Source organism: Dicentrarchus labrax, unplaced genomic scaffold, assembly GCF_905237075.1.
Source record: "Dicentrarchus labrax unplaced genomic scaffold, dlabrax2021, whole genome shotgun sequence".
NCBI lineage: Eukaryota > Metazoa > Chordata > Actinopteri > Moronidae > Dicentrarchus > Dicentrarchus labrax.
The window spans coordinates 14,521,860-14,627,697 of record NW_026136707.1 but is presented as its reverse complement, the minus strand read 5'-3'; the positions used below and the strand labels follow the sequence as shown (position 1 = coordinate 14,627,697).

The window sequence follows — 105,838 nt, the reverse complement described above, 5'->3', positions numbered from 1 at the left end:
CGTCCAATTATTCAGCTTCTTTGATTGGTGTGTGATGATTCCAGTGCGACTCCAGGTGAATTGAGGGGGAATAGATGGGCAGGTGTGAGACACAGAGCAGGAGGCAGTTACGTCATCATTCACCTTCACAGACAGAGATGGAGGCGGTGGATTGCCTGCAGAGTTGAAACATGATATCAACGTGACTCACAATACAATGGATAAAATATCACTTTACTGCTTAAAAACGATTAATTTATTCTATTCAATACTCACGAATAACATCAATGGACACTGCTTGGTTTATGTAGGAGAAGCTATTGTATCGCGGCATTTCGATCCTGAAGTAGAAAGGGCCGACATCAGTCTGCCTCACGCCATCCAGCAGCATGGTGCAAGATTGCAGATTTCCCAGAAACTGGGTTCGTTTTCTGTACTCCTGAGCCAGTTTCCATTTGGGGAGATTGGTTGAGACAATCTTCTTCCCTTTCATCCAGAATCCTCTCCACCTGTTCAGGATCTCATTTGAGTTAGGTTTGGGGTAAGTGTAGGTGCAGGGAATAACCACACAGGAGCCCTGCAGGGCAGGAATCTTTGTAGGTACGGTTGCTGTCCATTGGCCATTAGAGGACTGCACATCCTGGATCCCTTAAAACAATAAAAACAACTCTGATTTATCCTTGAGTGTAAGATGAAGATGAAGTTTTTGTTTGAACAGCAATTTTTAATTTTGAGACTCACCATGTAACAGCAGAAAGGAAAGCCACCACTTCAGCTCCATCACTGATGAGGAATAGATGTTTTTTGTTGTATTTGTGCACACATACAAATAATTCACTCACCTCTGAATATGCCTTCACTTACAGAGCTTGTGAGATTTGTGCCATGTCTTTGGGTGTCATATTTATAGTCTAGCTCCATCGTTTAAAGTTTCAAGTGTTACCAAATGTTTTTTTGTGAGTTGATTTTTATTCAGCTACAACAGAAGCCCAGGAGACACATGTTGTTGCAATATGTCATTACTTTCTTGTTGACTGTCCTCTGTTTAATATGTTATTTCTGTTACTTTTTTCATGAACAAATGAATAAAGAAAGAAATTCCACAGAACATTGAGTTCCAGTAATGCACAAAAGATACAGTTAGGCTCACCCCAGATGAAAAAACATGAGATGTATGAAAAAAGATGAGTCAACAAGTGTTAGTGTTATGTGGTTTAGACCATCACATGATGTCAAAGACATTTTTAAGCTGAAGGCCCTCCGAGTCAAGTAGTAGTTGTTGAATGTATTAGTGGCCTATTTTTTGTTGCAGTTTACTTCTAACTTAATACAAATTTACTTCTATTAATACAATTCACCTATGTGAGTTTGCAGGTAACATTCAGGTTAATTGAAAAGTAATTTTGAGGAGACAGGGATGCAAACATTGGAGCATGGAATTAATATAAGATTATTTACTGTATATATTCTAGTATGGACAAATCTTTTTTGTAGTTTAGTTTGTCACATAAGAGAAAACTACAGAATAGGCATGCAGTAAAAACTAACTTTACACAAAAAATCTGAGAGACAAACCCTGGGAAGACAACAGTCTCTGAGCTATGTTGATAAACCAGTGACAAATATGCAGGACACTGATACAACCAAGGTTGAGAAAGTCACATTCCTCTTCAAAATCTTGTCAGCCTCCTTTGTTTGGTGCAAATTTGCCTCCAAAGCCAGTTTGCACTGACGTAGTGTATTCATTTAGTTTTTCTCTATAATGGTGAAGTTTCTTATGACAAGACTATGAGGTGACGCCTCTAAATGCAAAACTACTTCTTGTTAAAAGAAGCATTGTCATTGATGAGTCATTAATAACTAATAACTTAGAAATGTGAGAGAGTGAAATTTGTGTCAGTGCAGTCACTGTTGCTTGTGGTGAGAAGTAAGTAATGCTTACTAACATGCAGCGCTTTTCAAAGTGCTTCACAGTTTAAAAAAAAGATGAGGAAAAGCATTCAAATTAATCTGAATATTTTTTGAACATTCTGAACAACTTGGGGCAAGAAAGCACCATTAAAGAGGATAAAGATGACATTAAAAATGAAACCACACTGGGGCCAAGAAGCAGGAAAATAGCTAAACTAATGAATTTCCCATCAGCTGGGATGCCCTGGGAGCTCCCCTGGTAGAGTGTGCGCCCCATGCATACATACTTCCATGCATCCATATATACTTAGGTTCTTATTATATTTCTGATTCTATTATTTACTTATATGTATTTACCTATATAAACATTTCTATTCAATATATATTGTGTTAGATATTGTAATATAATTATTATTTATATTGTTTAACATTGTGTGAGCACCTTGAGCAACTGTAAAAAACACATTTGCCCCTAGGGATGAATAAAGTATTTCTGATTCTGATTCTGATTCTGATGCACTAAGGCTGAGTGCTTACTGCACCAGTCTGTGTTTGATTTCAGCCTGTGGGCCTTTGCTGCACGGTGTCCCCTCTCTCTTTCCCTCTTCCTGTCTCTCTTAAGCTGTTGCTGTCAAATAAAGGCATAAAAAAGCCCAGAAAAATAAAGAAACAAATTCCCATCAACCTGGCAAATGTGAAAATGCTAACACTGTAAAATAAGAAGGTGAACACGGTTCACAGAGCTGCTAGCATAGCTCTCGACTTCTTGTCTGTTTATGTGCAGTGACATCAGCTCAGCTTTGACATTACTTTGTGAAAGAGTACAAAATGTGAACATATGTCTGTAAAAAACAATGTGGTATTATCAATTGTATGTTTCCGTGCAGACGCCCCAGTGAATGTGAGGGTTGAGCACAAGTCAGCTGTAAATGACGGAGAAGCAGTGCAGCTGATGTGCTCCAGTGGTGCTCACCCTCCTGCTGCAGTTTACATCGTTGGGTTTCAGTGGTTGTGCAAAGTGTCAATAGCTCTTTTCAGGGTCCTAAATTAAAAAAATTAATTCTGCCAGTAGGGGGAGATCTGAAGAGGAACAAACATCTCACACGCTGCAACATAAAGGTTTTAGTTGTTCACCTCAGTTTAAAAGAAAGTTTCCCCATGATGTTAAATGATACAAGGAAGCTGATATTGCATAACCTTGTGTGTGTTTTTGTGGCAAAGACAGTGACTGTAAAACGCAAAAAGATAGAGCCAGTGTTCTGTGTTACTGTTTAACATGGCAGCCTCCATGAAAGGCATCTGTAGGTATAAATGGCTTTTTCTAAGATAACAAAGACACAACAGTTCTTATTTTCATATAATTACACTAATGAAAATATAGTTATGCATATTATATTCCCTTTCTGCCAATAGATCCTAAAATATATTACACACTGAACTTGTGCCCAATATTCAAAACACTTTTAAATATTTTATTTTCGTATTAATTGTAAATATTTAAAAAAAAAATACACTTTCTGGGGTAAGATGACCATATTTATTAAAAATTACCAAAACTGTATTACTTTATACATAATCAAACTGAAATCATATTCAAACATTCAACAGTTTTTGTGCAATCATACATTTTAAAAACTGTAAACACACAAAGAAAATTACATTTAAGTTGTATTTAAAGTTAATTAGACACAATAAATCAGAAGAGGCCTTCAATAGTGAAGCATTTGTGAAGTAAAGCTGCTTCAATCTTAAGGAACTCATCAGATATGAGGTGGTAACTGATCATGAAAGTAAGACTGATTAAAGAGTAATATCTACTGATTGTGTTTCTTAATTCACACTGTATACATGTACTTGTACAAATGTAGCAGATATTAGACTTTTCAGTGTTTTTCAAACAATTACAGACTGAAAGGTGATATTTTGGCCATGCTCTGGGCTCACATTAGAATCATGGAGCTTGTCGCCTCCTTCTTTCCTCTATACTGCACTGTGCAGTTCAAAGTCACGTTGAAGTCAGCAGGTAGAGGGTTAAAGGTCAGGGTAGACACTGTTTCCCACGTCCAATTATTCAGCTTCTTTGATTGGTGTGTGATGATTCCAGTGCGACTCCAGGTGAATTGAGGGGGAATAGATGGGCAGGTGTGAGACACAGAGCAGGAGGCAGTTACGTCATCATTCACCTTCACAGACAGAGATGGAGGCGGTGGATTGCCTGCAGAGTTGAAACATGATACCAAGGTGACTCACAATACAATGAATAAAATATCACTTTACTGCTTAAAAACGATTAATTTATTCTATTCAATACTCACGAATAACATCAATGGACACTGCTTGGTTTATGTAGGAGAAGCTTTTGTATTGTGGCATTTCGATCCTGAAGTAGAAAGGGCCGACATCAGTCTGCCTCAAGCCATCCAGCAGCATGGTGCAATTGCGAGATTGCAGATTTCCCAAAAACTGGGTTCGTTTTTTATACTCCTGAGCCAGTTTCCATTTGGGGAGATTGGTTGAGACAATCTTCTTCCCTTTCATCCAGAATCCTCTCCACCTGTTCAGGGTCTTCTTTGAGTTGGGTTTGGGGTAAGTGTAGGTGCAGGGAATAACCACACAGGAGCCCTGCAGGGCAGGAATCTTTGTAGGTACGGTTGCTGTCCATTGGCCATTAGAGGACTGCACATCCTGGATCCCTTAAAACAATAAAAACAACTCTTATTTATCCTTGAGTGTAAAATGAAGATGAAGTTTTTGTTTGAACAGCAATTCTAATTTGAGACTCACCATGTAACAGCAGAAAGGAAAGCCACCACTTCAGCTCCATCACTGATGAGGAATAGATGTTTTTTGTTGTATTTGTGCACACATACAAATAATTCACTCACCTCTGAATATGCCTTCACTTACAGAGCTTGTGAGATTTGTGCCATGTCTTTGGGTATCATATTTATAGTCTAGCTCCATCGTTTAAAGTTTCAAGTGTTACCAAATGTTTTTTTGTGAGTGGATCTTTATTCAGCTACAACAGAAGCCCAGGAGACACATGTTGTTGCAATATGTCATTACTTTCTTGTTGATTGTCCTCTGTTTAACATGTTACTTATGTTACCTTTTTCATAAACAAATGAATAAAGAAAGAAATTCCACAGAACATTGAGTTCCAGTAATGCACAAAAGATACAGTTAGGCTCACCCCAGATGATAATACACACTTAACTTTCTTTTATTGTCTAGTTTGATAGTCAGACACAACTGAAAAATAACAGATAAATCTAGGAATAAATAACTTCATTTAAAGGCCACAGTGAGTGTTTTCACACATACAGTGATATGTCGTTTCGTTTTTCAGCTCGTACACACGTTTGTTTTCACTCTGGTCCAAACGCCGCACCACTGGCAGGGCTTTATGTTTCCATGACAACGGACCGGAAAAGAAGCGTGTGACGTCATGTTTAAAACGCTGTTTTTGTTGCCTGGACTCCAGTACTCCAAGTTTTAGGGGTGCTGAGCCCCTTTTTAGGGGTGCTTCTCGCCCATGCTGTATATATTCTTTTAAAGTATGGACAAACCTTTGTTTAATTTAGTTTGTCACATAAGATAAATTACAGAATAGGCATGCAGTAAAAAGTAACTTTACACTAAAAAATCTAAGAGACAAACCCTGGGAAGACAACAGTCTCTGAGCTATGTTGATGTGGAGGTGGGTGTGGTTTGCACTCAGCTGCAGAGGAGAGAGCTGTGGGGAAGGCTTGGGAGAGCAGCGCCTGGTGAGTTGATTGTCTCAGCTGATACCCAGGAACTCATCACTCTCACCTCTTTTAAGGCAGTAGTGTGCTGGACCTCGAGGCTCGACACATGACAGAGGAGACACAACTGGAGCAGACCTGTATGGACTTCAGGAAGCAGGCTCAGTTGTGTGATTAGTGTGTGTGCAGCAGTCAAAAGAATGTGCTGGGGTTAGTAGCAAGTCTTGCTACAGTTGATAAACCAGTGCCCAACATGCAGGACACTGATACAACCAAGGACGAGAAAGTCACATTCCTCCTCAAAATCTTGTCAGCCTCCTTTGTTTGGTGCAAATTAGCTTCCAAAGCCTGTTTCTCTATAATGATGAAGTTTCTTATGACAAGACTATGAGGTGACGCCTCTAAATGCAAAACTACTTCTTGTTAAAAGAAGCATTGTCGTTGATGAGTTATTAATAACTATTAACTTAGAAATGTGCGAGAGTGAAATTTGTGTCAGTGCAGTCACTGTTGCTTGTGGTGAGTAGTTAGTAATGCTTACTAACATGCAACGCTTTTCAAAGTGCTTCACAGTTTAAAAAAAAAAAATGAGGAAAAGCATTCAAATTAATCTGAATATTTTTTGAACATTCTGAACAACTTGGGGCAAGAAAGCACCATTAAAGAGAATAAAGATGACATTAAAAATGAAACCACACTGGGGCCAAGAAGCAGGAATATAGCTAAACTAATGAATTTCCCATCAGCTGGGATGCCCTGGAAGCTCCCCTGGTAGAGTGTGCGCCCCATGCATACATATTTCCATGCATCCATATATACTTAGGTTCTTATTATATTTCTGGTTCTATTATTTACTTATATGTATATACCTATATAAACATTTCTATTCAATATATATTGTGTTAGATATTGTAATATAATTGTAAGATGAGATTTATTTTGTGAATTACTTTACTATGTTTATTGAATTTGCATAAATTAATTAATGGTAACTACATATATAAACATATTTGTATTCTGTTCTACAATGTAGATGAGGAACTACATGAGGTGTATGTTACCTGTAATGTTACCAATGGTTAAGATTGGCAGAGTGATATGATGTAAAGTAGTGTTCAGTTGTCCTACTGTTGAAGCGGACATTAAAGTGGATTGAGTAACCAAGATGAAGTTGTCCCGTGCTTTTGCTTTACCCACGACCCAAAGGTACTTTTACTACAGTAACTATCAAGTTATGATTAACGGTAAGAATAACCAGTGTCACATAATTATTATTTATATTGTTTAACATTGTGTGAGGACCTTGAGCAACTGTAAAAAACACATTTGCCCCTAGGGATGAATAAAGTATTTCTGATTCTGATTCTGATTCTGATGCACTAAGGCTGAGTGCTTACTGCACCAGTCTGTGTTTGATTTCAGCCTGTGGGCCTTTGCTGCACGGTGTCCCCTCTCTCTTTCCCTCTTCCTGTCTCTCTTAAGCTGTTGCTGTCAAATAAAGGCATAAAAAAGCCCAGAAAAATAAAGAAATAAATTCCCATCAACCTGGAAAATGTGCTCACCCTCCTGCTGCAGTTTACATCATTGGGTTTCAGTGGTTGTGCAAAGTGTCAACAGCTCTTTTCAGGGTCCTAAATTCAAAAATGTAATTCTGCCAGTAGGGGGAGATCTGAAGAGGAACCAACTTCTCACATGCTGCAACATAAAGGTTTTAGTTGTTCACCTCAGTTTAAAAGAAAGTTTCCCCATGATGTTAAATGACACAAGGAAGCTGATATTGCGTAACCTTGTGTGTGTTTTTGTGGCAAATTTGTTAAAAAAAACACATGTTTTCTGTGTTATGTCCTCAGAAAATATCCTATATATTGCAACATGGAGGTATATAAAGTTTAATCCATAGATTAGCATTACAATGAATGCACTTGTGTTTGCTATTAAGGAAATTTTATTTGTGAAGCATCAAATCATAACAGAAGTTATCTCAGTACACTTTTTATGTAACCATCCAATAACATGACTGTTTTCCTGCTGAATAACAAATGAAGTGCAGATAATGTGTGGAACTTTTTGTGAACTTTTTGCTACTTGAGCAACATGGTCATGGTACTTTAAATCTACCTGTATGTATTAGAACATGACAGCAGCACTTACGGTTCATGTACCTTCACAGATTGTATTAACGTGTTAATCAACTAAAACAATGAAGTGAAAATAACCTCTGTGTGTTTGGTCAATGTGGAAAAAGCCTTGGTGTTTTGAAAGTGTGTTCAGGGTAAATTGACAGGAAGTCAAAGAGGAAGCTGGTCACCATCATAGCTGATAAAAAACTAAAGTGTAAAGTGATCATGTCACACATTTCAAACATGGCAACTTACTCTCTATGACCTTAAACAGCCATACATTAGTCAACAGAAATTCACTTTGAGAGATACAGTATTTCTCAGTTAACAGTCCAAACATCTGATCTCACATAAGTGCACAACTACTGTCAGCCACAGTGTGTAATGTGCAGAAATAATGAGGTTTAACTAGCAGCAAAGTTGTCTGTGTATCTTTTATTAGATCAATCAAGAACAAGTTGTGTATATTATCACATTTGTATCAAGGAAACACCCTTCAATATAACACTTATACTTCCTATAACCTTCATGACAGTATAGGATTTATAATAGTTCAATGCCAAGCTAGTTTTATCAGTATATTAAAGAGATTATTATTAATAGATTATATTTTATATATGTTCTTTATAATGTCAACGTGGTGAAAGAAATAAAATATTCTGTTAATTTGTTTTTGACACTGAAATGACCAGTGAGCAGGATTTAGTGGCATCTAGCAGTAGAGCTGAAGATTACAACTTCCCCGATTCACCTTTCCCTTCCAAGTGCGAAGAAGAAACAACAATGACCGTGAAACGCAAAAAATACAAGCGGCCCTATCTAGAGCCAGTGTTCTATGCTACTGTTAAACATGGCAGCCTGTAGATTAAAAAAACATTTAAAAAACAAATACACTTAGTGGGGTAAGATGACCAAATTGATTACAAATGACCAAAACTGTATTAGTTTACACATAATCATACTGAAATCATATTCATATTCAAATCATAGTAGTGAAGCATTTGTTATGTAAAGCTGCTTCAATCTTAAGGAACTCACCAGATATGAGGTGGTAACTGATCATGAAAGTAAGACTGATTAAAGAGTAATATCTACTGATTGTGTTTCTTAATTCACACTGTATACATATACTTATACATATACAAATGTAGCAGACATTAGACTTTTCAGTGTTGGGCTCACATCAGAATCTTGGAACTTGTCACCTCCTTCTTTCCTCTATACTGCACTGTGCAGTTTAAAGGCTTGTTGAAGTCAGCAGGTAGAGGGTTAAAGATCAGGGTTGACATCGTTTCCCACGTCCAATTATTCAGCTTCTTTGATCGGCGCGTGACGGTTCCAGCGCGACTCCAGGAGAATTGAGGGGGAATAGATGGGCACGTGTGAGACACAGAGCAGGTGGCAGTTACTTTATTATTCATCTTCACAGACAGAGATGGAGGCGGTGGATTGCCTGCAGAGTTGAAATATGATACCAAGGTGATTCACAATACAATGAATAAAATATCACTTTACTGCCTTAAAAATTAATAATATATTCTATTCAATACTCACGAATAACATCAATGGACACTGCTTTGTTTATGTAGGAGAAGCTTTTGTATTGCGGCATTTCGATCCTGAAGTAGAAAGGGCCGACATCAGTCTGCCTCAAGCCATCCAGCAGCATGGTGCAATTGCGGGATTGCAGATTTCCCAAAATCTGGGTTCGTTTTTTGTACTCCAGAGCCAGTTTCCTTTTGGGGAGATTGGTTGAGACAATCTTCTTCCCTTTCATCCAGAATCCTCTCCACCTGTTGAGGATCTTCTTTGAGTTGGGTTTGGGGTAAGTGTAGGTGCAGGGAATAACCACACAGGAGCCCTGCAGGGCAGGAATCCTTGTAGGTACGGATACTGTCCATTGGCCATTAGAGGACTGAACATCCTGGATCCCTTAAAACAATAAAAACAACTCTGATTTATCCTTGAGTGTAAGATGAAGATGAAGTTTTTGTTTGAACAGCAATTTTTAATTTGAGACTCACCATGTAACAGCAGAAAGGAAAGCCACCACTTCAGCTCCATCACTGATGAGGAATAGATGTTTTTTGTTGTATTTGTGCACACATACAAATAATTCACTCACCTCTGAATATGCCTTCACTTACAGAGCTTGTGAGATTTGTGCCATGTCTTTGGGTGTCATATTTATAGTCTAGCTTTGTCCTTTAAAGTCTCAAGTGTTACCAAAATGCTGAGGTCATAGTGTGAGTGGATTTTTATTCAGCTACAACAGAAGCTCAGGAAAGACATGTTGTTGCAATATATGATTACTTTCTTGTTGACTGTCCTCTGTTTAACACGTTACTTCTGTTACTTTTTTTCATGAACAAATGAATAAAGAAAGAAAGTACACAGAACATTGAGTTCCAGTAATGCACAAAAGCTACAGTAAGGAAAGGAAAACAATTCAAATGTGAGTGAAATTTGAAGAAGTGTTGCTTGTGGTGAGTGTTTTTCTTTCACAGTTGGCCATTTACCACCAGTTAGATTAAGCGTGCAAAATTAAAGTTTGCAGTAGAACATTTAACAAAGCCCACCACATTCAGTCATAATAACACAATAACTTACACTTTTCAATTCTTGTATTTTCTTTTTGTTGTCTGAAGAGTCGTAATTCAGTATGAGTCTGGAAGTAGGGCATGAATGCAAAGGGCCTGTTGCTCACCAAAGTAAAAGCAGAACACAGTGGCAGCATCAACATCTTTACTAACTTCCACTTTATTTAGCACAGGCATTTAGACAGTTGGGTAATATATGTTTAGGTCATTTTTATACACACAGATGTAGTGCAGTGGAAGAGGAGTATAGATCACTGAAGGCAAACAATGACATTCATTTTTAACCCTTTATTTTGGTACAGTCCCTAAATTGTCACTGCATAAGAAGAGAAAACAGAAGTTTCAGCTCTAGCACAAATTACACAGGAAGTGAATTGGCATACATATTGAGAAAGACTGGAAAAAACACTTTTTTTTAACTATTTATTTCACTAAACCCAAAATGTGTCCAGTGTAGATATACAGACCCCTACCTCCCATCTTTTTAGAAGATAGCATGAATGCATTTACCAGAAAACAGAACTCCAGTCATGAGATGCTAAGAACATCAGAAACTGATGTGCGAAATTCTTAAGTCATTGTCCAACATTTCCTATGTCACTTAGTGGTAATATTAACACTAGCAGATTTGAGCCTCATTGCTTATTGTACTGCAACATGTAAACAATAAAAACAACCATAAAAAGCAATCATCCTAGGTATGGCAATAGTCTTAAAGATGTGATATACGTAACAGGTTTACTATCATCCCTATCATGTAAATTTTGAGGGGTGAAATCGTCCAATATGAATGTAATTTCTACAGTAGCTTTAAAGGGTAGGTTTATAATTTTTCAAATCTTACATGGCCCTTTGTACATTGGAAGAGTTATTGGTTGTTGTAATCATTCTTCCTCTCCATATTGGCTTTAAAAACATCCGTTCCTAGCATGACTCCCCAAATGGGGAGGAAAACACACATTCTTTACCCACACTGGGGCCCATTTGTAAAATTAGGGAAAATGTGAAGGAGACTTCAATCCTTGTCAATAATAAACTGTACATTATTAATACTTAAAGTGCTTCCTTGGTGTAATAAACGAAGACCTTATAAACAACTTTAAATAACATCAACAAATACAATCTATTTTTAACTCTAAATAGCTTACAACCATACACAGATTATGAGAAAATGGGCCCCTGGACACAGACGTGTTCAAGGCCCCCATCCTTCCTTCATAGCAGAAAGACACCCAGGCTGAAGAAGCCGCCAAACAACTTAAAACGACACAGCAATACTGACTTTGCACACTGAATTTTTCACCCACCATGACACGTTTACACATTTGGTAGACATGAACATGTGCACAAAACAATGCAGAATACAGAAATACAATTTAAGATGAAGCTTAAGTCCAAATAGATTGGCCTTGTAGCTTTTCTATTATTTTAAATAATCCACATTTGCATATACACCTTCTGTGTGATCCATACTTTGATCCATCTGATCTGGAGGGGCCTGCAAAGACAGAAGTTGGATTACATTAAAGGTATCCTGTGGAGTTTCAGACCTCTAGTAGTGCTATTGAGCAGTTTTTAAATAAGTGGGTCCCTGTTTTGTCTGTCTCAGGTGCATGTAGGGTGACCCGATGTTCCACTTTTTGCTTTTACTTTTTTGTTCTAGTTTTCAAAAGCCAAACCACTGCAGAAGAGATGCTTTTCAAAAGGGTAGTTAATGATTGTGCAGAAAGTGTCTGTCATTGACATCAGACACAGTCCCATGTTTGTCAAACTGTGCACACGTGGGTCGAGCGCAGGTTAACCTGTCACTATCTTTGTTAGGTACGACCAACGGGAAAAATTGTGAGTCACCACAAAGTCATAAGCTATGCAGATTTGGGTGGAATATAATGGAAACTACCACAAAGAACAGCAGTTACAGCAAAGACTGGAGAAATGTACTACTGAATCAAGCAGAGGACAAAGGATAGAGATATTACAAGAAACATAAAAAGTTTAGACAACCTCTCAGCGCAGATTACATGTCCCACATTGTCCCACACAAAGTTGTTGTCCCACATTTGGTTTGTTGGGATCTGGCCACCCTACATGACGCAATATATATAATATTATATAATATAATATTCCTGCCAATGTTGTCACATTATCCCACTGAGCTACAGGTGGCGATAATGCAAGAAAAGGCAATGAAGAAGAAGACAGATTGCTATTAAACATGGATGTAAAAATGCAGGGTTCAAACTTTTTTTTTAAAGTTTTCATTGCAAAAAAATCTACTTTGCAAGTGTTTTATTAGAAGGGAAGTGCATTCCTCACATTTGCTACACCTTGCAATGTGTTTTGGTGAGCAACATTGAATGAACCTTTCCTGAAAACACCATAGGGTAAATTTAGAATTTCTAATATGTCTATTATATAAATTGAATTATTTCTCTAGATATTGTTGTATTAGAGTTATGGGACTCAACTAACTTGTCTTATTAACATCTTCTTAAGATATTAAAACCCAACTGAGTCGGGGTATTTTACCTCCATGTTGATGTAGACAGGTTCATCAATGGCCTGTGGTTCAGGAAGTTTCTTATCCTCTTTTTTGTACGATCCTTCTCTGAAAAGACAAAAGAGAGGTCAGCAAGTCAGATACATTTGATAGTGTTTCCTCTATAAAGTCAAAAGTGTCCATTCTCAATCTTCGTGTGTTTTAAACTTTTACAACTATTAAACTATTAAAATTGTAACTTTATTACACTTTTTGTATTGCTCATACTTTCACAGAGGTGATATAATATAGATTTTCAAATTTAACCATGTATCATGAAACAAACCTTTTGGCTTGGTTTGATGATGTTCTTCTAAAATTTGCATAATATCCAGAGTCCTCCCTGGTAAAAGATTTTGACCTGTGAAAATAGGTTATTGCCATGAGGTGTGTTACTGGAAATAATTGTGAATCAAATGCAAATTACATAAATTATTTCTTTTCCACATCACTGGATGTACTGGACTTTCAAACTAGTTGTGATATCACAAAATCGTACTCTGCATATACATCATTCTGCACAGTGAAGCTCAAACATTCAAGTAAAGTAACAATTAAAAAATCACATATCTGAATGGAAAGGCACTTCAAAATGTGTGCAAATGGTTTACGTAAGGAAAACACAAGAATCTGTGCCCCGCACTCAATTTACAATTGAGCCCATGATAGTGATGTTACCTTTTGTGTTTTATGCAAAAGATAATTCCACCAACAAAAATAATGATCAGAAGTGCAGCAACTGGTACAAAAATGGTCGTATACATTTGTGTTGATGGTGTTGAGGTCATCTTGGTCATCTCAACTGTGAAGAAATTAACAACTTCTGTGAGCAGCGACCTAAACTGTATTACAGATTTTGAAATACTAATATTATTCTGAAACTGTCCTGAAAAATAAGCTGTGTAAAAGTACAACTTACTTGTGGTTACTTCGAGGGTGTTAAATGTGATATCTAAAAAAAAAAAAAAAAAAATCATTATAGTTCCATTCTAACCTGGGGTACTTTCTTTATTGAGAGCTAATACACAGCTTGTATGCAAATTGAGGAATAAAGAAACAAATATATAAAAGTAAAAACGATAATAAAAAGTGAAGGTTTTACCTGTTATAGGTAAAGAATTGACCGGCACACCCCCTGGTAATGTGGGAGAAATGTAAGGTATTAATTTAATTTCACTTTACTCAAGCATATATGATTAAAATGTTTTACTTAAATTCTTACCATCCACATTAATGGAGGTAAGAATCTTCTTGAAACTGTATTTTTCATCATTTGTGACAATTCTCACATAGACGCTTGGGTCATTAAATTTGATGTCTTTGATCTTGAGGGAGCAGTTTCCTTTGTCTTTATCCCCAATGAGCATGGTCTTTCCTCTATACTTCTCAATCACAAATGTTTCATTTGTGTGAAAAATGAATGCATATTTGTCCAGGTCAGTGGTTTGAGATTGAAATCTCTCAGAAAGCGTTTTCCAGTAAACTTGAACATTTTGTCTGTTGGATTTGTACGGATGGGTAAAAGTACATGGTATGGTCACGTTGGAGCCCTCTGTTGCATTAATTTGCCTGGGGACATCAATGCTCCACTTTTGACCTGTGTTCAAAACCAAACCAGAATTTATATTTATTAAAGTTCATACTTTAAAAGTATAAGATAAAATTTAAAACACACATCAACTCAATATGTCACCCACCTTTTGAGAGGGATGCCAGGATCAATATGAGACAAAGATTAATGAGGCCCGGCAGCTTCATCTGATCCAAGAAAGACATTCTTTAAGGTTAGGTTAACTGACATAATCCTGAAATCTTAGAGTGAATTCAGTTTTACAGCAGTAGCTATCCGGCTGTAGCCTACATCCTACACAGGCTGTATTCTGCAATTTACTGCATAAAGCAAATACTCACCATGAGAGGGACCCAGAAGAGGTTATAGAGCTTTGAGGTGCTTTGTCAAATGTATTAGAACGTAACACTGATGTGAAATTCTTGGGTGTGTTTCCTGTTGCTCAGCTGTGGTGAACTTAAAAAAAGGGAAGTTGGGAAAAAAAGTGACACTGACCACAGTATATTATTTCATTTCACAGTTTGAGGGCAAATATTATATATTTATGCATCAAGAATTTGATATTTGTTCCTCGTCATTGGAAAATAAAAATACTGTAAAGTGAAATTATGCTGGCTATAATGACTAAAATTAACTTGAAGCTTCTGTGTATTTTCACACCTTTCGAACTACTCTTTACACAAACAAAAATAGCTCAGAAAGTAAGTTTGCACAAACGCACGTCACATTAGGGTAGCCTAATATGTGTTACATACCCAAAGAAAGTGCGTATTGAACCAGCCAGCACAGGGCTTTTTCAGTTAAACCAGATTATTAGTGTTTATGCTTTGGAAAGTGGAACCTTGACCCTTGAACATTTCAGTAAATGTTATAGGGCAACCCTTTAGTTGTGAAAGGAAGGGAACCACATTTTGTGTCATCCAGGAGGTAATTAGTGTTGTAAACGGAGTATTATGTTTATTCAGCATCTTTACAGTAAACCCATGTTGATGGCCTCTTTGCTCCACAGACTAGTTTCAATAATTTCCTGTTGAAATTATGGTTTAATCAGACATACAATCCTCAATGTGCATAAATTGAAAGCATTTTTAGTTGCTGTAATTGTTCTTGTGAAAGAAACAAACAAGCAAATCTAAACATGTCCTCTCAAGTGGATGAGCAACGGGGAAAAGCAGTAAGCAAGCCTAATATTAACATGTTTCTCTAATTAAGAAAATAATTACACCACAACTAGAACTGTGTCTCTTGTTTCTAGTTAAAAATCTAAATTCAAAGTAGGAGCAGATGTAGAGGTGCCACCCCTGAAAGAGGCCTGGCCAGTCAGTCAAATTTACACATTCATTTAGATTAAATAAAAAAAATAAAAAATGTGTTAAAAAGTTCAATGAAAAACACGTGGATGTATTTGGAAAAGTGTCTGAAGATTTGCATATAAAACATAAAACGTATTGTTTTGTAATATATTGTTTTTTAATGCCACGTTTTTCTATTCAATACTTCACTAATGTGGTACAGTAATGCAATGATTTGGAGTTCAAATATATTAATTTGGGGATTTTCCCAGCAAATATTGCTGTCCCCCATGAACATTTCCCTCTTCAAAGTAAAGAAAAAGAATGATGGATTTGTTTTGGCACACACACACGGCTTTTATTAATACACAAACTGTTCCTGGAAACCTTTCTGCTGTGCTGGATGTTGTTGTCTTCGATAAATAAAACCACTAGGTGGAGTAAGACACTCTCAAAAATCCAATGTGAACTTTGGCACCTAAGTCCGGACTCCACCTGGAATGTGGGCCAAACTCGGATCTCAAGGTGCAGTCATATGACTCCCAGATGGACGAATGAGAGTCAGCGGGGGCTGTAAATGCGTTTCTGAAAAACTACTTCAACAAAAGTTTTGTGATCTTGATCGATTTGACACGGCTGAAAATAAAGGAATAAGTCCTGGCTGGTTTCGGTTTCAGCCCAAGCTCAGCACAGGGAGATGGGAAGCGACGGGAGCAGTCTGTGGGGATGACTGAGGGCTGTCTGTTGTGGATGCGGCACGTCAGACGAGCTCTTCTTCACCTGTGCGTGGCTTGATCGCCGACGGCCTGCTGCAGGCGCAGATGGAAGATCTAAATAACGGGAGTCCACGGCAGACAGCGGGAGAAGAGACGAGCTCCTCGGACAGTCACCGGCGTGATGTCCGCTTCCAGAGGAGAGTTGCAGCGGTCAGCTCTCCTTCTCTGTCCGCCGCACGTCTCACCTTACCTGGGGTCATGGACGCTGAGGGAAGGGTCGACGAGTCAAGACTGAGGATGCATATATTCAAAAACGGTATATCTGTCTGTCTGTCTGTCTGTCCTTCTGTCAGTCATGTGTTGATGCAGATATTAGGTAATCACGTGCTTTGCACTTGGCATGTAATGTCAAGTTTAGGTGCATCATTATGACAAACTTCTTCTTTATTTATATTATATTATATATATTTCGCATGCAACAAGTGTGGCTCAGTTTTAACCTCATACAATAGAAAGTAATGATTGAGGTCAAAACAGGTCAAGGAGAAATCTTAAATAATCCTATAAGGCCCATTAAGAAATACAAAATCTTTGCTAATCCAGTGAAATTCACGTTTGAGGGATTATTCATACATTTCTGTATCCAAACAGTGTGAAATGCTATGCAACAACAATTTGTCTAATTGAATAAAGGAGGTTAAACATTTCATAACATAAAATATGGCTTAAGTATGGAGAGAAATGTGTGTGCCCAGGTGTCTACACATGCAGTATTTTGTTGTTACAGTTTATAATTTAACAAAGATTTCTATGATGAGTGTCCAAATGCATCAACCAAGAAGATGTCAAGTGATGCTTTGCTGCAGGGCTTTAAACTGAGACACAGTCAAGCCATTCTCTGAAATTGATCATTTCATTGTACATCGGACCCCCTCAAGCAAACAACTCCAGTGTGACTCCAGAGATAAAACAACACATGCCATTCCTAAGGAGCAGAATAAAATCACATGAGGTTCAACAGTCAAACAAAAATATTCAGTGTGTGATCCTAAGAAATGAGGATATGCCTGGATTAATGTTTCAGAGGTGGCTCCTCCGCATAAATGTGTTAAAACAGTTCTTATACTGTCACTTAGATGGTCTTGGTACCACCTTAGCATGCTGATTGGCTTTTTTTTATATAGCTGAAAGTCCTGAAGGCTTCAGCAGAACATTGGGCACAAGACAGTCTAGTTCTCGCTGGGGTAACACATCACATTCTATCTACCATCCATGAGCAGGAATGTGGAAACTCTCTTTTTCTGTGGCCTTTTGACCTTTGTGCACATTCCATCCCTACAAACATGAAAACCAAAGATTAAAGAACTTGCAGAGCAAAACATTACATAAGATATCTCAAATCCTCATCTCAAATCCCAGTGAAAGCAGGGTAAAGTTCACCAAATTTTGGACCAGTGTTTCTCTCCTAAAGATTCTCTCTGTTTTCAGCTGTAAAGCTCTAATTCTTCCACTTGGTCGGGTGGTGATTGGTTTGACTAAATGATAACAGCTGAAATAACCTAGTGAGCTAAATGTTTTCAATCCCTGTCCAGGTGGCGTGTCTCCCTCTGAGCGTGGCCTGGTGTGGCGCTTTCTGTTTGGGATGTACCCATGCAGCTCGACGGCTTTAGAGCGCTCTTTGCTGCAGGAGCAATTGGTTGTACGTTACCGGGTCATGAAGAGAAAGTGGCAGCAGTTTCTACCTTCAGCTGTGCAAATGCACCTCAACGGCACTGATGGTAAAACTCCAAACATGCACCAACTCTGTCGCAATGAAGGAAATCATATTTCACAGCTTTCACTGTTCTGCTTTCTCTGTTTTTAAAATGTCTGTGACCATATGATCTTCATCCAGCTGAGTTGGTGGCAGCGGTCAGGTACTTTGACCAGAGGCAGGCACAGGCCCAGCAACAGACCCAGGACCAGTCAGAGGAGGTCAGGGACAGACTGGCTTTCTTGGAGCTGCAGGCACAGGTTAGATGAGTTAGATATTAGTAAGTTAGTTTGTTAGTGTAATTCTAATCTATATTTATCTTTTCTATTTCATATGTACTTCTGTTTTTATTTCCAATAAATTTTATTTGTTAGATTTCTGTAGTTCCATTAAATATATTTTCTTTGGCTTTGTTTGGTACAAGAGAAAAGCAAATAACTTTTTAAAGTGGGAGGAGTGAAGTGTGTTTAGGGAAATTACACAACAGGATCTAATTTTGTTAAACAAACAGTGGTATCATTTGACCTCTGTACTAGCTGAAGTGTTTAACACCTCTGTCTGGAGAGTGAGTGCAGCTGATAGATTTGTGCATACAGATATTTATACTTCACAAGCATCTTTGACAGAATGATACTCACTTCAAACTACTGACACTAGTTTACAGCCTGTACATTATTATTCCCTTTTCTAGTGCAAGACCACCACAGAATAAAAAATAAGTGTATTTAAATGTATGGACTCCACTAAAACAATTAAAACTGAGATCAATATCAATTGTGTCTGCATTTCTTTCCTCCCACCAGATATTGTTTGAGCGGGTCATATTTGACCAAGCGGAGCTGCGGGAAGCCATACGAATCATTGACAAGGATGTACCGAGAACTAACAGAGACCTGAGCTACTACCAGTGAGTGATTGTGATACTTTAGATATGAGTCGAGAGATAGTGTGTTGGATCTGCTGACCCTTGATGTGATGTCTGTGGGAGTAAAGATCCATACATTTAGTTTTAAGCAGCTAATAGGGGTTATTTACCTCAGTTGATGCCAAAAACAAAAAGCAATAGACGGTCATGTTTAATTTATTGGTATTAACTCTAACACAACTAACTCTAAAGACCACATCAACTAAATTTGGGACAAAATCTTATAAAATGGGGACTAATTTGTGTCAGTTTGAGGGTGCTTGACATGAGAAAGTTTGAAAGCCACTGATCTCAAGTATGTGCTATGAATTTAGATGAAGATTTAGAGTAAAAAACGACTAAATTGGATATGGAGTCTGAGATCATTTGCAAAACATAATTCAATATTGTAGTTGTTGTAGTTTATAGTTATTATAGTTTCTGCTAATTCTGCTTATTTATGCATTACTAATAATGTATGTGTCTGCAGGGGTGAAGGTTTGGGCAATCTGTTGGTGTTGAGAGATATCCTCATCACTTATGCTGCTTTTCATCCAGGTAAACAACAAGGATAAGCCTCCTCAGGTTCATTGACACTGACTAGATCAGACAGCACCAGAGGCTGTGTGGTGTGCCATAAAAGACACTTACTGTTTGTTTGTGCTCCACTTGTCTTGATTGTTGATCCAGAGGTCAGTTATGCCCAAGGAATGAATGACCTGTGCAGCCGCTTCCTGGAGGTCCTTGACTCTGAGGTGGACACTTTCTGGAGTTTCTCCTGCTACATGGAGAAATTCTCCAAAGACTTTAGGGCTGATGGTCTGCACAGGAAAATAGGTGAGATTAGCAAACAGAAATGCAACTTAATGTATAACAAGTGTTATGTTTCCAAGATATGCATGTTGTGTAATAAGATTTGTTCAAAACAAAATTGAGACCTCTAGTGGTAAAACAAGGATATTGAAAGTGTATCTCCAAAACAATAACACAACACTGGGCCAAAACCATAAAAAAACAGTCCCTAAACTAACTAGAAATAAAACTATTCACTACAGATTCCACTGCAAAAAGCACAGTTTATACATTAGTTTAGATACTGCAGTATAAGCATATGAAAGAGTTGTGTTTAATCTGTTTTAGAGTTGGAAGCAGCCCTGTTGAAGGAACTGGACCCTCAGCTTTATGCTCATTTGGTCACAGACAACATGGAGAGCTTCACCTTCTGCCACAGGTAAATCTGCGCATATGTTTGGTACCATTCTGTATTTTCATTCTCTAAATTTGAATATGGGTTTATATTCCATGTGCTTGTTTTGTTTATGTGTGTGTGTGTGTGTGTGTGTGTGTGTGTGTGTGTGTGTGTGTGTTGTGTGTTGTGTGTTGTGTGTGTGTGTGTGTGTGTGTGTGTGTGTGTGTGTGTGTGGGGGTGTGTGTGTGTGTGTGTGTGTGTGGCATGTGTTGGCCCTCATTTAAGGTGGCTGCTGCTGGGTTTCCAGAGGGAGTTTGAACACAGTGACGCATTACGTTTGTTCGAGATCTTGAGTTGTGATCATCTGGAGCTTATCTCTCAACAAGTAGACAGAGCCCGTTATCAGGAAAGGCTGGCACGAAAATGCAGCACAGGTGAAACACAGAACTTTGTTGGCAGTATAAATAAGGCTGAATGTAGTTAGTTACCTCTGTTAAATGTCTGACTTTAAAGGGGACCGATTATGCTTATCCTTAGTTTCTGCCATATATACTGTTACAATGTTGATATTGAACAAGGCGAAGTGTCAAATTATGGGGTAAACGTATGTAAAACAAAAACCATATGAACAAAAAGCTGCCATATGAAGAGACTGCTCTGAATGCCATGATTCCAGTGTTTTTTCTTCAAGCTTTTTCAGTTGTGAAGTAAAGCTAGATATTTACTGATATAAGATAAATAAGGATGTTGTTGAAGAGTAAATCATGCAAAGCTACTCTAGTAGAGTCTCAGACTAAAAAGACAGAGCTGGAGCATTATAATTAGCATAATATTTTAGTGATATGTCTCTGCCTTGTGATGTTCGCAGATGACAGTTCACAGTCAGAGCTGCAGGCCATCAACACTGACTTCACCTTTGAGCTCTTCATCTGTGCAGCCATCCTGTTAGAGAACAGAGAGTCTCTGCTGCGGTGCCGAGATGATGTACAACTCATACAGTTCACAAACAGGTTTGTCTGTATATTAAGGCATGAAAATCTCATCACAAACAAGGGATTGTGTATTTGTTTATGAATGTATTGGTTACACCTTTGCCTGTTTGAGCAGCCTTCAGAGAACACTGGACCTGAACAGCACACTGAAGAAAGCAGAATGCCATTTGTACAACTACTGCAAGCGCTGTGCTTGGGACTATATGAATGGGCGGTGCAGAGCACACAAGAGCAAACAAGAAGACTTTCTTTATCAACTCCGCAGTTTACTTATTTTAAAGTGATAGCTACTATTTAAATACCTGATGTGACATCCAAGACTCTTTTGAAACTGTAATTTGTAACAGGGGCCATAAAATCCATATTCCCCCTTTTCTTTGTTTTTTGATGGCACATATTCTTAGTTTTTATTTCTGAGGGAAACACTGATGTATTAATGGCTGCTTACCTTCAGTCTGATCACTTATGGCTGTTCATTATAAATGTACAGTATTTATTTTATGAAAGTTGACCAACACAACCGTGAATATGAAAAGTTTAAGTTAAATGTCTTAGTACTTCAGACTCGAAGCTTTAAAGAATTTGTTTTTCCGGGTTATGCAATATTCAACTGCTAGAAGAAAACCACTGCTTGACAGGTGTGCGTGAATACCATGATCTGGTGTGTCGCAACAGGTGCTGTCTGTAACGGACTGCAGTTATATTTAATGCCAGATGGCCTGTGTGTCAAAGAGGCCTATGTAACAAGAATAGATGTTCAGTTTTTTAGCTCTGGCAGTGGGACCATGCAGTAAGGGGAAGGAAAACTTACTGCATAACAATGTCTTAAATAGAGAAGGAAACACATGCTGGCTATAAACAACCTGAAAAATGATACCTCAATAAAACTATTGAAGATTGTTTAATATGTGGTGTTTTCTTACACAGGAGGTCTTTAAAAACGGATTTTGAAATGTTATGCAAAAGATCTTTGCATAACACATTATAAGTTCCCTTATAGAAACATTACCACACAAAAGCACATGCCTTTGTGCAACTACAGTCATTCTCCCTCCCCAAAAGTAACATTTATTCACACACACAGCAGATAGATTGTACAGATCATCAGTGTAAAGGGACTGCACGTTTATCCGCTTTACTGTTTTTGGCATTCACCTGTTCACACATACTCACACAGACGGTGGAACAGCCATGCAAGGTGCTGGCCTGCCCATCAGGACCAAATTAAGGTTTGGTGTCTTGCTCAAGGACAATTCAATGTGTGGACAGGAGGAGCTGGAGCTCAAACCACCAACTTTGCAAGTAATGGACAACATGCTCTCGCTCCTGGCCCCAGCCAGTATGCAAATCATGTCACAGCTAAAAATGTGTATTTCTCAAGTGAGCTAATAATGTGACCTCTTAATTACAGCTTCTATACTGCAAATGGAATTAACATCTGGATGAGACATGAGGCTTTTTATGATCAAACGTGTTTAAGACAGAAGTTTCTGTAATAAAAACACGTTTGGTTTAGATGTCAGATAAAGCCCTATGTCATTTGACATTTTTAATTTGACATTGTGTTGCTCAGTAGAGAGCTACAGAGGGAACACCAAGTTTCTTTCAAGGAAATCCAGTCAATGAGCAGGGACATGGGCCTAGAACTTTCCTTGGTGTCACCTGACACCCTGATGGGCTCTCCCTGCATGGTACTCTATATACACTAGGGAGCAGAGACACTCGCCCTCTTAGTCCGCCTGCCAGGAGAGGGAAAGGAGTGCTGGAGAGGAGTGTGCTAGGCACCACTGTAACTCAGTAAACTCACAAGTCTTGAACGTCTGACAGCGCAAGGTAACCCCTTCTATGAGAAGCATTGCATGCATCCTGGCTTCATAGTCTGTCTTGCTTGCTGCTTTAAAAACCTAACTGCCAAATGTGAGAGGTATTCTCACATACGTCAGGCTTGCATGGTTTCTGTCAAAAACAATTGCATGACAGGCTGAAGCAGAATCCCCACAAAAAAAACCCCCACACAGTTCAATGGCTGTTAAGCAAACAAATGTCCCTTTGGATGATTTTAATGATTCCTTTCCATATCAAAACAGCGTCAGTTGAATGTCATCTTGCCTGCTTTTCTTAACTATACAGTATGGCTATGACAGAATTTAATACAGACCTCCTTCATATATGTAGCACTTTATGTAGCATGTTGTTTATATGTAGCAGACCAACGTGTTATTACATGGAAAGTTTCAGATGTGGGCGTAGGACAGGCAGTGAAGCAACAGAACTCTGTCAGCATTTTCTGCTCTGTGTTACGCAACTGGATAACAAGTGATAATTCAATAGTCTGTCAGTTGAAGCAGTTCTGGGACATTGAAGGAAGAATGTCTCTACTTCCACCCATTATGCAAACAGATGAAAAAATATCATCTAAAAATCTTTAAACTTTAATCAAGGCAGTTTTTTGCTTTTGCTTTATTTATTGAAATATTTAGCTGTGTGTTTTTGATTTCCTCTGCCTCTAAAAAAGTTTTATTTCCTGTCTCATTTTGCTGGGTTTGTCAGATTACGGCTGCATGCAACAAGAGGCTTTTGTTGAGTTCTTCACTAATCAAATATGTTACTGCACCTAAAAGCTGTAGTTTTCTGTGTGTATTTTTGGTTTTTAATAGGAGACAGGCAAGTCCTGCCCACTAGTCATTGATAAATAATCTCTTAATTTTTAGCCACCTTCCATTCATTGCCATGTGGATGTGCTCATACTTATTATAGTAACTGTAAGCTATTTGGAGCCAGCTGTTGGAAAATAGACACACCGATCACTATTACAGGATCAGTATTTAACATTTCACCAGCCTGACCGAGACACTCTAGTCTTATGTTGCTGAGAGAGGAGTGGAGAGAGAAGTGGTGTGGAGAGAGAATTAAAGAGTAGTGTGACGTACTCTCTCATCTCAAGTGTCAGGACAGGATTTGAGCCACTGCTCCATGGAAGCAACTCCAGCACTAGCTAAGCCTCACATGGCCATGCCAGATGCAGCTTAAGTAGATAAAAGGGAAAGGTACACCTTTATAAATACGCCTACAGAATGTTGTGGGTGTACATAGTATGCAGGTAGATGCACATTCTATAAGTACAAAACTATTACTATCATAAACATCATAATGAATAAAAATAATTCAGTGATGATGAATACATGCACTAATCTGGAAATACTGTCCAAAAAAAGGCCACAGTTACTAACACGTTTCTTTTACCTTTTTAACTTTTTTCTTCTATCTAAGATGTCTAAAGGACCAGCAGTAGGCATTGATCTGGGCACCACGTATTCCTGCGTGGGCATCTTCCAGCATGGCAAAGTGGAGATCATTGCCAATGACCAGGGAAACAGGACCACGCCCAGCTACGTGGCGTTCACAGACACTGAGAGACTCATTGGAGATGCTGCAAAGAACCAGGTTGCCATGAACCCAGCCAACACCGTATTTGGTGAGGATTGCAACACCAAAAACACAACAGACTCGGAAACAGTGATCCAAAATTATTATTTTCAGTCTCCTCACCATGTTAACAAGTTATTTTTTTGAGAAGAAAACTTAGCTTGCACACTGTGAACTTACAGTGTCTTGTTTGTCTCTTAAATCTCCCTCAGATGCTAAGCGTCTAATCGGTCGTAAGTTTGACGATGCTGTGGTGCAGTCAGATATGAAGTATTGGCCCTTCAAAGTTGTGAATGACTCATCGAAACCCAAGGTGGAGGTTGAATACAAGGGTGAGATCAAGACCTTCTACGCTGAGGAGATTTCCTCAATGGTCCTCACCAAGATGAAGGAGATCTCCGAGGCTTATCTTGGCAAGGTAGATCACTATTAGTGTATAACACTATGCTTGAAAGGACATAGGGTAGTTTGGTTTTATGCAGTCAAAAGCATGGCTATGACAAGCTGCAGCTGTCAGGAAACAGTATTTAGTATCTACACCTGTTTACGGAAAACCGTATCTAAAATCTAACACCTCGTAATCACACTAAGTTCCTTCGCCTCAAAATAAATTGTGAGAAAATGTTTCTATGAGTGCCTTGTGGCCTCTGACAACAGTTTTTAATGTTTGCAGCATGCTGACAAGACAGATAATTACGTAGTGACTCATGGTCTACTGTTTTTACAGCCAGTGAACAATGCAGTTATCACAGTTCCTGCGTACTTCAATGACTCTCAGCGTCAAGCCACCAAAGATGCTGGAGCCATCGCTGGGCTTAATGTACTGCGCATCATCAATGAGCCCACTGCTGCAGCCATTGCTTATGGCCTGGACAAAAAGGTTACTAACTAATAAAATAATAATAATACCATTCAAACCGTAACCAGATTTATGTTTCTATTTTTAATTCTTATCATTCATTTTAGGTTGGCAGTGAACGTAATGTTCTTATCTTTGACCTTGGAGGCGGTACTTTTGATGTGTCAATCTTGACCATTGAAGATGGCATCTTTGAGGTCAAGTCCACAGCCGGTGACACTCACTTGGGTGGTGAAGATTTTGACAACCGCATGGTTAACCACTTCATTGCTGAGTTCAAGCGCAAGTTCAAAAAGGAAATCAACAACAACAAGCGAGCTGTGCGTCGTCTGCGCACAGCCTGCGAGCGTGCCAAGCGCACCCTCTCCAGCAGCACCCAGGCCAGTATTGAGATCGATTCACTCTACGAAGGGGTAGATTTCTACACTTCCATCACCAGGGCCCGTTTTGAAGAGCTCAATGCAGACCTGTTCCGTGGAACCCTCGAGCCTGTGGAGAAGGCCCTGAGAGATGCCAAGATGGACAAGAGTCAGATTCATGATATTGTCCTGGTGGGTGGCTCCACACGTATCCCCAAGATTCAAAAGCTGCTGCAGGACTTGTTTAATGGTCGTGACCTCAACAAGAGCATCAACCCTGATGAGGCTGTGGCCTATGGTGCAGGTGGGTATCTTTATTTATGTTGTCCTCGTTTTCTAGTCATACTACTATTTTAGTATAAAAGCTGTCACGATCAAGTGGTTTATATGAAAGCTGTCTTGTCATCATGGCATTAGTTTCACCATTTGTTCACAGCTGTGCAGGCAGCCATCTTGGCTGGTGACAAGTCTGAGAATGTACAGGACCTGCTGCTGCTGGATGTCACACCCCTGTCCCTGGGAATTGAGACTGCTGGAGGAGTAATGACTGTCCTTATCAAAAGGAACACCACCATCCCCACCAAGCAAACCCAGACCTTTACTACCTATTCAGACAACCAACCTGGTGTGCTCATTCAGGTAGCGCAACCATAGTAAAGTAAAATTCCAGACAAATAACAGTTCATTCGTTATTGCCCCTGTGTATTGCAATTACTCCTGAGAGTATTCACTGAGGCATCAGAATTTGAATTAAGTAATTGTTTTCAGGTTTATGAGGGTGAGAGAGCCATGACCAAGGACAATAACATTCTGGGCAAGTTTGAGCTGACCGGTATTCCACCTGCTCCCAGAGGTGTTCCTCAGATTGAGGTGACCTTTGACATTGATGCCAATGGTATTCTGAATGTATCTGCAGTGGACAAAAGCACTGGAAAGGAAAACAAGATCACCATCACCAATGACAAAGGTAGATAATCACATTAAATCTTCAGGAGCATTACAAAGCTGAAAGAATGAACAGAGAGAATAAATGAAAACAAATATTGCACAGGAGGTAATGAGCCTTGTATTTCATATTCCCATAGGGCGACTGAGCAAGGAGGACATTGAGCAGATGGTGCAGGAGGCAGAGCAGTTCAAGGCTGAGGATGAGGCCCAGAGAGAAAAAGTCACAGCCAAGAACTCTCTCGAGTCTCTGGCCTTCAACATGAAGAGCACTGTGGAAGATGAGAAGCTCCAAGACAAGATCAGCCCTGAGGACAAAAAGGCCATTGTAGACAAGTGCAACGAAGTCATTGCCTGGCTGGACAGAAACCAGGTAAAAATGTATTGACTGAACGAATCGTGATGAAAGAGGTTCCGCTTTGGCTCACATTGTGAAGACAGAGTGGTTTCCTATAGTATGTTCATATCTTGTAAACAATGTGAAGCAATTTCCCCTCTTCCCTTTTGAAATAACTTCTTCATTCCTTCTGTAACCCAGACAGCAGAGAAGGATGAGTACGATCACCAGCAGAAGGAACTAGAGAAGGTGTGCAACCCCATCATCTCTAAGCTATACCAGGGGGGTATGCCGGGAGGAATGCCTGGAGGAATGCCTGGAGGAATGCCTGGTGGCTTCCCTGGTGGAGCTGGAGGCGGCTCCTCCTCTGGCCCAACTATCGAGGAGGTTGACTGAACACTCTACTGACAGTTTATCTCAGATCCCAGCATACACTTATTACTACCCTTTACTCACATATCCAGTGAACACAGGCTTATTTTTTTTTTTTTTTTTTTTTGCAACTAAATCTTACACTTGCACACAGTTACAATATCCAGTCACATAAGACATCAGTGTCTATTGGTTGTCTTCATTATTTATCTCTCCAGTGATGATTTGCATGAAGGGTAAAAAGGTATCTCTTTTTATCTGTGATTTCTAAACATTAAACCAATAAAGATCACCAATGGGATTCTGAATTGCAAAATTCACTGTGTGTTTCTTGTGATTTATATCTTTTAATACCTTTACATTTCTAAAATGCTCTTAAGCAGTATATTTATTAGTACATATGATAGGTATGAACTGGGACGCCTCAACTTGCTGCTGTTGAAACTTCAGATTCTTGTAAGCAGATTGATTGACATCTTCTTCCTGTAGTTTAGCTGTGGTTATTCACAGGAAATCTTATGAGATGCAGGCAAGGGCATATACAGCTTAACATAAAGGTGGTTGCTACTTACCAGTGGACTAATTACGCAACAACATGTTTGCTAAAAGTCATGACCTATGTGCACAAGAACAGGACAAACAGAAGCATAAGACTGTGTGGATGAATGTGCTTATCACCAGATGTTCTCTTCCCAGAGCTATCACAGGCATTGGTGTGTGTCTGATGGGGGGTATAGAGTCCTGCACATGGAACTCAGGGTCAAATGTGCGTGATACACATATAAAAGCCAGTGTCGCCCACAGCTGAGACTTAGAGAAGTCAGTCACGATTGAGACATGGCCATGTTCTTGCTTTTCAGTTGTTTTGCTCTTGTGGCCTCTTCACTGGGTGAGTGACTAGCAAGTTACGTGCAAATGATAGATTTATCTGAAGGAAAGTATTTCTGTGATGGTGTGGTTGCAGTTGTATCATTCTTATTTTGTGGCTGCCTCCACATGCATACAATTGTTGTATGACAAGCAGATGACTTCAACTGTGTGCTTGTGCCTCAGGGTGTGGAGTACCTGCTATCAGACCTCAAGTGAGCGGATACAACAAGATTGTAAATGGGCAGAACGCTGTGCCTGGGTCCTGGCCCTGGCAGGTTTCACTTCAGGTAGCCTATGTATCTATACCCACTGCAGTTTGGCTACAATCTCAACCCTTTAATTTAGATGAAAAAAAACCCCACATTATTACAATTTCTCACTTCTAGGATGGTAGGGGGTTCCATTTCTGTGGAGGATCCCTGATCAGCCAGAACTGGGTTGTCACTGCTGCTCACTGCCGTGTGTCGTAAGTAATTTTGATGTGTCCCACATCCAAATGAGAAAAATCCCAACTTTACCATCTCTGTAATCACTCCTCCGTCTGCTTTTATTCTCTTCAGTCCTAGAAGCCACCGTGTTATCCTGGGAGAACATGATCGTCAGTCCAATAGTGAGCAAATTCAGGTCAAGTCAATTGCCAGGGTAAGGAACAACATAACACATGAACACTTTATTTACTTTATACAAATGTAATCTTTTACCATAAGTAGTCATCTCCTGGGTAGAATGGAATTATATTTATGATTTATGCTCACCTCTCTATCCAGGCCATCAGTCACCCTTACTACAACTCCCAGAACTTCAACAATGACATCACCCTTCTGAAGCTGTCTTCCCCAGTGCAGTTGACTTCCCGTGTGTCTCCCGTGTGCCTGGCTTCCTCCAGCACCAGCATCCCCTCTGGGGCCAAATGTGTCACAACTGGGTGGGGAAAAACCGGCCAAACCTGTGAGTGGGCGACTGCTTTCTAAGTCTCACATGCAGGGTAACTTAACAACCAGAAATAAACTCACAAAGAGCAGCTCAAATTGCTGCTAAATATCCACCATACCTCCCTTAGAAAAGATGGATTTGTGCAGCTAGCCTCATCTCCATTTCTTCTCTGTTCTCAGCAAGCCCCCGCTACCTTCAGCAGACGGCTCTGCCTATGCTCAGCCCTGCTCAGTGCAGGCAGTACTGGGGTCAGAACAGAATCACTGATGCCATGATCTGTGCTGGTGCTTCTGGAGTGTCCTCCTGTCAGGTAACAACCATTTCAAAGCCTGAAATACAGATACAATAAGCTTCAAGTCAGTTAGAAACCAATTGTTTGCTATGAACTGATAATGTGCTTAACATTCACAAATGACAAATGATTTGTTGACATGTGGATATAAGAATTAGTTCATGATTAACCAACAATTTACAGATATTTCGAACTGATAATTTCTTGATAACAATTGATTAAATAACTGTTAATGGAGTGAACATGATAATGTAACAGATAATAATAAAAAATCACCTGTAAATGAATAATTACTTACATTTTTAAATAATATACACATAATATGGAAACTGATAATGGATAATTCGATATTTGTAGAATACAGAAAAGCAGTCTTTATTGACTGAGACATTTACAGATATTGCAAGCGCATCTGATCACTTTAGTTATGGGTTGTAAATGATCTGATAATGGAAGCATTACCGTACTGAAAAGAGCTTTTCCTGTTATTTAATTCATTGCAAACTAATGGCAGGTCAACCCACATCCTGTGTGAAGCTGTACAGGACATGAAGTCCCCTGGGTGCATCAGTATCGAGCAATATGAAGAGCTTTTATTCTATTCTATTACCCCAGGCATGCTCTTAAAATTCAATTAGAAACACATATTTGTCTCATTTCAGGGTGACTCTGGTGGCCCTCTGGTCTGCGAGAACAGTGGAGTGTGGTCCCTTGTGGGTATTGTTTCCTGGGGCACCTCTAACTGCAACGTGCGGGCCCCCGCCGTGTATGCCCGTGTGTCCTACCTGCGCAGATGGATCGACCAGACTGTTGCTTACAACTAATGCGCAAACACACACAAAGTCTGCAGTATGCACGTGCTTGCATGTTTTCCCAACACTTCATCATCCTGCTGCTCACTGTGATAAATGAGATGTAATTCTATACTGCATCAATATTAGCTGTCACAAGGATGTTACTATTTCTGCTGACTGTGCTGCTGTTTGGTGAATTTGTGAGAAATCATGTATAAAATATAACTCCTAAAAACACTAGTGCTGGTTTTCAGAATTTTTTTTTTTTTTTTTTTCCGATTTTGCTGCATTGCATTATCTTCCTGTTATTTTCAATTCCCTGTGTATGTCTTAATGTCTTGTTGAAAAGCCATGGTAGCAGGAAAAGCACTGTCTCATTGGCAGCTGCATGAACTGAGAAGGAGGAGTAATTGGAGAGAGAGAATGAGAAAAGGCAGAACAAAATAGAGATCAGCTTAGACACTTGGCACAGCAGAAAAATGAGCACCGGTAAGATACTTTAAATATATAATTGCATTGCTTTGAAACTGCATTGACAGAAAAATGGTCTACCATAGTTTCTTGCTAAACTGATCTAAAATAGGTATGCATAAACCCTTTTTTTAGTGAAAAGGTAATATTTTCTGATCATAACAGAAATTGAGTGAAATTTGTGGAATATCTATTTATATCTATCTATTTTGCAATTTAGTACAAAGTATCCTGTGACTACTTCATCTCATCAATCTTGTACTATAGTGGGGGCCAATGTGGCATAGACCAGTGGTTACCAACCATTGAGTAAACTGACTAAGTGACTTGTATTATGAATATTTCATGTATTATATTAAGTGCATTACAATAACAGTACAGCACAACTGATAAACTGCACCACTGAGACATATAGTGAATGCAATAACTGTAGGAAGTCTGTGTAAAATGAGCAATTTGGATGAATTTTGAGCAAATTAATTCTTGTAAATATTGCAGATGTTTTCCTGATATTTTTAGTTCCTTTTTATAACATTGTCTGTCAATCTTTCCTACATACTTAATAGCCTTCTGTTTGAAAAATTCAGTGTTTTCTTCTCCCTGACACTTGGCCATCGTTCTATTAGCTTTTGGGTTGTTTTAACTGCAAACTTTTCTAATGCAAAACAGGGTTGTTCATCAGAGTGTGAAGGCTCTGTGAATATAGCATATGTTCATCTTAGTTTTCTTCAGATAAATGAACCAAATACTGAAACATAGGCCTACTGTATATTTTATTATTAAGTTTCCTTACACCCCTTAAAATCAAGAAGGCGTGGCAACCTCAGTGTCGGGAAATGGCATAAACCATGTGCCAGGTCAGGAATTTAAACCCTAAAATATTATGATAAAAACCACAAACTCATAATACAGTTAGTTAAAATCTGATTATAAACATTATGAAAGTAATAAAATTCTGTTTTCTTTCTTGTATTGCAGAATGTGTGAAAGTTTCTCATGTCTGTATTATTGCTTGTTTTATTTAGGTAACATATCCACTGCAGATACAACAGATGGGATGGATGTTTACAAAAGCATCCAGTTAGCCTCCCTTGTCATCTACTGTATAATATCTGCCGTTGGGATTCTGGGCAACGGTCTGGTCATCTACGTGACAGGCTTCAGGATGAAGAGAACAGTCAACTCAGTTTGGTTTCTCAACTTGGCCCTGGCTGACTTCCTCTTTACAACCTTCCTGATTTTCACAACTGTTTCTTACTACCACCATCACCACTGGCCTTTTGGACTTTTTATGTGCAAGCTCAACACTTTAGTGACTGTAGTCAACATGTTTGCCAGTATCTTTCTTCTGACAGCCATAAGTCTGGATCGTTGCCTGGCAATATGCGTGGTGGTGTGGGCACAAAACAAGCGCACCGTTTGCAAAGCTCAGATTATATGTGCAGTCATCTGGGTTGCTGCTGTAGCCTGCAGCGCCCCTTTTGCCACTTTCCGTGAACTGTATACGAGTGATGACACAAGTAACTGTATTTATTCTGAATCCTTGACACGTGAAAAACAATTGTCTTTGTTGTTATTTCGCTTTGTTATGGGCTTCCTCCTCCCATTCCTGGTAATATTTGTCTCGTATGTGGCCATAGGTGTTCGCGCAGGGCGCCTGCAGAGGAGCAGGAAAAAGAGACCTCGCAGAATCATTTTCTCTATCGTTCTTGCATTCCTTATCTGCTGGTTTCCCTTCCATGTTATGCAGTTCATAGAATTTAAGGTTAAAAGTCATGGAAATTCCAACAATTTTGTTATGATTGGAGCTCCTCTGACTGTATGTCTGGCCTTTATGAACAGCTGCCTGAACCCCATTCTCTACGTTTTCATGTGTGATGAATTCCAGAAGAAGCTCAAGCAGTCCATATGCTTCGTCCTGGAAAGTGCTCTGGCAGAGGACCACTTGTCATTCATGTCCTCTCGCTCCCTGTCCTCACACTTTTCCAAGTCTTCCCGAAAATCTGAGTCTGTTGCACCTTTGGAGAGGAAAGGCACATCCACTTCCTTAACCTTCATGGAATGCAAAGCGGTCTTTACCGATGAGAATGACGCGGTGTGCACTTAATCTGACCTCCGTAACCACTTCCTTAAACTCCACAGAAAGCAAAGTGGTCATCACTGAGGGGAGAGAGAGAGAGAGAGAGAGAGAGAGAGAGAGAGAGAGAGAGAGAGAGACACTGAGCACTGATTGAATCCATACTTGTGATATAGTATATAATAGTACAGTGAACTGAAGATCACATGTTCAGTTGATTCAAATAGTACTTACATATATCCTTAGAAAATGAGTAGAATATTCACTGTGTGTAATTCTTTAAATGTTAAAGCGCCTACTCACTAACTAGTGTTTTCACTTACAAATGGCTTTTAAGACATCCCTCCTGTTACTTATGTTGCACCTGTTATGACTTGCATAATAGTTTGACGACATCACACATCTCCCAATGTGTTTCTGGGTCTTATCAGCCAGAATAAATGAAAACACCTGTGAGGGTGTGCTTCAGCTTCAGCTTGTTCTTTGTGTAATCATGAATGTAAAACACTTAAAGTGAATTATTTTGTATCTTCTAACTGTAACCTTCAAGACTTGCCTATGATTCATTTTGATAGAGAAATCAGTTTTATGTTGATGTTTGTAAGCTTTTGATGCCTATTCATTTACCTATAGTTATCAGCATCTATGACACTGTCACACATAAGAATGAACTTTTATAACTGTGCATTTTAATACAGAGAACAAAAACTTGTTGATGAGCTGTTCAATTTTTTCTAATGGGACAAACACAAGCACACACTTCTCCCTAGGTGGTGTTTTATCTTCGACTATCGACACCACAATGCTTGACCTTGTGTTTGCAATATGGAACATACTAACTTATTCAAACCACTCCAATGACTGAAAGCACACCACAAATTTGTTGAAAGAAGCAAATAAGAATGCAAATACAACTTTGGTTTTGGCAGTTAGTCAAAGCACATAATTTATCTAACAAAACACTTACTCTATCAAAGTAAAAAAAAAAAACCCTTTAAACTGACAAGTTGTAATAGTTAATATGTTAATATAACTGCTTTAATGTGTATGTTGCACTTTACTGTTGTAGATATTTAAGATTTAGCTAATTTTGAACTTCTTTCATATATTTTTGGAGTGGAATTAATCATATTCTAAAAGACCGGCCGAAATGGGTTTGCCTCAGGGATAGGGTGAGAAGCTCGGCCATCCGGGAGGGACTCTGAGTAGAGCCGCTTCTCCTTTGCGTAGAAAGAAGCCAGTTTAGATGGTTCGGGCATCTGATGAGGATGCCTCCAGGGCACCTCCCGAGGGAGGTGTTCCTGACACGTCCAGCTGGGAGGAGGCCACAGGGCAGACCGAGGACCAGCTGGAGAGACCATATCTCAACACTGGCCTGGGAACGCATCGGGATCCCTGAGTCAGAGTTGGCCGATGTGGCCAGGGAAAGGGAAGTTTGGGGTCCTCTGCTGAACTTGCTACCCCCGCGACCCGACCCCGGATAAGCGGATGAAGATGAATGAATGAATGAATAAAAGACCTTCATCACAACGGTTTTAAGCTTGGCAACAATGCTCTCCCAGCTTATCCAAGAGAACCAATAGTTTATTCAGCTTAAGGAGTGAGAGATTTTTCTCAACCCTAAAGAAACTCCGTTTATCAATATTCACCTCTGAAATGAGGAGAAATATAAGTATAAAGTTAAATTAAATTCAGATACCTCTAATTTGCACGTACAGTACTTGAGTAATGTACTTAGTTACATTCAACCACTGCAACAGAGAACATGTGTTTAAGGATGTGTTCATTAAACGACACTTTAGAATAAGAAATGTAATCGGTTACATTTACCACTATTGGGGCTTCACCTCTGGCTTGGATAGTTGATAAAAGAACCAACAAGCTACCAGTAGTCAAAAGAATTGAGTCATGCTGTATATCAAATAGAATTTGGAGGTTACTGTTTCTTCTTTAGCTGCTGTGTTTGGTTTCAATACTTATGTGTTGTAAAGGACACAAATGAAAGTGGGAGAGAACACAATGAACTTGAATCAACTTTAATATTATTGATCTTACACAAGTCACAGTGCTTCTGGAAAAACACTACTGATGAGCAAATTAACTAATTCAGAAGTCTACAAAGATTTTTTTATGAATAAAAAGTCCCACACAACGCACATAAACTGCAACAAACTGAAACATCCTCACATCCTTTTTTTTCTGCAATGCATAGGATACATGGTCTATTCAAGGCTCAATGTTCTGTTCATGCTTCTGCTTATGTGTCTGTGCAGATGACAGGTGTATGCCATGGCTCCTTTCCAAAAGCATCGAGTCCATTCTGTGGTGGAGAGCTACAAGCCAGTTAGTGATCATAGAGCTCCTTCATCTCCTTGAGGACCTTGATACTCTCGCTGTACCTTAACTGGTTCTTGTTAGAGCACTCCTTCCATCTGGAAAAAAACCCAAATATGGGTCAGTTCGACTCAGTTTTAGTGTTTTATTTTTTTTTAAGAAATCAAGCGTTTAAACATACACATACATACATTACATAAACTGTACATTATGACCAGACTTCAGTTCATTTCTTATCCAATCTTTTCCAGAATGCAGACACATTTGGGGGATAAAGCATGGTGTATTTGAGAAGAGTTGTACGACAAGCCTAATTTTGTTAAGTTTGTTTTTTGCCAGCGTTCAGCAATAGTTGCCAGGTGTAGTTCGATAGAAATAGTTAAGAAGAAAAATAGTTACTACATGAAACTGTTACGTCGTTTGAGTAAGCGGGTCATGATTTCTGGAAAGAGACGTTGAGTTTTTCAAATCAGCGCTTTGAACACCACAAGCCGAGTGCTATCTCGTTCCATTATACTAAAGAGATGCAGACATCTCTATAGCTGATATCTCCAAAACGCAGCAACTCACACCAAAACAATCTAGATGGATAAATGGCACTACATGTAACAGGAAAAATTTGCATTTTAGATTTTGGGGTGAACTGTCCCACTAAGCAACAAATGACACACAACAACTGTGGGTGAAACCTTGATCTGAATGTAGGTTGTGCACAGCAGGAACATGTGAATTGTTATTTTCAACAAAAGAACAAGTTGCTTTTCATGAGGAACGTACTTTTGCCGTATCTTTTTCCAACGTTCCATGTGGTCGCATAAGAGAGAACTGGATACAGGAGCTGAATCTGTTAACTGTGGAAAGAGAACATGTTCAGATATAGTTAGTTATAGTTCATTGGTTGACTTAATAACTAATGAGTTTAATATCATAATGTAATAATGTGTGCCACTTAATATTGCTATGCAAGTAAAACACTGAAAATTCCCGTGCACACATTATACAGAACCTTGGTAACAGTGGGTTTTTCAGTCAGTGGGATCCTGAGATTGATGGGTTCACCAGATGGACTGATTGGACAGGAGGTTGGAGGAGCAAGTCTGTACACATTCTGACCTTTACCATTGATCATGTCTGTAACCTGGCAAAAGAAAGACATTTGGAAAAAGGAATCATTACTGGCATTATGATGTCTGACTGGCATAATGTCATCTTTAGGGATAAGAAATTCTTAATACTTTCTAGTTAAGTACTATAAGTACTCTCAAAAATACTTTCTTTAAAAGTTCATTTATAGGCGGCTGCATATATGAAAAAAAACACCTAACCCTAAAAAAATTGTAACAAAAGGTTTCTCAGCTGTTTTTTGTAATATTAGGTGTCCTTAACATACTAAAAGTTTACCAAAGTTTGACCACTAGAAAAGTGTAATTTTCAAGATGAAGAACTCCTTCATTATTTGACCTAGCCAAGTAATCTTGGTGTCTAACCCCATGTTTTCTGGGTCTATGAATCCATTGGACTTGTCTAAATTGCACTGACAAGATTACATACTAATGGAATACATGGTTTTGTGAGATTACTGTAAGGTTTTATCTTTGTTTGGGGTGAACCACTTAAATTGGAGTTGTATAACTTTTGATCATAAACGACTTTGAATAAGGTAATACACATGTAATGCATCCTCTATAGGTGTTTTTGAGTATAAAAGTGACATTATACTAAACCCAACAAAACTAAATTCACAATTTTTCAGCAATTCAGAAGATGGTGGAAGAGAAAACTGATATTGCTTGCCTCGTTGAAATGTTGTTGGCAGCACAGTGTATACCATTTTGCTCAAACAAAACCCTTGCAGATGACTGCACCATCAAAGTTGCCCAAGACCGAACCATTGATCCCGTTTTGCTGTTCCAACGTTTCCTGATCATATCAAAAACTGGACAGTTTTCACTGGAAGATGTAATGAACCATGAGCTCTGCTCATTTCCTGCAGCCCTGTTCAAAGGCAAGGAAATCATCCGTAAAGCCAACTAGTGCAGGCAGTCACTGAGTTCTCAAGCAACAAATCTAACAAAACTGCAAAAAAGTATAAAAAATAAACCAGAATAAGTGGAAACAACTGAAGAAAATAGAAAAAGATATGTATAAATAACAAAAGTATTAAAAAAATACAAAAAACAAAAGGCAAAAAAACCAAAATGCATTATAAAAATATAAAAAAATATATAAAAAAATAAAACACAAAAAAATAAAAAGGGACTACTAAAAGGGGTACTGAGCCTTCATGTGGCAGACCTGTTTTGACTACTTTTACAGTATCACACAGTTCTAATCAATTTATTCTTTCTCAAAAGAATGGTTATGAACCACAGAAACACTAACACTAGGCAAAACGGAGAAATATGCAATTACTTAAGGGAAATTGTACTTATTTTTAATATATTATTGTACTTGTAATCCCTTATCTATCATGCAAATATGCTAATTAGAATATTAAATGGCCAAAACATGCATCAGGCACCAGTATTCCTGGTCTAGGAGGAATACAAAGGAGTTTTTGAAAATGGGGCCTTTCTTGGAGTCAAACTTTGGTAAACTTTTAGTATGTTTTTAAATACATCTGATACTACTGTAAACCAATGAGAAACCTTTTGTTAGAATTTTTTTGGGGTCAAGCCATATGACTGGCTGACTATTAACTGTTTCATGCAAAATTACATAAAATACTAATGATAAAGTTTTAAGTTTAGGTATTTAAACTTTTAAATTTAAAAATCTAAACACAAAAAACGTACCACTGGTCTTGTTTAGTCATGCTAGTATCAGTTTTATTTGCAGGGATTTGGAGATTAACTACTGCTGAGACAATTACAACTGCCCTTCTCCAAAGATGAGGATATGATTTTGATTGTGGTGCTCAAAGCATTGAAGAACTACAATTAAAATACTCAAAAGCAACTAGTCTTTTCTCAAACAACAAACATGCATGCTTTTGCACAGGCTAAAGAGAGTTATACGTGAATATACTGCATTGACTGTATCCACTTTAAATCCAAGCTGACTACAGTCACCACCCACTGCAATAGGGGTTCATTCCTGCAAAGACCATCACTTTCAGACTGATTAATGTGCCACAATGTTCCTGTCTTCATTAGCAGTTTTATATTGCTTAGCCACAAGGGAGTGCCCTAATGCTGGGTAGACAGAGGCAGAGTGATGCTTGTGGCTTGTAAAAACCCAATGTAACTGTGCCATAGCCCATCAACAACAGGATTTGTCATACAAACATTTTTCGATTTTTATTTTAATCAATTCCCAGTCAAATTTCCTGAGTTCTGTAACAACCAACCTGCTCGTACTTATGGTGTTTTTAAGCGTATTTTATATTGACTTTACTGACGGTTCAGTGTTCATGAGGTTTGATCAAATCAGAGAAATAGTGTCATAGAAGCTCAATAAATAGTATTACAGCAAAGTTTGATTCAATACTGTTTGCTGTATTATTTTTATAGTAGTTACTTTTAATACTAGCATTCCTGCTCTGCAAAGGAACACACATTTTAAATCACAGTGTACAGTGGTACAGTGATACAGTGTTTCACACTGTTCCACACAGTGAGACAGTGAAGTATAACTTTACAGCCGTACAGAATTTATTTTGGAATTTTTTGTAATGTTGCCTATTTTAAATAAAATTGAAGTTACCCAACATAACTGTAGGGTCTCACCTCTTCCTCTACCAGGCTGTGTGAGGGGCTTGGGGAAGCAGCTGGCTCTCTAACAGAAGGATTGTTTCTCATCCAGGCACGACAGATAGGATACAGTGGGGTGCTGGTGTTGAACTGAGCCAGATCCACACTGCGATCAAACAACTTAATAATGTAAGAATCTAGAAAATTGAGAAAAACAGAAAATGGCAAGATAAATGGTAAGAAATTCTACAATGATGTAGGGCAAAGTGATGACACAGTAACTGGAGGGCAAAAAGGACAAATACTACAATGTCATTTGTTTTACTGTATTGTGTTTAGTGTTTGCATTAAGTTTACTTTGTTTATGATGATTGCTCTCTTGCATTCCTTCATCCATCTCTTTTCGCTTCTTCCTCCGGTGCTGTGAAAATCGAGCTGATGGCCTGGAAAAAAAACAAGAATGGGGACTTTAAAATAGGCAGAGAAATTGTACTAAAGTTACTGCTTTTCAAATCTATTATGGTGTGAAATGACAAAAACCATTATTATTATAAAACCATTGACAGGGTAGAACCAGTTTTTTTCCAGCCACAACTGTAGACAAATGTTATGTATATGTTTTTGAGTCTGTGAGCGCTTGTCAAAAAATAGACACTTGCCTTTTTCCAGCAGATGATGGAGACAAATCCCTAGAAATAGCAAGTGGAACATGAAAAATAATCAAGTTTTTACACTTCATATTTAATGTTCAAATAATAAATAATAACATAATAACAACAAACACATTTCAAATCCAAATCACTGATACATACTTGCTTAAAGAGTCCGCTGATATTTTTCCAGTATCACCCTCATTTTGCTCCCTGTTCAAAATACAATATTAGTTTGACTGGAAAGTCAACACAAATTTAAGATAAGTGTTATAATCTCACTGACCTTTCATTTTCAGTCCTCTCTACCAGTCCCTTCAACACAGCATCCAATCTGCTGCGTGCACCAGTCCCCTCTAAATCTGCAGAATAGTAAATAGTAAACAGTGGGTGCTTTACAGAAACAACAATCACCAACTAGACTTCATAATACATGTAACGTTAAGTGACATTCTCATATTTCATTACTGAATTTGAGTAGTGACTATAATGCCAAAAAAGCAATAGGTTAAGCAAGAATGACTTTTAAAAAAAATGATATTGTGGGTTAGAAGATGTGTTCGTGAGAATGTTAAGGGAGCAACCTCTCACCTGGCCTTTCAGTCTTGATCTTGACGTGATGCATTATCTCCACTTTTGTATATATTATTTCTAATTGGGAAAAACACCGAATGATACAACCACACGTTCACTGTCGGTAACCGAAATGCAACTTAGAGAAATGGTCTCTCTAAGTTCATAACGACTTGAGACTGATATTACAAAACAATACTAACGTAGGTCTCCTGCAGGACGCCTGCTAAGGTAAACGTTAGCTAGTTGGCTAACTAGCTGCGGTTTAAGACCGTTTAATATCAGCTAACGCTAGCCACCTTCTGCGTTAGCAGTAACCATTGAATAACGTTGAAGCTAACGTTAGTTTACCTATTATAACGAATAGCTAACTAACAGTTACCCCTATCGGTTTTCACACATTCTCTGTAAATACAATCTACTGGAGACAAGCCGTTTTATTATTCTTATACCGGACCGTAGCATTTACTAGCTCAAATTACCGTTGCTAACGTAGTTTTTAACCAACGAATAGCCCTTGCAGACGTTCCTCTTCCGCGCGCTGCCGGTTTCCTAGTAACTGATTGGCGCGTGTGCAACGAGGACATTGTACGTGATTGGATAACTTGTATGTCCATCATATTATACTCGGTGCCTATTGGCTGTATGTCTGGAAGTAAATAACGATCGACATAAACTGACGCTTTCTTCTGGTTTCACCGATAATGTTACATTTGTGAGAAAGAGCAAAGTAATTATATTTCCAGTTTAAATGTTTGACTTGTTGGATGAACAGATCTTCAAAATCCTCCCTGTAGAAACTCAATTTGCTATCTTATGGACATAGTTGTGTCGTACTAGCGTTTGATTCCATGGTAACTTTCTTTTGTGGACATGCCAAGTCAGCTCGGAAGGCCGTTGGATAATGTGGTCTTCTAGTAAGTTACTTTTATTACAGTAAGACCCAAGTGACCCAGTCAGTCAGACTCAGTTTGGACCAATCAGACCCACACTGAAGCAACTTCTACTGTGCATCCTGTCCTATTATGAATCACCTGTGACGTCCTATAGCTGTAATGAAATCCAGGTAAGATCTAAAGGTCACATTTTTATATTACCCCAAGCAATAGTTACATTTGGTCATAACAAAAGTGTTGTTTTTACAGTGGACCTGTGTTCACAAGGCAGAATCCCTTCAAGCCAGCACCCAGGGTGGGGAAGGCACACTACCACCCATCCCGCAACCAGTCCCTGGCAAAGAAAGACAAAAAAACGGTAAGTAAATTTAACACTGCAAGATACATCTGATTCTCATTATAATCACAAACATGTCGATCACTTTTTTGTTCTTTTGCAGACTTTGAGTCCTGTACGTTCAAACCAGCGAGCAAGTCCTCAGTTACACAGCCCGGAGAGCCAACAGCGGTTTGAGAAGTATGACGCCACGGATGGGCAACTTGTTTTTGAAGAGTCCTGGCCCTCCACTGACTGTGAATCTTCTTCTGCCAGCACTACAACCTCATCTTACATGGAAATGCCCAAACAGTCGGAGAGAACAGGAAATTCCACAGTTTCATCAGAGCTAGGAGTTCAGCAGGATTCAGTGCTGGCAAAGTATGCTTTTGTTTCAACCATACCCTCAAACATAACAGTGCCTGTACTCCACGTTGTCCTCTTAAAAAACCTTGATCCTTTTCAAGTTCTAATATGTAAGAAATGACTTAACATGACAACGTAACTGTGACGTGAAGAAGATAGAAACCAGCACTGACCTTTGTTCTCCCAGGTACATTGACCGCTTTCGCCATGGTCAACCGCAGAGTCGAGAGGAGCGCCAGCAAACTGATTCTGCTGTTGGAGAGAAGCAGCTGCCTTTTTGGTGGCTGTCAACATCATCTTTACCCCCCAGTTCAACACCAACTAAAACAACAGACAATGGTGCGGTCTCACTTATTTGCAAGCTTACAGTTTTTAATGTAATAGTTATTAACTGTTGCCAGCTCTTACATTTCCACGTACAAAGCAAACCTTCAGGTGAAATCCTTCTGTGGAATCCCTTTTCTCTGAACAGATGCTGTCCAGCCTCTGAAAGATGACCATGGATCTGCCATTTTCAGTCCAGCTGGACAGCGTCGACGTGACAGATGCCTCTCCCCATGCAGAGGATCTCTTAGTGTGTGTGTTCTTGAGTTTACTGGGACTGAGCCTGTTTTATCTTTCTCTACTCTAAATACACATAATACGTGTGTTGTTGGCAGCACAAACTTACCTCAAAATCTATATTACATATATGTGTGTATATATATATATATATATATATATATTCTTCTTTCTCAAAAAGCAAAAGATTCTAGATACTACTCCATCTTGTTTTCAGTCTTTGTGTAAGCTGTTATAACAGTATTCGATCTGCACCCTGCCCTGGTTTACGCTAGGTTTGTCTGACTGCCCAGGAAACGGTCTGTAGGAGAGACACCCTATTCCGACTAAGTGCGCATATAAATATTTACATTTCAACAGCACACCACATGTCCATTTGGAAACCTCTCTGTTTACTAAATGCCTGGGAAGCCATCGTTTTTACAGCCATGTTTGATACATTTATGGCTTGTTCACCCTGCTCCTGTCAAATGTATCAGCCGCACAAAATAATAATAGAACCTCAGTATATTTGTTATGTAAGGTTGTGTTTTTTTAGGCAAATGCAAATTTAATGATCTAGTTTTATTAAATTCTACAGTATTCTGTGTTCTTTATATTCAAATATCAAGAGTAAAATTGTGGCTTATTGAGTGTTCTGCCTATTCCTTTTTGTATTTCAGATTCTGTCGGATACCTCCCTAGGTGAATTCGAAGACACAGAGATACTACACCTACAAGAAAGGGCCAACAGACTTCTGCTGAGAGAGTATGATTACCAGCGTGTAACACTGATGATGAATTAATTAATTCCTTCAATTGTAAGTAACTTTTTTCTTTCTAATAGTGACTGTACTCTGAGTGATGGGTCTATCCATGTCAGCTCAGAGGGCCTGGGAGGCTCAGATTTCTCTTCTCCATTCAGCGTAGATGAGCCACTGCGAAGACCTTTGATTCCCAGTATGATAAAATCTTCTACTGGTAATGCAATACATTTTTTAGATGGAATTTTGTTTTTGTTTTTTTTCCATTTAAACTAGCTCAATGCCAGTAACTTCTTATGCAACTTGTGGTAGATGATTCCTCTTTTTTCATGCTTGATACTCTAACTGCTGTGTTAGCGTAACTGTGCAACATTTTTCTTTCTAACGTTTACAGCAAAGGCCAGCTCAGACTTAGTTCAAGCTGCGTCCTCCCAAAAGTCTTATGCCATTCCTTCTCTGGTGCCCCCCACACGCCCAGAAGAGGACATCTTGTTCCAGTGGCGTCTTAGGAGAAAGATGGAGCAGGCCAGAGAGTGGCCCCAGTCCTTGCAACAACCCGGACTTCATGGTCCCACATTTAGCTGGCAAGCCCCCAACTTAAGCCATCCCTCAGCCAGTGGACAGGCTTACAAGGTCAGAGACATAGTGTATGAAGTACCCCATATTTTTGGTTTAAAATGTACATGTGTACAGAATCATTTCATTATCCTCTTTCTGGCATCATCTACAGCAACAGCATTGTTCTCAACCTCCTGAATTCTCACAAAACGCTACACTTCCACACGTCGCCGCTCCCCAGCCAGACACCAAAGAAGCCCACGCATCATGTCCCCCAGCTTCAGGTCCACCTGCCTTCCCTACCTTTGCTATCTCTGGCTCTGCAGTCTCTCAACCCCAGACTATTGCCCATGTTCCCGCCCACATGCATTTACTCTGTGATGTCTTGCCCTGTCCCATCCAGTCATCTCATGCTAGCTCGCAACAAAAAATTTCACAAAGTATTGACACGTCTCGGACCAAAGTTGTCCATAAAAATACGCAAGTTTCTGGGAACTCAACGAATACCTTCACTGATGAGCCTATTTGCGAACATGTGCCATCCCCACCACCTGTTTCATCTGGAGAGGGGCCTAGTCACCACAAAAGACCTGAGAGGAGCAAGAAAGAGAAAGCCCAGACAAAAGAGTCAGAGAAGAATGAGAAAAAGACAGTGATGTCCTTTAGAAAGCAGAAGAAATCAAGGTCAAGTATGGAAACATGCACACGGTATACAAAATTCAGTCTGAATGCTTAATATTAATATCTATATCTTTATGCAGATATGCTGTCGATAGGGAACATGCTGATGCCACTGGCTCTACAAACAGGAGTTCTTCACATCAAAGAGTTCCCCAAAAGGTCGTGCCGTGGGCAGAGCAGCAGCAACGGGAGGCAAACCAGGCGTTTTCCAGTGAGAGATGTACTGGTGATTATGCACTAGGACCTTCTCCGATCCACAGTGCCTTAGGACAGGTCAGCACATGCACAAGCTGCAAATGTTTTTACACACTCCACCAGTTCTCAAGTTATTTTATTCTCTCTGTGTAGTTTGATTATTACACAAAAATCTTTAAATATACTCCTTTTACCACTTATCTCGAATGGTGCTGCCATCACTTTTGGATGTCATATCATCATCAGATGTCAAGCTGCTATGTCATTATGGTAATTAAAAGCTGCATTAACCCGTAGGGTGTTATCATTGGGGCTTCGCAGGTAGTTTCAGAGGTATTGTTCCCTACGGCGGATTCATCTCCTGCACTAAGGACCCCTGTCCCGTTGGGTTCTCTTCCTTGCGAAGCCTCTGCACCTTCACAATCCTCAGTTCCTCCGTACGGCGCCCAGAACTCTATGGAGGTCATTTCACAGCTGCTGCAAGAGGCTGAAGGTGAGCTCATGGCAGCAAGGAGCACCAACCTTTACCCTGGAGTTAATTGTGGAGAATATATGAATAGTTTCCACTCCTAACATTCCAAAACCCGTCAGGTCAAAACCTTTCGAACTTCCAATCTTTTTCTGTGCATGTTGTTTGTATGCAGAGCTGGTAACATTTGTGATCCGTGTTGAATTTTGCTGTAGTAAACGATTAAAGGCTGCTTTTGGGAGTTTAAATAATAAAACATTAACTTATAGGCTGGTCCTCTATATGTACATGCGGATAATATTCCATTATCAACCCTCTCTTTTGCTGCTCATTGTACCTTCAGTATTATTATTTTATATTTTCTTTTCAGATTCAGATGAAAAAGAGTTTGAAGATGACCCTCTATTACAAGTTCTTCGCAAACAGAGAACATGGGTAAAGGAGCAGATCAGGTAAAATAATAACCTCTAAATTAAATTGCTCAGCTAGTAAAATTTATTTATTTATTTAAAATAATGTTGTTCATAGAAGGCTATTAACCTTAAAATCCTTTAGAATATAGCTTTTATATTGTTATTAAATTCATCTAAACATAGCACCCCCAATTCCAGAAGAATAATCTACTGTATTTTTCCTTTTAGGGAAGTGGACTCGATGTTGAATGAATTTGCGGATGAGCAACAAGTTACTTAAACATTCACAAGAGGCACTTGATGTAGTCACTTTTTTTATTTTATAAAGAAATAAAGTTTATTTTTGAAAGAAATATTTCCACATTAAAGAGTTTGGCGATATGTATGTGTGCATCATTAATCACAATCACAAAACAGTGCATTTTACAAAAGTTGCACAAAAAAAGCAGACCTGTGAACACAGAATATTTACAAAGACTGGTTCCTTGAAACATTATATAAGATTGCTGAGTAACAGTAGGGCAGTATATACAAACCTCAGAGAGCAGGGAATATTAAAACAGTGCCAGGAACAGAGTGTCTTGGCACATGCTGAGTGTTGCTGTGACTGGAGGAGCCTAAAGTTATTTCTGTTTATGCCTGTGTGTGTTCATAAAGGCTTGTGTTGCATTTGTTTTTTTGTCATACATGGTGAAGATGGCAGAGATTAGAGTGTTTGGTATTAATGCGATCAGGTCAGGATTCTGGAGTTCTCGGTTTGCAGCATCGGTGCAGATATGACAAGGATGCCATCTGGAGAGACCGCTGACTCCAAAGCCATGGTGTCCACGCCCTTTGGGATTCTGTAGCGCCGGTTAAACTGCCGCGTTGTAAACCCCGAACCATCCTAATAACAAAACATAGAGATGAATACAAGTTTAGAGAACAACACAAATCACAGATATTGTAAATAAACCAGATGATGCAGCAATGTTCCTGCCAGAACACCAACCTTTTTCTCTTCATGCTTTCCTTGCACTTCAACAAAGTCACCGATCACCTTGACCATTAGGTCCTCTGGGTTGAAGTCCTTTACATCCACTTGAACTGTAAAACCGCTGTCATCACAGTTCACCTAGCAACATGAGTGGAAATACTGGGTATTATTAAAAATGAACCATACCCTTAACAATATTTGAGAACAGTAGTTTTATTCTTCTTACTAGCTTTTTTTTTTTGGGGCTTTCAACTGCATCTCAGGGTTTTCATCTGCTGAATACTTTAAGATGCGGTTGAAAGTTTTGTCAAAATATATTTCAAGTGTAAAATTAGGGGACTTTTGCCTATTAAACAAGTTACCATTTAACTTGTTTAAGAAAACAAAGGAAAAAAAATTTAAGTAGTTTGCAGTTTGTTATCACTGAATGTATTTCCATGCAGTTCTACCGAAACAAAACACATAAAATAAATCTTACTTACTTACTTACAGTAAGTTAAAACAACCTACCTCTGCAGAGCTGTTGTTCTCAGTCTCTGGCATTAGTAACTTAGGAGACCACTTATATTGTCCATAAGTCCCATTCAGCCGAGGAATAAGAGGTGGCAAAACCTTCTCCCATGGGATACCACCAGCTGGCAGAGTGGGTGGCAGGATGAAGTCCATTTCTAATGAGCAGAAAAGGTTGTTTTTTAAAAGAGAGCTGACTTGAGAGCAGCTGAGACTACACAGCATATGAGACTACAACACTGGCCACAACTTACCTCTTCTTAAATTCCCTGACCAAATATGCAAACGGGGAAAGGACAGCCCCTGGTCAACCGCTTGCGTGAAGTCCTAAATGAGGTACAAGTGCGATGAGCTGGTGCGCCCGTCTGTCTGTCTCCGATCTCCTCTGGGTGCCTGACGTGACTGAGTGTTACGGTGTGTGTGTGTTTTATACTGGAGTTGCATAATGAGTTGGGAATTCATCGTGGGGCACCTTGCTTCTGTTATGTTCTGGCCTAATGCGTACCCTTGGGTGCTCAGGCGGGCCCATATAGGATAAGAGTGTATTGTTTGGGGGGGGGGCGCGCAGCTGTTGCGGGCTTATTGGTAATTAAGGTGTTCATTAACCAATATTGAAGCGCACAACAGTTTATTCTGAGGGGTTGACGGCACCGGTGCGAACACACTGTTCACGTTATGACACATGTTACGAAGTGTATGCTTAAGGTCGGTTGTCAAGGAAAGGGTCCAAAAATAAGTTCAAAAGACGATGTTGTTGACCCTCGTGAGCTGATGCCGGACAGACAGTGACAGCAGGGACGTCCCAAACACATGCCAGAGCACGTGCGTCCTCCAACCCCTCCATCACTCACGCTCACAGTGGTGAAAGATCCGATGAGTTACTTGAGTAAAAAGAGCAGTACTTTAATGTTAAAATACTACGTTACAAGTAAAAGTCCCGCATTAAATATGTAATATATATATAATTATATATAATATATGTAAGTATACAGGAACCTTATCAGCAAGGAGTATTAAAGTAGTATCAAAAGTACTCAATGGAAATGTGGTCATGTGTTATTATTGTGTATTCTTATTACTGATGTATTAATGTCTAAATAGCGTTTTAAAGTTGGCCTAGGTGGAGCTAATTTAACTAGTTGGCAAGGCTTTGTGGATAAAATGTTTATCAGCAAAGTAACCTAACTAGCTGTCAAATAAATATAGGTAAGATATAAAATTTGTAATATTTGTTTCTGAAATGTAAAGTCATGAAATGGATGTGCTTCAAAACTGTACTTTCAGTACTTGAGTACATGCGCTTTGTTAATTTCCACTTCACTCATTATACCACACACTTAAAATACCACACACTTGGAGACAATGTACTATGTCCATAAAAGGATTCTTTACAATTTACTCCTCATCAATCTCTTTTATTAAGTGACTCCCCCCGTCATAAAAAGTACTGATCGTGCCGATACTCCTGTCTTGTTCTTGGCAGTCCCTAGTGAAGTCAGCGGTTTATATGGCAGGTGCATGTTCTCCCTGTTAGTAATGTAGAACCTGTCACTTAAGCTTTGACTGGAGTGACTAAAAATGGCCCCCGATTATGTTATGACTCATATAGGATGATGGGGAAGTGGGAACATTTGGAGGGATTAAGTTATTGGGTTTCACAACAGGCACCAGTCATATTCCAGACTTTAGGAGTCTTTGGTAACAATGCAAAACATTAGGAGTATAAATAGAGAAAATAGCTCACCGATGCATCACCAAACAAAAAGTCTGTACCGTTTCATAGATCCTTGAGGGATAATGATATTCCATCACAAGTATGGCATTCTGACTTTCAACGGGAGATACAGTACATAGAGTAAAAACATTGTAACTTGGAAGCATTATGGATATGTTTTTATTAGTCAGTCATACACAAGTAAAAATAGTTTTGGTGGCACAATTACACAGAAACAAACTTTAAATCAAGAAAAAAAAAAATCCTGAATGCACATCCAGCTTCATCATTACATACTGTTAGATACTGCCATGACAGTTAACATTGTCTGCTATACAAGATTAATTATCCTAATCTAAAACCAAAGAACTTTCTGAAATGCCTTAGCAAGTGTAAAAAAACATGAATCTTTAAATCCTACAGCTTTTTTACCTTTTAAAGGGACATAAAGAAGTACTCTTAACTTTATTCAATTGAATTTAGTTCCAGAGACAAGAAAAATCACCAAAGTCTTTCACTGTAGTTAATGAGGGAAAATTCTTTGGTCCATTATAGTGGATCAACAGTTATTTAGACCTGTCACCAAAAATGTCTCAAGGAATGCCCAGTGGAATTGTAAAGGAGAGGTAATCCCCCACCTCCCCCCACTCTGCTCTGAAGTGCTGGAAAATAGTAATCCATGTGGTCAGTACTGCTACCCATAACAGCAACCCTAGAGCTGACCGCTTCACATCTAGAAGGAAAACACAGAAGATATAATTACTTAATATTTAAACAATGGTCACACAGACAGACATATCATATAATGCTCTAGCTTTGCAAAAATCTTTCTTTCAAAAATAAAGCTCACACAATTGCAAATATGCTGTTTGATAGTGTTTTATCAAGTAGGACATGTGAATGTTTTTCAAACAGAAAATACTGACCACATGTTCAGTAAATGTCTGTTAATGTCAGCTAGCCAGAAATATGTACTTTATAGGCTTAGAGGTAATGTTTCACACATTAAGTCAAATGGTTTTTGGTGTTTTCTTAAAAGAAAATGCATAATTTATATATATATGTATTCAAATTAAACAAGTGCTGCAATGGTTTCTAAACGTCTGCCAGTTCTTACACTTACAAGTTTTTATCTGAAGCTGCTCAGTGTAGGCTGGCTTTACGAAGGCCTCCCGAAAAAACCAAACAACATTTACCAGCCACAGGAATGGGAGAAATGCAAATCCACCTGAGAAAAAAGATGGAAAAAACATCATCAATGACAATATTACTGAATTAATTTGCTCATGCTTTACTTTAAAAAAAAAAAAAAAAAAAGGGTTCCAGTCACTGGCAATATAATGGTAACCTATCCTCCATCTCACCTAAAGAGTGTACATCAGATCATTACAATGGGCATTATGGAGACAGGTGTTAACACTACTTGCATGTACCCAGAATTTACAGACCAAAGGAGAGAAGGTAATATTGAATATTTAATACGTTATATCGCTACTTGTCGTCGTTATTAGGTAGTCTCACCTAAATAATATTTTCTGCATAGGCTGAGTTTTTCCTCATTGGGCAGCCGCTCCAGGTTCATCGTGATTTGTCGTGGCTCTTGCTACAAAACAAACAAACAAACAAACAAACAAACAAAAAGTTACAGAGCGGAACAAGCTCGAGACAGCAACCCAAAGACACTTTTGTAACAAACTTGTGTAGTTTGTATAAGATCCGAGCAATAAAGCAGCCTTTTAGTGCTGGCCTGGTTTGCATTGTCAGGTGACTCGGAATTGACCACAGGCTAACTATTAGCATTTCGGTAGCTTAGCGGTGTAACATTAGGTTGTTCGACTTCTAACATCAGTAACTTAACGCTACATCCGTCTCCAGATTCTGGGCGGTGTCGTTTTAAAATATTTCTAAGACATTACCGTTAGTATACTGAACATTAATGTGATAATTTACCTGATATTTCTAAGGCCAAAAAGTCAGAGAATGGTCACAAATATAACCAAATAGAAAAAAAAAAACAACCTCGAACACTTCCTCCTTCTTCTTCTTCTGAAACGCACTCTTCTTCGTCTTTCTTCTTTGTTTGTTATGGTAGGCGCACGCTCACCTGCACTGCACAGCGCCACCTACAGTAAGAGTACAGTTGTCCTTCTTCCCCTTGTTCGCCTCGTTCACAGTGTGGTTTGTCTTTATCTTTAACAAGCTTTAAATACTCAGCTTCCGTCCTGTAGACACCTTGACTCTGTTCACAAATGTGTACGTATATTAAATCAAAATAATCAGCCACTGTAGCTTTTTTTTTTCCGTTGAAAAGTTTTTAAAGTATTTCTGTTCGCACTTGGCTGATAAGAAGACAATCATATACTTTCCATTAAACTATTTATTCTGCAGCATTTATTTCCGTCTTTCACGTGGCTGAAACTTAAAATCAATCTTCACTATGACCGTGAATTAATTATATTCCATTGCTCCATTGATTTCTGCTTTTTCCTCTTCTTTGTCATCAGCTTGTTTTTATTGTATTCATTCATTGTTTTTGCCTGGCGCGGTTTTATTTATGGGGTTCACTTTGGGCTGCCTGTTTGTATGAAATGTGCTATATAAATAAAGTTGAGTTGAGCTTTTTCTGGTGACAATAAATATGCATACTGCCATCTGCTGTATTGCAATGTGTAGAGCTGTGGGGCCAGGGCACAAACGCATTGATGTAATACACTTTATCTGTACTGTAGTGTCTTTATAATCTGCCTTTACACTCCATTCCTTCTGTCAGATGGTAATTATGTTATGTAAATGTATTATTTGATTAATTAAGCCTTCTTTACCATACGTTGTCACTTTTATTACTGAACTGTCATTTCAGAGCCACCTTCTTTTTCCAGTTTATTGTCATGGAAGCGATTTTAAATAATCGTTTCCCTGCTCACCTTTCCCCCTAATATTATTGTTAACTGTCGAACAGAATTATATAAATCTTGTCGAAGAAATGTTTTGTTGAAACAGTTTTAGAGAATGAATTACTATGTATGTTATTACCTATGTATTATGATACATGCCTGGAAAGTAGTATGTATGCTCTTTAAGAATATTTTTTAAACAGCATATAAGACAGCCTTGTATACACCGAGACATAAATAAAGATGACCAGTGAGTTAGATATTATAATATAATAAAATAATACATTAGAATATATAATAATAAGAAGAATTAAGATTCATGTAACCAATAAAGTTGGACTCATATGTTTATAACTAAGGGCCAGTAACAGCCAGTGATGCAATATGTACAGCACAGACATTTCTGAATGGAGATTTGACGTACAATCACCACCAGAGGTCGACCCAATCTCCTCTCTGGAGCCTCACTAAAAAAAAACTCACTTTCCCTTGCAGCATTGCGGCTCCCCCCTCCCATCTCGCGCCTTCCCTCTTGTCTCTCTCTCTCCTCGAACTGCTAGCCGTCGGTGTGTGTTGTTGTTGAAGCAATGATGGCGGCAGCGGGATGCGGATCAGCAACCGCGGCTGCCGTAGGAGGCCAAGGTGGAACCGCTACGGCCAGAGGTCGTTTCCCCGGTCGGCCTTGGTCGTCACGCAGTCGTTTGCGCTCCGAGAAGCGATGGCAACTCGGACGGTCAGGCTTAGAAGCTGATGATGTGACTAACGGAGGGCCAAGGCCCGCAAACCTGGTCCTATCGTTAAACGAAGACCAGTCTCACTTGCGCTTACTTGGGATAGAGGCGAGCCACAAGATCCTTGGCCAGGCTGGATACAGCTCTAGTGGGAGTGAAGAGGTGAGGTCCCAAACCGACCCAGGAGTTAGTATCTTTATTTCATCTTCTCACATTTTGTCTGATCGTTAAATGTGCAAGAATGAGTGCTGTCCACAGCAGTGTGACTGGTTTAGTGTCATGGAGAAATGTCAACATCCCTTTCGCTAGGCTAATGTTAACGTTAGCTTCACGCTTGGTGAGCTAACGTTAACATGCTAACTAATGGTTAGCACAGTGCAGCTTTTCCTTGACATTTAATGAACAGTCGTAACACAAAATACCACTTCAAACAAAGCAGCAGAGCACTTCAACTCACACCAACAATGCTCACACAATCGCTATCTTGTGGGATAAAAAATATTAGCGGGTGAAAACACGAGTAGAAGATCTTTTTAAAAAGCCAGTGAAGTGTGTGCGCCGATTTGTAAACAGGGATCGTAATTATTTCATGTATGGCCCGCTCGTTATCGGGCCAGAGTAGCAGCTAGCTAATAGCGAACACAAAGAACGGGAAGGCTAGCGCCCCTGTATCCTGTACAGCGGCTAACTGTTAGCTAACACTTGTGTTTTCATACGCTGTCCAGATGCGGGTAGAGTTGTCTGCTTAACTAGTTTAAATAGGACAGCAGACGCGGATGTTGCAGGGCCTTACTCGTCTGCACAAGGTAACCGCGATATTAACACTCAGATAATTAAGTTTTATTTTGTAGCTAGGTAAGTTAGCCTTTGTGCAGACAGAAGTGAGCTTAAATGCTTTCGGCTAACTGCTAGCTTATGTTACCAAGCACGACATGTTTAAATGGTGGTGCAGAAGTGTGCCAAAGCCAGTTGCACCCTTGTTGTCTGAAAAAAAAAAAAAAAAAAGCTCTCTACTAGTACACATGCAGTCGTTAATGTCTGATCGCGATTCATAAGAGTGGGGCTGTTTATAGGCTTGTAGGTCACAGCTGTAAGCGTGAGTAGGATGTACAGTACTTGGAGGGAATCGTAATTGCAGACCCACCTGTCCCTGCAGTTGTTTGAAGGTAGTGTAGGTGTTCGTCCTTACTGCTCAAGTGTGATTCATACAAAGATTGCAGAGTTCTGGGCTTGCATGTCTTATGTACATGTAACAGCACCATGAAAAGTTCAGGAAGAGTTTCTCTCCCCCCCAAAAAAAAACCCAGCTAGGTGCATATTAGGTTATTACTAATGCAGGCTCTATTAATATTTAATGAATTCCAACTCGGATGAGATGAATGAAAAGATTTGGTTTGAATGTGGAGAAAATGAAAACAGTTGTCCATTGTCTGTGATTGATAGTATTGCTTTAAAGTTTTAAGTAAATAACCTTTTTTTTTTTTTTTTTATTTGACATAGCTGTACATAAGCTAAGTTAAACATACATTGTAACGTTAGGTGTATTGATAAAAACATCAATATGATGAACATGAATCATTCAGAGAAATGTTCAGTGTTGCTTCATCTACCTAGTCTTTGCAGGGGATGTAATTAACAGCAAACTCTGAAATTCAAAATAAATGCTATAAACTTACCATTTTAGTCATTGTTTTTGCTGATAGTTCGGCAGCCTCCAGCAGAGTAGTGTTATTGTCTGTCGTTTCAGGTGTTCATTTGCGTGTTTTTATTTTTTCAAGGGAGATGACTTCAGAGGATTTGAAGCTGAGAGAAAAAGCTCCAAAGGACCTGTATGGTCCAGACAAAACCCTTCCAAAGGTAAAGGCAAATTATTACGGTTCCACATATTTATGTTCATACGCTAAAGTTTCAATTAAGCATGTCCAAAATAAAAAAGGGTTGTTTTCTATCCCAGTTTTGTATTCAGTGGAGGGGCCATGGGTTTTGTAATATTTCATATTTTTTGTTTTGTAGGTGAAGCTGTCAACACAAAATCTAAAAGACAAAGTGAGAAGTTACCGCTTAAAACGCCAGCAGTGGAGGCAGCTATTACCCAACCTGATCCTGTGAAAGATGTAAAATCTTCGGAGGAAATACACGGCTTATCTCCTGAAGCAGAGCCCGCAAAGGACTGCAGGAAAGGTTCGAAAGGAAAAAACACTATGGATCGACAGTCCACTAAAAGCGGAGCCTCATCAGCAGCACCAAGGATTACTATAAAGTTGGTGGCCAAAAAGAAAATGAAAACCGTAAAGGAGCCTAATAGAAAATCTGTGAAGAAGTTGAAGATAAAAGGAATTCAGGATCCGCCTAAAGCCAAGGACATTCAGGGCGACCAGATTTCAAGTGCTCATGTCAAATTAAAAGCTGAACCACATGAGGATAAACATGGCACAGAAGATAAGGGAGGGGGGACAGTACCTGCAAGAAGGCGTGGGAGATCTGCTTCAAAGACAGAGCCAGTCTGCCAGACTAGCGCCAAAGTTGTGGTTGGAGACCAAAAATTAAAAGAGAGAAAATCGGCCGACCAATTTGACACTGTTGAGGAGACTGGGACTGTAGAGCCAAAAACAAATGCAAAGAAATTAAAGCATAAGGAAATTGTGACAGAGCAAAGTTCTGAAGTTAATCAACTCACGGTTCGCAGGAGCAACAGAGTCTCTAACCCACTCTCCAAAAAAGTCTCAGACAGTGCAGCTGAACCAGAAAGTCTGAGTAAAAGTGATGCCGTTCTGGCAGAGTCACAGCCTGAAGCTTCTCAAACAGTGGAGGCCAAGCCGTCAGCGAGAAGTGACAGACGGAGACAAAGCAAGAGGCTGAATAAGGATGTTACGATTCCGGAAAACCATGGTCGATCATCCACAGAGACTGATAATTTAGCTGTACAATCCAGTGACAGCTTGCCTTTGAAAAACGAGGGAACGAGGGTCCCAAGTTTAAAGTTTAAAAAGATAAGAAACCCAAAATATGATGCACAGAACGCCAGTGGGAAGAACTCCACTCGAAAGAAGAAACTGAGAAAATTTGTCTGGACTTTAACATTAGAGAAAGGAGGAAGTCAGACTCAGGTTGCAGAAACCACTGTGAAAGTAACAGAGAAGACTGTGAGCGAAGAGGATCAGTCGACTTTATGTGACGCCAGTGTCAACAAGAGTTTAAAGGGGGCGGATAAAAAATCGGAACTGGATAACTCGGCCCCCGAAGAGAGTAAAAGCTTGGACAATAATGAGAAGGCTTCCGAAAACAAGGCTGATTTGTCGTTTGAGGAAAAGTCCACTTTACAGGTAGAAGTTGAAGTGGAACACGTAAATGAAACACCTCCTCAAGAAATGACGAAAACAGATTGTGGGAAAGTTCCCCCTCTTCAGATCAAAAAGGTCTCCTCTCCTGGCAAACATAAAAGCTCAAAGCCATCCTTTTTAATTCAGCAAGTTAGTCCCGTGTCTGAGAAGAAAGACGATGTTCTTAAAGATCTGTGTGAAATTAATGAGGATATACCATCATGTCTGGATACTGAAGTCACACCAACTAGGAGACTGAGGAGGAGGACATCAAGCTTTGATTCGCCACAAACAAAGTCTGTCAGTCATACGCCAGTGACCACCCAGAAACGAAGGCTAAGAACAAGTCCACGGGATGAAGATAGTTCGCAGGTGCACGTTGAAGATTGTTCTCAGGCTCCAGCTGAAGATTCCAGCTCACATGGTCTTCCTAAAAACTCCTGTCAGGTTTTGGCCGAGGACCACTCTCAAGTGGCCAGTGTAAACTCCTCTGAAATTCCTGATAAGGCTTCCTCAAAGATTGCTGATGATCTCTCACAGGTGCCAGGTGAAGTTTCTCCAGGGAAGGTGGTGCATGAGATAGAACCACAGACGAAAGAGGCAAAACCATTGCCTGTGCCTTCAAAGCCTAAAAGATGTAGAAATAATAAATTAGGGAAAAAGAGGTCTGTTCAAAGGAAGAAGGCTGTTGTCTCCCATGAAACTGCTGTCAACACCGAGTTGGCAGCAGTTGAAGCTACTATCACAGAGTGTGTGCTAAAGGAAGATACTCAGCCTTTAGAAACAGAGGTAACTGAGTCAGAAGCAAAAGATAGCGCCCAGCCTGAAGCAAAACAGGACACTGTGTCAGTGGAAGAAGAGCAGATACAGCCACCAGTAAAAGAAGAAACAGACATTCACTTGATAGATAGCCAACAATCTTTAGTGTCAGAAGGTCAAGCAAATGATCCAAAAACACCATGTCTACAAAGGAAGTCTCTCAAAAAAATAAAAAAGAGGCGGAAAAGTTTAATAGGGCAGCGTCAGAAACACAGACACAGGAGCAGAGATGGGAAGTTTGCTCCACTTAAATCATCAGAAAATAGTCCACAAATTGTTGAGGGGGATAGTGACATCGCCACCCCATTGGCAGCTACCACACTGGTCCCAAGCGCTAAACTTATTGGCATACATAAAAAGTACAAAAAGAGACAGGCGGGTCTTCAATTGTTTGGGTCAAAAAGGCCAAAGCCACAAGCTAAAATAATTTCTAAGCTGATAGAAATAGGGCTCGACAAAGGGAGTTTGAAGCAGGAAGAAACCGACACATTAGTTGATGGGAGACAAGCAGATGTTGTGGACGTCCAGCCTGGTAAATCAAAGTTTGTAAAAAACATCAAGCACTTCATTATGCCTGTTGTAAGTGCCAGATCCTCGCGAGTGATCAAGACCCCGCAAAGGTTTATGGACGATGCTGGAATGTCAGTGTTGCCTCGAAGAAACTCTCCAAAGAAGGGCTTACAACTGGGCTTGCAAATGCGCCCGGGAAAGAGGCGAGATGATGGGACGGGCAGAGCAATATCCCCTATCCTGCCAGTGGACGAGGAGGACATATTGAGTGCAGCTCAACTGGACGTTGATCTTTTTTCAGCTCAGGACCTAGATGACAACATTGATCTCTCCGACAGCCTGTTTTCTGAGAGAAAAAGTGGCAAAATTGAAAAGAAGAGGTCTCTTCTAAAGAACTCTAGTTTCAAGTGGCATGTGCCAGAAGAGTCTAGTGAGGAGGTGTATACACTGGACAAAGCTCCGGAGAGCAAATGTGAGGATCTGTTTTTATCTACAGCAGTTGATAAGCCGACAGAACTGTCTATCGACCTACTGGATGCTCAGAAAAAGAAAAGTTCCCCGAAGTTCAACAAACAAACAGCTCACCTCAAGATTTATCAAAGGCTAAAGAAGGCACACACAGCACTTCCCAAAAGCAAAAACACAACAGAGATGGATAGTATGAGCAAACCTCCTCAGCCTCCCGTTGATTTAGCAGAAGGACTTGATGATGAGGCCATGAGCATTAGCCTCAGGCAGCGGAATACAAACGCCCAGAAGGACAAGTCCAAGCTCAAGATAGAAGACCTTGATTCTCCTGGAGTGGTGAGAAAAGTTTCTGTGTGCGTTAGGACTATGAACTCCAAGTCCCTTGCATTTCAGCACAGCAAAGAGGAGGATTTAGCAGCAAAAGACACTGCCCAACTTCACTCAGGTAAGCAAAATAATAAAAAATCATCAGAATATTGAACCCTAAGCATTCAACATTTGCTTTAATTGGTATATCTTACCTTATATCCACAGGAGAGCTGCAGTCAGAACCGAACTCAGGCGTAGGTGAAGGCGAGTTTGGATCTGTGGAGAAGGGACCTTCACAAAGAGCGCGCCTCACTGGTGCAAATAAAAGAATGTTCAATCTCCTCAGGAAAGCCAAGGTCCAGCTCATTAAGATTGACCAGCAGAAACAGCTCAAGTCATCTGGGGTAAGATCACACTGACTACGTGCACATGTCCTCATGTCATTTTAGACATACATTCTATGTTTTAGGAGCTGCCATAGATGAGAAAAGCCTGATATAAACACACAATTGTTATTTTTTTTCAAGAGTTTTTGGAGGATTGTATTGATGCCTTGTTTTTTTCTTAACCCTGTAGCTGTTATGTGGCCCGACTGGCGCCAGGTCTCGGGATGTGACCTCTAAGAGACAAAGGAGGAAGCAGAGGGTTCAGCTTGATGCTGATGTTCCAGTCAAGACAGAGCCACCTCAAGGACAAGTAAGTGTACAAATCAATAGACCTGAGGTGGAAATCGATCCAACTAAAAATCTTGTTTTCTGTCTCTGGTTTTGCCAATGTTATTGTTGTTTATTTAACCTCCTGCTATAATCTAAAAAGAAAACTCAGTACTGCACTGAAATTTATGACCAGTGTTTCAGATTAGATTTACTTGGGCGGCCCGCCCTGTTTATTAACGGCCAGGGATTTATTGTAGTATTTTGCAGAGAAACGGAAAGAGTAACCACTGTGTGTGTGTGTGTGTGTGTGTGTGTGTGTGTGTGTGTGTGTGTGTGTGTGTGTGTGTGTGTGTGTGTGTGTGTGTGTGTGTGTGTGTGTGTGTGTGTGAGAGACACAGAGGGGAAAAATGAGGAGGAGAAGCAAGTGCACAAAGTATTTTGTGAGTTAATAAAACACCAAAATAAGGTGGAGAATTAAGTAGTGAAATAAGAAATGACCTGACAGTTGTCGACTCATGATATAGTAATGAATGCATTTTAATACTTAATGTGAAATGTTGTTAAGAATAGTAAATAATAATAAATAAGGCTCCACTATAAACTTTAAATAGACCCAGTGATCTGTAGCCGATACTGCTTCTAGTGATCTGTGATCAGCCTCAAATACCCTGATAGTAGCACCCTTAAATTCCAGCCTCTGTACCTCAGCGCCTCTATCCTGATCGGATTTTTTAATTTTAATTTTTTCTAGCCGCAGCTCATCTCCCCACTGTGCCAGGAGTTCCGTAGAGCAGGAGGTCCACGTATCAAGCATGTGTGTCGTGCTGCATCTGTGGTGCTGGGGCAGCCTCGAGCCTTGGTTCCAGATGACATTCCCAGGCTCAGTGCCTTGCCTCTTCATGAAAGAACTGGCATTTCCCCTTCAGACGTCGCTAAAGGTAGGTGTAAACTGATTGGCAGACTTATCTGGATTTGCTTTCTTTAGACACTTCTTTCACGACTTGAATGTGATAACTTGATGGCAGCAGCAGTCGAAGTGGTGTTGGTACTACTGTCAGTTTTTCAATCAGGGCAGAGGATGGAGTAGAGGAGAAATGTGATTATTGTTTTGAATTGCACAATAATTGCCAAATAAATTGAGCTCTATTTCAGAAGTCTTTACAATTGAATTTATTTCAAATGGCCAAACGCTCAAATTTGCAATTGGCTTATTGCTAAAAACCTTCTTTTTATAAATCCTACTATTCCAGTGATTTGATGTGCCATTGGCTATTGTGATGCTTTTTCATTGTGTATACTTATAAGAACATTTTTAATAATAATAATAATAATAATACATTTTATTTATAAGCGCTTTTCTAAATACTCAGACACTTTACATTAAACGTAAAAGCAGCAAAACAACATAAAATAGTAAAATGCTAAAAACACATCAGACTAAGCTAAACATTAAAAGCAAATAAAAAAAAAAAAGAGTGTGGGTCAATGTCCAAACCAAAATGAGGGCCACCAAAATATCTGCTACAGCAACCACATCCTGAAAGGTGTATAATGAACTACATAACGTTTTGTTTCAGATGTTGGGTCTCCCTCTGAGTCAGACAGTCCCGGGCTGTCAGATCCAAAGGTCACCAAGGCCAAGAAGCCGTCAAATTTTGTGAAACGGAAAGGACTCGGGCCATTTGGTTATCGCTCTCGAAGGTGTGGCGTATGCAAAGGCTGCAACCACGAGGACGATTGCGGCAAGTGCATGAACTGCCTTGACAAACCCAAGTTTGGTGGTCCCAATACCAAACGGCAGTGTTGCGTGTAAGTTGACCTATACATAACTCTGAATTGTTGTGGAGCTCATCACAGTGTATGTGTAAATAATTAAGAGTCTGTTTTTTTGTGTGTTTTTATTTTAAGGTATAAGAGATGTGATCAAATTGAAGAGAGAAAAGCACGCAGACTAAGTGGAAGAACAGCCCCCAAAGGTATTTTTTCCACTTGAGCATGCAAGCTCCATGCTGCTGTAATACTTACATAACATTAGGCAAGTCAGTCACACGCAGCCTCTTCTGTTTTTTAAGGTTCCTCCAAGCGACGGCGATCCTCTCTCAGTGGGGGGCATTCAAGTAACGACGAAGGGAATGAGGCTGCTGCGGACTCGCCATCTGGTCTCCCGGGTGACAGCCACAGTCCATCAGTAAGGAAGCAGCCAAAGCGTGTTGTGAAACCCCGCGTCTACTTTGACCTGGTGGACTACGACTCCGATCTGGATGACAAAGCTGTGCAAAGCTCTGCCTCGCCAGCCAGGAGAAGGGGCGCTGGACCCCGTTTCAGTCAAGGTAAATTAACACTGAAGAGAAGAGATGGATTCTTCATTCATGATGTAGTTGATTATTTTTAACACAGCACAGCTAATAAGTATCAGCTTACATATAACGTGGAGCTGTAGTCTTTGTAAACACATTTCATTTAACTCATGCCTTGTAACGTGCCACTTAATATTACACATTGTTTTTTCTTGTCCTCTAAAGACTTTGTGTCACTGGATGGATTCCTTGGAGACATTTCAGATGAAGAAGTCAGGCATCGAAAGTCCAGCTCCCATCGTGTGCCATCTGGCCGACGTAAAGCTGAAAAGGTGGGGAATGTTTCCTATCAGTACCAACGCCCTGACTGGCCAACACTACATGTATTTTGTGCTGTGTTGCACAATAAGTGTCAAAGCAAAATTTTCAAAAAGCTCTGCTGTCTAGCACTGGCACACTGTGTTGATTGATCTCAATTATTAACATATTGTCATAGTCATATGACACCTACCTGCCAATTCTGTCTATGAAAACATGCCAAATACAGTGTTGTTTGTATACTGCCAGCTTTAGGCATGAGAAACCTCATCATTCCGGGCTGTTCCTTTTTGCAAATTCAGGACGTGCTGTATATTTCTCCTGTTTAATTTTTCAAAAATGCCCTGCTGGTAGCAAGTAGTTCTAGTTCTTGTTCAGCCACTCCTAAACTGAGGTGTATAATACTGTGATGTCTCGAACACAATTTCAATCTAACGTGGTCTTTATTGCAACTCAGATATATTGACTGTATGCTCTGCCACATCCATTTCCACATGAAACATGAACCAGACTTAAGCTTCATGTATGGTGCTGCGTCATTGGTTATCATGTACTGCTTATGTTTCTGATGCTGGCAGGGATTTTTGTGATAACATTAAGGAAGCTGAAGAACGACTCTACTAACACACATCTAGCAAAGCAGTTTCCACTGCAAACCCTCTGATAGCCGTGATCAAAATAATATGGATGAACATGAATACGACAATTGCACGGCCCACACTGGAATATCTTTCTTGAGAACGTCCAGTGTGGCACAATTAACAACTAAACAGGGTGACATTTGAGGGAATGACTGTTGTTAGCAGCTTTGACAAAAGTCCTGATATAGTGGCTCCACCATTCATGTTCTTTATTGCATTCTGTGGACATGTCATGTGTACATGGGCTATCCATGATGCCTCTGAGATTGTTAAAAGCAAGTTAATTAGTGCTTTAAGTGTGTCCATTACCGTCAACATTCATGTCATGATTGTCTCTCAGGGTCCTATGGAGCAGACCCCTCCCAGTGTGCTGGCTGCCCTGGCCCATGGGTTTGAGCAGAGAGAGGTTGAGTGTTCTAAACCTACTCACAAAATCAGGGTTGACTTCAAGGTAGGTCACATGTACAGTTCATCACATATATTGTAATATAAACGCACTTCTTACATGATTATGTTCAGTGGTTACAACAGTCAATGAATTTGTGTTTGCTGTCACCCATTCTAAAAATAAGATATGTGACGAAAGATTGATTGGGGTGACACATTTTAACATATTTGTGTGTGTGTGTGTGTATGTATGTATATATATATATATATATATGCATTCCACAGAGTGTATTAATATCAGAGTACTATAACAGCAAGTTGCATATGTAGTAAATAAAGCCATTGGAATTCATTGGTGTCTCTTGTTGTCCACTAGAGGTCAGTGTTTATTTATTCATTCCAAAATGAATATACTGCATGCATATGCTATATATACTTCACATATACTTCATAAGAAATGTGATTAAGTGACGCGCTTTAACATCAGAACAAAATTTTAAAAAGTATAGAAATAATATATAAAAAATGTACAGTTGAGCTACTTCCAACTGAAACAACATCATGATGTAAAAGATTATATTTAAATCTGTTTTTTTTTTCCCCCCCAAATGATATTCATCAGCAGACATGGTGTTATGCTGGTAACTGCTGGACTGAGCAGTCTTTTCTCAGCTGTTAATAGTGTTGTGTGTCTTGTTTTCAGGAGGACTGTACTTCTGAGAATGTCTGGAATATGGGTGGTTTAAGTATATTGACCTCTGCACCGCTCATGCCACCCTATGTCTGCTTCCTTTGTGCCAGTAAAGGGCAACATGAGGTAACTACTTACTGCTTTACTCTATTTTAATAGGAATAGTATATAATGTTTTCCCTTCTTACCATTTTAGATTTGTGTAGCAATGACAAGGTTCTTACAGTTGTGTTGTAGTAAAACAGAACACCAAATGATGCAGAAGAAGAAAAGCATGAATGTAATCATATCAGGAGGTTTATATCATTTGAGTTTTCTTTGTGTGAATTTCTTTTTGCAGATGCTGTATTGCCAAGTATGCTGTGAGCCCTTTCACCAGTTTTGCCTTGAACCAGCGGAGCGCCCCTCTGAGGAGAACAAGGAAAACTGGTGCTGTCGTCGCTGCAAGTTTTGCCATGTGTGTGGCAGGAAAAGCAAGCACTCACAGGTATATCATTTTAAGCCAAGTATATGAAACAGAAATGTCATATTTCAATCACATTTTCGACCATTTGAGGTGTGACTGGTGCTCTGTTAATTACGTCATCTCATTGTACTCTCTCCTTCTGGAAAGGTGACTGGAGAAATAGTACTCCAAGCTGTTTGCCTTGATGTACTCAACTTCTAGTATTTGGATAATAGATTTGGATGGACATGTCACAACAAATACAATGCAAATTAGGTGCATTTCCATCAGATGGGTTGAGGCAAATAAACTTCTTCCTGAGCACAAGGTTTTAATGTCAGGGAAAAGTGGAAAAAAGAGGTTGTCTATATGAGCGTATATGAGACTATATTTCTTGCTTTCCGAAGCTATATGATGACAAGAGAGATGCCAATAATGGCTTTCTTGATTTAAAGCATAGTCTCCCCTCCAGGTCTAGCAGAGTCATACCGGACGTCCTCCTGACAACCCTTTGCTACGTAATGTCAGCATGTTTAAACCCAGAATTGTTGTGCAATGTAATCTGCTGATCTGTAATGTAATATCCGCTCACTACTCATTCATTTCTCATTTATTTTTTACTTGACCAAAGCTTTTTTCCGTCACTTGGATGGATGGCTTTTGAACATAACAGTAAGCATCATTCAAAAATGATCTTGAACTACTTTTTTGTTAAACATAAAAGTTTTAAGACAAGCTATTTCAAATCTATCTAATCATCTATGTGCAGCAGAAACAGTGTTTCACAACACACTCATATGCACACTATTTAAGGATTAATTGACATTCGTTTTGCTATTGACCACATCATTTAGATGACTAGCCATTGAAATTGACAACATGGATTTAAGCCTAGTTCCAAAACAACACAACAGCACCACTATAGGGGTGCTCAGATAGCTCACCTGGTAGAGCTGATGCCCCATGTACTAAGGCTGAGTCCTTGCTCCAGCGAACTAGGGTTCGAATCCCACCTGTGGCCCTTTGCTATTTTTCCGTATTAATGTAATTCAGTCACTAAGAATTAAACCTTTAATGTCTCCCTCAGCCATTGATGGAGTGTGAACGATGCCAGAACTGTTATCACACTTCCTGTCTGGGACCCAACTATCCAAAACAAAACAAAAAGAGGAAAGCTTGGGTAAGTTCCCGTTCCTTAAAAAGAACAAGTCATGTGTGTTTGCAAAAGTTTCCGAGGTTGGAATACATTGACTGCTGGTGCTAATATAATGTTTTTTGTGCAGGTGTGTATGACATGCATCAGGTGTAAAAGTTGTGGTGTAACACCAGGGAAGAGTTGGGATACTGACTGGAACCACGACAAAGGACTTTGTCCAGACTGTTCAAAACTCTATGAACTGGGTGAGCATTAAACCTTCACTACATTTGGAAATCTGTCGGCTCCTTTGCTACTGATCTATGTTGAGTCTAATCCCTTCTGAATGCATCTTTCTCTCATAAGGTAACTACTGTCCAATCTGCTTCAAGTGCTATGAGGACAATGACTATGACAGTCAGATGATGCAGTGTGGCACCTGCAACCACTGGGTACATGCCAAGTGTGAGGATCTAACAGGTGATTTTTATTCTTTATCTTTTTTGAAGAGTAGAAAGTGATGGCATCAAAGCTTTTGTGCTCATTAACACTGGTGAAGCCATATCAAATGAAATTACCGTATGAAGGTTTTTGTTCTCAGGTGTTTTGACATTTATTTGCGTCACTTGAAACGGAGCAGGGAGGGCAAAAAAGCTCAAATCTACTTATTACCCAGTACTTGCTGATCATGCATACAAAGTCCTGCTTCACACACATGCAGAAGGTGCACATGATCTAGTGTAAACATTTTCTATTGTGGGTTCCTTTTTTTAAGTATGTGCACAGATTTTGGTTAGAATTTCAATGCTTAATTCCTGTAAAATTGTTTCAGATGAGCTGTATGAGATCCTGTCCAGCTTGCCTGAGAGTGTAGTGTATTCATGTCGGCCGTGCAGTGTGACCCAACCGAGTGCCTGGAGAGAGCTGCTCTACATTGAGCTCAGGGCTGGCGTGGAAAAAGTGCTGGCTTGCTTGCTTTCCTCAACCCTCACCCAGCACCTTGTTACCTGCTCACAGGTAGACCTCTTACTCATTTTCTTTTTTATGAATTAAATGTACCATGTGACAAATAAGACACTTGATGTGTTTATGTTAGTACTAGCAAAAACTTAATTTTAATTAAATGCAATCACTAGATTGTGTTGCTTTTCCCTGGGGTATATCTATCTTTATTAGCACTGATCTGTAGTCCTGAAGCTGAATGAAATATAGTGTCTCATATATGCTTTGGTTTCTGCTTCAGTGTGAGAAGTTGGTTGATCCTGACAGTGGGATAGAAGGACAGCCAGCCTGTGACCTCCGAGCTGTAGGCAAGAAGTTTGACAAAGGCCTTTATACCACGTTGGTGAGTACACAACTTCTTATTCAATGTCTTGACCATTGTTTGACCATCATGGTGCGTCTATTTTGGAAAAGAATGTCTGTCTTAATTTTATGGGGCTTAATGGAGATTAACTTCTAAATTCCAAGAAGGATTGAGAGATAATTTAAAGGCAAGAAAACAAAAAATAAAACTCGTAGCATAAATTACACGTATTGATTTTCAAAAGGAATAGTCTATGCATTGGCACTATTTCCTCCTCCCACTGTAACATATGGTATTGTGGGGTGGTCGTCACATGCTGTATGTTAAGAATGCTAATATATGCAACCTAATGGATTTTTAAAAAAAAACGTTTTTTATAGAAAATGTTCCATGAAGATGTGGTTCAGGTGGTGCGAAAGAGGCTTGAACAAGAGGAGGATCTTCCTGAGGAGCAGAGACCCACTGCCCTAGCACGCTCTTACTACTTAAAGGTGCTGTATGACCAAAAAAGTAATGCAGAGATTATTGAGAATTGTATGTAAACATGTTTTTTTCTTTTTGTTTTTCGTTTTACTAATGGGAGTGAAGTAACTGCAGAGTGAAGTTATATAATAGTTTTAGAAAATGCAGGTGAGTTAACATTTGTAATTGACTGATATGATTTTTCTCTTTAGCTCCTCGAGGAGGTATTTAATTGGTTCAACAGCCAAGATCCAAAGGTGTGGAACCCTTGTACCAAAGACTTGCCCATGTGAGTAATGGTTTCCATTGACTGGCATAGAAGTGGATATTAATTTGAAAGTTACTCTTTGCGTTCATGGTTCATGTACTGAGCTCAAGGCTCTAGAACTATGTGGAGAGTCCTTCATCATAATTACGTATTTAGTTTACTGCATAACTAATGGTGTACATATATAAAAGTACAGTTCTGGTTTTCTTTGACATAAAAAGAAATATTTATTCACTTTTTAACTCTATGATTTTTTTTTTTTTAAAGGGGGATGTTGTCCCATGCTGTTCATCCTCCTACAACAGAGCATGTTTACGCCCAGTGGCAGGAGAGGGAGGAGCTCTCGTCCATGGCTCCGCTGGGGCTCTTGCAGGAGGACAATGGACAAAGCTTAGATGTAAAGGAAGAAGAGGCAGTCTGTCCGATGTCTGGGGAGCCAACAAGCCGGAACCACTTCAAAACCAGCAGGGCTGTCAGGCTCAAATTCAAAGGTAATGCTGTCAATTCAGATAACAAAATTGGCAACTTGTATTATTTTTGTTTATCTTCTGCAGAGTTAGGCCTTTAAATCAACATTTTTCTACATTTATGTAGGGAAAAGGGGCCGGCTTTCAAAGGCTGATTTAGACACTGGATGGTCTAAAGATGATGAGAGACAGTGCTCTTTGTGCCAAAAATATGGAGATCTCAAACCTAATGTAAGTAACATGACAATTAACAACAGTTCATTGTACACTGTAAATACCCAACTTAGAGAGCAAACTGCTTGTAAATACTCTATACACAGAGTATTGATTTGTTACTGAATGTCTTTGTGTTCTTGTTCCATAGGAAGCAGGCAGGTTGCTGTACTTGGGCCAGAATGAGTGGGCACATGTTAACTGCTGTCTGTGGTCAGCTGAGGTGTTTGAAGAGGAGAATGGCTCTCTACTGCATGTACACAGTGCTGTCACAAGGGGCCGCTTGATGGTTAGTTGTTAACCTACCCTATGAATTGCTTTACCCATTTAATAATGTGCATTCTTACACAATATTACAATGAATCTTGGTTTGATTGCTTGCAAACTAAATAGATTTTGATATTTGAAAGTGAAAGAAATCTGGTAATAGATCAGTCCGGTTCTACTTGTAAACAAATATACATTCTAAATTGATAGTTGTTATACCCTGACTCTTTACATGTCCATCTTTTACCCCCATCAATCCCAACCCCCTCTTAGCGGTGTGAACGGTGCAACCAAACGGGTGCCACAGTGGGCTGCTGCCTGACATCTTGTCAAAGCAACTATCACTTCATGTGTGCCCGCTCCCGTCACTGTGTGTTCCAGGATGATAAGAAGGTCTACTGCTACAAACACCGACATCTCATCAGTGGCAGGGTAAATTCTCCTCTCCTCACCGTATCATTTCAAAGGTTTGGAATTTGATTCTGTGTTTTATTATCACTTACATTCCTTTTGTTGTCTAGATGATAACTGGTCAAGAATTTGAAGTAAACCGCAGAGTGTATGTGGATTTTGAGGGCATCAGCCTTCGCAGAAAATTCCTGACTGGACTGGAACCAGAATTAATCAACGTGATGATTGGTAAGCACCTTTCTTTTAGCTGGTTTCATATTCACCCCCTGGCATTTACTAATATGAGCCTATGTGTAACTGATAATTGGTATCCACATTGTCACCACACAGGCTCCTTGCAGATAGACAGACTGGGTGTGCTGACGGAACTTTCAGCCTGCAAAGGAAAACTGTGTCCTGTGGGTTTTCAGTAAGTTGCATTTAATTTTTTTAAACTTAATTTTTATATAAATAATTGTATTATATTTGCAACATAGAATGAAAAGCACTTTTAGAACTTTTTGTTTTGTTTTGCTTTCCTAAGGTGTTCTCGTTGGTACTGGAGTACAGTTAATCCATTGCGCCGGTGCAAATACACATGTACAGTCCGGGAGGTTCGACCCGTTGTCCCTGAGAAGCCTGTTGAGGAGATGCCTGACCAAGGAGACAATCACACCATTGCTCACAGCCCCTGTCCACTACCTGGTGCGTGTTTTACAACTGACTTACTTAATGTACATCGATAGATAAAGACACTAACCGTTTCATAAACTGCATTTATGAATCATCAGAATCAGAAACACCTGAGACTGATGTAAGAGAACCCCAACCCCCAACAGAGGAAACCTTCGTCCCAGGACCTCCCCCCAAGACAGATCATGGTGCAAGGCCAAAGATTCCCACCTATCCTCAAACCCGGAGACCAGCTGGAGGAATGTCCCGACCTCTGCCATCCCCAGGTAAATATAATTTTTTTTTTTTTAATTCACTAATAAAAAATAGGCCAATCCAATGAAAAGCGCTCAAGTAGTGGACACATTCTTTTTTTAAGGGTCCGTACAAGGCGCTTGATGTGCTGAGATATCTTTGAAGAAATCCCCTTTGTTGAGAGTGCTTAAAAAGTCCTTACTCTAAAGTCTTATTTTTGACCAAAGCGTTGTCCATAAAGTCACTAGAATTAAATTGCTCCAAATAAGATATTGCTCAGCTTTTTCTTTTTTTGAAATTCTAACGCAACGCTCCTGCAACGCACACACCTACTCTGGTCTGTGTGTCTCTCTCACACACACCCTGGCTTGGCCTGCTTGTCTGTTTCTCTCTCTCTGTATTTGTCTCTTTTGATTTTCTTCTGCAGTAACTTTTATATAGTCACCCAAAAAGCAGAAGAAAAATATGAATCATGTTTTTTTTTCCTAGGACTAGGCCAGCTGAAACCCCACCACATATTAACCATAAGTGACCTGGAGGAGACTCGGCGGGTTCGACGCCACAGCCCACACTCACAGACAACAGGCCCTCGTGGTCACATCTCCCCCCCTCCTCTGGGCCCTCTGACTGGACCAATTACCCTCCGTGCTGGAAAATCTTCCCTTCCCACTTCCCCACAGTTCCCACTTGGTGCTACAGACAACCTGATAAATTCTCCATCATCCCGCCCAGTCGGAGGTAGAAGTGCTTCCTCAGTCCGATGCCCTGGAAATACAATGACCCATTGTACCTCAACTTTTTTTCCTCAGTCTAGCTGGCAGGACAGTGCGGGCAGCTTTCCCTCACCAAGTCTATCTTTCTCTTCATCCATACAACATCTACCCAGAAATCGCTTGTCATTTGACCTGAACCAGTCAGACTCGGTCGAGGTGCCGCACAATTTCTTAGCGTCACCAGAACCTGAAGATGTCTCTCCAGCAAATGGTACGTCACCACAGGGGGACTTAGACCAACAGAAGGGTGAAGAAGAATTTCCCTATAGTTCATTCCACAAGGACCCCAGCATGAGTCTCGGCCAAGAGATGAGGACAGAGTTGGAGATTGAAGAGACGCTCCTGAATGAAGGTGTGGCAATGAATTGTGGGGGGCAAATAGTGGTGGAAGGTGATGATCAGGAGGAATTTTGGGAAAGAGCCCCAGAGGTACACAAGAAGAAGACTCTTGTTGCCAACCTGCCACGGTCTGCAGCGTCAGCCAGGGATGATGTAGGCAACACCTCATCTGATGATGATATGGAGCACTATTTTGACTTCTCGCGGACAATAGTCAGCTGCCCTGGATCAAAAGATCATTCCAAGTCTCCGTCCTCCCCTTCCTCCCGGCCTATGGCTCAGCTGGATGGTGTAGATGACGGTACAGAGAGCGATGCAAGCATAGCGACCAACGACGATGTTCAGAAAGTTGAGGGTGCTAGTGGAGCTCAGATACAAGCCAAAAACCTAAATAATAAAAATGTTGCAGAATCGGAAACTACAAACGGTACGCAGGCTGTTCAGAGTCTATTCCCTGAAGCATCATCCAATGATAAGCACACAGATTCGTCTTCAGTCACCATTTCAGTTGCCAGCAAAAGACCTACAGATAGTTCACCTCATGCTCCACCTAAATCCAGTCAGTCAAATGAGGACAACATGGGATTTATTTCTCCACGTATTTCCAGAAACCCTCCACTCAAAGAGCAAAGCTCTGACACTCCTTTAATAAATCAGGAGACCATGCTTCATACTCCAGTTCATGATGCTCTGCCAAACTTACTCACAAAGGTGCCTGAGACCTCGTATTCAGAGGACTTATTCCAGGGTTCCAGTTTAGGATTTGCCTCTGGAACACCTCTTGTTCTTGAGAGATGTGATGCTAGTCCAAATTTAACTGAGATGGGTCCTTTGCTAGAAGGCACACCGCTTGAGACCCAACAATCGGAAGCTCGTAAACCCCTGAACATAAACCCTGGCAGCAGCCACTGTGTGTCATCAGCTGAGGGGTCTGCTGTATTAATGAACCACTTAACAGCTATTGCAATGGAACCGTCATCAGCAAATTCAGCAGATAACAGTCAGGGTGCCCTGTTGGATCTTCTTCAACCTTCCCCTTTAATGTCTACAGATGTACCAAACCCTTCTCAAGGCCTTGTAGACCCTCTGCAGATGTATTCCTGTATACCAGGTTTCAGTCAGCCTCCTCTAACAAGTATCACACTTCAGCCAGTAACATCCTCGCAAGAGTCAGCAACCTTCCCATCTATGGAGCCCATGTCTACTAAACTAACCACCCTCACTACTGTTAGTGACGTGGCGCAAACACTGCTAAATGTTACCCCTCAAAATGAGCCAGTGTTATCAGTTACATCGGGCGCTTGTCCCCCAGCAGGAACTTGTGGAACGGTCACTCTGCCTATCTACTCCACACAAGCGCAGCCATTGGGTTCTACAGCTGTCACCATCGTTTCTTCCTCTGCGTCAATATCGTCCCTTTCTGGACTGTCAACACTGTGTTCAGCTGCTCCAACAACAGTCCATACCACCTCAGCCCCCGTTATCTTAAATGGTTACAGCTCTTCGTCTGTGCAGAAGGAAGCTACATCTGGGCACACCATCTCGATCAACTTTTCTACACCCAGGCCAGCTTTAGAACCTCAACAGCCAGTGGTTCCCCAGGCTTTGCCCGGACATGCTATTCTAACTGTGAAGGAGGTGGGTGGTCCAAATGTGGATCCTACACCACATGTCCTGCTGGTGAACCGCCTTGGACAGATCTTTGTGAAGAACCCAGAAAGTAATACTTTTCAATTACCCACTCCCAACTCCCCCTCTTACAACTGTGTCACTCAGATTGCCAGCCTTTTGCAAAGCAATGCACTGTCAGCCACACTAGCAGCAGCTGGTAATATGACAGCTCCACCACCTGGGGCCAACATAGTAACAGCAGTTCCTCCGTCGGTTACACCTACAGTTCAGAATCCAACCACAATTACACAGCTGCTTACTCACAACAGCAACGGTGCAGTGGCATCAGTTAATGTGAAGAAGCCAAGAAAGAATACAAAAACATCAAAAGATGAACCTGTTCCAGAGTTGAAAAAAACAAAGAAAAAGAAAGAGTCTAGTGCATCCAGAAAATCCAAGTGCTCCAAAGCCCCAGGGCAGCCTGCTCCGTCAACTGAGAATCCTCCCATGACTCCGGCTGAAAGCGCTCAAGCAATTATCAATCAGGCAATGGCAAGTAACTACACTCCCAAGTGGAGTGGGCTTCGGACACTCAGCCCTTCCTCACTGGTATTGCCACCTGGCCTGTTAATTGAACCGGAACCTCCAGTGTTGCCTCACTCGCCATTACCAACACCAACACCAGCACCAGCTCCTGTGTCCCGCCCTCGTACCCACGTCCGCATGAAGAGAGTGTCTTCGCTTTCAGACCGTATTGTCACAAAGAAATCTAAAGTTGACTTCCTACAACCAGAGCCCATCAGTAAGGACGAGGAGCGCTGCAGACCTACCTTTCCAAGCATCTCCAGCAGGGCTTCGGGAGTCCGAATCAAGACCCCAACAGTGAAAGGAGTACTGAACCTGGACGAGTTAAAGGAGGAGCATATAAGCGATTCTGATAGCTCAGGGTAAGATTTTACTTGTCTTAAACAGGGTTGCAACTAGAGCTTGGCAATAAATCGATTCAATTGATAAACTCGAGTTTGAATTGTAAAATTTAAACTATGAATGTTACAATGCGGTAATGTACAGCTTCTGAACAGAATGTGTCGAATAATTAGTATCTCATATGAGAAGAAAGGGCCCCAGACATCTTACCAAAGATAAGATAATGTTTGTTTGTTAAGAAAAAAAAAAGGATTTAAATCATACACTGAGTGTGGTGTAAATGAAAAATCAGATTTTATTTTTAGGACATTGCCCAGCCCTACCTGAAACTAACAGTTTCTTTTATTATTGATTTAATTGATAGAGTAGCAGCAAATCCTCTCATTTGACAAGCAAACATATTATCAAAAGCTTTGAATCCACTAATAGACCAATTGATGAAATAGATCAGCTCAAATGCTGGATTTAATATACTGTAAGTAAGTGGAGCTTGCTATGGTTCATCTACAAATAATTTATTTTGCACCACTGACAAATTATGCTGTTTTTTTAATGGTATATTTTTTGATTTGCTTGGCAAGCACAGTGCTTTCATTGTTGGTTCTGAAAACATAATATTACACAGGTCTGTTTCACATTGAGTGCATTTGGTTAAAATGGAAAACATTAGTTTTGTGTTTAAAAAACACTTGTACTCTCTTATCTTCCTCAGATCCGAGCCTTGGGATTATATGTCTCGTGGCGAACAAGGCAAGCCAAATGCTTGGGAACCAGTGGGACACAGCACGCTGACTGACTGGAACAAATACTCTGGTATTCTTACATTTTGATTGCGTAACTTAATGATCTCTGTGAATTGCAAAATAATTCAGTTTAGCAACATTTGCGTCATATGGTATGAAGTAATTTAGCTAAACATGTTAATTCCTGAAAAGTGTGAAAGCCTGACTGTATAAATTGTGTTTTGCTAGGTGCTGCTGCTACCTCAGATGATGAAACACCACCGTCAGGGGAGGATGAGGAATGTCCAACCAACAGAGACCAGCCACACTTAAAATTTGAGATAACCAGTGATGATGGTTTCAGTGTAGAGGCAGACAGTATTGAGGGTAAGGCTAATACTGCATGTGAAATATTTCCCTCAAAAGCCTTCAAATTAAATTGTTCTTAAAATAATGTAATAAGTTTCTGGATATGGTTTTTATTCACTTTATAAAAACGAATGATCAAATCTCCCTTCAGTGGCTTGGAAAGCAGTGATTGACGGGGTGCAGGAGGCACGAGCAATTGCAAGGTTACGACCTCTGACCTTTCGGAGGATCACCGGTGCTTCTATGCTGGGTCTGGTCCATGATGCTGTGGTGTTCTTGCTGGAGCAACTTCAAGGAGCCCATCGCTGTCAGCGCCATAGCTTCCGTTTCTTTAAACAGTTCAGCCAGGAGGACGACCTTCCTGTCAATCCAAGTGGTTGTGCACGCTCCGAGCTGTACCTTAGGTATGTTGACTATCTATTGTCAAATTCTTTTTTTTTTTTTTTTTTCTAAATCTGGGTGAAAACAGAGTTGAAATCATTTTAAAAAGTGTGATGTTTTAACTTGTATTTTTATTTGACTTTTTGTATTTTACATTTTAATGAGTTGATTGTAGTATCCATAACCATCCAGACCTGATATTTCTTTCTCTCAACAGGAAGTCTACATTTGATATCTTTAACTTCCTGGCTTCTCAGCATAGACAGCTTCCTGACATTGGGCCGTACGATGATGAGGAAGATGAAGTTCTTTTGAAGTCTACAAGGTCAGGTTTCACAGAATTGTAGATTTTTCCTGGGTTAAAATGTTGTCTCAACACTTTCCAAAGCACTATTTCTTTCTGAAGTTTACAACTTACTTTTGACTTTCTTTTTCTGAGATTTGGTATTGACACTGGAATGGTGATTTTTTTCTGAATTATCCTCTGCTCTTCATTTAGACGGGCTACTAGTTTGGAGTTGCCCATGGCCATGCGCTTCAGACATCTGGAAAGGACATCCAAGGAGGCTGTAGGCGTGTACAGGTCAGAACAAAATGACATTTGCTAAGTCTATGCATGCTATTTTTTTTGTTGGGTTGTGTCATGAAGGACTGCCAAGGGACAAAAATGTTTGGTTTTAATATTTTTGGTGAAAATTAAATTATAAAGCAAGGAGTTGCAGTCAGAAATTTTAATGCAGTGCGTTCAAGTTTTTTGGCAGTCTGCAACTGCACTTGCTTCAAGAACTGATGAGTAACTTGGGTGTGTCCAATCAAATGATGTAATTAAGCTGTGGCTCTGGCTTTCACATTGCTCGAAAACAGCTGTTGCTCAGATAAGTTGGAGTAAGACTACAGCTGTTCTGTCTGGCTTTAATTAGACACAGTCGAGTCAAGTCAATATGAAAATCTTAGTATGTTAGTATACCAACATTTGCTATTCAGAAGTAAACACAAAGTACAGCCGAGGCTGATTATAAACCAGCGTATTGGATAAAATACGAAAAGATTTTTGACCACTATCAAACATTTTCTGTTAGACATGTTAGACGTATCTGTGTGCTAGCCCACTGTTTCAATACCATAATGAAATCTTTTATTTTTCACCTTATTTGCACGAATGATTCAAGTTACTGTATTTCAGCCCATATGGGAAATTTCACATCCAAAATCCCAAATTGCACCATACCAGACTCCACGCCGCCACAATTGACACATCATCATTTTGTGTGTCTGTTTCAGGTCTGCTATCCATGGGCGCGGCCTTTTCTGCAAGAGGAATATTGAAGCAGGGGAGATGGTTATTGAATATGCAGGCATCGTCATTCGCTCAGTGCTCACTGACAAAAGGGAGAAGTACTACGATGGCAAGGTTAGTTGGGTTACTGTTTCTTTGATCACTTTCACCCTAGGTCAGTTGTCTACAACAACCGTATCAATGAGTTTTATTTTTACCTTCGCAGGGCATTGGCTGTTACATGTTCCGCATTGATGACTTTGATGTGGTGGATGCAACCATGCACGGTAACGCCGCAAGATTCATCAACCACTCCTGTGAACCTAACTGCTACTCTCGAGTGATCAACGTGGAAGGCCGGAAGCATATCGTCATCTTTGCTCTTCGGAAGATCTACAGAGGGGAGGAGCTCACGTACGACTACAAGTTCCCCATTGAAGACGCCAGCAACAAACTCAACTGCAACTGTGGGGCCCGGCGATGTCGCCGTTTCCTTAACTGAGACATCCCTTGTATGTAAAGGAGAGGATCCTGTTTACTAGTAAGCCTTAAATTAAGGTGGCACTGGATTGGGCTTGGGGAGGCAGTGGGCAGTCCGCACAGCAAGGGAATTAGCCACTATGAGACAGGAATATTTGGTGGTTCAGAAGTGATACATGGACATTTTATCGATTGGAATAGTATAAGAAGAGGACGAAGAGGAGAACCTGCACAGAAAATGCATTAACCTTTTGAGAAGTTTCTTGCCTGATATCTGTTCACACGGTACTTCTGCCTGTGAAGAGTCCAGACAGCTGTTAATATTTTGGAGGAAGGGGTTTTGGTGTTCATAACAACAGAACATTTGAACCAGATGTGTAAAATGTTAGGGGTTCCTGCATCAGTGTGGACGACACCAACAATATTCCTTTGATACACACGTCAAGCCTTATCTGTTTGAATCATTGCTGAAAACCTATAGCTAGGCTTTGAGAGATTCCTTATATGTTTTATTCATTTCTGGGGGTGGGGGGGGGTGTAAGTCTGTCTATATACACTTGTAATCATGATTGCTCCATCCTCCAGTGATGGGAACATTATAGCCCCATCTGTGTAGTGGTGAAGTCAGTTCTTGAGCCATACATTCACCGAAACCTTCATTTTGTGTGTTTTATCTTACATTTAACACTTCTCACGTTGTTAATATTTCTTCTTTTTAGACTTTTTCTTTTTTTGTGAATAACAACAACCATGGTGCTAAGCTTTGAAAGGTCTTTAAAGTCTTTAGTTTGGACTAAGGTGTCCTGCAAATCAGGAATTGTTTAGCTGTTCATTCACCCTGCTGAGACCATTTATCTTAAATTTATGCACTCGAGCAGTACTCTTCTCATCATTTTAATAGAAAGTGTCTGCTAAGTTAGGTCTGCTGTTTTCTACCCACTCTCTTCCTGTGTTGAGTCTAAAATAGATTATTGCCATGCAACGGTTTCAGTCAGTAAAATTGTGTCATATTTATAAAGTATGTAGCAAACACTACCCAAGCCAAAAGTGAAGAGTTGTGGTGAATATCAGTTTTTTAAATATATATTTTATTACTCTCTTGGCAGATGCTCATTACCTATTGCAATAAGACTTTGCTGCCCTACAGTTGCACATAACTAACCATCAAACATACAAAATATCTCCATCTTTGTAAAAACCTGCTACAGTTTATCTCTTAATCAGGGAGAGCATCGGTATAAAGCATTGCCACTGAGTGTGTGTGTGTGTGTGTGTGTGTGTGTGTGTGTGTGTGTATTCAGCTCCTGCACCAGGCTTGAGACTTTCTAGATGTTGCTGTTGCAGAAAACGTTCAGCCTAAAATGGAGCTGAGAGAATGCAATCAGCACCTTAAAATAATGTTTAATGTTGTTCTTAGTCAATGTTCAGTGCTGTCATTGATGAGGCTAATCTGATTCACACACTGTTAAAATTGGTAGTTATATTTATTCGTGTTTTGATTCATAATTTTAAATGGTAAAAGGTTGTGCTTTGTACAAACGGTGGCGGTCTGGTGTATTAGGAGATCTCCACCATTTGTATTTTCTTTTCTCTTTTTTTCTTTCTTTTTTGTTTATGAATGATGTCCTTTGTTTCACTAATTTACTTGAATTTTCTTTTGGGGCAGTTGTGTCATGCATTTAAGCTGTTATGACAGAAATTGTTCTAAAGCAGGTATTTTTAAAGAATCATTTTTATTTTATTTTTTGTTATGGTAGATTACTGACGGTCTTAGAATCAGCCACAGGAGTAAAGTGAGCACTGTTTGCCTCCCCAAGCCCATGTTCATCTTTTTTTTTTCTTTTTTTTTCTCCCTTTATCTCTTCAGGCTTATTAGAGCAAATTTCCATTGTGTTTTGTCTTGATCTTAATCCCCTTTCCCTTCTTGCATGTCCAATCACTGGGATGGAGCCCAGATTAACTTGTGTCAATCACCTAGCTGACAACAAGAGCAGAGTCACTCCCAACTCCTTGCAAGGATTCTACCTCAGCTGTTTACACAGATGTTTGGGAATACTGATGCAAAAAGAGAGGATGATAATTTAAGTGTAGGTGGTTTTAATGTCCTGCAGAGCTTGTGTGTGTGTGTGTGTGTGTGTGTGTGTGTGTGTGTGTGTGTGTGTGTGTGTGTGTGTGTGTGTGTGTGTGTGTGTGTGTGTGTGTGTGTGTGTGTGTGTGTGTGTGTGTGTGTGTGTGTGTGTGTGTGTAATGAAGGATGCAAAGCACTTGTCAGAACCTTAAGTTATCATGACCATCTCTCCCAGAATCTGTTAAGAAAGCTGTATGTTATATATACACACATATATATATAAATATATATATATATATAAATAGTAGGGTTATTTTAAAGTAAGTGTAAAAGACATAAAAATGAGAAAATATGTGATCTTTAAATTTACGTCTTTGTTACCATGTACAAATAAACCTTGAGTTTGTAAATATTTGTATACATATTTCTAAACCTGTTTAATTTTTCTATGCACTTTTTTATTTATAATGTCATTTGCTTAATAAAGATGTTAAGATGTTTGAACAAATTCCATGTTTTATTATGGAAGATCAGAGTAGAGAAAAAAAGTGGTAATGTGAAGCAATAATCATTAACTGGAATGTTACACAATGCTTTTTTAAGAACAAAATTCACAGTTGTTGAATAATTAGTTGGATTCTGTAATGTTCATTAATGTAAAATGAGTGGTTAACATGATTTATGGAAGATTTAAATATAGAAGCTGTCTGGAATTCAAGAAAGTAACAAGTATGATCATGTGTATAGAAATGCAGGCACCTGAAGGCTCAAAAAGGCTTACAAATTATAATTATAATTAATAGATAAGTATCCTCCTATGCTTATGTAATGCAGCTTGTGAGTATCTCCTGTCTGATAATTGCCTATGTCTGAAATCACTCCATATTCACTATACAGTTCACTATATTTACCCCTTGTTCTGTTTTGGAATTTTTTTTACAGAAGTAAAATGCCAAGTTAGGTCTGCTGTTTTTCAGAAGTAAAATGCCAAGTTAGGTCTGCTGTTTTTCACCCACTTTCTTCCTGTGTTGAGTTTAAAATAGATTATTGCCACTATCTAATATTTAAAAAGACAGTAACGTGTCTTTAAGACGTACAGTGTAAACATGAAGAGTATTGGTGAATATCAGTTGTTTTAGATATATATTTTACTACTCATTATATAGTGTTCTCACAAATTCCCTATAGAGTTGACCACAGGCATTTGACTTTCCTTTGTGTTAACCTTATGTCCAAACTCCTAGACTTGAACAAAAAAAGTCCACAGCATGTACACTTCTTTATGCTAACAATCCCACCATGCAATGTGCCACATTTTATAGATAACTTTGTGTCCAAAATATTCATTTACTGCTCTTTATAAGCTAAGCTATTAAGTGCCTGTAATAAGGGAGTGATTTCAGAGCCACATAAGACACAGCAACTAGCTCTCTTTCACAAGCTGAATAGTCTTTTGTATCAAACCACTCCCTACACTTCCTTCAACAATCCTCCTTCCCTGGAATTTATTGTGGGACAGTACTTCTGGAACAGAACAGTACTGTTGAATGTTACAGAAAAGAGCAGAGAAGGGGAAACTGTTTTCATTCCAAATCAAATAGCAATAGGCTTTTGGCTACACATCCATCTTGTTCAGTTTAAGTTTGGTGAGAACAGCGATTGCATCATTGCGCTCCATTTTTCTCAGAAGCTTGGCCAGGTGGCCTACGGCCCATTCAGGGTGCTTGCTGGTGACCCCCTCCAACACGGCTTTTAAGGGGCTCTTACTGTCCTTCATAGAGTAGGTGTAAGTAATCCAAGAGGAGGGGAAAGAGCAATGAGACGCCAGATGTTTGGTGTTCTTTACTCCGTGGGTTTCTGGATCCAACAAAATGACCAGCTCTTCCAGAACATCCAGGTTGTCCAGCACAGTCTGTAACGGTGCTGACAGGATGCTAGGACCTACAGAAGGAAAAACATGCTTTTGTATATTTAATTTGTAGTCATGGTTCAGCACAGTTGGTACAACATGTTACCATTAGATGTTAGTTGAGCATTATAAGCTCCACAGGCATAAGATAAGATATGTACTTTATTAATCCCCTATTGGGAAATTCTTTTTTCACTTTTTTATACACACACAGGCTGAAATACACAGTTCATCCACTTGTGGATATGCAGTGCACCAGTCAACACTCTGTATTGCGGTCTGTGGAACTTGAACCGACGACCCTCTGGTTCCCAAGCCAAGTCCCTACACACTGAGCTACGGCCGCCAAAAACAAGGATGTATAAAACCATTTTCCTCTGGGTGTTAATAATGTCACAGGATGCGATTTAAAACGGATAAAACCAGAGACTGACTCAAACGTTTACATGGCACATTTAGAGATAATAGTGTAAAGTCCACTCACTCAGGATGTCCTCCAGATCATTGTTACCAGGTGGAGCAGAAAGAGAGGAGAACCCCGCCTTGATGTATGATGATCTTCTGTTATAACTCAACACTGTGCTCTGACCTGAGTTATTTTCAAACACAAGGAGACACACACAGCTATAATCAGTGTCACACCCACCCCATATTCCCAGCTATTAAATTACACTCCAGGGTGATGTTGTGTTTTGCTCTGTAAAACCGTACTGCACAGCTTCCCTGTCTATTGGCAAGTCTTCTGACTCAGACTTTGTTTTAACCTTTACTTTAAATGAGCAAACCTCTTTTCCGTTTCATGTATATCATGCAAGCAAATAAGGCAGCAATCATGATGGAAATTAGGATAGCCAGTGGTAGTCCCCCTGCAAAGATAACAAAAGGTCAAGGTTAAATTAAGTTACGACACATTAGAAAGATGTGTTCCATTCTCCATAATAGTATATGTTTAATTTACATTGCATTAAACTTCCAGGATGTGGGTAGGTGACTGATGGTAGAGCTCTCACAGTCGGTGCGTTTGTTGCCAAGCTGGATGCTCGGTTGGTCTGAATCTGAAATGAAAATGATCGTACACTGTTGAAGCTGAATTAAAAAGTCTCACATTAAAAAAAACGATCCGTCATTTTAAACCATTTTCTGTCTGGTTGCACTTTGAGCATAACAATCTACTGTAGAGGAAAATGTTATTGCTCTCATATTCTTTTGCCAGTAGCCTATTCTGTACTAGTAGCGTATTCTTTTTTTAAAAGAAATTTGAACTTTGTAGACCCAACTGTGAGGAAGATGATGAGAAGAAAAAAGGCAGATGATGGATTAATAGTGCAATTCATGGTTTTGTAAAATGCTTTAAATTATTTTCCTTCTATTTTCTTTCACACACACACACACACACACACACACACACCTATAGTGACTTAAATATCATGACACTGGGGAATTTTTCGGTGTGGGTTCATTTCCTCCTCTAATGAGTCATCATTTCCAGTGTTTGTACCTCTATACACACACTCCAACATCATCTTCCTGCTTTATATTAAATATGACAGCGATAGATTACCGTTGACGCCTTGGTGAAAGCGGGCGAAACATTTTGAGTTGTCGATGGTCCCTGAGGAGAGAAACAGACTGTCAACCAGCTTCCAGCCCTCCATTGTAGTAACAACATCATAACGGGCCTACTCACCCTGCCTGCTGCTTCCGTCGTCCAATCCCTACAGAGAGCAGAAAAAGAACTAGATGTAGGTTATGGCTTTTCTAATACTTAACATAACGACAATATAAATGCAAATTATATTCCCCTCCCCTGTATTTCTAGACAATCGCCTTAAAGTGTTGTTGTTTTTCTACCTTGTGTTTTCATTTGTCCAGGGAACTTTCTTACCTTGGGTCTCGGCACTTGGTGTCGGTAGTCGGTGTGCACTCGCTCACCGTGACCTGGCCCGACGGACAGACTGTGCAGGTCCGACAATAAGCCGTGCTGCCATCATTAAAAGTATTGGCTTTGCACTTATCATGGGGGACCTCGTGTCGCCCTCCGTAGTCATCATAGCCACAGTTAGGAGTAACTTCATACCCTATTGTTATAAAAAAAAAAAAAAACAGTGCAGGCTAACATTACATAACGTTACATCCTATAATAACAATGATAAAAGGCCTACCTGGCTTTAAAGGACACGGCACACAAATGTGAGAATCAGGGTTCCAGCGGGTTTTCAGATCTTTACACTTTCCAGAGTAGCCCATCGCGACTTAACTGCGCTCAAGTTCAGGACTACAAACCTTTACCGTCGATGTAGCGCCTCCCACAAAACCTTCATCCTCTCTGACAATCCACAGAAACACTCCGAGCCAGCACATTTTCAGACAGTGTTGTTTGGAGAGATCTGTTTTTATTTTTATTCATTACATGTGCTTTTGTTTTCTCGGATATGGGGTGTCGAACAGGCTTTTAAAAAAGAAGAGTGGATTTGAAGTAAAGTTCGTATTTCGTTATGACCTCGTCTGTCAGAACTAAATTGCTGCGTGTGCCAAAACTATCTCCAGTTAAATCTGACAAATCTAAAAAAAGTCCCCAGTTTTACGGAAACACCTGATAAAGTCAAGGCTGCGGCCAAGGATAAAATTTGAGCTTTCTTTTGAAAAACAAGTTCAACTGAGCCTCAAAAATACCGTCTTTTTCTCTTTTCTTTCCCAGCAGCCTTTGTTATTTTATATAATTTCGATTAGATTATTGTAATTCAACGTGTTAAGACAAAAAAAAAAAAGAACTAGCAACAAGTGAGACGAGCCTCTATTTTATTCTGTTTTATTTGTAATATTTTTTAGCCGGATTGTCCTGGTTCAACCATGTAAAGCACTTTGTAAATCTGTGCTATAAAAGTTGATTATTATTACACATTTTCACATTTATTTCAGTAACATTGTAGTAATACAGTTGTGCTCCTAAATGGCAGAATTTGTGAAATATTAGCCTCTTTTTTCAAAAAATATGGCTGATCGTGTAGGAAACCTTTCTTTTATTTAGGGATAGTGGTCAGATGACATAATTTTGTGTGCTCTTTTTTTTAAATCATAATGATACCTAAAATCACCTAATCAAAAAACTTTACATACACTGATCAAAAGTTTAGACACCATTGAATGTCTGGCCTAATAATATACACACACGTTGACACACGCAGGCTTAAATGGCTATTGTGGGAAGGTTTCTGTGACTTGTTGATCGTTATTAGTGTCTGTGTATAGCCAGTGAGTTTCTTAGCTCTTGAGAGATCCCTGCACATTTCATGTAAAGGCTGCACTGAATCTGCTGGATACTGAGCCATGGGGAAAGCAAAACAACTGTCAAAGGACCTCAGAGAAAAGGTAAAGTAGTTGAACTTTATAAATCTGGAAAAGGATATAAAAAGATCTCCAAAGATCTGAAAATGCCAATCAGCAGTGTTTAAACTCTGATAAAGAAGCGGAAAATTAGGGGTTCTGTTGATGCCAAGACACAGCCACAATTTCAAGAGAAATTCGTCAGGGTGCAAAGAAAAACCCACAAGCAACCTCTGCTGAAATACAGGCATCTCTGGTGAAACATCGTGTGGCTGTTTCAAGATCAACAATAAGGAGGTACCTAAATGGGCTGCATGGTAGAATCGCCAGAAAAAAGCCTTTACTTCATCAACGCCACAAAACAGCCTGCTTACACTATGCCAAACAGCACCTACACAAGCCTCAAAACCTCTGGAACAAGGTTATTTGGAGTGATGAGACCAAAATTGAACTTAAGCAAACGCTATGTTTGCAGAGGAGTCAACAAGGCCTATGATGAAAAGTACACCATCCCTACTGTGAAGCATGGAGGTGGATCTTTGATGTTTTGGGGGTGTGTGAGCTACAGCAGCACAGGACATTTAGTTAAAATTGATGAATGCAGCATGTTATCAGAAAATATTGGATGACCGAGAGCTGTACATGGGACGCGCTTGGACTTTCCAACATGACAATGATCGGAAACACAAGGCCAAGTCAACCCTCCAGTGGCTCCAGCAGAGGAGAGAGAAGGTTCTGCAGGGGCCATCACAGTCTCCTGACCTCAATATCATTGAGCCACTTCGGAGAGATCTCAAACAGGACCTGGAAGCTTTTTGCCAAGAAGAATTGGGCATCTTTGCCACCTGAGAAAATAAAAGGCATCTCAGTATTTTCTTTATTGCTATGTTTTGTTTAATGATTGTGCTATTCTGTGATGCCTTATAGTTTCATTTGAAGCCCACTTAAAATAAAAAATATGTTTTTGGCTCGCTCACTCATGTTTATAGAATGGTACTGACAGGGGTATGTACATTTATGAGCACAACTGTAATTATAGCATGGCTTTAATTGCATAAGTCAATAGGCCTACATGACATTTCCTTTTTTGGCTTACTTTTTTACTTCTCCTGTTTTTGACTTAAGAGAAATTTAGTCATCATGACAAGTTTAAAAAAAGAACACATCATCTTGAAACAGCTCAGAGACTAAACCGAAAAGCATGACAGAAGTAATCCAGTATCCAGACGGTGCTTAGGCAGAGCCAGTGGGTGGGTTGGTCAGCATCAGGAAGACAATAACTAACACTAGAAAACGAGACAGATGGTGGAAATGGCTTGTATACTGCAGGACTGGTGTGGGAAGTAGGGGAACAAGAAGGATAGGTGTGGGCATTAAAAAGAAAGAAAAACACTAAGGACTTCAAATACTCCAATCGCAAGGTTATTATAGGTCACATTATTTGGAGCAGACAACAAGGCTGACGTGTCTGCATGTATCAGAGGGTTTAACTGACCTTTAAAAAGACTGAGTTCATTTTAAGGTGCTATCCTCCTAGTTGTAAATTAACTTTAACGTTAATAATCTTCTCACATGTCCTCACATCTTGCATCAATAAAGGAACCTTGGAGCGCAAATGATCATTTCCATGTTCTGCTGCTAGTGTTTATTGCTTTTGCATTATATCCTGGTGTGAGAAGAGACTATAACTTTCAGATTAGAGGGTCCCCCGGATACACTGGGACAACAGTGAACATAGGAGCTATGGGACCTCCAGGGACCACTCATAATGGGACAAGATTGATGGCGAACTTCCATACCCTGTTAACCAGAATATATCATGGTTGTCAATTCCACACCTTCTGGAGTAGAAATTTAGTGTGAGAGCTGCATGTACGTAATATATGTTAATAGTTATCTAAGATCTAAGAACTCATTTTTACAACATTGTTCTTTCTGCCAAAAATGTCTACAAAGCAACTGAGACTTGGCAGGCTGCTCAGAAGAAAACAGGAAATGAAATGGGACCATTTGTCCAAGTTGGCTTAAAAGTTGAGACTGGAAGTTATTTTATTTACGTTGGAAGAGTAGTAGTAGTAGTATCACATTTCAGACATTTTGTCTCCCTGAACTTAATGGACAAAAAAACATTGTGTGACGGGTTAGAAAGCAGCTGTCTCCTTTTATCTTCCCAGACAGAGACCAGCTCCCTCCTCTTCCTTTCCTGAGTCTGCAACAACAGAAATCCAGATATTCCCTGTCGGGGGAAAATTAGCTACTTCCATTTTGTACCTGCTTCTTTTTTCCATCGGTGCTTACCAAAAAAAGCTGTTGTTTTATTATATAGTTTTACACTATGGGCCCTTTGTGTCATGAACAGCAGTAAAAAAAAAAGTACAATTAAACTGTCAGCTTTATGTCTTTGTGATTCTTTTTTCTTAATGCATAGAATTTTATTTTAAATTTGTAATTCAATTACGTCTATTAAATCTACTTCACTCGAAATGCACTATACAGATGAAGCCTGACCGTCAAATGATTTATTTTATGTGTACTTCAGATACTACTCTACAACCTCTGTGATTATGAAAAAGTTTCTTCTCTTCTAGCCAAAGATATGGGGGGGGGGTATATTATTTCAGACTGTTTTCCTGTCTGCCAGAATTTGTACCCCCCCTCAAAATGGATAGATAAAACCTGACCATCAAATGATCTTTGGCTAGAAGAGAAGAAACTTGTTCATAAGAGGTTATAGAGTAGTATCTGAAGTACACATAAAATAAATCATTTGATGGTCAGGGTTCATCTGTCTATTATAGTACATATCGAGTGAAGTAGATTGAAGCCAGAAAACAATCACAGTGATCTTGATTTTGGATATCGACGTTTATTTAGTTCGACAAATTCCATACCAGGACTTGAACTACAGCGTGTTATGTCAAATCACATGAGGAAATTATCGCCTTGGTTTCTCCGTTCAGTACGTAGTACGACGTTACCACGTACAAAAGAATAAAAGCATTTATTTTGATGGGTGGGCCATGTTGCAAAAGCTCGTAGATAATTACAACACCAGAACATTGAATTAAACAACGCAATTGTTGTTAGTTTTCATTTACTTGAGTGAAAGCAAGCGCAGCGCTGTTTCTCCGCCTTCGCTGAATGAATGCGCGCTGCCGCGGCCAGGGGAGACACTTTCTGTCGGGGATACCTACAGGTGATCGAGACCTGGAGACGGGCAGGATGCAGCAGGCAGAATTGAATTCCTTTCAGGTAAAGAGAGTTTTTGACGGCGTTGAATGCAGTCCGTCTTTTTTTTAGCTAGAGCAGCGCTAATATCTGGATACACCGTCAGCGCGGAGCCGCGGTAATCCAGCTGGTGTTGTCTGGCCCATCTGATGAGGACTTTTTTTGGTCCTTCTCGCTCCCTTCGGGTATGTTGATGGTCCTCAAATTAGAGGGCCTAGACCAGGCATGGGCAAACTACGGCCCGCGGGCCCGTTAAGCTTTTTAATCCGGCCCGCCTGACTTGTTCAAACTATATTATTAAATTTAATTATTATTAAATCGCATTCATTTTGACTTCCCTGCAATTACCACGTTTCCCCATTTGGCGCCCAATGACCCTCGTTGGAGTGTGGTGTTTTATGCTGCATTCAGGTGCTCCTTGGAGTATCCTAAAAACATTCAGTCATTTTGATTGGCGATTTGGTTCTTTATTTACGGTAAAATCCCAAGCCGTTGTTGATAAATCACTTTTCTAACACGTCTAGATCAGTTATGTGGACGTTGTTATTAAAAATGTTTGAGCTAAACGTTGACAGGCAAAGTTTTTTAAATCACAAAATATTGTTTGCTGACATTTAGATGACGAATATGACATCTTTCCCAGATCAACTCGGCACTTGTTTATCTGATGTTTCCAAACGCACTTGAATGCAGCATGTCTCTCAACTTCACTTTTTCTACATTGCATATTGAGCCTTTGTGTAAAAATGGGCGGACCAAAGAAAATAAAAGTGGACAGTTACCAAGTGTTTGGTAAGGAGTGGACAGCAAATAATTTTTTCACTGATGTCCGATCAACGGCTGTATGTCTGATATGCCAGGAAACTATTTTAGTTTTTAAAGAATACAACATCAGCTGTCACTTTGCGACGAAGCATGCTAACTATGCTAACAAGCAGTCAGCGCAAGAACGGCAGGCTACTGCTGAGAGGTTGGGGGCTTTTGGGGGTTGGTGCTATCAGAGAATGTCTAATAAGGAGAGAAGTTCCACTCTCGGTATACTTCCGGCTTCTGAACTGTTGCAGTTCCACTCTGGCTCCATATGAGGGCGCTCACAGGATGAGTGCAGAATGAATGGCGGTCTATGGAGCTATACCCGTCAAAATCCACTTTTCACTGGATATCATTTTTTGTCTAGTAATTTGAATGTTGCATTCGAAAGGGGATGCAAAGAAATTACACATTGCTGGGTGTTAGATTTTTTAGAGTCACTTATTTGCTTTAAAAAAGTCTTTTAAAATGTCAATGACATCATACACATCGTACGGCCAGAGATACTGCTTTACGGCAAGCCTCGAGTCACTTTGTGCTTCCGCGCTCTGCACTTCCTTTTCGCTCGAGGCATCGACAACACAGACATAACGATAGGCAGATAAAAGTGCCAGCAACCCAAAAAAAAGTTGCTGTGTTTAAAAAAAGAACTTGGGCGAAAAAATTCGCCTTAACATTCTGATTCATTCTGGTTCTCCCGCGAGAACGTGACGTCATTGCCTGGCTTGTACCACTTATAGCGTTCTAGTTTGTCTTTGGGCATTACGAGTCGGAAAGAAGTGCAGCAGCTGTCTTGTTATTGTTTGTGGCTCTTTTAAACAAGCTCAATGTGAAATAATGACATGTTTTTCTACAGAAACACTAACATTTCAAGCAATTCCGTTATTGCAAGTCTTACATTTCAATAATCTTTTGCCATTTTCGCCTATTTCAATTTCAACAAGTGCTGTGGCGTTTGTCTCGAGCCTCCAGGGGCCACCAGGGGCCTCCTGGGGCCACCAGGGGCCACCAGGGGCCACCAGGGGCAGTGGCAGGCTAGTGTTATTGTTAGCTACATTAGCCTATTTAGCAAACCAGCTCGAAAACAAAACTTTACATTGTATTTCACGCACAGCAACACTGTGAAATGCATAAATTGGTGACCGGACTAAAGCAGCAATGTAAACAGTGTGTAGGAGCATTTAAAATCGACATTAAAAAGACCAACGTAGTACAAATACAAAGAAAATACATCTCAATATGGGTGCTGCCATCTTTGTTTTGAGGGTTGTATGTGCCCCCCCGTTCAGCTCGGTGTACCCTGAGGTACCCCAAGCTGGACAGCTGAAATTCCAACCAAAAGGGGGTGTGTCTCGGTGAAATGTCGCGAGATAGCTGCAAGATTTACACTTTCCAACTTGGGTTCCGAGTTCACGAGACAAATGGATAGCACCATACTTTACAGACTCAGCAAAACGTTTTTCACGACAGACTGCGATTCAGGAGTCCAGTACCAAGGCAAGTTTTTAGCTGGCATTGAAATTAGCAAAGGCTAGCAAGCCTTTCTCAGAAGACGAGTTTTTGAAAGACTGCATGATAGAGACAGCAGGTCTCTTATGTCTGGAGAGCAAAGCCAAGTTTGAAAAGATCAGTTTATGGCGAAGGACAGTGACTCGCCGCGTGGAACTGATTGATGAAGATATTGCCAGTGAGTCAAACAAAAAGGCGAAGTCCTTCACGTTATATTCATTAGCACTGGAGGAAAGTAACGACATAAAAGACACTGCTCAGCTCCTTATTTTTATCCGAGGGATTAACGAAGGTTTTGAGATAGCGGAGGAGTTTTTAACCATGGAGTCCCTGAAAGGCAAGACGCGGGGGGAGGACTTATATGGCAGCGTGTCAGCTGTCATCGAGAGAACGAAGCTACCTTGGAGTAAACTTGCCAATGTGACCATGGATGGATCGCCAAATTTAACAGGAAAAAACATCGGGCTGCTGAAAAGAATCCAGGATAAAGTGAAAGAGGAAAACCCTGACCAGGATGTTATTTTCCTTCACTGCATCATTCATCAGGAATCTCTGTGTAAGTCTGTATTGCAGCTTAATCATGTGGTGAATCCAGGGGGAAAACCTGTGAACTGTACACGAGCAAGGGGCCTCCAGCATCGTCAGTTCATTGCGTTCCTGGAGGAAACTGATGCGGATCACCAGGACTTACTTTACCACTCTCGTGTCCGCTGGTTAAGTTTGGGAAAAGTGTTTCAGAGAGTGTGGGAGCTCAAAGAGGAGATTCGCACATTCTTGGAGTCAGAGGGGAAATCCGACGAATTTCCTGAGTTGAGTGACCAGAACTGGTTTTGTGACTTTGCGTTTGCTGTGGACATATTTTCCCACATGAATGAGCTGAACGTGAAGCTACAGGGAAAAGATCACTTTGTGCACAACATGTACACAAATGTAAGAGCCTTTAAATCCAAGCTGACTTTATTCTCCAGACAAGTTTCAAACAAATCTTTCGCTCATTTCCCCACACTAGCAACGCTAGACCCATTCTCGAGATCATCCACTCGTTCCAGGAGCACCGTGGTTTGGGACTGTACGGACTTGACAACAGCTTCTATCTCGGTGATTTTCATTTAACAACCCGGAGCCGGTTGTTAAATGATGTCACGTGCTGTCCTAATGCATCGGCTGACTGCTTCAGGGATTCAGTTGACTGTTGTATGAGGATAGCCATGTCAGCTTTGAAGCTATCACGCTGTTTGTTGAGTAGAGCCTCAAGGTCAATCTTGGTGACTGGGTCGGAGTGGTTCCCAGTGTCGGCTCCACTGCCCCCGGGTCTGAACGCTCTGAAGCGGCGGCGGCCATGCTAGCTAGCTTAGCCGAGATGCTCGCTGCTCGAGTTGTTTTTATCGGTTGGTATTTAGACTTTGAGCTGCTCATTAAGTCGCCGTACACTTTCCCACATAAAAGTTCAATAATACGCGAGTCGACTGGAAGAAAAGCACTGTTAATTTGGTAGACTTGAAGAGTAAATGAAAAGTTTGGCCGGAGCTCCCTGCCTGTACGTCTGCACTCTACCTCATCAAACCGGAAGTCTGGCCTGCAAAATAATTCTTACACAGGAAACTAAGATGGTGAACTTGGTTCACAGAGCCTCACAGAGCTGCTACCATAGCTCTAGACTTCTTGCAGCAGGGGTTGTAGCCGATTCTGTGGTCTGTCCCGGGACCATGTGGTCACAACCACTAGGGGCGCTAAAGACACTGGTCGCGACCAGCTCATCAGTGGTCGCGACCAGTTGCTCTGTGGCACGGACCAGTGGTCTCTGGCACGGACCAGTGTTCACTACCACTAGGGGCACTAAAGACACTGGTCTGTCTTGTGGTCCTTGTCATCTGCCTGTTGTCTTGACCAGTTACTGAGTGGTCTTTGGAGTAGTTATTGTACATTTAATACACCGTCTCCCTTTTCTCATTGTGTTGGCAACACTGTGCTGAATAAATGTAAAAATAGATAAATAAAAATCATCTTTTGTCTGTCAAATATTATTGATCATTACTATTAATAGATATCCTAATAGAATAGAACAGAAATAACTTTATTGTCCCCGAGGGGAAATTTGTCTTGGACACAGTGCTACAATTTGTTGCTTCACAGAAACAAGCATACCTCATTCCCAACTCGTCGAAGACTGACGCTTTGTCTCTTTCCCTTTGGCGTCCCATACAGCCACATATGGTACCCATCAGCAAATAAATAAATAAAAATAATGCTGTATGTTTACAGCTAGACAAATAATCAATTCTGTCTATCTGTAAACAGCTTCTATTGCTGAAGTATTAAATGTGCAATAACTACTCCAAAGACCACTCAGTAACTGGTTAAGACAACAGGCAGATGACAAGGACCACAAGACAGACCAGTGTCTTTAGCGCACCTAGTGGTAGTGAACACTGGTCCGTGCCAGGTAGGAGCTGGTTGCGAGGAGCTGGTCAGGACTGGGCGGCAGGTCACGAACACACTGACCTGCATAATCGATAGTACTACTCATACAACTACGACTAATAATGATAATTTAATCATTATTATTATTATTATGATTTCTATTAATAATAGTGATCAATAACATTGTATAGACAAACGATTATGGCTTCTCACATTTAGGCTATTCTGCTAACACAGTGAGAAACGTGAAAAGTTGTATTAAAAATAAATACAAACAGACAAACAAACACTCCATAGATCACTCAACTGGTCCAAACAGCAGAACAGATCACAGAGGAGGTGGTCAGGACCAGTCATTTTAGTGCCCTTTGTGGCAGTAAGAAGCTGGTCATGACCACTGTGCCACTGGTCGCGACCAGTGTCTTTAGCGCCCCTAGTGGTAGTGACCACTGGTCCGTGCCAGAGACCAGCTGGTCCTGACCACACGGATCTTCATAATCAATAATAATAATAATAATAATAATAATCATAATAGATCTGATATAGTGTATTTTATAGTCAAAAGATTATGATCTCATTTATCCAGCTAACAGTGCTGCCAAAACGACCGGAAAGGGGAGAAAATATTAAAGCTGCTTCACAGACCACAGGGACCACAGGGCAGATCACTGAGGAGCTGGTCAGGACCAGTATCTTTAGCGCCCCTAGTGGCAGTAACCACTGGTCCCTGCCAGAAACCATGGTCCCGGGACAGACCACAGAATCGGCTACAACCCCCTCTCACTTCTTGCTTGTTTATGTGCAGTGACATCAGCTCAGCTTTGACATTACTTTGTATAAGAGTACAAACTGTGCTAACGTACATGCTGACGATGATGCAGTATACGCCCAATGTGTAACATTGTTAAATTCACTGGAGGAACAGCGGCAGTCCCTCTGCATGTTGTCTAACTGATGTTGGTCAAGAAAGAAAGCCAAAACATTGATGCACCATTTTCTGTATATTACATAGTATTATTTTTTTTTCTCCTGTACTTATATGAAGAATGTTGTTCATGTCTAAAAATAGATTTACAATTAATGCACTTGTGTTTGCTCTTAATTCAGTTTTATTTGTGTTGCACCAAATCATAACAGAAGTTATCTCAGGACACTTTTCAAAGTTTCTGCTGAATAACAAATTAGGTGTCATGACCCAAACACAGACTCAGGAGTAAGGTGATTTAAAATGATTTATTTGCATTGGTAGCAGGGTATGGAGTTGGAAAGAGAGGGGAGGTAGCTGGCTGAAGCAGAGGGCAGGTGAGGTGTAAGAGACACAGTTAGGAATGACCATAACACTAGATTTAGAGGTGTCTGCATCATGTGTTTGGGTTTTAGTTTTTTACTGTTTTGTGTTGAAAGAGTCCTTTCTCACATGTCTTGTGTGATTTCACTTCCTAGGTTGGCCTCATTAGCTGCCGCTCACATTGGAATTTAACAACAAGTAGAACTATTCCGAGGTTATTGGGGCTGTCTAGTTTAACTCCACATACTGTTGTGTTGATGTAGCTTATTGTCAAAACGTTCGCTTTCTTCCAAGTCGACTATTAAACTAACAGCTCCACCAAATACGTCACCGCAGTTCAACTTGCCAGTTCTCAGCTCAACGTCCTGATATCAAACATCTGGAAACATTAGCGAAGTGACAGTTCTGTTTCATACGTAAAATGTTTGCCGACGGGGGGGGGCTGCCCCCACTGCTAAAAAAAATCCTAGAGGAAACACTGCATATATTACACGGAGGACACAGAAGTGAAATTGGCAGTGGAGCTGTCTTTTAGTAGACCGCACGTGCTCTTGTGCCCTTTGAGCCCATAGTGCTACACTGCTTTTTACAAATCATCAGAAAAACTGGCATGCTCATTTAAATGAAAACTGAAACTGAAAAGCAATTTGATCTGTGATTTTTATATGCATGAAAATTAGGTGATAAACTCTGGCACATAAATAATGAAGTAACCAGAGTTTGTTTTGTTTTCTTTGTTACACTAACTGGGTCATTCTCAAATGGAAAAGATCTGTGTCTGCACTGCTGGCTGTGCTTATAACGTCTGCTTAGACAACACGCTGGTTGCAGATGTAATGCATTAAGAGAACCGCAGAGAAAGAGGGGGAAGAAGGGGAACAACAACGGTAGGAACACTGATTTCTAATGAACAATCATGTAAAGGATTGACTTGATAGGTATTTTTTCATTGCTTATTTGCCTGGAACAACTTTGCCTGTGATGTAGATGAAGTAATAAAGCCAAATGTAAAGTATGTTTGCCAGTTAACATTTACTTTTTTAGTCAGAGGCCCATTATTGCAGCTCTGCTAAATTTCGATTCTGCTGTATTGGCTCATTTAGAGTGTGCACCATGAGTATGCTATAAACAAATTTCAAATGACTAATGCTGAATGCTTATCCACCTAGAACTATTCATGCCCACATTATCATATCGTCATCATTGTGTTTCCTGTTCCTCAGAAACAAATGTTAAGTAGGAATTATCATAAAACTGGATGACTATGGTTTCTACAGAATCTTGTTGCATTAAGTCTACATTTGTTATCTTGTGAAACAGAACAGAGTAACTTTTACAGGGTTAAGATAAGCTTCCAGCAAAACTAATCCAGTGACATACCTTCCCACATTACAGGCAAAACTGAAGGTCAGAGATGAACTGCAGCTTTCTAATTATCTCATAATGATGGCACTCTGTCAAGTTTGTGTTTATTTTTCTAATGGTAAAAGTTGTAAAAAAGGGAAATTACAATATTTTGCGAAATTTTCTTTTCAAAGATGATGTTCTTATCCACACCCCAAGCTGTTTCATAAGTTGTCATATTAATATCCAAATATTCAATGTATGAGTTTTGTTTTACATGTAAAACAAAAACTCATAACTCATAAATGATGTAATCCCAACAGACTTAACTAAAAGTTAGTATAGAGCAGCCCTGTCTCTGTTTATATTCCCTGTTTGTATTTTGAAAGACAATATAATTGCTGCCTAGTATTGTAAGAGGATACTGTAGGGAAAATAAATGTCTTCCAAAACGGAAAGGCCATTTCTATGATGTCTATGGTTCCCTGCCCCGAGAAGCATTGTTTGACTCTTTTAAACCCATAGCGGCACCGTGTGGCAAATGAGGTGTACTTCAGTGATGATCAAACTTGTGATGCATTTAACATGTTTGACAGAATCAACACTAACAACCACTTCCATCTCATCATTTTATGCGCAGGCATGATGTACCAAGCCAAAACAGCCTATATTGAGTGAGGTGCTCGCTTTCAACCCTGCATGACACTGGAGAAACCAGCCAGGTGCTCCATTTAATGGCTCTGGCATGAGATTACTGCGTGTACTCAACTTGACTCACTGAAAACAAACTATTTACCCTTGTAAGTGATTAACAAGATTACACTCAAAAGTTGTCTACTCTTTGCTTGGCAGACTGGATACTTAATGATTTAATGAATTCATGGTATCGTGTAGATATAGGAGCAATTGGACAGTATAAAAAGAAGTACATTTTAAATTCTTTAAAATAAATCTCTGGTACATCTGATATCTCACTTAACCACTGCATAACTGTATTAATTCTTGAATTTAAGCTAGATACTATACTTTGTAGAAAAGGTTCAATTATGATAAAAATGAAAAAGTTGTGGTCATCTGCCCCCAAGAACTTTCTTTGACATTTACAACTACGTGTCTTTTATCATCTGTGCAAATTAGAAAGAATTGCCACAAAAGCTCTTGTGCGTAAGCATGTTTATTTGATGGATTAGTAGTATAAAACAAGGAATATTGATCCATTGAAGCCTATACAAATGTATACATTTAAACATTTGTCTATTTTCCAACCCATACTCATTAAGATAATGCTGTACAAATCAACAAATAGCTCTCAGTGGAGACCTGAACTTGACAGCTCGGTCTGAGAGGTTACATAACGCATACATACATACATACATAGATAAACATGAGGGTTTCTGGGAATAACTTCACATATAACTTGTGTGGTGTTTTTAGAGAGGTATGGTAGTTGCTAGATACACCTGGTATACACTTTTAGTCACTGTATTCATGCCTTATGAACTGCAACCAGTGAGTTAGGTCAGCAACCATCAGTGACTGACAATGCAGAAAATCCACTAATGGAGGAGTAAAATACAAGAAAATGCTGGACTATTGTTTGTCACTGGCTAGACAGACTGTCTACAAATGCTCTGTTATTCTCGTGTCAATGACCCCCCCCAGGATTTAAGGATCTAATAGATATATTTATTGAAGGCATAAGGCATCATAGACAGATTCAAACTAAATCTGGATCAGTGCATGTGTGTTTATATGTTCCAGCACTTTTTTTGCACTTTTTTTGTCCAGCTGCAAACATACTAACTGAGCCACTGGTCACATTGTGACATGGTGAAGCATTTGTAAGCAACATTACAAAAAAATAAAATAAAATAAAATTGTTACAGTGGTTACCCTCATGAGGGCGCTATAAACCTTGGTCAAACTTACAAAGTTTACACAAGCCGTCCAATAATTATGAAAGTAAGAGGGAAGAGGCCTGCGTCATTCGATGAGGATGAGCTGTTCACGTGGCTTTAATGCACGTACATGACCCAATACTTTACTAACTGCCTTTTCTCATTGGAAATGAGTACTGTTCTAAAGTTGTGAATGTGAATTTAGACTAGTTTGTATGGAGGTTATTGCAACATATAGTCCCATTTTGTGCCTCTCATGTCTTATTATTTCAAAACAATGGTAAGTGATGTTAAAGGACCTTCTGGGTTTACAGAAAAACTCGAATGTAATGATAATACATGATAGGCACAAACTAAAGCTACACATTATGAGAACTTTGTGTAGACAAAGGTGTCTTCTGTTGTGAGTGCTGGCTCAGATGTGTGAGGTGTAAAGGTAGGTGTTGTTGATGGTCCAGTTAGGGGGGAAGTCCTGCACTGCGTGACTCTTGACGTGTCTCTGCATGGCGACTAGGCTGCTGCAGAATTCCAGGCACACCGTGCACTGGTATGGCGCTGCCCCGCCATGAGTCCGCAGGTGCTTGATCATGGCTGAGTAGTCCCGTGAACGCTGGCCACAGAGACGACACTCGAAGGGTTTCTCTCCTTGAACCATAAGAGAAGAGAGAAGGGGGGGCACAGGAAGGAAGGCAGTGGAGGGAGGGGTGGGCTCACTTTAGAGAGGGTCTGAAACCTTTAGGTGTTTTTCAGGCATATAAAGTGCATTCTTTGCCAGCATTCAACCATTTGTAAATTTTGTATATATTTCCCTCTTAAGTGACTACAATTTATCCAGTCAAATTTTTTTCTATTGAGAGATTTAGAGTGAAATCAACTCAACAGGGTCACATTTAATCTAGATGCAATAATTGCAGAGTATAATCCAGATTTAACAGGTACACGTACGTCCCATTAAATCCGATCTTCCCTTTAATTGTATGTTGATGACACATAAACAGCATGGACTGATAAATCAGAAGCGTAGACATGACAAGGAAACACGAAGAGGTCCTTTTATATTTTGACAGACTGCTAACACCCAACTCATAGACGTAACAATGCCTAAAGTAGGTCATGGCTTGAGTTTATATTTATATCTTTGGAACCTACGGTTTTTGTTCTCTAGAATTCAAAGGCTTTACAAGGTCTCATTCTCTAATAGATTTGATCAACGCTTTAATCAGTTATGACCAAAATGTGGTATATTCTTGTTTTTAGTCAGCTTCAATAATATAGTTAACAACGCAGATATGTGTGATATGTTTTGAATGTGCATAAAGTTTTGAAGGTAAGCAGATGCAATCTTGCTGAAACACATTTGAGCTATTAAAGTCAAGGGGTTTATAAATTAATTCAAATGAGTTTGTTTATCAGATGAATTAGTTTACCACTGACGTGAATAGGTGCCACATGCACATTTAAAGAGGTTACTTACAAACAAAAGACACGAGAGAACGGAAGAGTAAATCATGCCTACATGCGTGTCGACTCAGCAGGGGAAGCATTCATTTTATTTTTCAAGTTTATCTATAGTAAAATAAATATTTGAAAGCAATACAGAATGTCTGAGAGCCTTATTGCGTTATATTACAGACATGTTTAAACCAAACCTTTGTACTTAAATTAAATACATATAATTCTGAACAAAACTCTTGAAAATCTGTGTGTGTGTGAGAGAGTGGGAGATTGTTTGATAGAACAGTTAGATACGATAAGATAAAATATATGTAAGGATTGCATCTTTCAGTTAAAGGACAAATTCATATTTAAGTTTTAGATCAGGAAACACAAAATTTGCTCTTAAAGATATTGGTTTTAGAAAAGCTTCCCATTTTATCTGAAAAAGTGGCCTTTTTCGAGGGTATGTTTAGCGCCATTTTTGTAGTTTAGCATGTTTAAAGCAATTTACAACAAACGATCTTGTAAAATTTATATTGTTGCCAGTCTTTTTTTTTTTTTTTTTACAGCACATGTTTAAATGTGCTGTAGTGTTTTGGCCACTGGTTTCCATTACTTACACTCCAGCATCCAATTTGTATAGGATCACTATAATTGACATAGGTAATCCATCACAGTCAATATTTTGCTCCATGTTGCTGTGACTGTTAAAGCCATCACTGCATGGTAATACAGTTGTAAGAACACACTTTCAATTGCATTGCCGTATAGAAATAATGTAGCTTTAAAAGCTGTTAAAGTTCCATTGATTAATGGATTGGATCTCACGCAAGTTTCAGGTCTGCAAGTTTCAAGTTGCTGTAAGGTGAGTGTATAGTATTAAAATGAGTAGAAACTGTCAAAGGAACAGCGCTTTTCAAACATCTGTAAGAGCCAATAAAAATGAAAATTAGTCATAAAGTCCCTCGTCTGCCATTAACTTGCCGTTTTTTCTGACAACTAACTTGTCAGATGTAGCTTTAGAGACACGTCGCTCTCACTTAAGCAACCTCAGACCAATCCCACTATTGTTACTTTTGAGCAGTTTAATGCAATTTGTTTTTTAAAGTCAAAGTACACGAATGCTTTTGTACTTATCTGGCTCTTTTTACCTGATGGCCCACTTTTAAATTTAAAGAAATATATTGAATATTGAAATTAATTTGGGGATTCTTTGTAGTTTTTTTTTCTAATGTCCTACAGCAGATATTCTTTGCCCCCATTGTGGGAAGGCGTAGTCTTAAATCCTAAAGTGTAATGTTTAACCATCGAGTACTCAGAAGTTACTCAATGTTCTCTTTTTTCAGAAAAAATCTAAATCAATCAAAATAAATGCTATTTGCAGTCATTTCTGACAAATGATGAACAGTGTGAGTGAGTAGACCCAAAACAATTTTGTCTTGCACTGCAGATTAAATAGTGTGCTTACCTGTGTGAACTCGGTGGTGTGTATCCAGTTGATGTTTCAGACTAAACTTCTTGGGACAGTGCTGGCACTGGTAGGGTTTTTCCCCTCTGTGTTCTTGTCGATGGGATTGTGGTTCATGCTGCACAACATCTCCTCTTCCACAGAACCGACACCCTGCACAGGTCCCACCTGTGCAAACAACAAGATGAAGGAAACAGGTGAAGGTGCGATCTTGTGGTGGGCAGTGTGACCTAACGAAAATTTCACTTAAAAAGATATTTTGTGGTTAAATTCCTGCAACACCCAACAGTCCTGCAAAAGTGTTACTGAGTATGGCACCCCCCATGTATTCAGTCATGTTTAATGTTACTATGTCAGTTCATTAAAAGTGCAATTATTGTTTTCTGCCTTTATGCTCTTTCACTCTTTTTATTGTCATATGTTAGTCCTCATAGACAACATATTAAAGTGCAATGCCATCCACAGGCCCCCACAATGACCAATTAAAAAGTGAACAAAATACATTTTTAGAGCTGCAGCGACTAGTCGATTAATTGATTCGTTGATTGACGGGATATTAATTGGCTAATGATTTGATAAGCGATTAAACGTTTAAGTCCCTTGTTCTAGCTTCCCCAGTGTGCGTTTCTGCTTTTTGGTTTTAGATCATTGTAAATTGAATATCTTGGGGTTTCTGATTGTTGGTTTGATATAACAAGACACTGGATTACGTCACCTTGGGCTCTGCATTTTTCACTGCTTTCTAACATTTTATAGACTAAACTATTAATTGTTTAATTGAGAACATAATCAGCAGATCAGTCGATAATGAGATCTAACTCACTTTGATATAGTACCAATTATCAAAAATAAATTACAGTTTATTTTACAATAGTGTATTACACCGATATACATTATTGTAATCACCTTTCAGAATCAACAAGTATATTTTCGGTCAGCATCCTGTTGCAAGACAGTACATTCAGCTTACTTTCCTGTCACTCTGCACAAGTGTCTCCTCTGCAGCTACTTAGTGATTCTTAAAAAATTACAAAGGTGTGATTTTGAGGTTTAAGTAGCAACTCTGAAGCCTTTCGGTACCTTATATTTTTTTTAGGGTTTCTCAGGTGAAAACTTGGCCTCATAGTATAGACAGGATGCTGAAATAAGAGGTGGGACTGTAGTAGGGGAAATCGAGAGAATGAGAATAAACCACAACAATTGAACACTCACCACTCTAAACACAACCTACTGAGACCTGTTGTCATTAGCATGTTTCCTGTCCAATATTTCTCTTCAGTTTGCACTTTAAACATAATGTCTTATACTTTTCATCTTACGCTTATGCTTTTATTTTCAGTAATATAGCAATATAATATCAGTTAAAAATAAAAACAGGCGCCTGAATGCTACATTTATATTATTTACCTTGTGCTTTTACACATTTTATAGAAATATTTTCAATTGCTTGAGTAGTATTATTATATACTTTATTGTACATTTCCTAAGTTAATACACTACTTGCAATGCAGTTAGCTGTGTGGTTCTACTATAGCCTGATCTTTTAAAACATGAACATAATGTTCCAGTGAGCAGAGATATTAAACATCAGATAAACTGTGTTTATCAGCTTGATTGTACAAGCTGAACTATCATAATCACATATGCATGTAAGCACACGCAGAATGTTGGTTTAGCTAATTTTTTGTGTCATTGCAGTGACTTACATTCATATTACAGAATTAACTGTGTTATAATAAATCAATATATATGATTTTTTTTTGGCAAGGGACAAACCACTGCTGTGATGCAGTACATACTGTACTGCATGTATCTAGCTGTATCTAGTAACCACAGTACTGCTCCTGCTGCACCATGCTCTCAAAACCACAACTCTCTTTATCACTTTCCATTGCGTAGCTATGTCGCTGGAGTCTGCCGAGGTTAGGGGTCATGACAAGAACTGTCTCACTATCATGTTAAATTAATTGTAGATTGATTGGTTCTACACACGATATCCACTGCTACAGCTTTGATCTTATTGCATAGTAATAATAGCGTGTTCAGTGTGTTGTGAAGTATAAAAACAGAACATTTTCTGTTTGTCATAATCATATCATTACCCAATGGTGTGGAGGCTGACTCCCGCAACACTGGATCACCAGGGAGGCTTGTACTGCAGTGTTGGCAGTCTTTAACCCTCTCTGTGCTGGCTTTGGGTACATCATGGTAACTGTGGAAAAAAAAATTTCTGATGAAAACATTACAATAGTTGTGCCTTTAACAATGATAAAGAAACTGCTTTTATTTGTGTTATAAAGAGATACTTCATTAGAGAAATACACATCAAGTGAAAGTCTCACAGTCTGCATGTATTTTACAACATTAAGTGTTATCGCAGATTACATCCTTAAACACCCTTTCCTTCCTCTCCATCCACAACCACATGATATTTATAACGTTCGCTCTGAGTAAAAGCTCATCTAACTTTCATATGTGAAAGTAGAAGGAACAGGATAATGAAGTCACACTGAAGAATAGCTATTTTTTTCCACAAAGACACTTATATGTTTTGAACAATTTCTTGTGGTACAGTCTAAACACTGAAACTGTGTTTCTGTGGGTGGAAAATCTTGAATTCTGCAAAGGAGGGGAGAAATTTAGGGGGCTCCCCTTTACACACTGTTTAGTTACACTGTGTAAAACACTGTACAGTAATCATATACTTTTAAAAAAAGAGGTAAAAAAGAGGTAAATTACCCCAAAACAGCTACCTAGTATCACAAAAGGACAGTGGTACATTCATCCTGAATTAGAAAAAAGTATGATTTGTTTTAATCCAACAAAAAACTGTTCAAACTTATATTTAGACTTATTGGAAATATGTATGTCTTATGTTCTTTTGAGTGGTTATTGGTCTGAAAACTCGGATGATATGTCCAAACAAAATAGTTTGACTGACTAGGACTGGCAGGGAAGGGTTAACAGTTGAAACTGCTCTAGTTGGAAAGTGCAGGAGGCCCGATCACACACATCTACCCAAGCAGCATGAGTCAGGTAGCTGTAGCTGTCGCAAGGGAACAACTGAGCAAATTAGGGGGTTCTTAAATGAGTCTATGAGAGGAAAAATAGGGAGACAATGACTGAAAATAAAAAACTGAAGTTTCCAAAATCATGTCCAAGTGCAGACTTACCTCAGTTCACTGGTTTGAACGTTCCCAGTAAATGATCTCGGGCTGGGTTTTTTTCTTTTTAACAGGCCTTGCTTGATTATGTTCCCCATACCTGTAGATCCAGCATAAAGGTTTGGTGTATAACGTGGATGTAAGGCTGAGCAGCCCATTACAGAGCTTTGAAAATGGGGGCCAAGTATGGGAAACATGTGGGGAGTGGTGAGGGAGAACGGGTATGCTACCGAGGTCTGGTTTGGAGGCGTAAGGGTGTGACCTGCAACTAAGTTTGAATAGTCTTTTGCTATCAACCTCAGGGTGTTCACAGAATTCCACATGTTTGTATGGAAAGGCCACGGAGAGGAGAAAGAGGAACTGCTGCTGGTGGGCCTTGTAATGACACTGTCTCTGTTATAGGGTGTTGCTGACACAGGGGACAGTCTGGGCTTCTTTCTTGAGGATGGCAGATTGTTGTGATTCTTGACAGAATCAGAGGGTGAAAGGTTTTCCGTGACAATGCTGTTGCTTGCCTCCTCCCCTGGGGGAGAAGTCATTCCGAGTTTCTCCTCTTGAACTGGACTTCCTTCTCGCTTTCGACCTGTCTGCTCTACACTTTCTTCTTCTTCTTCTTTGACATTTGTGATTTCTCTTTGTTTGTTCTCCCCTCTGCCTCTGTCGTGGAGATTGTCCAGCTGCTTCTGGCACTGGTCCTCCAGCAGCTGCATCTCCAACAGCTGAGCAGCTCTCAGTAGCAGGTGCAGGTCATCCACAGACACCTCAAGAGTCTGTGTGTAAGTGAAGTCCAGAACTTGCTGGAAGGTGCGGGGTGAGAAATACTCCAGAGTGCAGTGGACTGGGCTGTCTATGTCTCCTAGAGCTAGCTGCTTTGCTAATCTTCTGCTAGCACAAGCCAGTACCAGCCGATGGGCCCTGAAAGTTTGACTCTTTACTGAGATTATGGCATCACAGAGTGACCCTGAGCGACGTAAGGCATCCGCCTGCTGCAAGAAGTGGAAGTATTGGGTGTTGTTGATTCGGATCATTTTTGAAGTTTGTAGAAATATAATCAAAAGTCTGAGAAGAGAAAGTCAAAGGAACAAAACAAATCAGAAAGAGATCCCATGAGATTATGCCCACACTGTTAAACTTTTTTCCATTTATTTACCAGGTATGTGACATTTCTAGAAATGCTAAATTGTAAGTAGGAAAATCACTTTGCAAATCAACAGCAGGGATTGGCTTGTGATTAACAGATATGTTTCTCTGTGGTTTGTAAAGTTTTTTTCTCCATAATTTCCAGACAGCATTACCTGTAGTGAGAGTTGAGGGGGCAGAAGAATGTACCCAAGGTGATTTTTTAATTTGTTTATATTGTGACATGTTGGTCAAATGGTTAACTTCATTTTCAACTAGTTTGCAGAACATTTTATAAAATGGCTGAGAATTTTGACTTCAAAGCCAAGTATTTATATCTTCATGAGCAGTCGCATTCACTCACTGTCTTTTTATTAGCCTCTCCTCAATCACAACCATGTCTGATATCGTGTCTGAATGTCTGGTTGATGTGTGGAAATGTACTCAGTTTTGTCAAAGCTTTGATATTCGTAGCTCACATACACACGCTAAAGCCACAAAGCCTTACCAGTATATGAAACCATGACTAATGACTGTACACACAAGTAAACACAAGTAAAGTTTGAACATCAACAACAATAAGACACGATAAACATCAAATGCATGAGTTTGCAGGTGTGGAACATGTAAATATGTAAGTATGTCATAGAAATATTTGGAATTTCATATCTAAAATAGAGAATACATGGATGACAATGCTGAGGCTGTGTGTCGAAACTACCGGATGCCTGAGAAGTTGTCATCTTCACACAGTCTGAAGTCTATAATGAACTTTTATGATTATACAGTGTGTGGTCGGTTTCTGCAGCAGAGGTCACAAATACTGTGAGCTATTACAGAAGCTTTTTTTTGTTGCACAAATGCAACCCCATTCGGTCCTCTGATGGTGACTGTAAATGGAAAGTAGATGTGAAACGAAATGACAATGACACGTTACTGGAATATGTTTTAAATTAGCATGCATATCTGCACATTCTTATATCTTTCTGTTCGTTAATCAGAGAAGCTAATTGAAGCTACTGGGAAATGTTGCACCAAAGAGCAATAATGAAAAATAATTTCTGGATTATTTTATTTATAATTCAAACAAAACAGCACATAGCGCTGAGAGTGAAAGTGACAGTAGAGCAGCTCCAGTGTCATAAGCAGAACGTCATATAGATTTACTGTATGTAAGTGTCTAACAGCAAGCTTAAGGTTTCCCTTTAGTATTCATTTATATATATATATATATATATATATATATATATATATATATATAAAAAGTCATTACATTGACAAAAAAGTGTAATCTTGCGTGCACTGTGTTGAGATCACGTCAGAAGATTATAATGCAAATCAAGCATGCATCAGTTCAGTGAGGCCTATCGTATGCGTGTATGCGTATATAAATATGAAGCGGTCGACCAAGTTACTTTTATGGCTGTCAAAAGCTGCCTGATCAAAATTGTTATATTTTGCTTACAAAATATATCATACAATGTGTCTGAAATGTATTGAGTGACATCAATTAATTTTTTATACCCAATTAAAAATACTTTTGTACAGTACGCAATTATGCATTTTGTACAGCAGTCATTTTTATTTATATGAATTTCCTTTCCTTTTAAATAATTTCAATGCTAATTATTATATATTATATAATAATGCTATTATTAATATATATAATGTTGTAATTGGGTTAGTAGTCATAGTAGCGGCACTATGACAATAGCAATTTAGTGAGTGGATTTATATGATATTCTACACTGCATAAACATGTTAATTTATGTGCAATAAGATTTAGCAGAAACTGTAAAAGTAATGTCATGTGTTTTTGTGTAATATACAAACTTCAATACAATCCTTGTAGGTATGATCTCTTTTCATTTGCAGAGCGTGTGGAGCGCCAATCCATAAACTTAGGTTTAAACTGTTAGATTGTATTATCAAATATTGCTACTCACAATTATATGATGCACTTGACATGTATGTTGTATAATTTTCAATTGTGCGTTTAAGTAATGCATGTTTTGGTGCTCTCCTGAGGCTGCTGATCTATAAATCAATTCTTCTGTTTATAGTCTCTATTATTAGGGTCCAAGTCCTTGCAAAACATATCTGAATCTTTAGAATACATTTGATTTTCTAATAAACTGGCTTATGCAATAGTCAAATTCCCCCGATGCTGCTCAAATGTACAATGCACTCTTGCAGAGTTGTGACATAGCTAGCAGATCTTCAAGCTTCTTGCAGTCACAGTACTATCTCAGTGCTTACAAAGGGGGAAAACCATGCATGCATATGTCAGATTTACACATCCTTTGACAGGACATGAACTTACAGTCTGCCTCCCCACAGCTCACATAAAGGACTGGAGTCACAAGAGAAGAGAAGCCTGAACTAAAAGTCTCCATGGGCAACAGAAGATCAATAGTGGCGCGCTAGGTAGTGTTCAGGGTAGATCACAGAAAACACAGCTAAAAAGACCAAGATGAGCAATGATAAAGTGAATCTGCTTGTGGTTTAAAGTCGTAAGACGCAGAAAGCTGTGTGAATGAGACACTTACCCGGTGTTTAGTGAATATTCTCCCTGGAGAATGATGAGCTACCTCGCATCATGACTGTGAAGTGACTTGTAAAGAGACATGTCTGTCTGGGTACAGGTTTTGGTGAGGGGTAGGGTGATTTCCTCCTTTGTCTTTACAGTCCCTCCTCTTCAACTCTCCCTCATTGGTTCATTGATTATGGTGCTAAATGGTTTGCTTTTTGATTTAAAAGACTAAAAAAACATTACCTTCACAAACCATTTTTTTTTATTATTATTTTTATTTTGCTTAAAGCTAAAAGATAGACAACTAAAATTTATATTACAAGCAAAGCACAAAGTAAAAAGAAGTAACAAAAAAATTTTTTATGCAGGGAGGGGTCTGGGTGATTGAGAAAGAGGGACAAAAATGAGGACAGTGGTTTGAGGGATGTTTGCGTGCCCTATGATGCTGTATACCAGTACATGCTGTAGCTGATTTCCTCCCCTCCAGCATCACTTGCTGGTCACTACATTAATAGTCTGTTCTATGCTGAGACAAAAACCACTTCAAAGACTGATCTGTGACAGGAAACATACAGGCAAAAGGCCAGTTGTACCGACATGTAGGCTAGGCTTCACTGAAACCTGCTCCCTTGAAATAGAAATATCTGCTTCGCCCTGTTGATATGTTAGACCTCATTGTGAAAACCTTTTAAAAAGACCAACTAGGCCAACTGTAGAGACCTGGTCAGTTAAGCAGACCACGATGGTTGAGTATGACTCCTTTGTTTGCCTTTAAATTATGAATTATCAAGCAGTGATAATAATGTATCTTTAAACTAGCTTGTAC

The 105,838-nt window shown here is 39.6% G+C and overlaps 12 protein-coding genes across 22 annotated transcripts; 6 read left to right on the top strand and 6 right to left on the bottom strand.

Moving 5' to 3' along the window:
* Positions 1-10,498: 10,498 nt before the first annotated feature.
* On the bottom strand, positions 10,499-14,912 carry LOC127366566 (uncharacterized). Of its 4 annotated transcripts, XM_051405625.1 has the most exons (10): positions 14,807-14,912; positions 14,593-14,653; positions 14,118-14,492; positions 13,998-14,030; positions 13,815-13,847; positions 13,574-13,697; positions 13,182-13,256; positions 12,886-12,964; positions 12,361-12,440; positions 10,499-11,854 (listed from the first exon to the last, which is right to left on the bottom strand). In XM_051405625.1, exons 1-10 carry the CDS (start codon positions 14,807-14,809, stop codon positions 11,785-11,787), a joined length of 933 nt encoding a protein of 310 aa, XP_051261585.1. In that variant the 5' UTR covers positions 14,810-14,912; the 3' UTR covers positions 10,499-11,784. The 4 variants fall into 4 exon arrangements, with proteins under 4 accessions (XP_051261585.1, XP_051261584.1, XP_051261587.1 ...); XM_051405624.1 differs by lacking the exon at positions 14,807-14,912 and having other exon boundaries at positions 14,593-14,796; XM_051405627.1 differs by lacking the exon at positions 14,807-14,912 and having other exon boundaries at positions 13,658-13,697; positions 14,593-14,796.
* A 1,310-nt stretch (positions 14,913-16,222) lies between these two features.
* Positions 16,223-22,216, top strand: si:dkey-238d18.4 (TBC1 domain family member 15). Its single transcript, XM_051405586.1, has 10 exons — positions 16,223-16,789; positions 18,066-18,251; positions 18,368-18,486; positions 19,030-19,133; positions 19,621-19,688; positions 19,821-19,967; positions 20,271-20,361; positions 20,605-20,753; positions 21,188-21,329; positions 21,427-22,216. The coding sequence occupies exons 1-10, from the start codon at positions 16,579-16,581 to the stop codon at positions 21,593-21,595; spliced, it is 1,386 nt and encodes a 461-aa protein (XP_051261546.1). The 5' UTR covers positions 16,223-16,578; the 3' UTR covers positions 21,596-22,216.
* Positions 22,217-23,003: 787 nt separating this feature from the next.
* Positions 23,004-27,917, top strand: LOC127366538 (heat shock cognate 71 kDa protein). Its single transcript, XM_051405572.1, has 9 exons — positions 23,004-23,144; positions 24,582-24,786; positions 24,950-25,155; positions 25,465-25,617; positions 25,704-26,259; positions 26,392-26,594; positions 26,724-26,922; positions 27,041-27,273; positions 27,439-27,917. The coding sequence occupies exons 2-9, from the start codon at positions 24,582-24,584 to the stop codon at positions 27,631-27,633; spliced, it is 1,950 nt and encodes a 649-aa protein (XP_051261532.1). The 5' UTR covers positions 23,004-23,144; the 3' UTR covers positions 27,634-27,917.
* A 444-nt stretch (positions 27,918-28,361) lies between these two features.
* LOC127366570 (chymotrypsin-like protease CTRL-1) lies at positions 28,362-30,738 on the top strand. Its single transcript, XM_051405633.1, has 7 exons — positions 28,362-28,498; positions 28,663-28,766; positions 28,866-28,945; positions 29,040-29,121; positions 29,247-29,427; positions 29,592-29,722; positions 30,367-30,738. Exons 1-7 carry the CDS (start codon positions 28,447-28,449, stop codon positions 30,526-30,528), a joined length of 792 nt encoding a protein of 263 aa, XP_051261593.1. The 5' UTR covers positions 28,362-28,446; the 3' UTR covers positions 30,529-30,738.
* A 91-nt stretch (positions 30,739-30,829) lies between these two features.
* On the top strand, positions 30,830-33,757 carry LOC127366561 (chemerin-like receptor 1). The gene is given in 3 exon segments (XM_051405618.1): positions 30,830-30,987; positions 31,995-32,989; positions 32,992-33,757. Coding segments are annotated over 3 exon segments (1,068 nt in total). The 5' UTR covers positions 30,830-30,977; the 3' UTR covers positions 33,055-33,757.
* Positions 33,758-35,066: 1,309 nt separating this feature from the next.
* Positions 35,067-41,433, bottom strand: lin37 (lin-37 DREAM MuvB core complex component). 2 transcript variants are annotated; one of them, XM_051405642.1, is made up of 9 exons: positions 41,409-41,433; positions 40,009-40,084; positions 39,885-39,935; positions 39,732-39,761; positions 39,430-39,515; positions 39,109-39,269; positions 36,387-36,518; positions 36,158-36,231; positions 35,067-35,478 (listed from the first exon to the last, which is right to left on the bottom strand). In XM_051405642.1, exons 1-9 carry the CDS (start codon positions 41,416-41,418, stop codon positions 35,391-35,393), a joined length of 708 nt encoding a protein of 235 aa, XP_051261602.1. In that variant the 5' UTR covers positions 41,419-41,433; the 3' UTR covers positions 35,067-35,390. The 2 variants fall into 2 exon arrangements, with proteins under 2 accessions (XP_051261602.1, XP_051261601.1); XM_051405641.1 differs by lacking the exon at positions 41,409-41,433 and adding an exon at positions 40,314-40,951.
* proser3 (proline and serine rich 3) lies at positions 40,965-45,846 on the top strand. 4 transcript variants are annotated; one of them, XM_051405568.1, is made up of 14 exons: positions 40,966-41,361; positions 41,441-41,549; positions 41,632-41,708; positions 41,784-41,888; positions 42,061-42,212; positions 42,346-42,449; positions 43,097-43,182; positions 43,261-43,394; positions 43,572-43,810; positions 43,908-44,419; positions 44,497-44,689; positions 44,909-45,104; positions 45,451-45,532; positions 45,722-45,846. In XM_051405568.1, the coding sequence occupies exons 1-14, from the start codon at positions 41,351-41,353 to the stop codon at positions 45,771-45,773; spliced, it is 2,052 nt and encodes a 683-aa protein (XP_051261528.1). In that variant the 5' UTR covers positions 40,966-41,350; the 3' UTR covers positions 45,774-45,846. The 4 variants fall into 4 exon arrangements, with proteins under 4 accessions (XP_051261526.1, XP_051261527.1, XP_051261525.1 ...); XM_051405566.1 differs by having other exon boundaries at positions 40,965-41,361; positions 41,632-41,888; positions 43,261-43,373; XM_051405567.1 differs by having other exon boundaries at positions 40,965-41,361; positions 41,632-41,888; positions 44,933-45,104.
* On the bottom strand, positions 45,795-47,368 carry hspb6 (heat shock protein, alpha-crystallin-related, b6). Of its 2 annotated transcripts, XM_051405651.1 has the most exons (4): positions 47,234-47,368; positions 46,980-47,137; positions 46,485-46,607; positions 45,795-46,379 (listed from the first exon to the last, which is right to left on the bottom strand). In XM_051405651.1, exons 2-4 carry the CDS (start codon positions 47,133-47,135, stop codon positions 46,224-46,226), a joined length of 435 nt encoding a protein of 144 aa, XP_051261611.1. In that variant the 5' UTR covers positions 47,136-47,137; positions 47,234-47,368; the 3' UTR covers positions 45,795-46,223. The 2 variants fall into 2 exon arrangements, with proteins under 2 accessions (XP_051261611.1, XP_051261610.1); XM_051405650.1 differs by lacking the exon at positions 47,234-47,368 and having other exon boundaries at positions 46,980-47,214.
* A 1,489-nt stretch (positions 47,369-48,857) lies between these two features.
* On the bottom strand, positions 48,858-50,780 carry psenen (presenilin enhancer, gamma-secretase subunit). Of its 2 annotated transcripts, none has more exons than XM_051405661.1 (4): positions 50,644-50,780; positions 50,215-50,296; positions 49,817-49,921; positions 48,858-49,426 (listed from the first exon to the last, which is right to left on the bottom strand). In XM_051405661.1, exons 2-4 carry the CDS (start codon positions 50,273-50,275, stop codon positions 49,287-49,289), a joined length of 306 nt encoding a protein of 101 aa, XP_051261621.1. In that variant the 5' UTR covers positions 50,276-50,296; positions 50,644-50,780; the 3' UTR covers positions 48,858-49,286. The 2 variants fall into 2 exon arrangements, with proteins under 2 accessions (XP_051261621.1, XP_051261622.1); XM_051405662.1 differs by having other exon boundaries at positions 50,713-50,775.
* A 1,379-nt stretch (positions 50,781-52,159) lies between these two features.
* kmt2bb (lysine (K)-specific methyltransferase 2Bb) lies at positions 52,160-78,470 on the top strand. Of its 2 annotated transcripts, none has more exons than XM_051405487.1 (36): positions 52,160-52,480; positions 54,097-54,175; positions 54,332-57,880; positions 57,970-58,148; positions 58,321-58,440; positions 59,152-59,338; positions 59,978-60,209; positions 60,309-60,376; positions 60,473-60,730; positions 60,923-61,029; positions 61,997-62,107; positions 62,747-62,860; positions 63,075-63,221; positions 64,267-64,359; positions 64,463-64,580; positions 64,681-64,794; positions 65,147-65,331; positions 65,558-65,659; positions 66,001-66,111; positions 66,295-66,371; positions 66,618-66,841; positions 66,945-67,048; positions 67,182-67,319; positions 67,571-67,729; positions 67,819-67,936; positions 68,039-68,117; positions 68,232-68,392; positions 68,479-68,646; positions 69,104-72,284; positions 72,977-73,077; positions 73,236-73,373; positions 73,507-73,759; positions 73,954-74,061; positions 74,236-74,319; positions 75,018-75,147; positions 75,239-78,470. In XM_051405487.1, the coding sequence occupies exons 1-36, from the start codon at positions 52,175-52,177 to the stop codon at positions 75,512-75,514; spliced, it is 11,679 nt and encodes a 3,892-aa protein (XP_051261447.1). In that variant the 5' UTR covers positions 52,160-52,174; the 3' UTR covers positions 75,515-78,470. The 2 variants fall into 2 exon arrangements, with proteins under 2 accessions (XP_051261447.1, XP_051261446.1); XM_051405486.1 differs by having other exon boundaries at positions 52,160-52,504.
* Positions 78,471-78,564: 94 nt separating this feature from the next.
* Positions 78,565-81,790, bottom strand: igflr1 (IGF-like family receptor 1). The gene is made up of 8 exons (XM_051405623.1): positions 81,632-81,790; positions 81,355-81,547; positions 81,157-81,184; positions 81,031-81,081; positions 80,428-80,524; positions 80,255-80,335; positions 79,954-80,058; positions 78,565-79,501 (listed from the first exon to the last, which is right to left on the bottom strand). The coding sequence occupies exons 1-8, from the start codon at positions 81,714-81,716 to the stop codon at positions 79,176-79,178; spliced, it is 966 nt and encodes a 321-aa protein (XP_051261583.1). The 5' UTR covers positions 81,717-81,790; the 3' UTR covers positions 78,565-79,175.
* A 12,761-nt stretch (positions 81,791-94,551) lies between these two features.
* zbtb32 (zinc finger and BTB domain containing 32) lies at positions 94,552-105,149 on the bottom strand. Its single transcript, XM_051405585.1, has 5 exons — positions 105,029-105,149; positions 101,370-102,419; positions 100,299-100,408; positions 98,197-98,364; positions 94,552-95,936 (listed from the first exon to the last, which is right to left on the bottom strand). Exons 2-5 carry the CDS (start codon positions 102,386-102,388, stop codon positions 95,707-95,709), a joined length of 1,527 nt encoding a protein of 508 aa, XP_051261545.1. The 5' UTR covers positions 102,389-102,419; positions 105,029-105,149; the 3' UTR covers positions 94,552-95,706.
* Positions 105,150-105,838: the final 689 nt, after the last annotated feature.

Bases quoted from the DNA above. Each gene is read 5' to 3' on its own strand.
- LOC127366566 (XM_051405624.1), bottom strand. From the start codon at position 14,671: ATGTCTTTCTTGGATCAGATGAAGCTGCCGGGCCTCATTAATCTTTGT. The intron at 14,493-14,592 runs GTGGGTGACATA...TTTTGAACACAG, and splicing joins CCTGGCATCCCTCTCAAAAG to GTCAAAAGTGGAGCATTGAT. The intron at 12,441-12,885 runs GTAAAATACCCC...TGCGTCATGTAG, and splicing joins CTGTCTACATCAACATGGAG to GGTGGCCAGATCCCAACAAA.
- si:dkey-238d18.4 (XM_051405586.1), top strand. From the start codon at position 16,579: ATGGAAGATCTAAATAACGGGAGTCCACGGCAGACAGCGGGAGAAGAG. The intron at 16,790-18,065 runs GTATATCTGTCT...ATCCCTGTCCAG, and splicing joins GATGCATATATTCAAAAACG to GTGGCGTGTCTCCCTCTGAG. The intron at 18,487-19,029 runs GTTAGATGAGTT...TCCTCCCACCAG, and splicing joins TCTTGGAGCTGCAGGCACAG to ATATTGTTTGAGCGGGTCAT.
- LOC127366538 (XM_051405572.1), top strand. From the start codon at position 24,582: ATGTCTAAAGGACCAGCAGTAGGCATTGATCTGGGCACCACGTATTCC. The intron at 24,787-24,949 runs GTGAGGATTGCA...AATCTCCCTCAG, and splicing joins CCCAGCCAACACCGTATTTG to ATGCTAAGCGTCTAATCGGT. The intron at 26,260-26,391 runs GTGGGTATCTTT...ATTTGTTCACAG, and splicing joins GGCTGTGGCCTATGGTGCAG to CTGTGCAGGCAGCCATCTTG.
- LOC127366570 (XM_051405633.1), top strand. From the start codon at position 28,447: ATGGCCATGTTCTTGCTTTTCAGTTGTTTTGCTCTTGTGGCCTCTTCA. The intron at 28,499-28,662 runs GTGAGTGACTAG...CTTGTGCCTCAG, and splicing joins TCTTGTGGCCTCTTCACTGG to GGTGTGGAGTACCTGCTATC. The intron at 28,946-29,039 runs GTAAGTAATTTT...TATTCTCTTCAG, and splicing joins GCTGCTCACTGCCGTGTGTC to TCCTAGAAGCCACCGTGTTA.
- lin37 (XM_051405641.1), bottom strand. From the start codon at position 40,347: ATGCATCACGTCAAGATCAAGACTGAAAGGCCAG. The intron at 39,516-39,731 runs GCAAGTGTCTAT...TTTTTTTTCCAG, and splicing joins CCATCATCTGCTGGAAAAAG to GCCATCAGCTCGATTTTCAC. The intron at 36,232-36,386 runs GTTCTGTATAAT...CTCTTTCCACAG, and splicing joins AAAAACCCACTGTTACCAAG to TTAACAGATTCAGCTCCTGT.
- proser3 (XM_051405565.1), top strand. The intron at 43,183-43,260 runs GTATGATTACCA...TCTTTCTAATAG, and splicing joins AACAGACTTCTGCTGAGAGA to TGACTGTACTCTGAGTGATG. The intron at 43,395-43,571 runs GTAATGCAATAC...TAACGTTTACAG, and splicing joins TATGATAAAATCTTCTACTG to CAAAGGCCAGCTCAGACTTA.
- hspb6 (XM_051405650.1), bottom strand. From the start codon at position 47,204: ATGCTGTGTAGTCTCAGCTGCTCTCAAGTCAGCTCTCTTTTAAAAAAC. The intron at 46,608-46,979 runs GTAGGTTGTTTT...TCATGTTGCTAG, and splicing joins AGAACAACAGCTCTGCAGAG to GTGAACTGTGATGACAGCGG. The intron at 46,380-46,484 runs GTTGGTGTTCTG...TTTTGTTATTAG, and splicing joins GAAAGCATGAAGAGAAAAAG to GATGGTTCGGGGTTTACAAC.
- psenen (XM_051405661.1), bottom strand. From the start codon at position 50,275: ATGAACCTGGAGCGGCTGCCCAATGAGGAAAAACTCAGCCTATGCAGA. The intron at 49,922-50,214 runs GTGAGACTACCT...CTTTTTTCTCAG, and splicing joins ATGCAGAAAATATTATTTAG to GTGGATTTGCATTTCTCCCA. The intron at 49,427-49,816 runs GTAAGTGTAAGA...TTTTCCTTCTAG, and splicing joins GCAGCTTCAGATAAAAACTT to ATGTGAAGCGGTCAGCTCTA.
- kmt2bb (XM_051405486.1), top strand. From the start codon at position 52,175: ATGATGGCGGCAGCGGGATGCGGATCAGCAACCGCGGCTGCCGTAGGA. The intron at 61,030-61,996 runs GTGGGGAATGTT...ATTGTCTCTCAG, and splicing joins GCCGACGTAAAGCTGAAAAG to GGTCCTATGGAGCAGACCCC. The intron at 67,320-67,570 runs GTTAGTTGTTAA...ACCCCCTCTTAG, and splicing joins TCACAAGGGGCCGCTTGATG to CGGTGTGAACGGTGCAACCA.
- igflr1 (XM_051405623.1), bottom strand. From the start codon at position 81,716: ATGGGCTACTCTGGAAAGTGTAAAGATCTGAAAACCCGCTGGAACCCT. The intron at 81,082-81,156 runs GTGAGTAGGCCC...TTCTCTCCTCAG, and splicing joins CGACGGAAGCAGCAGGCAGG to GGACCATCGACAACTCAAAA. The intron at 80,336-80,427 runs GTAAATTAAACA...TTATCTTTGCAG, and splicing joins TCCTGGAAGTTTAATGCAAT to GGGGACTACCACTGGCTATC.
- zbtb32 (XM_051405585.1), bottom strand. From the start codon at position 102,388: ATGATCCGAATCAACAACACCCAATACTTCCACTTCTTGCAGCAGGCG. The intron at 98,365-100,298 runs GTAATGATATGA...TTGTTTGCACAG, and splicing joins GTCAGCCTCCACACCATTGG to GTGGGACCTGTGCAGGGTGT. The intron at 95,937-98,196 runs GTAAGCACACTA...TTATGGTTCAAG, and splicing joins ACACCACCGAGTTCACACAG to GAGAGAAACCCTTCGAGTGT.